Source organism: Dendrobates tinctorius, unplaced genomic scaffold (genome assembly GCF_039654945.1).
Source record: "Dendrobates tinctorius isolate UK_male_01 unplaced genomic scaffold, ASM3965494v1 ptg000158l, whole genome shotgun sequence".
NCBI classification, from domain to species: Eukaryota; Metazoa; Chordata; class Amphibia; order Anura; family Dendrobatidae; genus Dendrobates; species Dendrobates tinctorius.
Genome location: NW_027361825.1, coordinates 471,156 through 615,334, shown reverse-complemented (window position 1 = coordinate 615,334; position 144,179 = coordinate 471,156). Strand labels below are relative to the sequence as shown.

General features: G+C 46.8%; 1 long non-coding RNA gene across 2 annotated transcripts; it reads left to right on the top strand.

Moving 5' to 3' along the window:
• The first annotated feature begins 76,850 nt into the window (after nucleotides 1-76,850).
• LOC141051654 (uncharacterized) lies at nucleotides 76,851-143,242 on the top strand. Of its 2 annotated transcripts, none has more exons than XR_012220666.1 (4): nucleotides 76,851-76,962; nucleotides 83,197-83,342; nucleotides 139,724-139,786; nucleotides 141,987-143,242. It is a non-coding gene; the product is annotated as an uncharacterized lncRNA (long non-coding RNA). The 2 variants fall into 2 exon arrangements; XR_012220665.1 differs by lacking the exon at nucleotides 76,851-76,962 and adding an exon at nucleotides 82,575-82,738.
• Nucleotides 143,243-144,179: the final 937 nt, after the last annotated feature.

Below are 144,179 nucleotides of genomic sequence, written 5' to 3'. Positions count from 1 at the left end.
CATGTTAAAATCGCATTGCATACTCATGTCATATTGAAAAATCACACTGAAATCACATTACACTCGCATGACAGTTGCATAGAATCGGTCCGTTTTTTCCATCCAGAAAAAGGACCTATTTTTAATCGCAAATGGGGATGAGCCCTAATGCTTTTCTTCTGCGCATTTTCTGCAGGATCCACACCACATCACACAGTAAGGCTAGTTTCACACTAGCGGTTTTTTGCGCTGCATTAGGAGCGCACATGAAACGCATGTGAAAAGCGCATACAAACGCTTGTAAACGCTGTAGCATTATTGTGCGCATAGCGACCAAAAATCGCAGCGTTTTTATGCGTTTGTAAGCGTTTTTCATGCGTTTGCATTTTTTATGCGCAATAAACTAGAGAAAAAATCCTTGGAAAATTCTTGCAACACACTCAAGCAATGGGACAGCAGTGGGCGTATCTTATGGAAATTCTTTATATAGCTCCTGTTTACAGCTGAATTCTTCACATTTGCTTGCCTTTGACTTGAGAAACATGGATCTGCGCTGGAAGAGTTTTTACTTTGACTTGGATCTGGACATGAGGATGGCTCAGGCTTATGCAGTTGCTTGCCATGAACAGAGAGAGAGAGAGAGGCAGCGAAGACGGCAGCAGCGGCGTATGTGGATACATCCCATTATTGAACTCCGGGAGAGCCGTGGAGCGTACCACACCCTCTACAGTGAGCTCCAGGCAATCCCAGAGAAATTTACGGATTATACCCGGATGACCCAAGAAACCTTTCACTATTTGCTTGGCCGGGTAAAAGAAGTCATCCGGAGACAGGACACTCAGCTCCGGCGTGCGATTACTCCTGAGGAACGGCTCCTGGTCACATTAAGGTACGTAGTTTTCATAAACCAAAGGCTGCAGAATTTTTTTTTTTTGTTTTTTCAATTAAACGTGTGTAAAAAAATTACGTATACACAAATATTCATTATTGTTTTCTTTGTATTACAGATTCCTGGCTACTGGAGAGACCCTCTCGTCACTGCACTTCCAGTACCGGATTGGAATCTCCACGTTGTCTGGAATTGTAGCAGACACCTGCCGAGCTCTCTGGAGCGTTCTTTGTCCCGAATTCATGCCCATGCCCACTGCAGCAAAGTGGTTGGAAATCGCCGAAAGATTCTGGACTGTATGCAATTTCCCTAACTGTTTAGGAGCGGTGGATGGGAAACACATCCGGATGATCAAGCTCAAAAGAATGGGCTCTAAGTTCTATAACTACAAAAAGTACTTTTCTACTGTACTGATGGCCATTGCGGATGCAGACTGTAAGTTTATTGCAGTGGACATTGGTGCATTTGGCCATGGGAATGGCTTTTAAGACATCGGACATGGGCAGGAGGTTGTATGGCAACGACTTCGACTTCCCCATGCCACGTCCTCTTCCCAACACCGAAGGTCCGCCACAGCCATTTGTAATGGTTGGTGATGAAGCGTTCCAGATGTGCCAAAACCTCCTCAAACCCTACTCCAGCCGGAACTTGGACCTACAAAAAAGAATTTTTAATTACAGGCTGACCAGGGCCAGGAGAACAGTAGAGTGTGCTTTTGGTATACTTGTATCGAGATGGCGCATTCTTGGCACAGCTATTAATCTTAAACTGGAAACAGTGAATGAGGTGGACAAGGCCTGTGGTGTTCTACATAATTCTGTAATTTCTCGAGAGCACCCGAACTTTGATCTTGATGATGTTACTCCTAATCCTTTGCCAGAATTTACACAGCACCCTCTCAGGTCTTCCGTTGAAGTTGGCCAAATGAGGGACCAATTTGCGGCCTACTTCAACTCAGATGTAGGACGGGTGGAATGGCAAGAGCAAATGTTGTAAAAAAATTTTATTGCATGTTGTTGGTATGTTAATAAAAAAACTGTTTTGATACCTGTACTGAGTGCATTCTCAGTTTTTCACTCCCAATACTATTAGCAAGTAGCCAGGTGTATCAGTGAATTTATTATGCTGTGCTTTGTGCATCATGAATTCACTAATACTCCTGAGTAGGTAACTCTCTACATTCATGTAATATTGCACAGACTGGATAGAGCAAGGTTCCCCAATTTCAGTCCTCAAGGTCCAACAACAGATCATGTTGCAATAAAATAAAAAGAGGATTCCATACAACATGATCTGTTGGTGGCCCATGAGGACTGGAGTTGGGGAACCGTGCAATATTACAAGAATGTAGAGATTGCTGTGGAAAAGACAAGTCTTGTAGATTGGTTTGGTTTTTTTTAAACCAATCTATATGATTTGTCTTTTCCACAGCAGTCTCTACATTCTTGTATATTGCACAGACTGGATCCACCAGGGTTCCCCAACTCCACTCCTCAAGGTCCACCAACAGATCATGTTGAAATGAAATAAAAAGAGGATTCCATACAACATGATCTGTTGGTGGCCCATGAGGACTGGAGTTGGGGAACCGTGCAATATTACAAGAATGTAGAGATTGCTGTGGAAAAGACAAGTCATGTAGATTTGTTGCGTTGACAACACATATCTCCAAGACTGACACAAGAAACATGTCAGTAATGGAGATATCTGGTGGCAAAAACACTAAGTGTACGGCGCAGTCAGGGGTGGATTAAGGGTAGCCAGGGCCCGGGGCAGTTCAGACTCTGTGGGCCCCCCTCGTCACGTGACGGGGGTCACGAATCGTAGAGCCACACTCTACATAGAGAATAATGGGGCCTCCAGCACCGACCTCCACCCGCAGAGCCACACTCTACATAGAGAATAATGGGGCCTCCAGCACCAACCTCCACCCGCAGAGCCACACTCTACATAGAGAATAATGGAGCCTCCAGCACCGACCTCCACCTGCAGAGCCCCACTCCACATAGAGAATAATGGAGCCTCCAGCACCGACCTCCACCCGCAGAGCCCCACTCCACATAGAGAATAATGGAGCCTCCAGTACCGACCTCCACCCGCACTCCACATAGAGAATAATGGAGCCTCCAGCACCGACCTCCACCCGCAGAGCCACACTCCACATAGAGAATAATGGAGCCTCCAGCACCGACCTCCACCCGCAGAGCCGCACTCCACATAGAGAATAATGGAGCCTCCAGCACCGACCTCCACCCGCAGAGCCGCACTCCACATAGAGAATAATGGAGCCTCCAGCACCGACCTCCACCCGCAGAGCCGCACTCCACATAGAGAATAATGGAGCCTCCAGCACCGACCTCCACCCGCAGAGCCGCACTCCACATAGAGAATAATGGAGCCTCCAGCACCGACCTCCACCCGCAGAGCCGCACTCCACATAGAGAATAATGGGGCCTCCAGCACCGACCTCCACCCGCAGAGCCACACTCCACACAGAGAATAATGGAGCCTCCAGCACCTACCTCCACCCGCAGAGCCGCACTCCACATAGAGAATAATGGCGCCTCCAGCACCGACCTCCACCCGCAGAGCCACACTCCACACAGAGAATAATGGAGCCTCCAGCACCGACCTCCACCCGCAGAGCCGCACTCCACATAGAGAATAATGGAGCCTCCAGCACCGACCTCCACCCGCACTCCACATAGAGAATAATGGCGCCTCCAGCACCGACCTCCACCCGCAGAGCCCCACTCCACATAGAGAATAATGGAGCCTCCAGCACCGACCTCCACCCGCAGAGCCGCACTCTACATAGAGAATAATGGAGCCTCCAGCACCTACCTCCACCCGCAGAGCCACACTCCACATAGAGAATAATGGAGCCTCCAGCACCGACCTCCACCCGCAGAGCCACACTCCACATAGAGAATAATGGGGCCTCCAGCACCGACCTCCACCCGCAGAGCCGCACTCCACATAGAGAATAATGGAGCCTCCAGCACCGACCTCCACCCGCAGAGCCGCACTCCACATAGAGAATAATGGAGCCTCCAGCACTGACCTCCACCCGCAGAGCCGCACTCCACATAGAGAATAATGGAGCCTCCAGCACCGACCTCCACCCGCAGAGCCGCACTCCACATACATGGCTGCTCTCAGTGCTGTGCGCACAGGACCTGTGATGAGGTCACAGGAGGGGAGGAGACAGGGGTCACATGATCGGGGGCCCTGACACCTTACCTCCTGTAGTCTCATCACAAGCCTTTGCACGCTACCAGCAGCATCAGCGTTCACGCTACTTGTAGATGCTGCTGGTAGCAGAGCACATAATGCCGCCCCCATGGTCACTCACTTTTAGGTGGGGAGAAGATGGAGTGCCATTGCAGCAGCCAGCAGGAATGTGGTGGGGGCCCCCTTAGAAGCTCTTGTAGTGGGGGCCCCGGGGCTGAAGCCCCGCCTGCCCTGCCTATAATCCGGCCCTGCGCGGTGGCGGATTATAATGGGGCAATTTACTGGCCTGGGCTGTGGGCCCCTTAACCCCACTGGGCCCGGGGCAATTGCCCAAATTGACCTCATTATAATCCGCCACTGGGCGCAGTGTGTGTAGTTGGCGATAGACACAGTAACCAATCCAGATTTTGTTAAAGCACAAGTGCACATTTATTTTGTAACAAAAAAAGGGGGAAGTTTGGGATACTTTGGGTGTGTGGAGAGACGAGGAACGACTGGAGGTTGAGGAAGAGGTTCTAGGAGAAGGGGCGACGAAAGTACAGGGGGAAGGGAGCTCTGGAATGGACAAGGAGGCATGTTGAGAGACATTAGGTGGAGAGGGTGGATGGACGAACAAAGTTTTTTTTTTTTTTTTCTTTGGCGCAGGAATATCCAGACCGGACCGACTGGCAGCCTGTGAACGCCTTACTTTTGTTGACCGCCTGGTGACGGTGGACTGTGGCGTTGCCCTGTAAAAAAGGGAATGCAGATCCCCACTTTGCTGCTCTGTGGTGGCGGTGGCGGTGCTGCTGCAAGTGGCAGTGGCGGTGCTCCTTGAAGGGTAGAAAGTTGGGTCGGTGCTCCGAGCAGGAGGCTGCCTGTCTGGGATCTCAGCCAAAGTTCTTTAAGGACTCCGAGGAGGAGAATTGGTGGTGGTTATCTTTTGATGAGGAGTGGTGGTGGTGCTCCTTTGATGCTGAGTGCTGCCGGTGCTCCTTAGATGAGTAGTGCTGGCGGTGCTCTTTTGCTGATGAGTGTTGGCGGTACTCTGTTGCTTAGGAGTGCTGGTGGTGCTCTGTTGCTTAGGAGTGCTGGCGGTGCTCTGTTGCTTAGGAGTGCTGGCGGTGCTCTTGCTTAGGAGTGCTGGCGACGCGCTGTTGCTTAGGAGTGCTGGCGGTGCGCTGTTCCTGAGGAGTGCTGGTGGTGCTCCTTTGGTGTTGACTGGTGGTGTCAGTGGCCCAAGCAGGTTCTGTGGTGGTTTGGCTCCAAGCTGGTGGTGCTTTGGCGGTGGTGGTGCTCCATACAGGAGCAGCGCTTGACATAGTGGTGGTGGCGGAGGAGTGTCCAGCAGCACTCAGACTTGGGGTGGTATCCGGCTTCGCTGGGAATGCAGGTGGCCGTGCAGTGGTATGCAGCAGAAGTCGGTAGTGTGGTAAAGCGAGTCAGCGGTGGAACTGTTGCAAATGACACCACTGACTGCTGAATATACCAATTCTGCTGCATAGCCTGCAAGTAAGCAGTGTTGCAGGCCTGTAACACACTCAGCTGTTGCTCAGGACTAAGGTGTTCCGCCATGCCCTGTTCAATTTTACTAAAAAAATGGTGCGCTGGTCTGTTGAGGTCGGCCTCCAGACGGTCAAGGCGCTGGTCAACAGAGTGGAAGCGGTGTTCCATGTGGTTAAAACCACGTTCCATCAGGGAAAAACCGCTTTCCATTCTGGCGGACAGCGCCTTGAGGCTGCCCTTAAAGGCCTCGCTCAAAAGCATGAACTCGGGCATGACAGGCCAGTCCGAGGCCCTCTGCCGCTGGCGGGTAGTGCCCGCATAACCAGTGACAGAGACCTGGGACAGGGGAACACCTGATGGACCAGCTTCCTGGTCACCAGCTGTCTGTGTTGCTGACCTGCAAGATGCTTCCTGGCTGTCGGATCGCTGGGACGGGTCCGAAGTCGATCGATGAAGAACCGCTCCCGGGACAGGTTGCAGGGTGCTGCTTCAAGTGCTGTGGAAAGAAAGGGAAAACATTAGTATCATGTATTTACAAGAAGCATCACTTGTTGAATTGAAAAGCACATAGTAATAACAAAACAAAACAAAAAAACTTACGCTCTGCTGGCAAGGACCGGTCTCAGGAAAGCCAACTCTCGATAGTAGCGGTACTTTCTTCTGCGCCTTGCCGCTGAACCACTCCGAACCTGTCCCTCAGCACGAACATCAGTGTTGAAGCGGTCCTTCATCGAGCGCCAACGTGTGCGTATTTTGTTCACTGTTGGGAAAAAAAACAACAAAAAAAGATAAAATTATAAAATGCACTTAAGGCAACTTAAATATCAGCACACACAACAGATTAAACTTTTCAATACAAAATATCTTGCCATAAAAGCACCAGCACCATGAGGACCATAAATCAATGCAGCAGTTGAAGACCAAAATCAATCACAGTGTGCCACATGGCATTGATGTTTTTAATGCAAGAATATATCTTGCCAAAAAAAACACCAGCACCATCAGGACCATAAATCAATGCAGCAGTTGAAGACCAAAATCAATCACAGTGTGCCACATGGCACTGGTGTTTTTAATGCAAGAATATATCTTGCCAAAAAAACACCAGCACCATCAGGACCATAAATCAATGCAGCAGTTGAAGACCAAAATCAATCACAGTGTGCCACATGGCATTGATGTTTTTAATGCAAGAATATATCTTGCCAAAAAAAACACCAGCACCATCAGGACCATAAATCAATGCAGCAGTTGAAGACCAAAATCAATCACAGTGTGCCACATGGCACTGGTCTTTTTAATGCAAGAATATATCTTGCCAAAAAAACACCAGCACCATCAGGACCATAAATCAATGCAGCAGTTGAAGACCAAAATCAATCACAGTGTGCCACATGGCATTGGTGTTTGTAATGCAAGAATATATCTTGCCAAAAAAACACCAGCACCATCAGGACAAAAAAATCAATGCAGCATCACAGTGCATCTTTATACTTACTGAACGCCCTTTTGGAAGCTGCAGCGGCACTGTCCCAGCCATCCATCATCGCTCCGGCCACCTCATTCCAGAGCTGCCGTGTCACCACCGTGTCTTTGTACTGCTGGTCACGGCTGTCCCACAACGGGATACGCTCCTGAACGAGGCGGATCAGGTGCTCGTTGTCGATGTAGACTTCTTCGTCATCCCGTTGTGGAACCTAGAAAAAAAGAAATATATTAGAATGTTTGTAATTTTGGAGAATGAAAAAGATATAAAAAGAAACAGAGAAGAAGCAAGATAAAAGATGAAAATAAAGACAGAAAAAAAAGGCACATTATATACTCACATTGCGTCTCCTCGCCACGACTTGACTACGCTGCTCCCGCTCTGAATCCTCCCGCTCAGACTGCTCCCGCTCAGAACGCTCTCGCACTCCATCTTCACTGCCCGTGTCCCATGTCTGTAAAGAAATCAAAAATTAAAACACATTTCTAGAGGCAGCTATACTTACCCAAAGGCAGCAAGATTGTCACCTCACGATCAGCTTGGGCCAGTTCTTGCCAAGATGGCGAATAGACCGATCCAGAAGAAGACATGCTGAAATGAAAACAAAATAAACATTAGTACATTATAAAATTGTACAAGACACACAGACATTATGTTGAAGAATACTCACATTTTGGCTCCTGAAGCTTGAATCCACACTTGGAAGGCTCTTCTGGGCTTTTGTCTGCTCTCTGCAAGGCTGTCTGTAGAGTAATTGTCTGACCCTGAAGACACCTTCTTTTATCTACACTCCTCCCAAACAATGTTGCTTGTTTAGGGGGAGTTTTAGGCCTCTTTCACACATCAGTTTTTCGCCATCAGGCGCGATCCGGCTATTTTTACGAAAACCGGATCCGGCGAAATGCAATGTCGGATCCGGTTTTTCCCCATTGACTTACATTAGCGCCGGATCACGCCGGATGGTCATGCGTTTCGTCCGGTTTTGGCCGGATCCGGCAACGTTTTTTGTCTCCGGCGAAAAAGCCGGCCCCACTGGATCCGGCGCGTCCGGCTTTTTCACACAATGAAAGTCTATGAGCGCCGCAATGCGCCGGATCCGTTTTTTTTGGTCTGAGCATGCTCAGTAGCCCAGCCAACAACAAACATATATAAACCCACGATAGTGGGACCCTCAGCCACAGCCAAAATGCCACCTAAAAAGAGAGTAGACCAATGCAGAAGATGGCAGGAGACGACAACTGCACCACCCCAAATGGAGCATGGTGACCAGGCGGAGGGGAGTCCACCAGCAGATGACAGACGGTAATTATGACATCCCCCATTCCTCAAAACTAGGGCCATGGAATATCAAGATATTCATTGGCCCTTTGTTTCTCTTTATTCACCAGCAGAATACGCCCTAGAGATGATGCAGCAGCACCGGCAGCAACGGCAGCACCATCAGCAGCAACAGCAGCATCAGCATCACCAACCGGAGTGGAGTCTGGCCAGCAGGAGGACACCACATCTTCTTCTGGGAGCCCTCCCTCGCATCGTCAGCGTTTGACGGTAAGTTTTTATTTCCAATATCCATCATCTCTGTAATATATGTCTATTCATTGGCTTTTATTTCAAAACAGGAATCACAAGCTGAAGAGGAGCTCCCAGAAGAAGAACGAAGGGGTGGACAGTTACCTGGAGTGGACTCACAATTGGTAAGTTTCTTGCATCAAACGCAGAAGCACAACATCACACTACACACAACACATAGAAAACAATGTACCGCAGACATCACACAGCAAACAAGTATGCCAACATCCAAACACATAATTTTTTTTCTTTTCTTCTCTAGTCTTCCCAATCTGGTGCTCGGCCAAGAGGTCCTCGCAGTGCCTCCCAGGGTCGTCGGAGACAGCAACGCGGCGGTCACCAGCGGTGTAAGTATAATATTTTAGTTTAATTTTTTTACACTTTTTATTTCTTGTCTTAAAGTGTTGTGCCTAATTTTGCTATTTTTCTCTTTTACTTTAACAGTCTTCACAGCATGCTCCCGACTCTGACGGTGAAGATGGAGGAATTGATGTGGACCAGCTAATCGATCTCGTCAGAGAAAGGGAGCCGCTATGGAATATGGCTGACTGTCGCCATGCTGACCTGATAATTACCCGACGACTCTGGGAGGAAATCTGTTTGCTCCTTGTGGACCGCTGGGAGGACCTCGATGCTAGGGCCCAGATTAAAGAGCGTAAGTATATACAGTACCGGTTGCTTGATGTAAACCAGTGTTTCCCGAACTCCAGTCCTCGTGGTCCCCACGGATCATGTGTTCAGGATTTCCTTTAGAGGAACACTATGGAAATCCTGAAAACATGACCCGTGGGGGGCATGAGGACTGGAGTTTGTGAAACACTGATGTTGTATACTAACCACTAGGGTGACCGGATCTCATATGGGGGGGGGGAAAATGTCAGAATCTTGTTCGTCTAGACCCCACAAAACGATTCCCCTTTCCAGATATTGAGATAGCCAAAATTTGAGCTCGATCAAACGACGTTAACCCGTGCCGCTCGTCGCTCAAAGTTTGAAAAAATCCAAATTGAGGTATTTTAAGATTTAGGTATTTTGCATAGTCTGTTTGACTATAAAGAATGTGACAACAACATTGCAGAAATAGCCCTGACCAAATTTTCGAACCATTTGTGGTATTTGAATGCAGAGTTGGTGGGATTATCGTTTTTTGATCCCACCATTACAGACAATGAAAAGTTGTTAATGGCTAATAAATTGCTCAGTAGCACAGATGAACCATCAGAGCACGCTAACCTACATGAGTTGATAATTTTACATAGTTATCTAATCTATTCTAGAGCTTTTGTTAAAGTAGTTTTTGAAACGTCAGAATATAATGCTCGGCATTTGCTTACAACTTGCAGGACATATTGCTTTTGTTCTTCATCTTTTGTCAGAAGGTCGTTAAAGTCGGTTACTTCCTACCTCTTTTAATTTTTCTTTCCTAACTTTTGGATTTACAACCCTAGCGTGCTCTGATGGTTCATCTGTGCTACTGAGCAATTTATTAGCCATTAACAACTTTTCATTGTCTGTAATGGTGGGATCAAAAAACGATAATCCCACCAACTCTGCATTCAAATACCACAAATGGTTCGAAAATTTGGTCAGGGCTATTTCTGCAATGTTGTTGTCACATTCTTTATAGTCTAACAGACTATGCAAAATACCTAAATCTTAAAATACCTCAATTTGGATTTTTTCAAACTTTGAGCGACGAGCGGCACGGGTTAACGTCGTTTGATCGAGCTCAAATTTTGGCTATCTCAATATCTGGAAAGGGGAATCGTTTTGTGGGGTCCAGACGGACAAAATTCCAACATCGATTTTTTGTGGTCACCCTACTAACCACTTTGTGCTTTCTCGTTTCAGGGGAGAGAATTGTGAAGCGGTGGCGGTCTGTGAGGGATCGTTTCAAGAAGGAGTTCAACAAAGAGATGCGGGCCCCGAGTGGCTCTGGAGGACGCAGGAGCAAGTACAAGTACGCACAAGCCCTGTCGTTCCTCCGGGATACAATGGTCACCAGAAGGTAAATATTACACACCATATGTCAAAAAAAATCTTTACATGTCTAATTTTTTTTTCCAGCCAGGGCCAATGGCATGTCAATATATTAATTGTATTTTTTTCTCTTTATTCCACAGCACGGTGAGCAGCACTCGGGAGCCTGCACGGTTGGACCCTTCTGAAGCGATCCCTGAGGAGACCGGCACCGAGGGACACTTCGACCGCCCCGGTACATCTGCACCTTCCCAGCCTTCCCACACATTCGACCCATCTGTCCCATCCACCAGCGCAGGAGCATCGTGGCCGCCTACATTACATGAAGCTGCTGGTGAGGAGATCGCTTTCCCTTTACCCCACCCTTCTGCCCCTGCCACCTCTAGTACACCTGCGGGTACTGGGCGGCAGCGGCAGAGGGGTCAGGAAAAGAGCTATGCGCCAGAGTTCTTGCATCTGAATGCATCTTTTCAGAACTGTCTAAAAGTCTTGTCACAGCAAATCTCCGCAGGCTTTCAGCAGATCGTTGAAGACACTTCTTCAAACCATGCATTCAGAAGCAAGATCTTCGCCAAACCACACCTTTTTCAGGTCTGTTGTGGAGCGCATGGAAACGCTCTCTCCTAGCCAGCAGATGCATGTAATGCATTCGTGCAATGGTGCTTTACTGCAAGTTACCTCCCAACCTCCTCCTCCCACCCCTGTAGTTCCTCCACCTGCACCCCATCCAGCCACTGTCCCTCTTCCCCCTCCTATTACATACCAGCCACCTCCCCAGTACCACCAATCTCCCCAGTACCAGCAACCACCCCAGTACCAGCCATCTCCCCACTTCCAGCAACCTGCCCCGTACCAAACTCCTTCCCCATACCACTTTCCATCCACATCATCTGCTCCTACAGTCCCTGCCCAACCCTGCACTCCACCACCCACCACCTGTTCTGCCTCCCACATCTCCACCCATTCTTTATTTTTTTCCACACCTTCACCTCTAACTGTTCCTTCCCCACCACGATCCCAGTCCTCTCTCCACACTCCCAGTGTCCCGCAGCCCCTCCAGCAGTATTTCCACCCCACGATACACAAACTTATAATTTTGTGTTCAATAAAAATGACCAATGTTGTTGTTTCAAAGCTTTATTCTAAAAGTTTTATAAAATTTCAAAACATTTTATTAAAAATTTTTTTTTACAAAATAGCTTTATCAATAAAAGTTAAATTATTGTTTTAAAATGGTTGTCTGTGATTTATTTCTGTGGCGAAATATGGTATACCAAATGGTTTAATACAGGGTATTTAAAAGGTTAAAAGGTATAATACAGGGTATTTTAAAGGTAAAAAGGTATTCAAAACCAGGTATATAACTGTGGGAAAAAGACAACATTTTACCTTTTTGCCACAGTTGTGTTCCTGGTTGTGTTTTAAGCAAAGTATTTCACCTTTTATAAAAAGTTGTGTATCTTGTTGGTGATTTACTAATAATGTACACAACTTTTGTTAAAAGGTGAAATACTTTGAATAAAACACAACCAGGTACACACCTGTGGCCAAAAGGTAAAAATAGTTCAACCACGACAACATAGCCAAGTTTGGCTGGCAAAGGTATACTGTTGGTACAGAAGGTACACAACTTTGGTTATGGGCAGAAATTTTTCACACTCTGTCATCCTGCTAGTGTAGTATTCCTTGAGGTGACAAAGTATTGTGCAAAATTGTCCCTCATTACTGAAACCGTCACAGAACTTCTAGTGGTAATGTTCTGGTAATATTGCAAGGTGGTTTCTTCAGAGGTGTCCTCAATCCTTGTAGAGAACAAAATTGTAGAGTACCACGCAAGCTTTGATCACCTCGTCCACAGTTTCAGTCTTGAGGTTGATCGCAGTCAATAGGACCCGCCATTTGGCTGTCAGAATACCAAAGGCACATTCCACCATTCTTCTTGCTCTTTTGAGGCGGTAATTAAAAATGCGTTTTGCTCTTGTCAATCCTCTGCTGGAGTATGGTTTCAAAAGGTGTTCTGACAGCTGGAAGGCTTCATCCTCTACACAGACAAATGGCATAGGTGGGCCAGATGTTTGCGGCAGCGGTCTAGGGGGTGGGAACTGGAAGGTGTTTCCATACAGTTTACGCCCCATGGCAGACAGTTTGAAAACTTGAGAGTCATTTGAGCTGCCATAGGCCCCGATATCCACTGCAATAAATTTATACTCCATGTCAGCGATTGCCATGAGGACAATGGAAAAATATTTCTTGTAATTGAAAAATTCCGTTCCGGATCCTGATGGCTTAACAATGCGGATATGTTTCCCATCTACAGTGCCCAAGAAATTGGGAAACTGACATATCTGTTGAAACTTGTCAGCTATTTCAATCCACCTCTCTGTTGTGGGCTCTGGTAAAAACTCATCAAGTAAACAGTCCCACAGCGCACGGCATGTGTACTTCACAATTCCAGATATGGTGGAAATCCCAAGTCTGTACTGGAAATGGAGTGACGAAAGGGATTCTCCAGTTGCAAGGAATCTATGGGCAAATAAAAAAAAAAATTATTAGTTCCAAATCACAGCATACATACCAAAAATCAGCTTTAACACTTGGAGATACAAAGTACCACCAACATTCCAGTGAAAGTGTGCTCTGATGCAATCAGATGCAATAAATGTGTCTTACCTTAGAGTCACCATCAGACGCTCTGTCGGTGAAATGGAGAAGCGGCAATAGGTGTCTGATTTTCTTATGCGGTGTGCTATGCGCTCCACCAAGTAATCAAAATTCTCCATTTTCATCCAAACATATGCGAAAAATTTCTCCCGGTTTCGTCTAAGGTCCATGCAGAGTGTAGAATAGACCCCACGCGTCATTCTCTTGGCTGTGATGGGGTGGATCCACAAACGGCATCGACGATGCATGATGTGCTGCTGTCTCGCTCTCTCCTTCTCCAGAACAATCACCCTCAAACGATTTGCCTCCGCTGTAAAATCCACCAAGTACTTCAAAATATTTCCACTCACAACATCCATCTTCGCCAGTCAATTGCTCTTCTCTCCAACCTCTCCAACCTCTCCAACCTACACTTTCTCCTCTGTCAAAGATGGGCTGTAGGAACACGGTATATATAGTTTTTCAGTAGCCAATCCCGTTCGGAAGCCCACCAAGGGGCTGGCTTTTTAAAAACCGGATCCGGCGTATCCGTCGAAAAATGGTTGAAATGGATGAGACGGATCCGGTTTTTGGTCGGATGCGCATGACGGATCCGGCAGAAAGCCGGAACCGTCACATCCGGTTTTACAAAATATTTCCCGGATCCGGCAACGCCGGATTGCGTCTGACAGCGAAAAACTGATGTGTGAAAGTATCCTTAGACAAGTGTTTAGACATTGTATACTCAAAGCGCGTGCGCGCACAAGGCGCTGACGTGCACGGTGCCAAGCACTCGTCAGCGACAACATAGACTGTAATGCTATTTTTGGGCGCACATCGAGTGCACACGTGCAAGCGTGATTTTTTTAAGTATGTAGGCGGAACAAAAAATGCAACATGTAGCGTTTGGCGCGTCTGGGCGCACACCTGTAAAATGCGCAGCGCACGCTAAATGCTGATGAGCGCGCACATTCGCAAGACCCTGCGATCACCATGTTAAAGATAGGGGAACATTGTGCGTGCGCCTGATAGCGCACGATGCGCTGCGCGATCAAACGCTAGTGTGAAACCAGCCTAACAATGTTTTCTGATTATTGTATATTTACTGCGTTTATTTTATGCCTTTTCCCTCTTATTTGATGTATTTTGGTGCTGATGTGAAGCCGCAGTTTTGACACTTTTGTCATAGTACAGAAAAGCTTTGATTCTGCACTTAAAAATGCAGCGTCCTGTTTTTACATTTGTTTTTTCTCAGGCTCCACATTGAAGTCTATAGAGAAAAAAGCATCATAGCTGCACAGTTCAGCAGCGTCTTTAGGAACAAATCAGTCAAGTTTCATGAAATCACATCCACTTTGCGTGGACATTTAGGCCATATTCACATGTAACGTAAATACTGCGTTTTTCTGCTGTTTTTTTGTGCACCGAAATTCTGCTGTGTTTACCTGTCCAAGCAAAGTGGATGGGATTTCATGAAAATTGACTGCTGTGTGCCTAAGGCCTCATACTCACTGGTGATGAAATTGGACGATTGCAATCCAATTTTTAATCGGATTGCACTCTGACCCATGTTAGTCAATGGGTGACATCTCAGTTGCGGTTTTTTTCTCAGCCAAAATCCGTCTGAGAAAAAAATCGCAGCATGCTGCGATTTGCAGCAATTTTGGCCAATAGAAGTCAATGAGTGTGATAAAAAAAAACGGACCAAAAACGGACCATCCGTTTTCAACGGATACCTCACCATTCTGTGGTATAGAACACTGTAAATGGTCCTGTAAATGACTGTAGAAAAAGAGTGGCTGGGAAAAAAAAATGGATGGAAAATGGATGGAAAACGGATGGAAAATGGATGGAAAAATAAAAAATTGCATAGAAATTGCATGACACTGGCATAACACTCCACCCTTTTTTCCAGTCCAGAAATCGGACCGTTTTTTTAATCGCCAATGGGTATGAGGCCTAAAGACGCTGCTGAGCTGTGCGGTTATGGTGCTTTTTTTCTTTATAAGCTTCTATGTGGTGTGTGAAAAAACACAGGTAAAAACGCAGCTGCTTTTTTAACCCCTTAACCCCTTCATGACCCATGACGCCTACGTAGGCGTCATGAAAAGTCGTGCCCAAACAACCTATGACGCCTACGTAGGCGTCATGCTATAAATAGCCCCCCTGCGGGTCGGGTGACCGGGGTCACTGAAAGGTCACCCGACCCGCACACAAAGGACCCTTCAGAGTGAACACCTGGGGGTGTGGCTTAGCCCCCACGTGCCTACGATCGCTCTGATTGGCTGTTAAAAGTGAAACTGCCAATCAGAGCGATTGTAATATTTCACCAATGAAAATTGGTGAAATATTACAATCCAGCCATGGCCGATGCTGAATTAGCATCGGACATGGCTGGACACCGAGACTCGACCCCCCCCCACACTGACTGATGGCACCGATCGGCTGCCGCCACCGTCTGACGGCACCGATCGGCAGCCGCCGTCATAATCTGCCCCCCCACCTTCCCTCCGCCCCCCCAGCCCTCCGGTCACCCACTCTCACCCTCCTTTGTGCCTCCGACCTCCCGCTATCCGTCCCGGTGTCCCGCCATCCAGCGTCATGGGCGCCGCCATCTTGGAAGATGGCGGGCGCATGCGCAGTGCGCCAAATCGAATCGGCAACGCTGCAGATTCATTCATTTATTTTGATCACTATGATAAACTTTCATAGTGGTCAAAATAAAAAAAAAAGTAAATCACCGCCCCCCTTATCACCCCCATAGGTAGGGACAAATAATAAAATAAAAAAAAAATATATTTTTTTTTTCCATTAGGGTTAGGTCCAGGGTTAGGGTTAGGGCTAGGGCTAGGGCTAGGGTTAGGGTTAGGGCTAGGGTTAGGGCTAGGGTTAGGGCTAGGGTTGGAATTAGGGTTAGGGTTAGAAATAGGGTTAGGGTTGGACTAAAGGTTAGGGTTGGACTTAGGGTTAGGGTTGGAATTAGGGTTAGGGTTGGAATTGGGATTAGGGTTGGGTTGGGGTTGGGATTACGGTTAGGCTTGTGGTTAGGGTTAGAGTTGGGATTTCGTTAGGGGTGTGTTGGGATTAGGGTTGTGGTTAGGGTTATGATTAGGGTTGGGATTAGGGTTAGGGGTGTGTTGGGGTTAGGGTTGGAGATAGAATTGAGGGGTTTCCACTGTTTAGGCACATCACGGGGTCTCCAAACGCGACATGGAGCCACCATTTATTCCAGCCAATTTTGCGTTCAAAAAGTCAAACGGTGCTCCCTCCATTTCGAGCCCCGACGTGTGCCCAAACAGTGGTGTACCCCCACTTATGGGGTATCAGGGTACTCAGGAAAAATTGCACAACAACTTTGGGGGTCTAATTTCTCCTGTTACAATTGGGAAAATAAAAAAATGGGGACTAAAATAATTATTTTTGCGGAAAAAAAAGATTTTTTATTTTCACGGTCCTACGTTATAAACTTCTGTGAAGCACTTGGGGGTTCAACGTGCTCACCACACATCTGGATAAGTTCCTTGGGGGGTCTAGTTTCCAAAATGGGGTCACTTGTGGGGGGTTTCCACTGTTTAGGTACATCAGGGGCTCTGCAAATGTAACATGACGCCCACAGACCATTCCATCAAGTCAGCATTTCAAAACGTCACTACTTCCATTCCGAGCCCCAACGTGTCCCCGAACAGTGGTCCCCCCCCATATATGGGGTACCAGCGTACTCAGGACAAACTGGACAACAACTTTTGGGGTCCAATTTATCCTGTTACCCTTGTGAAAATAAAAAATAGTGGGCTAAAAATCATTTTTTTGAGGAAAAAAAAATATTTTTTTATTTTCACAGCTCTGCGTTATAAACTTCTGTGAAGCACTTGGGGGTTCAAAGTGCTCACCTCACATCTAGATTAGTTCCTTAAGTGATATAGTTTCCAAAATGGGGTCATTTGTGGGGGGTTTGCACTGTTTAGGTACATCAGGGGCTCTGCAAACGTAACATGATGCCCACAGACCATTCCATCAAGTCTTCATTTCAAAGCGTCACTACTTCCCTTCCGAGCCCCAACGTGTGCCCAAACAGTGGTCCCCCCCACTTATGGGGTACCAGCGTACTCAGGACAAACTGGACAACAACTTTTGGGGTCCAATTTATCCTGTTACCCTTGTGAAAATAAAAAATAGTGGACTAAAAATCATTTTTTGAGGAAAAAAAAATATTTTTTATTTTCACGGCTCTGCGTTATAAACTTCTGTGAAGCACTTGGGGGTTCAAAGTGCTCACCACACATCTATATTAGTTCCTTGGGTGATCTAGTTTCCAAAATGGGGTCATTTGAGGGGGGTTTGCATTGTTTAGGTACATCAGGGGCTCTGCAAACATAACATGACGCCCACAGACCATTCCATCAAGTCGGCATTTCAAAACATCACTACTTCCCTTCTGAGCCCCAACGTGTGCCCAAACAGTGGTCCCCCCCACATATGGGGTACCAGCGTACTCAGGACAAGCTGGACAACAACTTTTTTTGGGGTCCAATTAACCTGTTACCTTTGTGAAAATAAAAACTAGCAGGCTAAAAATTTATTTTTTGAGGAAAAAAAATATTTTTATTTTAACGGCTCTGCGTTATAAACTTCTGTGTAGCACCTGGGGGTTCAAAGTGCTCACTATGCATCTAGATAAGTTCCTTAGGGGGTATAGTTTCCAAAATGGGGTCATTTGTGGGGGAGCTCCAAAGTTTACGCACACAGGGGCTCTGCAAACACGACATGGTGTCCGCTAACGATTGGAGCTAATTTTCCATTCAAAAAGTCAAATGACGCTCCTTCCTTTCTGAGCCATGCCGTGCGCTCACACAGTGGTTTCCCCCACATATGGGGTACCAGTGTACTCAGGACAAACTGGACAACAACTTTTGGGGTCCAATTTATCCTGTTACCCTTGGGAAAATAAAAAATAGCGGGCTAAAAAATCATTTTTGAGGAAAAAAAAATATTTTTTATTTTCATGGCTCTGCATTTATAAACTTCTGTGAAGCACTTGGGGATTCAGAGTGCTCACTACACATCTAGATAAGCTCCTTGGGGTTCTAGTTTCCAAAATGGGGTCACTTGTGGGGGTTTCTACTGTTTAGACACATAGGGGCTCTGCAAACGCAACATGATGCCCGCAGAACATTCCATCAAAGTCTGCATTCCAAAATGGCGCTCCTTCCCTTCTGAGCTCTCCCGTGCTCCTAAACAGTGGTTCCCCCCCGACATATGGGGTATCAGTGTACTCAGGACAAATTGCACAACAACTTTTGTGGTTCAATTTCTCCTGTTAGCCTTGTGAAAATAAAAAATAGCGGGCTAAAAAATAATTTTTGAGCAAAAAAAAATTATTTTTTATTTTCACTGCTCTGCGTTATAAACTTCTGTGAAGCACTTGGGGGTTCAAAGTGCTCTCCACACATCTAGATAAGTTCCTTCGGGGGTCTAGTTTCCAAAATGGGGTCACTTGTGGGGGAGCTCCAATGTTTAGGCACACAGGGGCTCTCCAAATGCGACATGGTGTCCGCTAACGATTGGAGATAATTTTCCAATCAAAAAGTCACATGGCGCTCCTTCCCTTCCGGGCCCTGCGGTGCGCCCAAACAGTGGTTTATGACCACATATGAGATATTGATGTACTCAGGAGAAATTGCCCAACAAATTTTAGGATCCATTTTATCCTGTTGCCCATGTGAAAATGAAAAAACTGAGGCTAAATAAAATTTTTGTGAAAAAAAAAAGTACTTTTTTTTTTACAGATCAATTTGTGAAGCACCTGGGGGTTCAAAGTGCATACTATGCATCTAGATAAGTTCCTTGGAGGGTCTAGTTTCCAAAATGGGGTCACTTGTGGGGGAGCTCCAATGTTTAGGCACACAGGTACTCTTAAAACGCGACATGGCAACCGCTAAATATTCAAGCATATTTTACATTCAAAAAGTAAAATGGCGCTCCTTGCCTTCTGAGCCCTGCCGTGCGCCCAAACAGTGGTTTATGACCACATATGAGGTATCGGTGTACTCAGGAGAAATTTCCCAACAAATTTTTGTATACATTTTATCCTGTTACCCATGTGAAAATGAAAAAACTGATGCTAAAAGAAAATTTTGGTTGGAAAAATTAAAATGTCCATTTTTTCATTCCATGTTGTTTTAGTTCCTGTGAAGCAGCTGAAGGGTTAATAATCTTCTTGAATGTAGTTTTGAGTAGCTTGAGGGGTGCAGTTTTTAGAATGGTGACACTTTTGGGTATTTTCTGCCATATAGACCCCTCAAAGTGACTTCAAATGTGAGGTGGTCCCTAAAAAAAATGGTTTTGTAAATTTTGTTGTAAAAATGAGAAATTGCTGGTCAACTTTTAACCCTTATAACTTCCTAACGAAAAAAAATGTTGTTTCCAAAATTGTGCTGATGTAAAGTAGACATGTGGGAAATGTTATTTATTAACTATTTTGTGTCACATAACTCTCTGGTTTAACAGAATAAAAATTCAAAATTTGAAAATTTCAAAATTTTCACCAAATTTCCATTTTTTTCACAAATAAACGCAAAAATTATCGACCTAAATTTACCACTATCATGAAGCCCAATATGTCACAAAAAAACAATCTCAGAATCGCTAGGATGCGTTGAAGCGTTCCTGAGTTATTACCTCATAAAGGGACATTGGTCAGAATTGCAAAAAATGGCCAGGTCATTAAGGTCAAAATAGGCTGGGTCATGAAGGGGTTAAGGATCGGGGATATTTTCGTTTTTCGCTCCCCTTCTTTCCAGAGCCATAACTTTTTATTTTTTAGTCAATATGGCCATGTGAGGGCTCGTTTTTTGTGGGACGAATTGTACTTTTGAAAGACACCATTGGTTTAACCATGTTGTGTACTATAAAATGGGAAAAAAATTCCAAGTGCAGTGAAATTGCAAAAGAAAAGTGCAATCCCACACTTGGTTTTTGTTTGGCTTTTTTGCTAGGTTCACTAAATGCTAAAACTGACCTGCCATTATGATTCTCCAGGTCATTATGAGTTCATAGACACCAAACATGTCTAGGTTCTTTTTTGTCTAAGTGGTGAAACAAAATTCCAAAGTTTGCTAAAAAAAAAAAGAAATTGCGTCATCTTCCGAGACCCGTAGCGCCTCCATTTTTCATGATCTCGGGTCAGGTGAGGGCGTATTTTTTGCGCACCAAGTTGACATTTTTAATGATACCATTTTTTGTGCAGATACGTTCTTTTGATCACCTGTTATTGAATTTGAATGCAATGTCACAGCGACCAAAAAAACGTAATTCTGGGTTTTTGATTTTTTTTCTCGCTACGTCGCTTAGCGACTGGGTTCAACCTTTTTTTATTGATAGATCGGGCAATTCTGAATGCGGCAATACCAAATATGTGTATGTGCGGGTTTTTTTTTTAATTTATTTTGAATGGGGCGAATGGGGGGTGATTTGAATTTTTATTTTTTTTTTTCATATTTTTTAAAACATTTTTTTTTAATTTTGGCATGCTTCAATAGCCTCCATGGGAGGCTAGAAGCATGCCATACTTGATTGGCTCTGCTACATATAGGCAACGAGCAGATCGCCTATATGTAGCAGATTTACTGCATTGCTATGAGTGCCGACCACCGGGTGGTGTTCATAGCAATGCGGCAACAACAACCATAGAGGACTCCAGGATACCTCTGGTTGTTATGCCAACGCATCGCTGACCCCGATTACGTGATGGGGTCAGCGATGCGCGCATTTCCGGCCCAGCGGCCAGAAGCGCCGGTTAATCGCCGCTGTCAGCATTTGACAGCGGCGTTTAATGGGTTAATAGGCACAGGTGGATAGTGATTCCACCTGCACCTATTGTGGGCACATGTCAGCTGTTCAAAACAGCTGACATGTCCAGGCGTTTATGCGGGCTCACCGCCGGAGCGCTCATCAAAGCAGGGGAGATGTCCAATGATGGACTGTGTTAAGGGGTTAAGTGCAGAATCAAAACTTTTCTGTGCTATAAAAAAAACACACCAAACACATCTGCACTAAAAATGCCTGAAGGGGGAAAAGGTCTAAAAAATGCATCAAAAGTGCAACAATCAGAGAAGATCGTTATTGTGTAGTTTGTTGCTGATCCTGCAGAAAACAAAAAACACAGTATTTCTGCTACATGTGCACAAGGCCTTACTGACACAAAAAATCCTGATGTCGTATAGTGAAGCTGCATAAAGATGAGAAAGTTCTGGCAGCTCCGACTGTGAATGAAGGAACAAAAAAATAAATCTACAGGTCCTAACTGTCCCGTAAACAGCGAACAGTCCCAGATTTGAGTTACTCAGTGGGACTCACTGCCATCACCCCTCTGACAGTTCATAGATAAGGAGTGGATGTTTTATTGTAATTAAGGAATTTGCTCCTAAGACCTTTTGGAGGCATCACAACACATTGCCAGACCCCAATCTGAGGACAATAAAACATCCAGACTCCTTATCTATGAACTGTTCCAATATTTATGGCCATAACTGTCTATCACTCCCCCATAATGATAGTTCTGCTTCACGTCACTTGCCTTATCTATTGCGCTATTTCTGTGCTGTGTTGTCTATAAATATGTGATTCTTCAGATTTTGTATTAGTCAATGCCTGATGAAGAGAGCTGAGTAGTCTCGTAAGCGGGCAATGTGTTACCATCTTTTCAGTTAGCCATTAAAAGGTATCAACCACTGAGGACTCTCAATTCTGAATATTTTTCTAGGAAACCTCAAGCACTCATTGATTTCAGTCCATAATAAATTAAATAAAAGTATATATGTTTTATTTTGGAAATCCACAGCCGATAATGAAAAACAGAAAAATAATCCCAACGTTTTGGCCTTTATGGCCTTTTTCAAGGGTTTTCTACATAACAGAAATATAAACAAAAGCATCAGTACAATATATTTGCTTGTGGACACAAACATCTTCCAAATTAAGGTTTTCATAACTTTGACCACATATATATTTAGTGTTGAAAAAATTCATAAATAAAGCTATCAGCAATAGAAACAACTGGTGTGTATTCACCTAAAACAAAAAAGGAAAAGCAAGGGAAGGGACCAACACAGGTCAATATACATAATACACTGCTAAAAAAAAATAAAGGCAACACTTAAACAACAGAATATAACGCCAAGTAAATCAAACTTCTGTGAAATCAAACTGTCCACTTACGAAGCAACACTGATTGACAATCAATTTCACATGTTGTTGTGCAAATGGAATAGACAACAGATGGAAACAACAACCCAGAAGCAGGTCCACTACCTCAGCCTTTGTTCAAGGAGGAACACTGCCAGAGCCCTGCAAAATGACCTCCAGCAGGCCACAAATGTGCATTGGTCTGCACAAATGGTTAGAAACCGACTCCATGAGGATGGTCTGAGTGCCTGACGTCCACAGATGGGGGTTGTGCTCACAGCCCAACACCGTGCGGCCCTCCAAAGAAATGCCACCGCACACCATTACTGACCCACTGCCAAACCGGTCATGCTGAAGGATGTTGCAGACAGCAGATCACTCTCCACGGCATCTCCAGACTCTGTCATGTCTGTCACATGTGCTCAGTCTGAACCTGCTTGCATCTGTGAAGAGCACAGGGCGCCAGTGGCGAATTTTCCAATCCTGGTGTTCTGTGGCAAATGCCAAGCATCCTGCATGGTGTTAGGCTGTGAGCACAACCCCCATCTGTGGACGTCGGGCCCTCAGACCATCCTCATAGAGTCAGTTTCTGACCGTTTGTGCAGACACATGCACATTTGTGGCCTGCTGGAGGTCATTTTGCAGGGCTCTGGCAGTACTCCTCCTGTTCATCCTTGCACAAAGGCCGAGGTAGCGGTCCTTTAGCTGGGTTGTTGCCCTCCTCTGGCCCCCTCCACGTCTCCTGCTGTACTGGCCTGTCTCCTGGTAGCGCCTCCAGCCTCTGGACACTACGCTGACAGACACAGCAAACTTTCTTGCCACAGTTCACATTGATGTGCCATCCTGGATGAGCTGTACTACCTGAGCCACTTGTGTGGGTTGTAGAGTCCGTCTCATGCTACCACGAGTGTGAAAGCACAACCAACATTCAAAAGTGACCAAAACATCAGCCAGAAAGCATTGGTTCTGAGATGTGGTCTGTGTCCCCACCTGCAGAGCCACTCCTTATTGAGTGTGTCTTGATAATTGCCAATAATTTCCATCTGTTGTCTATTCCATTTGCACAACAGCATGTGAAATTGATTGTCAATCAGTGTTGCTTCCTAAGTGGACAGTTTGATTTCACAGAAGTTTGATTTACTTGGAGTTATATTCTGTTGGTTAAGTGTTCCCTTTATTTTTTTTAACAGTGTCTAATTGAAAGCCAGTCATGTTTTCGACGAGAAAGATATATCTTTAGCAACAGCTCAGAGAAAGGGAAAAATACATTTGCAATCAATGTGTATCAAAATATAGGAGGTTCTCCATAATCCACAAGGAGGGGGGTTTAGGGAGGGGAATGTTGTCATTGAGTGTTTGAGGTTTCCTATGAATACTGAGTGTGGACAGGGGCACCGTGAAAATTGCCATGGCAAGCATAGTACATCACTAAGGCCACATTCACATGATCAGTATTTGTAGCCAAAATCATAAGTGGGTGAGAAATACAGAAGTGTGCAGTCTGTGATCTATTAGTATACCATAGGCTTTTTCACATGTGCTGTTGCTTAATTCTATTCCTCCCATTCTTTATATGCTTTTTTCATTTTTCTTGCCCAGATTTAGGACTTTGCATTTCTCCCTGATAAAAACCATTCTGTTAGTTGCTGCCCACAGTTCCAGTTTGTTTAGATCTTTTTGAATCCTCTCTCTCCTCTAGTGTTATCTATCCCTTCTAGCTTTGTGTCATCAGCAAATTTAATCAGTTTACCCTCAATTCCTTAATCTGTATCATTAATAAAGATGTTGAAGAACACTGGGCTTAGGACAGAGCCTTGATGTACCCCACTTGAGTCATTCTTCCATCTGGATGTGCAACCATTTATTAACAATCTTTGAGTCCAATCACTGAGCAGTTATGAATCCACCTAACAGTTTCCTTGTCTATTCCATACTTGATAATTTTTTTCAATAAGGATTGTAAGAGATACTTTATTTTCAAAGATTATGAAGAGTGGTTCAATAATTTACAATGCTATTTCCTTCAGTACCATAGGATGTAATTCATCTGGACCTGGAGACTTGAATTCATGTAAATTAGCTAAATGCTCCCTCACCATCTCTCTTTTTATGGATAGTGTGGATTCCTTCCAAAGTACAGTGAAGATCAGTTGATGCTACATTTACTTTCTGAGAGAAAACAGATGCATAATAGGAATTTAAGTTTGGCCTTCTCAACATCATTTTTTGACCATTTCACCAATTTCATCCTGTAAAAATCCTATAGCATATTTGACTTTTTACTTTGACATTCTCCCAAAATCCTTTCTTATTTTGCTTTTGACATCTCTTACAAGCCTTAATTCATTATGAGCTTTCGCTAATCTGATGTGCGCCCTGCAGGTTCCGCAGGCAGCATTATATTCTTATTTTTATATGCCTCCCTCTTTCCATTTGATAAACATTTATTTCCTCCTTTTCAGCATGTATTTAAGTTCCGTGTTCATCCATCCTGGTTTCCTTTAATGTTTCCTATTCTTCCCTCATTTAGGGATTGTTAACGATTATGCTTTGAGAATCTCATTTTTCAAAATTTCCCATCCTTCCTGGACATTTCTATCCTTTAGAACATCCAGCCATTGGATCCCTCCTATCTTCATTCTGAGTCCCTTAAAATCTGCCTTTCTGAAATTCAACCTTGAAGTCTGAGTCTTTACAGGTCTTCCTCCTCTAGTTATCCAAAATTCTATGATACCATGATTGTTGCCTCCTTGGGTCCCAGCAGCCCTTTCCTCCTCAACCATTTCCTGTTTTATAAGGATTAGATTCAAGGTAGCAGATCCTCTTGTTTTCTGCTCAACCTTTTGGAAGATAAAGTTGTCAGCCAGAGAAGATAAGAACTTGTTGGACCTGTTACTTTTCCCTGAGATAGATTCCCAACAAACGTCTGGATAAATGAAATCCCCCATGATCACATCATATTTTTTTGGGAGAACTTGGCCATTTGATGCATAAACAGTTCATCCATATCTTCGGATTGCCCAGGTGGCCTATAGTAAATGCCTACAATAGTGTCCTTTCCATTGATCTCTCCTTGTATTCTTACCCAAACAGTTTCCAAAGAACTCCCAGTCTCAGAAAAGCGTATATATCTCCACAGAGACTGAAGCTTTAAACATACAATGCAACACCTTCTCCACATTTATTTGTTCCATGGCCATCCACTGGGAGATGGATGAGAAGACGACCTGCGATCCCAGTTATTTCTTACCTATGTCTTCAGAGTCACTGCAGATGGTTTCCAGGTCCTTTCTTGCAGTGTCATTTATCCCCACATGTATTAGCAGGAATGGGTAGTCATCTGTAGGTCTGAAGAGTCTTGATATCCTGTCAGACACCTCTTTAATTTTTACACATGGAGGACAGCACATTTCTCTTGAGGTTATCTCCGGTCTGCAGATATTGGCCTCTGTTCCCCTCAACAGGAAATTCCCCATCGCCACAACTATCCGTTTCTTCGTCACAACATTTTTTTTTTCTCCATCCAAGAGGACTCTGAGTGCTTACAAGGTTGTTCTTTGTGGGCAAAGTCTTATCTTGATATATTTGATTGTCATTCTCCTGTATGAGAGCCTGATACTGGTTTCTGAGCAGTATGGGTGCTGACTGCCTCCTGATCCTCCTGCTTCTCTGGGTCACATGCTTGATGCTTCCATTCCTCTGTTTCTTCAGGTGCACTTCTAATTTCTTCTCTTCCTGTTTTCTGAAGAGGTACTTCTGCTGTGTCTAAGGCTACTTTCACACATCAGGTTTTCGGCGTCAGGCGCGATCCGGCGTCGTGCCGGAACGCCGGATCCGGCAAATGTTTAGTAAAACCTGATGTGACGGATCCGGTTTTCTGCCGGATCCGTCTTTTTCTTGACAGACAAAACCGGATCCGTCTCATCCGGTTCATCTGTTTTTCTATCCGTTTTTCGACGGATTACGCCGGATCCGGTTTTTAAAATTGACCCTTGTGGCCTTCCGAACGGGATTGGCTACTGGAAAACTATATATAGCATGTTCCTACAGCCCTTCTTTGACAGGTTGTAGAGGAGAAAGTGCAGGTTGGAGAGAAGAGCAAGTTTACTGGCGAAGATGGATGTTGTCATTGGAAATATTTTGAAGAATTTGGCGGATTTTACAGCGGAGGCAAATCGTTTGAGGGTGATAGTTCTGGAGAAGGAGAGAGCGAGACAGCAGCGCATCAGGCATCGTAGACGACGTTTGTGGATCCACCCCATCACAGCCAAGAGAATGACGCGTGGGGTCTATTCTACACTATGCATGGACCTTCGACGAAACCCGGATAAATTTTTTGGATATGTTAGGATGAAAATGGAGAATTTTGATTACTTGGTGGAGCGCATTGCACACCTCATAAGAAAAGCGGACACCTATTGCCGCTTCTCCGTTTCACCCGCAGAGCGTCTGATGGTGACTTTAAGGTAAGCCACATTTATTGGATATGATCGCATCAGAGCACACTTTCACTGCAATCTTGTTGGTGGTAGTTTGTATCTCCAAGTGTTAGGTCAGTTTTGGTATGTAATGCTGTGATTTAAAACTAATTTATTGTTTGTTAATTCCCCACAGATTTCTTGCAACTGGAGAATCCCTTTCGTCACTGCATTTCCAGTACAGACTCGGGATTTCCACCATATCTGGAATTGTGAAGTACACATGCCGTGCACTGTGGGACTCCTTAGCTGAAGAGTTTTTACCAGAGCCCACAACAGAGAGGTGGATTGAAATTGCTGACAAGTTTCAACAGATATGTCAGTTTCCAAACTGCTTGGGCGCTGTGGACGGGAAACATATCCGCATTGTAAAGCCAGCTGGATCTGGATCGGAATATTTCAATTACAAGAAATATTTTTCAATTGTCCTCATGGCCATCGCTGACGCGGAATACAAATTTATTGCGGTTGATATTGGGGCCTATGGCCGCTCCAATGACTCTCAAGTTTTCAAACTGTCTGCCATGGGGCGTAAACTGTATGGAAACACCTTCCAGTTCCCACCACCTAGACCGCTGCCGCAAACATCTGGTCCACCTATGCCATTTGTCTGTGTAGGGGATGAAGCCTTCCAGCTGTCAGAACACCTTTTGAAACCGTACTCTAGCAGAGGATTGACAAGACCAAAACGCATTTTTAATTACCGCCTCACAAGAGCAAGAAGAATGGTTGAATGTACCTTTGGTATTCCTATTGACTGCGATCAACCTCAAGACAGAAACTGTGGACGAGGTGATCAAAGCGTGCGTGGTACTTCACAATTTTGTTATATGCAAGGAACCCATTTCCATTGAGGACACCTCTGAAGAAACCACCTTGCAAGATTACCATGACATTACCACTAGAAGTTCTGTGACGGTTTCAGTAATGAGGGACAATTTTGCACTATACTTTATGTCACCTCAAGGCAGAGTACACTGGCAGGATGACAGAGTGTGAAAGATTTGTGCCCTAACCAAACTTGTGTACCTTCTGTACCAACAGTATATACCTTTGCCAACCAAAGTTGGCTATCTTGTCATGGTCTCTATTTTTAGCTTTAGGCCACAGGTGTGTACCTGGTTGTGTTTTATGCAAAGTATTTCACCTTTTAACAAAAGTTGTGTACATTGTTAGGAAATCACCAACAATAAACACAACTTTTTAGGTGAAATACTTTGCTTCAAACACAACCAGGAACACAACTGTGGCAAAAAGCTAAAATTTACCCACAGTTATATACCTAGTTTTGAATACCATTTCACCTTTTAAATACCCTGTATTTAACCTTTTTCGCCGCAGAAAGAAATGACAGACAACTAGTGAAAAATAATTTAACTTTTATTGAAAAATGTTTTTTTTAGTAAACTTTTTTAAAATTTTAATAAACATGTTTAATAAAAATTTGAAACTATAAAACTGAAACCATAAAACTGGTCATTTTTATTTAAATACACACATTATAATTCTGTGTAGTGTGTGGTGGAAATACTGCTGTAGGGGCTGCGGGACACTTCGACACTGGGAGTGTGGAGAGAGGACTGGGATCGTGGTGGGGAAGGAACAGTTAGAGGTGAAGGTGTGGAAAAAACTACAGAATGGGTGGACATGTGGGAAGCAGAAGAGGTGGTGGGTGGTGGAGTGGAGGGTTGGGCAGGGACTGTAGGAGCAGATGATGTTGATGGCAAGTTGTATGGGGAAGGAGTTTGGTACGGGGCAGGTTGCTGGAAGTGGGGAGATATCTGGTACGGGGCAGGTTGCTGGAAGTGGGGAGATGTCTGGTACGGGGCAGGTTGCTGGAAGTGGGGAGATGTCTGGTACGGGGCAGGTTGCTGGAAGTGGGGAGATGTCTGGTACTGGGGAGGTTGCTGGTACTGGGGAGTTTGCAGGTACTGTGGAGGTTGCTGGTACTGGTGAGGTTGCTGGTGCTGGGGAGGTTGCTGGTGCTGGGGAGGTGGCTGGTGCTGGGGAGGTGGATGGTGCTGGGGAGGTGGATGGTGCTGGGGAGGTGGATGGTGCTGGGGAGGTGGATGGTATGTAATAGGAGGGGGAGGATGGAAAGTGGCTGGAGGTGGATGGTATGTAATAGGAGGGGGAGGATGGAAAGTGGCTGGAGGGGGTGTAGATGTAATAGGAGGGGGAGGATGGAAAGTGGCTGGAGGGGGTGTAGATGTAATAGGAGGGGGAGGATGGAAAGTGGCTGGAGGGGGTGCAGGTGGAGGAACTACTGTGGTGGGAGGAGGAGGAGGAGGTTGGGAGGTAACTTGCTGGAGAGCAGCGTGGCATGAATGCATTACATGCATCTGCTGAGCAGGAGAGAGCGTTTCCATGCGCTCCACAACAGACCTGAAAAAGGTGTGGTTTGGCGAAGATCTTGCTTCTGAATGCATGGTTTGTACTAGAGGTGGCAGGGGCAGAAGGGTGGGGTAAAGGGAAAGCGATCTCCTCACCAGCAGCTTCATGTAATGTAGGCGGCCACGATGCTCCTGTGCTGGTGGATGGGACAGATGGGTCGAATGTGTTGGAAGGCTGGGAAGGTGCAGATGTACCGGGGCGGTCGAAGTGTCCCTCGGTGCCGGTCTCCTCAGGGATCGCCTCAGAAGGGTCCAATCGTGCCGGCTCCCGAGTGCTGCTCACCGTGCTGTGGAATAAAGAGAAAAAAAAACAATTAAAATACTGACATGGTATGGCCCTGGCTGAAAAAAAAATTTACATCTAACATTTTTTTTCACATGTGGTGTGTAATATTTACCTTCTGGTGACCATTGTTTCCCGGAGGAACGACAGGGCTTCTGCGTACTGGTACTTGCTCCTGCGTCCTCCAGATCCACTCGGGGCCCGCATCTCTTTATTGAACTCCTTCTTGAAACGATCTCTCACAGACCGCCACCGATTCACAATTCTGTTCCCTGAAACGAGAAAGGAGTGGTTAGTATACAACATCAGTGTTTCCCAAACTCCAGTCCTCATGGTCCCCAGGGGTCATGTTTTCAGGATTTCCATAGTAAATAGAAATCCTGAACACATGATCCGTGGGGACCACGAGGACTGGAGTTCGGGAAACACTGGTTTAAATCAAGCAACCGGTACTGTATATACTTACGCTCTGTAATCTGGGCCCGAACATCGAGGTCCTCCCAGCGGCCCACAAGGAGCGAACAGATTTCCTCCCAGAGTCGTCGGGTAACGATCAGGTCAGCGTGGCGGCGGTCAGCCATATTCCAGAGCGGCTCCCTTTCTCTGATGAGATCGATGAGGCGGTCCACATCAATCCCTCCATCCTCAACGTCAGAGTCGGGAGCACGCTGTGAAGGCTGTTAAAGAAAAAGACAAAAATAACATAATTAGCCTCCACAAAAGAAATGAAATAAAAAGTGCAAAAAAACAAAGCAAAAATATTTATACTTACACGCTGGTGACCGCCGCGTTGCTGTCGCCGACGACCCTGGGAGGCACTGCGAGCACCTCTTGGCCAAGCACCAGATTGGGAAGACTAGAGAAGAAAACAAAAAAAGTTATGTCTTTGGATGTAGGCATTTGTTTGCTGTGTGTGGTCTGCAGAACATTGTTTTCTATGTGTTGTGTGTAGTGTGATGTTGTGTTTCTGCGTTTGATGCAAAAAACTTACCAATTGTGAGCCCACTCCAGGTGTCTGTCCACCCCTTCCTTCTTCTTCTGGGAGCTCCTCTTCATCTTGTGATTCCTGTTTTGAAATAAAAGGCCATGAATAGACATATATTACAGAGAAGATGGATTTTGGAAATAAAAACTTACCGTCAAACGCTGACGATGCGAGGGAGGGCTCCCAGAAGATGATGTGCTGTCTTCCTGGTGGCCACACTCCATGCCTGTGGGTGGTGTTCCAGCTGCTGCCATTGCTGCTGCTGCTGCTGCTGCTGCATCTATTGGGCGGCTGTTGAATAAAGAGAAACAAAGGGCCAATGAATATCTTGATATTCAATAGCCCTAGTTTGGAGGAATGGGTGATTTGATAATTACCGTCTCTCATCTGCTGCTGGACTCCCCTCCCGTTGTTCAGCATGCTGCTCCAATTGGGGTGGTGCTGATGGTGCTGCTGCAGATGTCTCCTGCCTTCTCCTGCGCCTGGTTGCTGTCTTGGGTGGCATGTTGGGTGTGGCTGTGGGTCCCACTGTCTTGCTTTTATATATGTCTTGTGGGCAGAGCTACTGAGCATGCTCAGACCAAAAAACCGGATCCGGCCGCCGGATCAGGCTTTCGCCGGATCCGGCGCATTGCGGCGCTCATAGGCTTTCATTGTGTGAAAAAGCCGGACGCGCCGGATCCGGCGTGTCCGGCTTTTTCGCCGGAGACAAAAAACGTTACAGTAGACGTTTTTTCCAGACGCCGGATCGCGACACATTGCGACACATTGCCGGATCCGGCGAAAACCGGATGAAACGCATGGCCATCCGGCGCGATCCGGCGCAAATGCAAGTCAATGGGGGGGAAACCGGATCCGGCATTGCATTTCGCCGGATCCGGTTTCTGTCAAAAGCGCCGGATCGCGCCTGACGGCGAAAACCTGATGTGTGAAAGAGGCCTAAGAACTCCTCACCTTCCCTAATAATTTTCAATGTAGCTAACCTCTCTTCTAGACTTTGCAACTTTTCCTCCAACATGGACACAAGCTTCATTTCTGGCAGGTGAAGTTTGGCTTTTCCACTGGTCAGTCTGAACATGTAGCATGCAATGCAGTTCACCAAATGGCTATTAGCCTATTCCATGTTCTTAATGTTTATATGATGTAAAAGCTGTGAACGCCGTGGCAAAATTTGTTCGGTCTTCTGATGTCCTCTTTTCCACTGCAACAGCCAAAATCCGGTGTCCCTTGAGTCTTCACTTATCCCAGAATGCAGTGGTAAAATATAAATTAACTTCGCAGGACTGACGGCAGCCTTGCTCCCCATATACACTGTCACACTCCCCATACACACTGTCACCCCTCCCCAATACACATTGTCGCCCCTCGCTCATGCACATTGTCACCCCTCGCCCATGCACACTGTCACCACTCGCCCATGCACACTGTCACCACTCCTCAAGGCACAATCACCACTCCACCATGCACACCGTTGCCCCTCTCCCCATACATACTGTCGCCCCTCCCCCATACACAGTCACCCCTCCCCCATACATGCTGTGACCCCTTCCCTATATACACTGTCACCCCTCCCCAATATACACTGATACCCCTCCCCCATATACACTGTCACTCCTCACCCAAACACACTGTCACCCCTCATCCATACTCACTGTCACCCCTCACCCATACATGTAAGCAGGTTGTGAGATGCAGTGACAGATAGGAGGCAGAGCAAGGGTTAACAACTTTAACAGTTTAATTAACAAGGGGTTATCTCCTTGCAGGGAGTAACAAATGGTTAAAGAGTTAATGACAAAGAAAAGAAGCAAGTGCAGAATAGCAACAGTCCAATTATCAACTTATCGTGTCCTTTATGTTCCTCCTCCGCATATGATCCAATGCAGCCTGTCGCAGCTCAGGGGAAGGAGCACGCTGCTCCCCTGGCTGCGCGCTGCTGCTGGTTCACGCCAAACTGCCCACTGAGGGGCGCGCTTTTCCTTTTATCTTACTCCGTCTTCCCGGGTCATGAGGTTGGTTCGGCTTCTCATTTCTTCCCCCAGGCAATATGGGAGGCAGCCGCAACATTTCCGGACCCGGCTCGGTACAGGCACCCGCAGCCCAGTCTTCCTCCTTACATACACACTGTCAAACCTCCCCCATACACAGTCATCCCTCACCAATACACACTGTCACCAAGAGGCATATCTAAGGGGGGCGTGTGCCCCGGATGCAGCCAGCAGGGGACGCAGTCAGGCAGCCTAATGCAGCGGTCTGAAGTGTCTCCCCTGGCGGCGGCTTTCTGCCACCTCCAGGACTGGGAGTCGGCAGTTCTCTGAGTCAGCTGTCAAGCTGACAGCTGGCATAGAGACTGCAGCGCGCTGGCTCCTAGTGCAACAGACACTCGTACAAATGAAGCTCTGACCGTCGGGCCAGAGCAACATCAGCAGTGTGATCATGTCATGTGATCACGCTGCTGACATCACTCGCCGACGCTGCAGAAGTGCAGATGGGTGGTAATTGCTCCACATTAGGGGAGCTGAAGACACCAAAGATAGGAAGGAGGTATTTACTGGGGGGTGGTGTGCACTGTCCAATAACCTGAAACGTCTCTTTGACACATTTCATTCTCTACTCAACCCAAGAGTACAGGCCCCAACCACGGAGCTCCGAGCTGACGAACTGGCCAATTACTTCAAAGAAAAAATTGACCAGATTCGACAGGAAATTATCTCCCAATCACCTCATACCATGCACTGTCCTCCCTCCCCCACTGCATCTGGCTCACTCTCTGATTTTGAACCAGTCACAGAAGAAGAAGTAAGCAGGCTCCTTGCATCTTCTCGCCAACCACTTGCACCAGTGACCCATTTCCTTCACATCTCCTCCAGTCCCTTTCCCCTGCTGTCACCCCTCACCTAACTAAGATATTTAACCTCTCTCTCTCTTCTGGTATCTTTCCCTCCTCATTTAAGCATGCCATCATACATCCACTACTTAAAAAGCCATCTCTCGACCAAAACTGTGCCGCTAACTATAGACCTGTCTCTAATCTTCCCTTCATCTCTAAACTCCTGGAACGCCGGGTCCACTCCTGTCTTATCCGCTACCTCTTTGATAACTCTCTTCTCGACCCTTTCCAATCCGGTTTCCGCTCTTTACACTCTACTGAAACTGCCCTCACTAAAGTCTCTAATGATCTACTAACAGCTAAATCAAATGGTCATTACTCCATGCTAATTCTCTTGGATCTCTCTGCAGCATTCGACACTGTGGATCATTAGATCCTCCTCACTATGCTCCGTTCCATTGGCCTCAAGGACACCGCTCTCCCCTGGTTCTCCTCCTATCACTCTGACCGCTCCTTTACTGTATCTTTTGCTGGTTCCTCCTCCTCTCACCTTCCCCTTACTATTGGGGTTCCTCAAGGATCGGCTCTAGGCCCCCTCCTCTTCTCCTTGTACACTGCCTCTATTGGTCAAACAATCAGTAGATTTGGGTTCCAGCACCATCTCTATGCTGATGACACCCAATTATACGCTTCTTCTCCTGATATCATGCCAGCCTTTCTAGAAAACACCGGCGATTGTCTAAATGCTGTGTCTAACATCATGTCCTCACTATATCTGAAACTGAACCTGTCAAAGACTGAACTTCTTGTGTTTCCTCCCTCTACAAATGTACCTATACCCAACATTGCCATTTCTGTGTGTGGTTCCACTATTACTCCCCAGCAACATATCCGCTGTCTTGGGGTCATACTTGACTCCGAGCTTTCCTTTGCCCCCCACATTCGATCACTGGCTGGCTCTTGTCATCTGCACCTCAAAAACATTTCTAGAATTCGACCTTTTCTTACATTTGACTCTGCAAAAACTCTTACTGTTTCTCTTATTCATTCTCATCTCGACTATTGTAACTCTCTTCTAATCGGTCTCCTTCTTACCAAACTCTCCCCTCTCCAATCTGTCTTGAATGCTGCAGCCAGGATCATATTCCTCACCAATTGTAACACCGATGCCTCTACCTTGTGCCAGTCATTACACTGGCTACCCATCCACTCCAGAATTCAGTATAAACTTATTACCCTCACCCACAAAGCCCTCCATGGCTCAGCACCACCCTACATCTCCTCCCTTGTTTCAGTATACCACCCTATCCGCACCTTCTGTTCTGCTGATGACCTGAGGTTAGCATCCTCAATAATCAGAACCTCCCACTCCCGTCTCCAAGACTTTACACTTGCTGTGCCAATTCTTTGGAATGCACTTCCCAGGTCAATACGATTAGTCCCCAATCCCCACACTTTTAAGCGTGCCCTGAATGCGCATTTATTCAGACTGGCCTATCGCCTCAAACTATTAACCTAATCTATCCCTGTGTGGCACAGCCAAAAGTTTTACCATAACCAGGTTCCCCGCATCATGTTCCCACATGCTTTATGCATCCATTAGCCCTCTGTGTCTGTACTGATACACACTTAACATTATGGCTGGTCCATACAATCAGGGCAACCGTTACCACCCACCTTTCGTGTCTACCTCTTTCTTCATAGACTGTAAGCTTGCGAGCAGGGCCCTCATTCCTCTTTGTATTTTTTATAATCTATGTGATTATTGTTATGCTGTAATGTCTATTGTCTGTACAAATCCCCTCTGAAATGTAAAGTGATGCAGAATATGTCGGCGCTATAGAAATAAAATGTATTATTATTTAGTGTGAGGGGGTATTTGCTGTGTGTGTGTGGGGGGGTATTTACTGTGTGTGTGATTGGGTAATTACTGTGTGTGTATATTTACTTTATGTGTGTGGAAGGGGTTATTTACTGTGTGGGGGTGTTTACTGTGTGTGGGGTGGTATTTACTGTGTGTGTCAGGTGGTATATACTGTGTATGGGGTGCTATTTACTGTGTGTGTGATTGGGTAATTACTGTGTGTTTGTATATTTGCTTTATGTGTGTGGAAGGGGTTATTTACTGTGCGTGGAGGTTATTTACTGTGTGTGGGGGTGTTTACTGTGTATGGGGTGGCATTTACTGTGTGTGTGAGGGGGTATTTACTGTGTGCGTGAGGGGGTATTTGTTAGGGCTGGCGGAACGCACCAAATAATAAAATAATAGTAAGGTGCGTTCGCAGCACGAGGTCCACCGTGCAGGGGTGGTGAATTGCTGCTTAGTAATGGCGGAAGTATAAAGCGGTATACAAGAGGTCACACGTGGGTTAACGTCACCCAGTGTGAACAGAAGCAAACTCTGTTACGACACAGAGCCGCGCCACCGCTGAACATAAATGCCGGAGCCTGTTAAAATCACAGCACTCGGCAAGAGAGCGCTCAGTATGCGGTCACAGAACTCAGCCCCAAGGACATGAGGTCTGAGTCCCTCTAGACCTACTGAGTGTGCGGCATCGCACCTGCAGATGCCACTATAGCTGCTGACTAAGGTGGAGTGTCAAGCACGTGCACCGTGGCATGCAGAGCCGCCAGTGGACACTGATGTTAGTCTCAGACCCTGCCTCTACCTACACCTAAGCCTGGGCGCTTAACAGGCTAGGATGCACAACACAAGCGTACCAAGGATAGGGGTTTCAAATGAGTCAGTCACCAGAGACATTCATACATGCATACAACACTCACTCCTCATAGTCTGGTAATGCAGTCTATACTAGCGCATGGCCGAACGGCCATGCGAACCTTTTATAGCCGCGTCCTTCCGGGACCTTTCTGACCTTTTTGATGGTCCAATCCGAGCTGGAGAAGGACCTGAGCATGTGACCTCCGATCTCCAATGACAGATCATCCCACAGGCATGCTCAGTGGACCAAAAGGAGGACTTAGTCCCTGGAGTAGCTCGCTGCTGACCACCATGCGTTGCTATAGCTGTACCAGACGTGGCAGCAGCAACCAAACCTACGGAGCCAGTCTGAGCAGAGCGCCGGGACCGACGAGTCCGCCGAGCAACCTCCTCTGCGGCTGGAGAGGAACGGGAGACCGCTGGAAGCAAGGCTCGGGATTCCCACTGTGCATCGACAGGAACCAGACGCCTAACAGTATTTACTGTGTGTGTTGGGTATTCACTGTGTGGGGGGTATCTACTGTGTGGGGAGATTTACGTTGATGGGTGTGTTTATTTTATAGGGTGTCATGGTCACGGGTGTGTCTGGACGCAGCGACTACCACAAGGCGAACCCATACACAAGTGACCCTGGATACACCGCCTCCAGTGGGGCGAATTTAAATAATAAAACGTGCAGCTGGATACGCCGCCTCCAACTGGCGAATTTGGGTAATACACAGTGTGGAGGTACACACTCAAACCCGTTCCTCCCACGTCACCACCGTGACGTAACTACACAGGCACAGCTCTCCGGCGCCCCCTTTGTCTCTCAGGTCAGTAAGGGAACTGCACCTAGAGCAAATGGTCGCCGGGGAGGAGGTCCTGTTACCCGCTGGGATTCTAAGATTCGCGATCAGAGTAAAAGCATCAGCCCAAGATTAAGTTTATTGTTTAATTGCCTTAAGGGCGCACTAGATAATTACAGAAATATACAGTAAATTTGCAGTCAGAGAAAAGATATAACAATAAGGGTACAAGACTTAAGATATTAAGCTGGAGGTCAATTTACCAGATTGTAGGGTCATGTGGGTGCTGGGGAGCTCTGCAGTCCACAGGTACAAGAATCTTAGTTGCCGGACAGACCCCCAAAGCATGGGCCGCTGCTCCCCTCGGCAGGTCTGTCCCCAAGTCCTTCTTAGATCGTCATCGTCCGGATCTTCTGTATGAAAGACTGAATGTCTGCCAGGGGCTGCCAATCCTTAAACACGCTAGGTTCCTCCCCCTGTGTCAGAGGGTGGGCTAATAATCCATGCTCCTAGGATGGAGCCAAAGCGTCTGGGACACACAAAGGACGTATATTCCTGCGTCTGCCAGCAGGTACATTCTAATTGAAGCCCTAGGCTTTTCTCCGGCCCCCTGCTGGCACGGCTCCGTACCTGAGCTTTGAAGCTCTGTTTTGGGCCTATCCTCATTATCACAGCAATGGCCCTGGCTATTTAGCATTGGAACACTAAATCCTGCTTGTATTTACTAAGTACACAGCACCTGGGGGTATAGAAGCCGTTAACTGCCTGTAATTCCTGAACTTAGACCAAAATGGATGCCAAGCTCAGACATGTGGCCCCATATCCAAGATGGCGGCTGCTCCTTCATCACACACGTTATGTACAATAGTCTGGAAACCCCGCCTCCAGTAAGGCGAATTTAAATAATAAGGGTAACCTGGGCAGCAATTACTCACAGGTCTCCACATGGCCAAAGCTCACAAGGAAAAAAAAAAAAAGTAAGGTTGGTGATAATGTCATGGTCACGCGTGTGTCTGGACGCAGCGACTACCGCAAGGTGAACCCATACACACGTGACCATGGATACACCGCCTCCAGTGGGGTGAATTTAAATAATAAAACGTGCAGCTGGATACGCCACCTCCAACTGGTGAATTTAGGTAATACACGTTATGTACAATAGTCTGGAGACCCCGCCTCCAGTAAGGCGAATTTAAATAATAAGGGGGAACCTGGGTAACATTAACAATGGTGGGCCCTGCGATAGGGAATAGAGAAGTGGAGACCTCCTGCACTCCCCTGAGCCAGTGTCCCTGCACTCCTAATGTTCCCTATGCCGATTCCGCACCGGGCGATGCACACGTACCTCAAACCCTAGCTCGCCCTGCACCTAAACCCTCACTAGGGAATTGGTCGGTGCGGAAACTAATCCCACCACTGCACTAAACACACATGAGGAAAAATGACAATACAGTGGAAACACCACTTAACTTTGCTCTGTTACGTACGCTCCTAGCAACAGAGCCCACCACCTGCGTGCATCTCCTCCTCCACCCGGATCCATCACCATAACTGGATCCTTCACCATAGTGCAGCTTTGGAGCAGTGTCCACCACCAATTGCAGAAGTCCAGTAACAGAGTCCCAAAAATGAGTTCAGCTCCTGCCCAAAAAGTCAAGCATGCTTGAGTCCAGCTCTCAGCAACCAAGTCCCGCATGCTGAGTGCAACTCTCTCCATAGTCACCACTCCACCAAGCCATGCAAGCACTACCTGCCGACACCATAAACTGTGACTCCACCACGCCATGCCAGCCCTTCTTGCAGACCACATAGCTGCCACTCGTCCCCTCTGGCTGGGCTGCGCAGGACTTATGTTCAGCTCCTTCTTTCACCCAGGCTCCCTTGTGAATGACTAACACACAATCAATATCACCAACAATGATTGCACACACCTGGCTCTCTTTTATAGAGCCTCACACCTGATTTATAATTAAGTGCACATTAAACCAAAGAAACTAAAGTGCACTACCGCTAACCACCACCGGGGCAACTTAGAACAAACGACACCACGTGTAATAATTCTAATGGCCACCGGGGGCAATCACACCACTTTGGCACCAAGCCAAAGGGAAAAAAGTTCACTTTGTCCATTTACTTGTCAGATCCACCTTGGATCATGACAGTACTCCCTCCTTAATGAGGGGCCTCAGGACCCTCAAGACCACTCCTCATCAGGAAAACACCTACAACGGGGACGCCCAGATCCTGGGTTCACCCCACCACCCCCTGAAACTACAGGTTTATGACAAACGCACTGCTGGTATTGGCAATACATGTTCTGGAGGCACCACTCATCTCCACAGCGCCGACCTGGGGAACGAGTTTATGTATGTGTATGTTTGCTATGAGCTGGTCAGACTCCATAACACACTTTCACAAGATGTTTTTTGGTGGCCACCCATACATGCTTGTTCACACACAGGTCCGGACCTGAACGTTTATTGCCACACATTAGTTTGTCATATTTTGGTGAACTCATTCTGGACTCGACAACAGAGGCGTCCCCCTGCTGTCACAACACTCACACCCCCGCTATTCACCAAGGGACACCACCCTCCAACCCTTTCACCATGAAGTCGACGCCTCCCAGGGTTGGCTAATGGCGAGGGTTGAGATATGCCCCCACTCCCCCGCAGCGCACCTGCTGCTCACACCTGGAGGAGAAGGGACCGGGATATGGAGGAAATATACACTCGCTGGTCGCCTTCCTCCACACGACCAGGAGGGGGCGGCTTCTTCGATGGTATTGAAGATTTGGCATGAGCCCTGCGGACTATAACACCAGTCTGCTCACTACAGGGACGTACCCCTTCACCTCGGGGAACCCCAGACAGCACTATGGGGATCACCAACTCCACCCACCTGTCTGGTTACGTCCGCCTGTATGAACAAGTCCCGCTCTCCAGCAGCGACTCTAGGAGACTACTTGCCAAAGCCGCCATTTTGATTTCCTGGTTACCTGAGCAGAGGCCCCAGACCCTGATAACTGCTGCTGCAGCGGCTCTAACACACCATGCCGGTCCCCACTCACCTCAGTGAGGCCCGGCAGCAATTACTCACAGGTCTCCATATGGCCAAAGCTCACAAGGAAAAAAAAAAAGGTAAGGTTGGTGATAATGTCATGGTCACGCGTGTGTCTGGACGCAGCGACTACCGCAAGGTGAACCCATACACACGTGACCATGGATACACCGCCTCCAGTGGGGTGAATTTAAATAATAAAACGTGCAGCTGGATACGCAGCCTCCAACTGGCGAATTTAGGTAATACACGTTATGTACAATAGTCTGGAGACCCCGCCTCCAGTAAGGCGAATTTAAATAATAAGGGGGAACCTGGGTAACATTAACAATGGTGGGCCCTGCGATAGGGAATAGGGAAGTGGAGACCTCCTGCACTCCCCTGAGCCAGTGTCCCTGCACTCCTAATGTTCCCTATGCCGATTCCGCACCGGGCGACGCACACGTACCTCAAACCCTAGCTCGCCCTGCACCTAAACCCTCACTAGGGAATTGGTCGGTGCGGAAACTAATCCCACCACTGCACTAAACACACATGAGGAAAAATGACAATACAGGGGAAACACCACTTAACTTTGCTCTGTTGCATACGCTCGTAGCAACAGAGCCCACCACCTGCGTGCATCTTCTCCTCCAGCCGGATCCATCACCATAACTGGATCCTTCACCATAGTGCAGCTTTGGAGCAGAGTCCACCACCAATTGCAGAAGTCCAGTAACAGAGTCCCAAAGATGAGTTCAGCTCCTGCCCAAAAAGTCAAGCATGCTTGAGTCCAGCTCTCAGCAACCAAGTCCCGCATGCTGAGTGCAACTCTCTCCATAGTCGCCACTCCACCAAGCCATGCAAGCACTTCCTGCCGACACCATAAACTGTGACTCCACCACGCCATGCCAGCCCTTCTTGCAGACCACATAGCTGCCACTCGTCCCCTCTGGCTGGGCTGCGCAGGACTCATGTTCAGCTCCTTCTTTCACCCAGGCTCCCTTGTGAATGACTAACACACAATCAATATCACCAACAATGATTGCCCACACTTGGCTCTCTTTTACAGAGCCTCACACCTGATTTATAATTAAGTGCACATTAAACCAAAGAAACTAAAGTGCACTACCGCTAACCACCACCGGGGCAACTTAGAACAAACGACACCACGTGTAATAATTCTAATGGCCACCGGGGGCAATCACACCACTTTGGCACCAAGCCAAAGGGAAAAAAGTTCACTTTGTCCATTTACTTGTCAGATCCACCTTGGATCATGACATACGGGCTGGGTGAGATTTCTTGTAATGGGGGATGATTTTAAGACACAAATTTGGGGAGCAAGGAAGTGACAGGTTCAGACACAATATGGGGAGCTGGAGAAATTTGAAGATACAATATGAGGAGGAAGGTATGAGATGGGGGGCATGTATGGAGGAAGGGTCCAGGCACAGTATGGTGAGTGGTGGTATGGGTGTGGACACAGTATAAGGAGCGAGGGGGAAATGTATGAGGACACAGTATGGGTTGATGGGATGGGTGCGGACACAGTGTGGGGAGTCGGAGGCATGTGTGAGGAGGCAGTATGGAAAGTGAGAGGGTAAATGTATGAGAAGGGAGGGACGTGGAAACGTGCCAGGAGACAATATGGGGGGAAAAAAGTGTGAGTGGGCACAAAATAGATACATAGTAGTGTGGGGGTGTAGCATGGGGCAACAGTATAAGGGCACAGCCAGGAGGTGACAGTATACCAAGGGGGGTGTGATGAGGGGGCACAGTTTAGAGACTGGGCCCTATAGGGGTGATAGAACAGTGTGAATAGGGGGCCCAGTATGGAAAGGAGGGAGCAGTGTGGTGAGCATGTACCATAAGAGGGACAGTGTGTGGGTCATATTTTGTTCAGGGAATATAGTGAGGGACAATTATTTATTCAGGAGGTCAGTGTACTGCAGATATTTTTATGTGGGAGCATTATAATGACACTGCTATCTTTAAGGGCGTCGTGTGGGGATGTGCTGCACAAGATCGGAGAAGTCTGCAGAGATGGCTGTGGATGAGAAAACTCATGGAGTCTGGACAAGATGAAAAAGAAAAGAAAGAGAACGACTCCAAGGACAACGTCATCTTTAAGGTACCTGGCTCTTTTGAGAATTTTTTGTGATACTAATTCTCATATTTTTATTTGTTAGGCGCATTAAAGGGGTTGTCCAAGTTTGTGCTGAGTCTGCAGTCATTCTATGTGACTGTGGGCTTCTGAATTCTCACAGTGCGCACTGACACTGTCAGGATTCTCTGGTGCCAGTGATTTGCATACAAGCGGTCACGTGCTGACTAGACATGTGTGACCTCACTCAATGAAAATGAACTGAGCGAGGCCGGGCACATTTAGTTGTAATGTGGCCAGAAGTATACAAATCACATACTTGTGCAAGGGAGATTCCTATGCACTGTGAGAACTCAGAAGCCTGCAGCCACCTATAGTGAACACAGATTTTCATCTCAAATCTAGACACACCCTTTAATTATAAAATGAAGTCCTGCAGCCAATCCTAACAGCATGAAATATCCTCACTGTCAGGATTCAGCTCTGCTTGCTGGTTCCAGCAGTCATCACATGGCTGCTTCACTCATATACGATTTTCATTCTTACGCTGTTACGTGACAACTAGCTTCTCTATTGCTTCTCTTAGTTTTTCACTGAACATTGAATTAGGGTGACCAGCTCGTCAACACGTGACTAAGTGTGCAAATCGCATATGTGCTTGGGAGGGAGCCAAACTGCTTGCTCTGGTTCCCATAAACCTACTTACACACTGTCGCCCCTCTCCCCATACGCGCTGTCACCCCTCCCCCACATGCACTGTCGTCCCTCCCCCACACGCGTTGTTGCCCCTCCCCCATACACACTATCATCCGCCTTATTGTTTTGCATCTATCATTCTTATGTGATTATTTCCGTCCCCGGTCTCATCTCTGTGGAAGGTTCTGATTCTGTATCTGTGTGCACAGACTCAATGAGTGAGGACATTGTAAAGTCCTGCGGCCCTGGACACTACAAAGTTCAAGGCCCCTGCAACAAAAAAACAAAACCTTGACATTTTGAGAAATTCACTGTTACATTTGTGCCTGTTTTTTGTCGAGCATTTGGTGTTTTCCACTGTGGTCGGGGTTCAGTTTTCCAGATGTTTTCTCCTGATTCATTCTTTTGCTAAATTTGTCCCAAATGTTCTCCAGTCCCCATCACACCACACCATCACACCAGAAAATGTTGAGCAATTTTTAGGACATTCTGAAAAATATATGACTTATTGCTCAAAATAGTCACAAAGATGGTCAGGCAGAAAAAAAAGAACATTGTTGACATTTTGTGCAAAATTCATGAGCTGCGTGCACCATTTTGATAGATTTGGCACAAAAAAAAATCTACAAATACCACAAAGTAAAAGACAAGTGACTTGAAAAATAAAAAGGAAAATGATAGGTAAATCAGACCCCTAGAAACCGCGTCCTTCCCGAGGATCCGGTCTCTCCTTACATGCATCCTCCTCTGCCCTCTTGTGTTAGTTTGCTGTCATGACATGCAGGGAACAGCAAACATTCAAATAGTTTTGCTCTTACATTTGGGATTTCCATGATAAACGATTCTTTGATATTTTAGATTAATGTTTAGGCTCCTAATGTAAGTAGACATTCTATAGTGTACCTTTTTTACTGTATCCCTCTGTATAATATAGGCATAGGCTGCTTCACTATTCTATATAGCAATGAAAGGTTATGGAGTGTACAGCACAGGACTCCCTTTAGACAAGCGCTGGATGATCGGGGCCCAACATTTGGTGCAAGCACAATATGTGAGCAGTGCCATACAATAGAGACAAGTACCATCCAGCCCTACAACACCCCCGACACAAACCTTTCCTGTGCTGAAAGTCTGAGCACATGCAATGTCTTAGATTCTTCTCCTTGGCATCTTACCTAGTACCGGGTGAGTCATAAAGGACGGACGTTTTTAAACTAATCATAAAATCGTTAAATATTTATTAAATATAAATGTATTCACAGATTTGGTTACGTATACTAATAGCATTTGACAAATTCAAGTGTGGAAAACAACATCTGCCATGTGGTGGCCATTATCAGTGATGCATTTCCAAAGGCGTTCTTGGAAGTTGGCATCAACACGTTCCAACACAACTCTGTTGATTTGGGCAACTTCCACTCGAATAGCTTCCTTCAGTTCTTGTAATGATCGAGGCTTAAGCTTGTATACACGTGATTTGAGGTGACCCCATAAGTAATAATCGCACATGGACAGGTCTGGGGACCTAGGAGGCCAATTAATATCGCCAAACCTGGAAATGATGCGACCAGGGAAGAGAGGGCGAAGAACGTTCATTGTTGCTCCGGCTGTGTGGGCCGTTGCCCCATCTTGTTGAAACCACACACTAGAGATGGGGATATGTTGCCGTCGTAACTCAGGAATAGAGTTGAGCGATACCAGCCGATACTTGAAAATATCGGATCGGAATGGATCGGCCGATCTTTAAAAAAAGTATCGGTATCGCCGATTCCGATACCGGGAACCAATGCAAGTCAATGGGGCCAAAATATCGGAATTAAAAAAAACCCTTTCTTTCCTTGTAGGTTAATTCTACATGAAGAAAAACAACTAAGAATAATGTAGAATGTATTGTGGGAGGTGGAGGAGACATTAAAGCCATAGAGGTTTAGCCCAATCAAATGGAATAGCAGGAATTAAACTTTTTTTTTTAAAGATGTTAGGAGTTACAAAGATATTGACTATGTTAGCCTCATTTATATTTTGCCAGACATGTATGTCTTCTTCTTCTACTTCCTTTTTTTACATTCTTCTTCTTCTTCTTCTTCTACTTCCTTTTTTTACATTCTTCTTCTTCTTCTTCTACTTCCTTTTTTTACATTCTTCTTCTTCTTCTTCTACTTCCTTTTTTTACATTCTTCTTCTTATTCCTTTTTTTACATTCTTCTTCTTCTTCTTCTACTTCCTTTTTTTACATTCTTCTTCTTCTTCTTCTACTTCCTTTTTTTACATTCTTCTTCTTCTTCTACTTCCTTTTTTTACATTCTTCTTCTTCTTCTACTTCCTTTTTTTACATTCTTCTTCTTATTCCTTTTTTTACATTCTTCTTCTTCTTCTTCTACTTCCTTTTTTTACATTCTTCTTCTTCTTCTTCTTCTTCTTCCTTTTCTTACATTCTTCATATTCTTCTTATTCAACAATTATTATTCTACATATTCAGCTTCTTCATCTTCTTCCTATTCTTCTTCATCATATTCTTGTTTGTGTCAGGCATTCCTGTAGTTGTTATCTAGAAAAGTTAGAAGTTTACACCTTCCGTTCTGCCTGTCACAAAAGATTTACAACAGGATTTGTCCGCGTTCAGTTTGGCCTGCAGAAGCAGGCCTTTTCCAGGGGCACCACGAGGAGGAACGGACTCACCCCCATACACTGCTTAGTCTTCTTCTGCTTATAAATAAGATAATATCATTTGCTCAGAGTATTAGTCTTATGCTTAATGTTCTTCTGCTTTGTTTTTTTTATGCTTCTTTGTCTTCTCTCTCTTGTTGTTCTGCATCTTGGTGGTTGTCTTCCTGTTCTTTGTCCTCTTGAACCAGCTGACGGTACTGGCACCCGGAGGGGCAGCAGAAGGAACAAGAGCCAATGGCACTACCGAGGACCAGCTGACGGTGCTGGAACCCGGTTACTAAGCAGGAGGTACCTGTGCTACAAAGCACTACCAAGGACCAGCAGACGTTGCCGGAACTCGGATACCGAGATGGAGGCACCTAGGCCAAAGGCTCTGACGAGAACCAGCTGACGGTGCTGGAACCCGGAGGGGTAGCATAAGCTGCAAGAGCAAATGGAAATAGCGAGGACCAGCTGACAGTGCTGGCACCCGGAGGGGCAGCAGAAGGAATAAGAGCCAATGGCACAACCGAGGACCAGCTGACGGTGCTGGAACCCGGTTACTAAGCAGGAGGTACCTGTGCTACAAAGCACTACCAAGGACCAGCAGACGTTGCCGGAACTCGGATACCGAGATGGAGGCACCTAGGCCAAAGGCTCTGACGAGAACCAGCTGACGGTGCTGGAACCCGGAGGGGTAGCATAAGCTGCAAGAGCAAATGGAAATAGCGAGGACCAGCTGACAGTGCTGGCACCCGGAGGGGCAGCAGAAGGAATAAGAGCCAATGGCACAACCGAGGACCAGCTGACGGTGCTGGAACCCGGTTACTAAGCAGGAGGTACCTGTGCTACAAAGCACTACCAAGGACCAGCAGACGTTGCCGGAACTCGGATACCGAGATGGAGGCACCTAGGCCAAAGGCTCTGATGAGAACCAGCTGACGGTGCTGGAACCCGGAGGGGTATCAGAAGTTACCCCTGAAAAGCAAAGTTGGCATGCCGCAAGCTGGCCGCAGTTACCGAATCACACAGTCCTACAGGGGGTGCTTGTCCTACTGGCACTATGGAACAAACCTTTCTTACCAGAACCCGCAGTCCACATAGGAAGCACCTAAACTGCTGGCACCCTAGCCTCGGCTAACCCAACCGCAACACGACATGGCAACTTGGGGTGGCAAACTGACATTGACACTTCCCGGAAACAGCAGGCAGGGCTGGAACCAAGCTGGGCAGGAGGGAGTACCCGTGCCAAAGTCAGTTATGAGCAGCAACTGGCGATGTTGGAGCCCAGGACAAGCACTTAGCAGGCTGAGGCCTGATGTGCTGTCAATTGGGAGGCAGCAGGACAGATTGCCATCAAAACAGCAGGGGAACAGCTGACGTTACTGAACCCCACAAACACAGGAGCTAGTGTTTTACTCTGTGAAGACGGCACTTCCGAGCAACAACTGGCTGTGTTGAAGCCCAGGGACAAGCACGGAGCAGGCTTAGGCTGCATTGAAGAAATTTTAAGATCGGTTGTAGACTACTAATTTGAACCAAGCTCCACTTAGGCCTGTGGCTTCACTGATTTTCGTATTTCCCCTGTCCTCCAACCCCGCCAGTTACAGCTCCGAAGTGGCGTCTGCACAATCCACACTTGTTCCTGTGTTACAGGTGTTCAGTCCGGTCAGTTAATCCCCTGATGTGTGTCCGGCAATGTCGCCTGCTCTGTCCACATTCCGATAATGGGAATGTGGACAGAGCAGGCGACATTGCCGGACACACATCAGGGGATTAACTGACCGGACTGAACACCTGTAACACAGGAACAAGTGTGGATTGTGCAGACGCCACTTCGGAGCTGTAACTGGCGGGGTTGGAGGACAGGGGAAATACGAGAGACAGTGTAGCCACAGGCCTAATTGGAGCACGGTTAAAAATCAGTAGTGGTACGACTGTGTAGGCAGCAGGAGACTTTGCCATCCACACAGCAGGGGATCAGCTGACATTACTGAACCCCACTGAGACACGGGAGCAAGTGTCTCTTTCCGTGTGGACGGCACTTCCGAACTACAACTGGCTGTGTTGAAGCCCAGGAAATAGGAGGGTGTAGGCAGAGGCCTACTGTATTTTGAATGAGTTTACAGCAGGAGAGACTGCCATCCACACAGCAGGGGATCAGCTGACGTTACTGAACCCCACTGAGACACGGGAGCAAGTATCTCTTTCCGTGTGGACGGCACTTCCGAACTACAACTGGCTGTGTTGAAGCCCAGGAAATAGGAGGGTGTAGGCAGAGGCCTACTGTATTTTGAATGAGTTTACAGCAGGAGAGACTGCCATCCACACAGCAGGGGATCAGCTGACGTTACTGAACCCCACTGAGACACGGGAGCAAGTGTCTCTTTCCGTGTGGACGGCACTTCCGAACTACAACTGGCTGTGTTGAAGCCCAGGAAATAGGAGGGTGTAGGCAGAGGCCTACTGTATTTTGAATGAGGTGACAGCAGGAGAGACTGCCATCCACACAGCAGGGGATCAGCTGACATTACTGAACCCCACTGAGACACGGGAGCAAGTATCTCTTTCCGTGTGGACGGCACTTCCGAACTACAACTGGCTGTGTTGAAGCCCAGGAAATAGGAGGGTGTAGGCAGAGGCCTACTGAATTTTGAATGAGTTTACAGCAGGAGAGACTGCCATCCACACAGCAGGGGATCAGCTGACGTTACTGAACCCCACTGAGACACGGGAGCAAGTGTCTCTTTCCGTGTGGACGGCACTTCCGAACTACAACTGGCTGTGTTGAAGCCCAGGAAATAGGAGGGTGTAGGCAGAGGCCTACTGTATTTTGAATGAGTTTACAGCAGGAGAGACTGCCATCCACACAGCAGGGGATCAGCTGACGTTACTGAACCCCACTGAGACACGGGAGCAAGTATCTCTTTCCGTGTGGACGGCACTTCCGAACTACAACTGGCTGTGTTGAAGCCCAGGAAATAGGAGGGTGTAGGCAGAGGCCTACTGTATTTTGAATGAGTTTACAGCAGGAGAGACTGCCATCCACACAGCAGGGGATCAGCTGACGTTACTGAACCCCACTGAGACACGGGAGCAAGTGTCTCTTTCCGTGTGGACGGCACTTCCGAACTACAACTGGCTGTGTTGAAGCCCAGGAAATAGGAGGGTGTAGGCAGAGGCCTACTGTATTTTGAATGAGGTGACAGCAGGAGAGACTGCCATCCACACAGCAGGGGATCAGCTGACATTACTGAACCCCACTGAGACACGGGAGCAAGTATCTCTTTCCGTGTGGACGGCACTTCCGAACTACAACTGGCTGTGTTGAAGCCCAGGAAATAGGAGGGTGTAGGCAGAGGCCTACTGAATTTTGAATGAGTTTACAGCAGGAGAGACTGCCATCCACACAGCAGGGGATCAGCTGACGTTACTGAACCCCACTGAGACACGGGAGCAAGTGTCTCTTTCCGTGTGGACGGCACTTCCGAACTACAACTGGCTGTGTTGAAGCCCAGGAAATAGGAGGGTGTAGGCAGAGGCCTACTGAATTTTGAATGAGGTGACAGCAGGAGAGACTGCCATCCACACAGCAGGGGATCAGCTGACGTTACTGAACCCCACTGAGACACGGGAGCAAGTATCTCTTTCCGTGTGGACGGCACTTCCGAACTACAACTGGCTGTGTTGAAGCCCAGGAAATAGGAGGGTGTAGGCAGAGGCCTACTGAATTTTGAATGAGGTGACAGCAGGAGAGACTGCCATCCACACAGCAGGGGATCAGCTGACGTTACTGAACCCCACTGAGACACGGGAGCAAGTATCTCTTTCCGTGTGGACGGCACTTCCGAACTACAACTGGCTGTGTTGAAGCCCAGGAAATAGGAGGGTGTAGGCAGAGGCCTACTGTATTTTGAATGAGTTTACAGCAGGAGAGACTGCCATCCACACAGCAGGGGATCAGCTGACGTTACTGAACCCCACTGAGACACGGGAGCAAGTATCTCTTTCCGTGTGGACGGCACTTCCGAACTACAACTGGCTGTGTTGAAGCCCAGGAAATAGGAGGGTGTAGGCAGAGGCCTACTGTATTTTGAATGAGTTTACAGCAGGAGAGACTGCCATCCACACAGCAGGGGATCAGCTGACGTTACTGAACCCCACTGAGACACGGGAGCAAGTGTCTCTTTCCGTGTGGACGGCACTTCCGAACTACAACTGGCTGTGTTGAAGCCCAGGAAATAGGAGGGTGTAGGCAGAGGCCTACTGTATTTTGAATGAGGTGACAGCAGGAGAGACTGCCATCCACACAGCAGGGGATCAGCTGACGTTACTGAACCCCACTGAGACACGGGAGCAAGTGTCTCTTTCCGTGTGGACGGCACTTCCGAACTACAACTGGCTGTGTTGAAGCCCAGGAAATAGGAGGGTGTAGGCAGAGGCCTACTGTATTTTGAATGAGTTTACAGCAGGAGAGACTGCCATCCACACAGCAGGGGATCAGCTGACGTTACTGAACCCCACTGAGACACGGGAGCAAGTATCTCTTTCCGTGTGGACGGCACTTCCGAACTACAACTGGCTGTGTTGAAGCCCAGGAAATAGGAGGGTGTAGGCAGAGGCCTACTGTATTTTGAATGAGGTGACAGCAGGAGAGACTGCCATCCACACAGCAGGGGATCAGCTGACATTACTGAACCCCACTGAGACACGGGAGCAAGTATCTCTTTCCGTGTGGACGGCACTTCCGAACTACAACTGGCTGTGTTGAAGCCCAGGAAATAGGAGGGTGTAGGCAGAGGCCTACTGAATTTTGAATGAGGTGACAGCAGGAGAGACTGCCATCCACACAGCAGGGGATCAGCTGACGTTACTGAACCCCACTGAGACACGGGAGCAAGTATCTCTTTCCGTGTGGACGGCACTTCCGAACTACAACTGGCTGTGTTGAAGCCCAGGAAATAGGAGGGTGTAGGCAGAGGCCTACTGAATTTTGAATGAGGTGACAGCAGGAGAGACTGCCATCCACACAGCAGGGGATCAGCTGACGTTACTGAACCCCACTGAGACACGGGAGCAAGTATCTCTTTCCGTGTGGACGGCACTTCCGAACTACAACTGGCTGTGTTGAAGCCCAGGAAATAGGAGGGTGTAGGCAGAGGCCTACTGTATTTTGAATGAGTTTACAGCAGGAGAGACTGCCATCCACACAGCAGGGGATCAGCTGACGTTACTGAACCCCACTGAGACACGGGAGCAAGTATCTCTTTCCGTGTGGACGGCACTTCCGAACTACAACTGGCTGTGTTGAAGCCCAGGAAATAGGAGGGTGTAGGCAGAGGCCTACTGTATTTTGAATGAGTTTACAGCAGGAGAGACTGCCATCCACACAGCAGGGGATCAGCTGACGTTACTGAACCCCACTGAGACACGGGAGCAAGTGTCTCTTTCCGTGTGGACGGCACTTCCGAACTACAACTGGCTGTGTTGAAGCCCAGGAAATAGGAGGGTGTAGGCAGAGGCCTACTGTATTTTGAATGAGGTGACAGCAGGAGAGACTGCCATCCACACAGCAGGGGATCAGCTGACGTTACTGAACCCCACTGAGACACGGGAGCAAGTGTCTCTTTCCGTGTGGACGGCACTTCCGAACTACAACTGGCTGTGTTGAAGCCCAGGAAATAGGAGGGTGTAGGCAGAGGCCTACTGTATTTTGAATGAGTTTACAGCAGGAGAGACTGCCATCCACACAGCAGGGGATCAGCTGACGTTACTGAACCCCACTGAGACACGGGAGCAAGTGTCTCTTTCCGTGTGGACGGCACTTCCGAACTACAACTGGCTGTGTTGAAGCCCAGGAAATAGGAGGGTGTAGGCAGAGGCCTACTGTATTTTGAATGAGTTTACAGCAGGAGAGACTGCCATCCACACAGCAGGGGATCAGCTGACGTTACTGAACCCCACTGAGACACGGGAGCAAGTATCTCTTTCCGTGTGGACGGCACTTCCGAACTACAACTGGCTGTGTTGAAGCCCAGGAAATAGGAGGGTGTAGGCAGAGGCCTACTGTATTTTGAATGAGTTTACAGCAGGAGAGACTGCCATCCACACAGCAGGGGATCAGCTGACGTTACTGAACCCCACTGAGACACGGGAGCAAGTGTCTCTTTCCGTGTGGACGGCACTTCCGAACTACAACTGGCTGTGTTGAAGCCCAGGAAATAGGAGGGTGTAGGCAGAGGCCTACTGTATTTTGAATGAGTTTACAGCAGGAGAGACTGCCATCCACACAGCAGGGGATCAGCTGACGTTACTGAACCCCACTGAGACACGGGAGCAAGTATCTCTTTCCGTGTGGACGGCACTTCCGAACTACAACTGGCTGTGTTGAAGCCCAGGAAATAGGAGGGTGTAGGCAGAGGCCTACTGTCTTTGTAATGCGGAGACAGCAGGAGAGACTGCCATCTCCACAGCAGGGGAACAGCTGGCAGTGCTGAACCCCACTAACACTTGAACGAATGTGTTTGGCTCTGTGGAGACGACACTTCTGAACACCAACTGACGTTGTTGGAGCCCAGGATTAGGCGAGGAGCAGGCTGGGGCCTACTGGATTTTGGCAGGTGAATGCAGCAGGAGACTTGCCATCTCCACAGCAGGGGAACAGCTGGCAGTGCTGAACCCCACTAACACTTGAACGAATGTGTTTGGCTCTGTGGAGACGACACTTCTGAACACCAACTGACGTTGTTGGAGCCCAGGATTAGGCGAGGAGCAGGCTGGGGCCTACTGGATTTTGGCAGGTGAATGCAGCAGGAGACTTGCCATCTCCACAGCAGGGGAACAGCTGGCAGTGCTGAACCCCACTAACACTTGAACGAATGTGTTTGGCTCTGTGGAGACGACACTTCTGAACACCAACTGACGCTGTTGGAGCCCAGGATTAGGCGAGGAGCAGGCTGGGGCCTACTGGATTTTGGCAGGTGAATGCAGCAGGAGACTTGCCATCTCCACAGCAGGGGAACAGCTGGCAGTGCTGAACCCCACTAACACTTGAACGAATGTGTTTGGCTCTGTGGAGACGACACTTCTGAACACCAACTGACGCTGTTGGAGCCCAGGATTAGGCGAGGAGCAGGCTGGGGCCTACTGGATTTTGGCAGGTGAATGCAGCAGGAGACTTGCCATCTCCACAGCAGGGGAACAGCTGGCAGTGCTGAACCCCACTAACACTTGAACGAATGTGTTTGGCTCTGTGGAGACGACACTTCTGAACACCAACTGACGCTGTTGGAGCCCAGGATTAGGCGAGGAGCAGGCTGGGGCCTACTGGATTTTGGCAGGTGAATGCAGCAGGAGACTTGCCATCTCCACAGCAGGGGAACAGCTGGCAGTGCTGAACCCCACTAACACTTGAACGAATGTGTTTGGCTCTGTGGAGACGACACTTCTGAACACCAACTGACGCTGTTGGAGCCCAGGATTAGGCGAGGAGCAGGCTGGGGCCTACTGGATTTTGGCAGGTGAATGCAGCAGGAGACTTGCCATCTCCACAGCAGGGGAACAGCTGGCAGTGCTGAACCCCACTAACACTTGAACGAATGTGTTTGGCTCTGTGGAGACGACACTTCTGAACACCAACTGACGCTGTTGGAGCCCAGGATTAGGCGAGGAGCAGGCTGGGGCCTACTGGATTTTGGCAGGTGAATGCAGCAGGAGACTTGCCATCTCCACAGCAGGGGAACAGCTGGCAGTGCTGAACCCCACTAACACTTGAACGAATGTGTTTGGCTCTGTGGAGACGACACTTCTGAACACCAACTGACGCTGTTGGAGCCCAGGATTAGGCGAGGAGCAGGCTGGGGCCTACTGGATTTTGGCAGGTGAATGCAGCAGGAGACTTGCCATCTCCACAGCAGGGGAACAGCTGGCAGTGCTGAACCCCACTAACACTTGAACGAATGTGTTTGGCTCTGTGGAGACGACACTTCTGAACACCAACTGACGCTGTTGGAGCCCAGGATTACGCATGCCGCATGCAGAGGCCAATGGGCATCGGTTTTTATGGAGGTTGTGGACTACTACTGATTCTAACCATGCTCCACTTAGGTCTCTGGCTCCACTGTCTCTACTATTTACCCTGGCCTCCAACCCCGCCAGCTACATCTCTGAAGTGGCGTCAGCACAATCTACACTTGTTCCTGTGTTACTGGTGCTCAGTCCCATCAGTTGATCCCCTGATGTTTGTCCGGCAAGTTCGCCAGCTCTGTCCTCATTCCCACTACTGGTTATGGGAATGTGGACAGAGCAGGAGACCTTGCCGGACACACATCAGGGGATAAACTGATGGGACTGAGCCACAGGAACACAGGAACAAGTGTAGATTGTGCTGACGCCACTTCAGAGATGTAGATGGCGGGGTTGGAGGTCAGGGGAAATAGTAGAGACAGTGGAGCCAGAGACCTAAGTTGGGCACGGTTAAAAATCAGTAGTGGTTTGAATGTTGATGGAGCTGGTGACTCTGCCGTCCACACAGCAGGGGATCAGCTGGCATTACTGAACCCCAGTAACACAGGAGCTAGTGTGTTTCTCTGTGCAGACGACACATCTGAGCGACAACTGGCTGTGTTGAAGCACAGGGATTATAGTTCAGGTGGTAGAAAAATGAACACACCAGCAGACCTGGATACAGTTGCCAACCACTAATTTAGTCTGTAAGAGGAATGGCAAAGTCTTTGGAGATCCAGGCCTTGTTCATTTTCAGAAAAGTCAGCCGGTCAACATTATCGGAAGATAGTCGCGTGCGACGGTCTGTTAGTACACCACCTGCGGCACTAAAGACACGTTCCGATAATACACTGGCAGCAGGGCAAGCCAGCACCTCCAATGCATACTGGCTAAGCTCTGGCCATGTATCCAGCTTAGAGACCCAAAACTTGAAGGGGGAAGAGCCATCTGGGAGTACAGTGACAGGGCAAGACATGTAGTCTGACACCATCTGACGGAAGCGTTGCCTCCTGCTGACTCGAGGCGTCGCTGATGGTGTAGACAATTGTGGTGGACACACAAAACTTTGCCACATTTGGGCCATAGTGGTCTTGCCTTGTGCTGCGGCACTGCCTCTGCTCCCTCTTTGTGCAGAGTTTCCTCCACTGCCTCGACGCACAGAGCTGCTTTGTAAAGCACTAGCAACAATGCTGTCGGGTGGAATGGAAAACATTATGGACTGCACCAGTGACTCTTCGTACTCCCGCATTTTACGCTCCCGGTTCAACGTTGGTATGAGCCTTTGTACGCTGTCCCGGTAGCGAGGATCTAGGAGGGTGTACACCCAATAATCAGCCGAGACGAGAATGTGGGCGATGCGGCGGTCGTTTCTCAGGCACTGCAGCATGAAATCAACCATGTGCTGCAGACTCCCAACTGCCAAAGAACCGCTGTCCCCTGTTTGAGGCGTGACCTCGACCTGCTCTGCATCACCCCACCCTCGCTGTACATACTGAGAAGAGGTTTGTGTACCTCCCTCCTCTGGAGAGATGTCTTCCTCCTCCATCGACTCCTCCTCATCCTCCTCACAAAGTGTCCCCTGCCTAGGCCTTTGTGAGGAAACACGTAGCGCAGACTGTCCAGAAGCAGATGGCATTTGGGACTCCTCATCCTCCACCTCTTCTGAAACCTCATCCCTTAGTGCTTGCAGTGTTTGTTGAAGCAGGCAGATAAGGGGGACAGTCATGCTGACTAGTGCATCGTCTGCACTCGCCATCCGCGTGGATTCATCGAAGGCACGCAAAACGAGGCAGATGTCCTTCATAGAGGCCCACTCAATGGTGCTGAAGTGTGAACGGCGCACAGTGCGACTTGTTTGCGCCTGATGCAGCTGGTACTCCATGACTGCTGCCTGCTGCTCACACAACCGCTCCAACATATGTAACGTTGAATTCCACCGGGTGGGTAGGTCACATATGATGCGATGTTCCGGAAGGCCAAATCGTCGCTGCAGAGCAGCGAGGCGCGATCTTGCCGTGCTGGAACGTCGCAAGTGAGCGCACTCTATGCGGACCTTGTGCAACAGTGCAGCAAGATCCGGATAGTCCCTCAGAAAGCTCTGCACGACCAAGTTAAGAACATGTGCCAGACATGGGATGTGTGTGAGGTTGCCTAGGCCAAGAGCTGCCACCAGATTTCGGCCATTGTCACACACTACCAAGCCCGGCTGGAGATTCGCTGGCCCAAACCACACATCGCTCTCCAGCTTGATAGCATTCCAGAGCTCCTGCGCTGTGTGGCTTCGATTCCCCAAAGAAATTAATTTGAGTACAGCCTGTTGACGTTTGGCCACGGCTGTGCTCATATCGGTCGTAACAGGCTCCTGCTCTGCTGTTTCTGAGGAACTTGAGTAGGAGGAGGAGTCTATGTGTACAGACTGGAGTCCTGCAATCCGTGGCGTTGGAAGAACACGTACAGCGCCACTCTCCAGATCCGTACCCGGCTCCACAACATTGACCCAGTGGGCAGTGAGGGAAAGGTATCGTCCCTGTCCATGGTTACTGGTCCACGCATCGGTGGTCAGGTGGACCTTGCTACTAACGGCGTTTAGTAGCGCATGTTTTATTTTGCCCTCAACATGTTTCTGCAGGGCAGGGACGGCTCGCCTGCTGAAATAAAAGCGGCTGGGCACGTTGTATTGGGGGACTGCCAATGCCATTAAGTCCCGGAAGGTGTCAGTGTCCACCAGCCTGAATGACAGCATTTCAACTGCCAGAAGTTTGGCAATGCCAGCATTCAGAGACTGTGCTCGGGGATGGTTTGCCGAGTAAGGGCGCCTTTTATCCCATGCCTGTGCTACCGATGGCTGTGATGGATGGGAACGTGCTGTTATGGGTGGAATCTGACAGGGTCTCCGGACAACAGTGGCAGAGGTTCTTCCTTGGCGATCCTGTGAGGAAGCCGAACCAGCAGTGTGTGAGCTGGAGGAAGAGGGCCCAACACGAACTGAAGAGGTGGTAGGTGGTGCTGTACGTTGGCCTACGTCTTCAGGGTGTCTCTGCAACTCCAACTCGTGCTTGGTGCGCACATGTTTCCACATATTTGTGGTATTGAGGTTGCTGACATTTCTCCCTCTTTTGACTCTCTGATGACACAGCTTGCATTTGACAAAGCAAATGTCATCTGCAACTGTGTCAAAAAAGGACCACGCACTGCAACTCTTGTGAGCGCCCGGTTTGCCTTTGGAAGGAGGAATGCTCCTAACGGGTGCCGAAGTGGAGGGTACAGGCAACCAAGTCTTCCCCCTCCCTCTGCCTCCTGTTTTGGCCGGTAGGGGAATCTCTTCCTCCGAGCTGCTCCCACCACCTTCCTGTTGCTCACGCCATGATGGGTCAAGGACCTCATCATCTTCCCTCCCCTCTTCAAACAGCTGCTTCTCCGGGGTTGTCTCGCCAGCACCGTACGCACCAGAAAGTGGCAACTGAGTCTCGTCATCATCTGATGCGTACTGAGGTGTGCTGACCATAGGCACTTGCCCACTCGCCTCTTCAGATTCAGAGGGACAAAGAAGTTGCGCATCACTGCATACTCCCTCTTCTTCACATTCAGGAATGCTGCTTGGCTGGCCCCCTCTTTCCAAGCCAACAGATTCCGAGAACAGAAGTAGAGACTGTGATGGCTCCTGTCCATGTCTCTCTGACTGCCTGGGCACTTTGGCAGGTGGTGAAGAGACAGATGGTTGCTCTTCGGTGCTCTGACCCTGAGAGGATGCGGAAGTAATTGAAGTCGATGCGTTAGCTGCCATCCATCCGACAACGGCTTCAATTTGTTCCTCCCGCAGCAGTGGGGTACGTTGAGGTCCTACAAAGCTGCGCATAAAGGACTGTTGCCTGCTAAAACTGGGGGATGCTGATCCACTGGTGCCCGCAGCAGGCCCAGAATCCCCACGTCCTCTACCTGTAGAATCCCCACGTCCTCTCCCTGCAGAATCCCCACGTCCTCTCCCTGCTGAAACTCCACACCCACGCCCACGCGCCTTACTCCCTGCCTTCTTCATCTTGCAAGACTGCTTAAGATAGGCAAAAAAGTACAAAGGGGGGCCTTAGTGTGCTTATTCCTGAACAGCTGGTTACAGGTACAAGAAACACTAATTTTATGAAGTGTGTGTGTGTGGACTAGACTTTAATAGGAGCTGATGTGGCCTACACAAGTTCAAAATGTAGTGTTTGGTGAACTTTTTATGTGGTTTCTTTGTTTGAAACAAACTCAAAGTATGAGAACAAAGAATTGAAACTGATAGTATCACCAACTTTTTGGAGCTATTACAATGCAGGCAGGTAACCTACAATGCAAAAGATGAGGCTCCAAAAAAATTGGGTAATACTAATCTGGCTGCGCCGGCAGGGCACAAGCCAGAAAAAAAGGCTCCTCTATCTACTCCTATATAGTGTTTGCAACCAACCAATGTTGATGGATACGGATGGATGCACACTAATAGGAGAAGAAAAAATGAGCTGCACTCAGAGACAAATATGTGTGAGGCAGTGACGCACGTTGAGCGTCCTACAACCAGACGTAGCTGCAGGACACTCTACTCAGCGTGAGCTGCACTCACACACAGTCAGAGACCTCTCAGACAGCCGTCAACAGTGCAGCTAAGTGGGCACTGGCACTGACAGGCTGCAGAAAGGCTCCGCTGTGTACTCCTATATAGTGTTTGCAACCACCGTAGATGGAGACGGATGGATGCACACTAATAGAAGAAAAAATGAGCTGCACTCAAATAAAAATATGTGTGAGGCAGTGACGCACGCTGAGCGTCCTACAGCCAGACGTAGCTGCAGGACACACTACTCAGCGTGAGCTGCACTCACACACAGTCAGAGACCTCTCAGACAGCCGTGAACAGTGCAGCAAAGTGGACACTAGCACTGAAAGGCTGCAGAAAGGCTCCGCTGTCTACTACTAGTGTTTGCAACCAACGTATATGGATACGGATGGAAGCACACTAGATTGAAATTATTTAAAAAATGCAGCTCAAAAAATAAAAGATGTATGAGGCAGCAGTGATCACACTGGGTGGCCTACAGCCTGACGTGGCTGCAGGACCCACTCCACAGCGTGAGCTGCACTCACACAGCCCTTGCAGACAGCTGTGAACACTGCTGCTAGGGCAAAGAAGGCTACAGTGGTGGTTTATGTAGCCTGGGTAAAGCACTAGATGTTTGGTGGAATCGCTATTTCTAACTGTCCCTCACAGTCTTCTACAGCAGCCTGTCCCTAACTGAATTCACAGCAGAGTGACCAGAAATGGCGGCTGCGGTGGCTTTTATAGTGCATCATGACATCATTTCGGCAGCCAATCACAGCCATGCCAATAGTTAACATGCCTACATGCCTAACAGGATGTGCCCACACTTCGGAGGATTCCCATTGGCTTAATCAAAGCAAGCAGGCTCATAGCATGATGGGAACTTCCTATTCCGATTCCGATCCCGGAATCCGATATGAAAAAAGTATCGGAATTAAGTATCGGAATTCCGATACCGCTAATATCGGCCGATACCCGATACTTGCGGTATCGGAATGCTCAACACTACTCAGGAACAAAGAAGTTATTTATCATGGCGATATAACGTTGTGAGTTCACGGTAACAGTATTGCCATTATCGCCTTCGAAAAAGTACAGACCGATCACGCCATATTTGCCCATAGCGCACCACCCCGTTACCTTAGGGCTGTGCAGCGGTCGTTCATGTAATTCTTTCGGATTTTCATAGGCCCAATAACGGCAGTTCTGCTGATTAACCATGCCATTGACATGGAAATGAGCTTCATCACTCATGAATAAAATAAGGTTGTCGTTTTGCTCAATAATTGCTTCCATCTCATGTGCGAACTTCAGTCGCGCTGCGTAATCCCCGCGCTCCAACTGTTGCACAATGGCCAATTTATAGGGGTGGAAATGCAGGTCTAAATGCAAAATACGCCTTACTGTACGATTACTGAGGGCAAGTTCTAAAGAATGTTTCCGAGCAGATCGACTCGGACTACGCAGCATGGCTTGCCTGACGCGTTCCACATTTTCAGGGGTACGTGCCGTTCGTGGAGCCCCCGGTGGTCGTTTGTTCATTAGTGTACCTCGTGTACGGAGTGCTTCAACCCAACGTAGGATAGTGTTACGAGCGGGAACAGCTTGATTTCTGTGAATATTGAAATGACGCCGAAACTCACGCTGAACGGCTGTGATACACTCATTATTCTTGACAAAACTGTCGTACGCAAAAACGCAATGTTCTATCGTCCACGGCTCCATAGCTTAAACTGAAACTAAAATAAAAACAATGCTTTCACCTCACAAACATAACCCCGCCTGCCGCACATCTCTACCTCCACCTGGTGGTGAGTTATAGCCACTTCAAATACATCCGTCCTTTATATTTAACGATTTTATGATTAGTTTAAAAACGTCCGTCCTTTATGACTCACCCGGTACAAGCTTTGGCCATAGTCAGGAGGTCGGGGATGTGTGATGGGAGCTGCAAAGACGCATTGTAAGTAGAGTTGAGCGATACCGTCCGATACTTCAAAGTATCGGATCGGAATGGATCGGCCGATCTTTAAAAAAAGTATCGGTATCGCCGATTCCGATACCGGAAGTCCCATTCAAGTCTATGGGACTTCCGGTATCGGAATAAGAAAAACCCTGTTTTTGCCTTGTACAGCCTCTCTGGGGTCTGTACGGGCCTTTCGGGGGGCTGTGCCGGCCTGCCAGGGGGTCTGTGCAGGCTCCGGTGGTCTGTGCCGGCCTGCCGGTGGTCTGTGCAGGCTCCGGTGGGCTGTGCCGGCCTGCCGGGGGGCTGTGCCGGCCTGCCGGGGGGCTGTGCAGGCTCCGGGGGGCTGTGCCGGCCTGCCGGGGGGCTGTGCCGGCCTGCCGGTGGTCTGTGCAGGCTCTGGGGGGCTGTGCCGGCCTGCCGGGGGGCTGTGCCGGCCTGCCGGTGGTCTGTGCAGGCTTCGGGGGTCTGTGCAGGCATCGTCCGATGGGACTACAAGTCCCATCGGGCGATGCCTGCTACCATGACAGTGATTGACACATTAGCCAATGATGGGACAGTAGTAGTCCCATCATCCGGCTAATGTGTTGAATGTAAAAAAAAAAAAAAATTACATGCTACATACATGCTACATACATACAACATGCATACTACATACATGCTACATTCATACTACATACATGCTACATTCATACTACATAAATACTACATGCAACATACATACTACATATATACTACATACATACTACATATATACTACATGCATGCTACATACATACTGCATGCTACATACATACTACATGCTACATACATACCACATATATACTACATACATACTACATGCATGCTACATACATACCACATACATACTACATACATACTACATACATACTACATGCATGCTACATGCTACATACATAACACATATATACTACATGCATGCTACATACATACTACATGCTACATACATACCCCATACATACTACATGCATGCTACATACATACTACATGCATGCTACATACATACCACATACATACTACATACATACTACATACATACTACATGCATGCTACATGCTACATACATAACACATATATACTACATGCATGCTACATACATACCACATGCTACATACATACCACATACATACTACATGCATGCTACATACATACTACATGCATGCTACATACATACTACATGCTACATACTACATATATACTACATGCATGCTACATACATACTACATGCTACATACATACTACATATATACTACATGCATGCTACATACATACTACATGCTACATACATACTACATATATACTACATGCATGCTACATACATACTACATGCTACATACATACTACATATATACTACATGCATGCTACATACATACTACATGCTACATACATACTACATATATACTACATGCATGCTACATACATACTACATGCTACATACATACCACATACATACTACATACATGCTACATGCTACATACATACTACATATATACTACATACATACTACATACATACTACATGCTACATACATACTACATATATACTACATGCATGCTACATACATACTACATGCTACATACATACTACATATATACTACATATATACTACATGCATGCTACATACATACTACATGCTACATACATACTACATATATACTACATGCATGCTACATACATACTACATGCTACATACATACCACATACATACTACATACATGCTACATGCTACATACATACTACATATATACTACATACATACTACATACATACTACATACATACTACATGCTACATACATACTACATATATACTACATGCATGCTACATACATACTACATGCTACATACATACCACATACATACTACATATATACTACATGCATGCTACATACATACTGCATGCTACATGCATGCTACATACATACTACATACATACTACATGCTACATACATACCACATATATACTACATACATACAATACATTCATACAATACATACATAGACATACAGTACATATAACATAGAGTAACATACTTACCAATACTTGTCACATTGTTCCCCGAAGCCATTGTCTTTTCCGGAATAAATATTAACATAACAAACCACAAAAATACTCACCCACGATCCGAAGCAGTCCACGAGTGTGTCCCACGACGATCTTGGGTAGAGAACTGCAGCATCAGCTGATGCTGCCGTTCTCTACGGGCTGCAGGAATCCAATGACGGAAGGTAGGTATCCTTCCGCACTGTATTCCTCCGCCACTTAAAAAAAAAAAAAGTCCCTAGTCTCACTTTATGCCATTGCTGTGTGGGAATTTCCCACGCAGCAATGGCATAAAGTGAGACTAGGGACTTTTTTTTTTTTAAGTGGCGGAGGAATACAGTGCGGAAGGATACCTACCTTCCGTCATTGGATTCCTGCAGCCCGTAGAGAACGGCAGCATCATCTGATGCTGCAGTTCTCTACCCAAGATCGTCGTGGGACACACTCGTGGACTGCTTCGGATCGTGGGTGAGTATTTTTGTGGTTTGTTATGTTAATATTTATTCCGGAAAAGACAATGGCTTCGGGGAACAATGTGACAAGTATTGGTAAGTATGTTACTCTATGTTATATGTACTGTATGTCTATGTATGTATTGTATGAATGTATTGTATGTATGTAGTATATATGTGGTATGTATGTAGCATGTAGTATGTATGTAGTATGTATGTAGCATGCATGTAGCATGCAGTATGTATGTAGCATGCATGTAGTATATATGTAGTATGTATGTAGCATGCATGTAGTATATATGTAGTATGTATGTAGCATGTAGCATGTATGTAGTATGTATGTGGTATGTATGTAGCATGTGGTATGTATGTAGCATGCATGTAGTATATATGTAGTATGTATGTAGTATGTATGTAGCATGCATGTAGCATGCATGTAGTATGTATGTAGCATGCATGTAGTATGTATGTAGTATGTATGTAGTATGTATGTAGCATGCATGTAGTATGCATGTAGTATGTATGTAGTATGTATGTAGTATGTATGTAGTATATATGTAGTATGTATGTAGCATGTAGCATGTATGTAGTATGTATGTGGTATGTATGTAGCATGTAGTATGTATGTAGCATACATGTAGTATATATGTAGTATGTATGTAGCATGTAGTATGTATGTAGCATGTAGTATGTATGTAGCATGCATGTAGTATATATGTAGTATGTATGTAGCATGTAGCATGTATGTAGCATGCATGTAGTATATATGTAGTATGTATGTAGCATGTAGTATGTATGTAGCATGTAGTATGTATGTAGCATGCATGTAGTATGTATGTAGTATGTATGTAGTATTTTTTTTTTTTTTTTTAACATTTAACACATTAGCCGGATGATGGGACTACTACTGTCCCATCATTGGCTAATGTGTCAATCACTGTCATGGTAGCAGGCATCGCCAGATGGGACTTGTAGTCCCATCGGACGATGCTTGCACAGACCCCCGGACATCAGCACAGCCCCCCGGCAGGCCGGCACAGCCCCCCGGCAGGCCGGTACAGACCCCCACAGGGTGCACAGACCACCGGCAGGCCGGCACAGCCCACCGGCAGGCCGGTACAGACCCCGGGCAGTCCACACAGCCCCCCGGCAGGCCGGCAGAGACCCCCGGAAGGCCCGAAATGACGGCGCATCATGATGCGCACACACCGCGCATCATGATGACGTCAGGCTGTCAATCAACTTTGAACTTCCGATTCCGATGCCGAATTCCGATATTGAAAAAATATCGGAAGTCGGTATCGGAATTCCGATACAGCAAGTATCGGCCGATACCCGATACTTGCGGTATCGGAATGCTCAACACTAATTGTAAGGCCAGCGTCACACTAGAGAGGAATACGGACGAGTGAGAGGCGTTAAAAAACACATTGCCCACGGACCAATGATTCTCTATGGGGCAGCTCCCATCAGCCGTATTTTTCTCGCGCATTTTCTACGGTCCGTACCAATCGCAGCATGCTGCGATTGTCAGCGTACTATGACCGTAGTACGCCAATGCAAGTCTATGGGTGCGCAAAAAAGCTGCATTACACACGGACCACCCGTGTGACTTGCGAGAAATACGCAAGACTTTTCCTGGTGACAGGAAATGGGCCATTCCATCATCAGGAAACTTAGACATGCAAATTAGCTCAAAAAGCGCTCCAGACATACAGGAAGTACGCCTCCACGGAGTACAGCATCATGGCACCCTACCAGAATCTGAATGTGGAGCTGCTAATTGCTCTTGTGCATGATCGCCCGGAATCATGGGACTAACGGGATGCACATTATGCCGACCGGGCAAGAAAGGAGGCTGCATGGAGGCGCATATGTCGCAAAATGTTCCCTGATTTTGGTGATCGGCCACGTGAGGAGCAGCAGCACATAAGTACGTGCACATAAATTATGTATGTCAAATTACCTGCTATCCAAAAAATTTTTTACAAGTAGGCCCCCCACATCCTGTGCTTCTGATATTGGGCTCTTGTGGCTTGTAAATTATTTTTGGACCCACTGTTTGACCCTGAGAGAATGTTACCCTGTCCCAAGCTCCTCATAATGCCTAGAAAAAACAGTTTAACGGGTTGCTACTTGCCACATGAGCTACTGTGACCTTGTGCATCTGGCCTGGTTGTACCAATGCTATATGCCACCCTGGGTAGAACTCACACCCTAGTAGGCCACATGACTTTGATACTAGTTCAAAAACTTGTTTTTAGGCAAATTGTAAGTTTTCATTCTTTTATGTCACATTGCAATCGAAGATGTGATAAGACGCTGGCGCAGCATCCGTGACCAGTATCGCCGTGAGTGCCAGCAGCGGGCAAGAAGTGGTTCAGGGGCCCACACAAAGCGGAAATATGTTTATTTTGACCGCCTCTCGTTCCTCGCTCCAATTATTGATCTCAGACCGTAAGTATAACAAAAACACCACATGACACAAATGCTTTATAGGGCCCGATCAAAAATTTCCTTTTTCTACATTTTATATTTAATCTCAGAACTCAGTCTAACATTACTGAAAGGGAGACAGGGTCTGAATCAGAGCCCATCATCAATCCTGTAGGTGGAGGGGTTGAGGTGTCTGGCACATCTTGTGACCTTCCAAGGAGCCAGGCCCAAGTGACTTCTCCGGCTCGACCTGATCCTGCCCTAGAACCTGGGCCGCCACCAGAAACACCACCACCAGGAACAGAGCCACAACAAGGACCGTCAGCTGCATCACCACCCGAATCCAGGATGAACAGGGCAACAGCAGCAGGAGTGTCTATGATGGCGGGAGGCAATTCACATCTAAGCAACAGCTCTGGAAGGGTATTCTGTCCACATGCAAAACAATTGAAGCACAAACCATCCAAAAACTGACAAATTCAATGGACGAGAGAGTTCAGAAGCTTCTTTCCAACAAGGGGTCCTATGTGCAAATGTAACATCACCTAGAATAAAGTTTTGACTTGAAAACTGTTTGATTTCATTTTGTAATAAGCTGATAATGCTTATAAATTTCACAATTGACCATTTTTTTGTTTAAAATAAAAATAAAAAGGTTGAAAACTCTGCTGTGCATAATAATTTGGAACATGCATTTTGAGTGTTTCTTATTTTTAAAAATATACTGTTTTCATAAGCAGTTTGTTCAAAAATATTGCAATTATACTAGAATATTAGATGACTGGAAAATAACAATGACTGCAATTCATATAGGTAAATTAGAGAAAATATGAGGAAATATTTTTTGCATAATAATTTGGAGCACAGTGTAGTGCCCAGTATCCACCTCAAGCCCATGAGCCGGCCCACTACCTCCATCATGGGCAAGAGTATGCCCCCACACAGGCCGAGGGCCAAGGTGGCCACACTAGCCATCAGGCAACACAGGCTGGGCTGCCGCCTTCTCCCCCCCCACATACTACAATTTATAAGATTGTGTGTGTTTTTGTGGTTAAATGCTGTATTGCAACATTATAAAAATTTGTTTGTGTTCTAAGGCCAATTCTGGTCATTTGCTAAATAACATAAGGCTTCACAAGACCTTTAAAAAAGGATACATAAAAATTTTTAACTTTCAATTGTTGTTGTCTTTATCAATGATGCACTTACATCACGACATGCTGCCATATGCTTACACATTGATTTCTAAACAGAGAAAAGACATAAGGGGTTGTAATATATATAGTTTCCCAAAGGCCAAAAAGAAACATTTACAACATAGACACAGCATGCTTTGCCAAGAAGTTTCCCCCTCAGGTGACCTAAACTAATTAGTGAAAATATCACGCACTTTGAGCCCAGAGAGCGGTCTACGTTGAGGGTTGATAGGTGGTCTCGCCCTACGTACATTGTCTGACCCACACACAACACCAGCAGAGGAGGAACAATCATGTATCCTGGTGAAGTAATGGCGAACACCACATGATTTAATTACTTCATTTACATTTTGTTCACTCAGCTGAATGGCAGACTGTAGGAGCCGCCATTTGACCCAATGAATGCCAAAGGAACACTCCACCAGTTGCCGAGGACGTGATAGGCGCAAGTTACAAATTCAGCGGCGGTGGTCCAGGTTGCGCCGGGGATATGGCCTCATGACATTGTGCGTTAACTGAAATGCCTCATCTGCCACAAGGACATAAGGGACTGATTCTTGAGTGGATCCTGGTAGCTGCGTATCCACCGACCCATAATGGAAGTATTGAAGACTCTAGAGTCTCCCATCCTTCCATAGGCCCCAATGTCAACAATTATAAACTTGTATTGAGGGTCGGCCAGAGCCAACAATACAACAGAAAAGTATTGTTTCTAATTGAAGAATTGTGAGCCAGAGTTCGGCAGCTTACGCACCCGGATATGTTTGCCATCAAGGGCCCAAATACAATTAGAAAAGTGGCATTCCTCCTCAAAGTCCCTTGATATCCTCAACCAGTCTTCCATCCTGGGCTGGGGCATGACAAGTAGAGTTGAGCGATACCGTCCGATACTTCAAAGTATCGTATCGGATGGTATCGGCCGATCTTTAAAAAAAGTATCGGTATCGCCGATTCCGATACCGGAAGTCCCATTCAAGTCTATGGGACTTCCGGTATCGGAATAAGAAAAACCCTTTCCTGCCCTTGTACAGCCTCTCTGGGGTCTGTACGGGCCTTTCGGGGGGCTGTGCCGGCCTGCCAGGGGGTCTGTGCAGGCTCCGGTGGTCTGTGCCGGCCTGCCGGGGGGCTGTGCCGGCCTGCCGGTGGTCTGTGCAGGCTCCGGTGGGCTGTGCCGGCCTGCCGGGGGGCTGTGCCGGCCTGCCGGGGGGCTGTGCAGGCTCCGGGGGGCTGTGCCGGCCTGCCGGGGGGCTGTGCCGGCCTGCCGGTGGTCTGTGCAGGCTCCGGGGGGCTGTGCCGGCCTGCCGGGGGGCTGTGCCGGCCTGCCGGTGGTCTGTGCAGGCTTCGGGGGTCTGTGCAGGCATCGTCCGATGGGACTACAAGTCCCATCGGGCGATGCCTGCTACCATGACAGTGATTGACACATTAGCCAATGATGGGACAGTAATAGTCCTATCATCCGGCTAATGTGTTGAATGTAAAAAAAAAAAAAAAAAAATTACATGCTACATACATACAACATGCATACTACATTCATACTACATACTACATACATGCTACATACATGCTACATTCATACTACATAAATACTACATGCAACATACATACTACATATATACTACATACATACTACATATATACTACATGCATGCTACATACATACTGCATGCTACATACATACTACATGCTACAAACATACTACATGCTACATACATACCACATATATACTACATACATACTACATACATACTACAGGCATGCTACATGCATGCTACATGCTACATACATAACACATATATACTACATGCATGCTACATACATAGTACATGCTACATGCATGCTACATACATACTACATGCTACATACTACATATATACTACATGCATGCTACATACATACTACATGCTACATACTACATATATACTACATGCATGCTACATACATACTACATGCTACATACATACTACATATATACTACATGCATGCTACATACATACTACATGCTACATACATACTACATATATACTACATGCATGCTACATACATACTACATGCTACATACATACTACGTATATACTACATGCATGCTACATACATACTACATGCTACATACATACCACATACATACTACATACATGCTACATATATACTACATATATACTACATGCATGCTACATACATACTACATGCTACATACATACTACATATATACTACATACATACTACATACATACTACATGCTACATACATACTACATATATACTACATGCATGCTACATACATACTACATGCTACATACATACCACATACATACTACATACATGCTACATGCTACATATATACTACATATATACTACATGCATGCTACATACATACTACATGCTACATACATACTACATATATACTACATACATACTACATACATACTACATGCATGCTACATACATACTACATACATACTACATGCTACATACATACCACATACATACTACATACATACTACATGCTACATACATTCATACATATATACTACATGCATGCTACATACATACTACATATATACTACATGCATGCTACATACATACTGCATGCTACATGCATGCTACATACATACTACATACATACTACATGCTACATACATACCACATATATACTACATACATACAATACATTCATACAATACATACATAGACATACAGTACATATAACATAGAGTAACATACTTACCAATACTTGTCACATTGTTCCCCGAAGCCATTGTCTTTTCCGGAATAAATATTAACATAACAAACCACAAAAATACTCACCCACGATCCGAAGCAGTCCACGAGTGTGTCCCACGACGATCTTGGGTAGAGAACTGCAGCATCAGATGATGCTGCCGTTCTCTACGGGCTGCAGGAATCCAATGACGGAAGGTAGGTATCCTTCCGCACTGTATTCCTCCGCCACTTAAAAAAAAAAAAAGTCCCTAGTCTCACTTTATGCCATTGCTGTGTGGGAAATTCCCACACAGCAATGGCATAAAGTGAGACTAGGGACTTTTTTTTTTTTAAGTGGCGGAGGAATACAGTGCGGAAGGATACCTACCTTCCGTCATTGGATTCCTGCAGCCCGTAGAGAACGGCAGCATCATCTGATGCTGCAGTTCTCTACCCAAGATCGTCGTGGGACACACTCGTGGACTGCTTCGGATCGTGGGTGAGTATTTTTGTGGTTTGTTATGTTAATATTTATTCCGGAAAAGACAATGGCTTCGGGGAACAATGTGACAAGTATTGGTAAGTATGTTACTCTATGTTATATGTACTGTATGTCTATGTATGTATTGTATGAATGTATTGTATGTATGTAGTATATGTGGTATGTATGTAGCATGTAGTATGTATGTAGTATGTATGTAGCATGCATGTAGCATGCAGTATGTATGTAGCATGCATGTAGTATATATGTAGTATGTATGTAGCATGCATGTAGTATATATGTAGTATGTATGTAGCATGTATGTAGTATGTATGTGGTATGTATGTAGCATGTAGTATGTATGTAGCATGCATGTAGTATATATGTAGTATGTATGTAGCATGTAGTATGTATGTAGTATGTATGTAGTATGTATGTGGTATGTATGTAGCATGTAGTATGTATGTAGCATGCATGTAGTATGTATGTAGTATGCATGTAGTATGCATGTAGTATGTATGTAGCATGTATGTGGTATGTATGTGGTATGTATGTAGCATGTAGTATGTATGTAGCATGTATGTAGTATATATGTAGTATGTATGTAGCATGTAGTATGTATGTAGTATGTATGTAGTATGTATGTGGTATGTATGTAGCATGTAGTATGTATGTAGCATGCATGTAGTATGTATGTAGTATGTATGTAGTATATATGTAGTATGTATGTAGCATGTATGTGGTATGTATGTAGCATGTAGTATGTATGTAGCATGTAGTATGTATGTAGCATGCATGTAGTATATATGTAGTATGTAGTATGTATGTAGTATGTATGTGGTATGTATGTAGCATGTAGTATGTATGTAGCATGCATGTAGTATGTATGTAGCATGCATGTAGTATGTATGTAGTATGCATGTAGTATGCATGTAGTATGTATGTAGTATGTATGTAGTATATATGTAGTATGTATGTAGCATGTATGTGGTATGTATGTAGCATGTAGTATGTATGTAGCATGCATGTAGTATATATGTAGTATGTAGTATGTATGTAGTATGTATGTGGTATGTATGTAGCATGTAGTATGTATGTAGCATGCATGTAGTATGTATGTAGCATGCATGTAGTATGTATGTAGCATGCATGTATGTATGTAGCATGCATGTAGCATGCATGTAGTATGTATGTAGTATGTATGTAGTATGTATGTAGCATGCAGCATGTATGTAGCATGTATGTAGCATGTATGTAGTATGTATGTAGTATATATGTAGTATGTATGTAGCATGTAGTATGTATGTAGCATGTAGTATGTATGTAGTATTTTTTTTTTTTAACATTTAACACATTAGCCGGATGATGGGACTACTACTGTCCCATCATTGGCTAATGTGTCAATCACTGTCATGGTAGCAGGCATCGCCAGATGGGACTTGTAGTCCCATCGGACGATGCTTGCACAGACCCCCGGACATCAGCACAGCCCCCCGGCAGGCCGGCACAGCCCCCCGGCAGGCCGGTACAGACCCCCACAGGGTGCACAGACCACCGGCAGGCCGGCACAGCCCCCCGGCAGGCCGGTACAGACCCCCACAGGGTGCACAGACCACCGGCAGGCCGGCACAGCCCCCCGGCAGGCCGGTACAGACCCCCACAGGGTGCACAGACCACCGGCAGGCCGGCACAGCCCCCCGGCAGGCCGGTACAGACCCCGGGCAGTCCACACAGCCCCCCGGCAGGCCGGCACAGCCCCCCGGCAGGCCGGCAGAGACCCCCGGAAGGCCCGAAATGACGGCGCATCATGATGCGCACACACCGCGCATCATGATGACGTCAGGCTGTCAATCAACTGAACTTCCGATTCCGAATTCCGATATTGAAAAAATATCGGAAGTCGGTATCGGAATTCCGATACAGCAAGTATCGGCCGATACCCGATACTTGCGGTATCGGAATGCTCAACACTAATGACGAGTTGATGTAGTCTTGACCATATTTGACTACATGTCGACCTGACTATGCCAGAAATGGTAGATCTTCCAATGAGAAAATCATGGTGGAGGGCGGCATAAGACAGGCCAGTGGACAGGAAGCTGAAGAACAGCAGAAATGGAACATTTTAGAATGCACAAATTAACAAAGCACCACGTACATACATACCAAACTTGTTAGTGATTCATATCTACTAACACACATATATTTGGTCGCACAATCACTACGTGATATTCAGTACATATTACACATAACATTCTGGTCTGTAAGTTTATATATAACTGGAATAAAATGAGGGCATTAAACTTAGGATAAAATAAAAAACATACTTTGGGCAACACATCATGAACATAGAGAATGTGGTTGTGTAGTACATACCGTAATGCGAGTAGAAGTCGCTCCTCTGCAGATCTAGCTTTGCGCATCCTTGTGTCTTAAAAAGGTTATCCCAGGATCCCAGGGCGCACTGTCTCCAAGAGTAGATCAAATGTTGCAAGGCTCATGCAACAGTATTTGTAACATTTTTCTGGATGATCCCGCAGAGAAGAATAGAGGGGCTGAAAATGACCTCTTGTGAGTCGTTACCTCAAAAGTGGAAGGACCCACATGCGTCTCCTCCTCCTCGGATCCACAATCACTGGGTATGGCTGGCCAAAGCGCCTGGACAAAACCCAGTTGAAGAGAACACGGTCAGTTGGGGTGAACTGAAGTGTGTCAGACATGTTTGCTAACAACCAGCAAGACACCTACACAAGCACAGCACCAAAATGGGCAGATTGGAGGCTGCCACCTGATGTTGAGGCAATAAATAGGGTTGGTGCTGATGATTTAAATTATGTGCAGGCCTCAAAACCGTTAAATGTCCATTTTGCAAGGTTGCGAGAAAAAAACGGTATACGGATTACATACGGATGCTTACATGAGAAAAATACGCGGCCACACCCTGACAACGGATGACATACGGAGCACTATTTAGGGAACATTTATGCATATTACGGACGTAAAATACGGTCCGTATTTTTCTACCTTGTGTGTGACTCCAGCCTTAGGGTTTATTATGTTCATATAAGACAATCACTGATAAATTGTTATTTTCATCTTCTAAAATGAGCAAAATTGTAAAGTGGTTGTAAAAAAGTAACTTGGCATTTTATCTCTTATTAAAATTGTCTGTTCCCAAGAATCAGAGGATTTTTAATTCTATACTTTACTGCTCATTGTCTAGGTTACCAGCCACCACTGCAGTCTATCAGAAGTGGCCGGCTTCCAGGGCGAGGAGGCAGCACTTACAACCTCAGTTTCAAGGGCCAAACAGACACTTTTTCGGGCCCTAATTATTTAGTGCCACAATATAACAAGTCTGTGTTTTTTGCTTTTGATGTCATTGATTCCTAGTGCAACAAAAGAATCACTAAAAACACATGGAGCCCTGTTTGACCTGGTTTGGCTGTGGGTCTCCTTTCCTGAGCTTGGTGGTCTTATATTTGCTTATTGGGCTGTCACGTTTGGGTCAGGAGTCTCGCAGCCAGTCCATGCATTGCGTTCTGTGCTCAGGCCATATTTTCCCATTGAATTATTAATATTGGAATGTTTTCTACTCATCGTTCGGAATAATAGGGTAATGTGAATGGTTAGAGTGACTGAGCGATGTGTCCAAAGACTCTCCTCCTCCATGCTTTAGTTAGTTTAGGGGAGCAAAAAAAATTCTCGTTCATCTTTCATTGACAGCGCAATTGTAAATGGCGATTATTCGCTTGTTCAATGTTCTGACATCAGAATAAGAGGAGATACAATGCAAGTATTCAATAGGTGTGTCAAGGATACACAGCCAGGGGGTCACGTGACCCCCACCACTGTCACCACTTTGACACAGATGACATCGGAGAGATCATGCAGATCCCACCACTTCCACCAATCGTCAAGAGAACGCAACTCTGCTGCCTCCAATCGTCAGGGTAATTACACAGTTGGCTGACGAGTGATGGATAAGGCCGCAGCTGCTTTCACTACTAGGCCGGTTATTGAGGAGATCACAGTGAGCGTATGGTATATACACCTCTGATTCCAATGCATGGGATGCATATATAATCCTGTACAGTCAATGCCAGCTCCGTAATAAGAAAAAGAACAACTCGCTGACATCACCATTCATTTATACAGGAAGATTGGACACCTGTTACAGGTATTGTATAGTTTCAGGGGTGCGGTTTATAGAACAAGAGGAACAGAGCTACCACATTTTATATTTAATCCAGAAAGATAGTGAGTGTTTATAAAAACATACAAAATAATACAAAATGGGAACAACACATATGATACATACAATTACATAAAATAAAGAGGAATAATGAAAAAAAACTACAAACCTGGTCACAGAAATGGCTCACAGCTTAGCGAAGGGAAGCACTTTGAGAAGGACTGACAAAGGATTCAAACCCAGATAATGTTTTTGTTAGCTCTGTCACATCCACATACCTCCCTTTGATGACTTAATGTGGGGGCTGTTTGTGGCATGTTTTCAGCTCTTGAGGATTTTATGAGATCCCCAACTTACAAGATATTTTCGGCTCTTGAGATTCCAGGTGTTAGATATTGATGTCATATGTTTCATTTTAATTTTACCTTTACATGGGGATCAAACATGAGCTGGTTCACATTATCTATTGGATCGTTATTAAGTTGGAAGCGTTCTAGTGGCCCTATGGCCAGGGCTGCCACTAGGAATTTTGGGGCCCCATACTGGCAACATTTTTGGGGCCCCCTTGAGACTCCGCCCAGGCTCCACCCCAGCCCCGCCTCCACCTTTTGAACTGTCCACAGTCCCACCGCTCTCTCTTGGAAAAACTCCACTTCTCACCAATCACACATTAACAGTTCCCATCTCCAGATCACACATATAGCCAGCAGCTCTTGTTCTGGCCAAAAAAATTTTTAAATCCACCATCACAAGGTAGACTCTATTGGCCGGGCCCTACTCTACTCTACTCTAACCTATTAAACATTTGCTACAATATCCAATACAATTTATGTATATTTTTATATATTTTTCAATTTTTAAAATGAACAATAATATCACATCCAAAAGGGACAAATACCAGCGCACCATGTCTAGACCACATATTACCACCACATAGTGACCTATAATACCACGTACAAGGAATAAATACAGCCACACCATGACCAGACCACATATTACCACCACATGGTGACTGAATACTATAATACTGGTCATTAATTAATTAAAAAAAACATAATACTATCACCATAAGTGCCATTATACACATGAGATGGTACTTAGTATGCAGTGTCTGTGTACAGGTAATACAGTGATCACTGATGACATTATACACAGGAGCTCTGTATATAGTGTCAGTGCACAGGTAATACAGTGATCACTGGTGACATTGTACACAGGAACTCTGTATATAGAGTATAGTGACAGTGTACAGGTAACACACTAACTCACCAGTGATGTCTCTAGGTGAAGTCCTTCAGCTTTGCTTTTCATCTTCCATCCAGCACAGACCGCCATCACATCTTCCAGCCAGGGCTCATCTCTGCAGGAAATAAAACAGTTATCTAGAGCTCCGCTTACAGAACACATTACTTAATTTTTTCCCAACCTCTACAGTACACCAAGATAAAGAAAAAAAGGTGATCCTTAAAAAAATAAAACAAATACATCATTGCAGTAATAATATCTCTTAACTAGCCCCTATGGTACTAATATCCCCCATCCTGGCCCCGTGTATCTCATTTCTGGCTCCAGCCATATGTTCTCCCATCCTGCCCTCATGAGTATCCATTATGCCACATATGATCTCCTGATCCTGGCCAATCTGTCCCATGATTCTGCTGCCCCATCTGTCTCCATTCTGCCCCATGACCCTGCACCAAGTGTCTCCAATCCTGCACCTTCCTGTGTCGCAGCATATTCTGCCTCTGTGTCTCCAATCCTGCCCCCTATGTCCATTCTGCCCCTGTGCCTCCATTCTGCCCCTGTGCCTCCATTTTGCCCCATGCCTCCATTTTGCCCCATGTCATCCATTCTGCCCCGTGCTTCCATTTTGCCCCATGCCTCCATTTTGCCCCCTGAGTAGTCAATTCTGCCCACATTTTGCCCCCTGTATCCATTATTGCCCTGTGTCCATTCTGCCCTCCTGTGTCCACTGTGCCCCATGCCTCCATTTTGCCCCCTATGTCATCCATTCTGCCCCCCCTGTGTCCATTCTGCCCCCGGCTTGCCGCTTTCAATAAATATAAAAAACCCAAACACTTTCTCCTTACCTGGCCGCGGTCCTGCGGCGAAGATCCATCATCTCCGTTGTAGTGCGCACTGCCGGCGACTGACAATGATGTCAGACGCCCGTGCATGTGTACTGACATCAGCTGCCAGCCTCCGATTGGCTGTCAGCTTTAACTATTGCAGTGCGCAGTTTCAGTTACTTGATGGGCAGTGGGGCTCGATGGGTGAAAGTGACGGGGCCCGATGCAGGCCCCCTCTGCCCACCGGGCCCCATACGCCAGTCAGGGCAGTAATTCCCTGATGGCGGCCCTGCCTACAGTGATGTGAGTGAATGTGTCCCTTCACTACAGTGCAAAAATATATATAGCCCATAAATATAGGATCGATACAAACCCCAAATACTCCTATCAGGTTGTCTAGCTGCAATTTTTCTGTTTTCCTTCATCATAGGAAGCTAATCCTGGTGAACGCAATTCTCCTCCTTGGAACAAAGAAAGCCTCCGCTTATGCGTAAACAGATCTCAATGTGGCTGTTTTTTTCAAAGCAGATATAATGTTTTAATCACCTGTCCACAGCTGACGGTCTCTGCTTCGAAGAGATTAGTGTCAGTTTTTTCCCTATTTCCTCTTTATTAACTGATTTCTCTGTTCCTAGGTCTAATTAATCCCACTTTAAAGGGGATCTGTCAACCTATTTTTGACCTATAAGCTGCGGCCACAGCCATCAGGGGCTTATCTACAACATTCAGTAATGCTGTAGATAAGCTCCCGATGTAACCTGAGAGATAAGAAAAAAGAGTTAGATTATACTCACCCCGGCGTCTGGTCCGGTCCGAAGGGTTTCACCATTCAGTCCGGCACCTCCCATCTTCTAGAGATGACGTCCTTCTTCTTACTTCTGCTGCGGCTCCTGTGCACGCGTACTTTCTCGGCCTTATTGATGGCAAAGTAAAGTATTGCAGTGCGCAGGCGCCGGACCTCTCTGACCTTTCCCGGCGCCTGCGCACTGCAGTACTTTACTCTGCCCTCAACAGGGCAGATAAAGTACGCCTGCGCAGTAGCCGCGGCAGAAGTAAGAAGAAGGACGTCATCTCTAGAAGATGGGAGGCGCCAGACCAGACCGCGACACCCACCGCACCCACCCCTGCCCCCCGGTGAGTATAATCTAACTTGTTTTTCTTATCTTTCAGGTTACATCAGGGCAGTGGCGGATTATAATGAGGTCAATTTGGGCAGTTGCCCCGGGCCCAGTGGGGTTAAGGGGCCCACAGCCCAGGCCAGTAAATTGCCCCATTATAATCCGCCACTGCGCAGGGCCGGATTATAGGCAGGGCAGGCGGGGCTTCAGCCCCGGGGCCCCCACCTCAAGAGCTTCTAAGGGGGGCCCCACCACATTCCTGCTGGCTGCTGCAATGGCACTCCATCTTCTCTCCACCTAAAAGTGAGTGACCGTGGGGGCGGCATTATGTGCTCTGCTACCAGCAGCATCTACAAGTAGCCTGAACGCTGATGTTGCTGGTAGCGTGCAAAGGCTTGTGATGAGATCACAGGAGGTAAGGTGTCAGGGCCCCCGATCATGTGACCCCTGTCTCCTCCACTCCTGTGACCTCATCACAGGTCCTGTGCGCACAGCACTGAGAGCAGCCATGTATGTGGAGTGCGGCTCTGCGGGTGGAGGTCGGTGCTGGAGGCCCCATTATTCTCTATGTGGAGTGCGGCTCTGCGGGTGGAGGTCAGTGCTGGAGGCTCCATTATTCTCTATGTGGAGTGCGGGTGGAGGTCGGTGCTGGAGGCTTCATTAATCTCTATGTGGAGTGTGGCTCTGCGGGTGGAGGTCAGTGCTGGAGGCCCCATTATTCTCTATGTGGAGTGCGGCTCTGCGGGTGGAGGTCGGTGCTGGAGGCCCCATTACTCTCTATGTGGAGTGGGGCTCTGCGGGTGGAGGTTGGTGCTGGAGGCTCCATTATTCTCTATGTGGAGTGGGGCTCTGCGGGTGGAGGTCAGTGCTGGAGGCTCCATTATTCTCTATGTGGAGTGCGGCTCTGTGGGTGGAGGTCGGTGCTGGAGGCTCCATTATTCTCTATGTGGAGTGCGGCTCTGTGGGTGGAGGTCGGTGCCGGAGGCTCCATTATTCTCTATGTGGAGTGTGGCTCTGCGGGTGGAGGTCGGTGCTGGAGGCTCCATTATTCTCTATGTGGAGTGTGGCTCTGCGGGTGGAGGTCAGTGCTGGAGGCTTCATTATTCTCTATGTGGAGTGAGGCTCTGCGGGTGGAGGTCGGTGCTGGAGGCTCCATTATTCTCTATGTGGAGTGCGGCTCTGCAGGTGGAGGTCGGTGCTGGAGGCTCCATTATTCTCTATGTGGAGTGCGGCTCTACGGTTGGAGGTCGGTGCTGGAGGCTCCATTATTCTCTATGTGGAGTGTGGCTCTGCGGGTGGAGGTCGGTGCTGGAGGCCCCATTATTCTCTATGTGGAGTGCGGCTCTGCGGGTGGAGGTCAGTGCTGGAGGCTCCATTATTCTCTATGTAGAGTGTGGCTCTGCGGGTGGAGGTAGGTGCTGGAGGCCCCATTATTCTCTATGTGGAGTGCGGCTCTGTGGGTGGAGGTCGGTGCTGGAGGCTCCATTATTCTCTATGTGGAGTGCGGCTCTGCGGGTGGAGGTCAGTGCTGGAGGCTTCATTATTCTATATGTGGAGTGTGGCTCTGCGGGTGGAGGTCAGTGCTGGAGGCTTCATTATTCTCTATGTGGAGTGCGGCTCTGCGGGTGGAGGTCAGTGCTGGAGGCTCCATTATTCTCTATGTAGAGTGTGGCTCTGCGGGTGGAGGTAGGTGCTGGAGGCCACATTATTCTCTATGTGGAGTGCGGCTCTGTGGGTGGAGGTCGGTGCTGGAGGCTCCATTATTCTCTATGTGGAGTGCGGCTCTGCGGGTGGAGGTCAGTGCTGGAGGCTTCATTATTCTCTATGTGGAGTGTGGCTCTGCGGGTGGAGGTCAGTGCTGGAAGCTCCATTATTCTCTATGTAGAGTGTGGCTCTGCGGGTGGAGGTAGGTGCTGGAGGCCCCATTATTCTCTATGTGGAGTGCGGCTCTGTGGGTGGAGGTCGGTGCTGGAGGCTCCATTATTCTCTATGTGGAGTGTGGCTCTGCGGGTGGAGGTCGGTGCTGGAGGCTCCATTATTCTCTATGTGGAGTGCGGCTCTGCTGGTGGAGGTCGGTGCTGGAGGCTTCATTATTCTCTATGTAGAGTGTGGCTCTGCGGGTGGAGGTAGGTGCTGGAGGCCCCATTATTCTCTATGTGGAGTGCGGCTCTGTGGGTGGAGGTCGGTGCTGGAGGCTCCATTATTCTCTATGTGGAGTGCGGCTCTGTGGGTGGAGGTCGGTGCCGGAGGCTCCATTATTCTCTATGTGGAGTGTGGCTCTGCGGGTGAAGGTCGGTGCTGGAGGCTCCATTATTCTCTATGTGGAGTGTGGCTCTGCGGGTGGAGGTCAGTGCTGGAGGCTTCATTATTCTCTATGTGGAGTGAGGCTCTGCGGGTGGAGGTCGGTGCTGGAGGCTCCATTATTCTCTATGTGGAGTGCGTCTCTGCAGGTGGAGGTCGGTGCTGGAGGCTCCATTATTCTCTATGTGGAGTGCGGCTCTACGGGTGGAGGTCGGTGCTGGAGGCTCCATTATTCTCTATGTGGAGTGTGGCTCTGCGGGTGGAGGTCGGTGCTGGAGGCCCCATTATTCTCTATGTGGAGTGCGGCTCTGCGGGTGGAGGTCAGTGCTGGAGGCTCCATTATTCTCTATGTAGAGTGTGGCTCTGCAGGTGGAGGTAGGTGCTGGAGGCCCCATTATTCTCTATGTGGAGTGCGGCTCTGTGGGTGGAGGTCGGTGCTGGAGGCTCCATTATTCTCTATGTGGAGTGCGGCTCTGCGGGTGGAGGTCAGTGCTGGAGGCTTCATTATTCTCTATGTGGAGTGTGGCTCTGCGGGTGGAGGTCAGTGCTGGAGGCTTCATTATTCTCTATGTGGAGTGCGGCTCTGCGGGTGGAGGTCAGTGCTGGAGGCTCCATTATTCTCTATGTAGAGTGTGGCTCTGCGGGTGGAGGTAGGTGCTGGAGGCCACATTATTCTCTATGTGGAGTGCGGCTCTGTGGGTGGAGGTCGGTGCTGGAGGCTCCATTATTCTCTATGTGGAGTGCGGCTCTGCGGGTGGAGGTCAGTGCTGGAGGCTTCATTATTCTCTATGTGGAGTGTGGCTTTGCGGGTGGAGGTCAGTGCTGGAGGCTCCATTATTCTCTATGTAGAGTGTGGCTCTGCGGGTGGAGGTAGGTGCTGGAGGCCCCATTATTCTCTATGTGGAGTGCGGCTCTGTGGGTGGAGGTCGGTGCTGGAGGCTCCATTATTCTCTATGTGGAGTGTGGCTCTGCGGGTGGAGGTCGGTGCTGGAGGCTCCATTATTCTCTATGTGGAGTGCGGCTCTGCTGGTGGAGGTCGGTGCTGGAGGCTTCATTATTCTCTATGTGGAGTGTGGCTCTGCGGGTGGAGGTAGGTGCTGGAGGCCCCATTATTCTCTATGTGGAGTGCGGCTCTGTGGGTGGAGGTCGGTGCTGGAGGCTCCATTATTCTCTATGTGGAGTGTGGCTCTGCGGGTGGAGGTCGGTGCTGGAGGCTCCATTATTCTCTATGTGGAGTGTGGCTCTGCGGGTGGAGGTCAGTGCTGGAGGCTTCATTATTCTCTATATGGAGTGTGGCTCTGCGGGTGGAGGTCAGTGCTGGAGGCTCCATTATTCTCTATGTAGAGTGTGGCACTGCGGGTGGAGGTAGGTGCTGGAGGCTCCATTATTCTCTATGTGGAGTGCGGCTCTGTGGGTGGAGGTCGGTGCTGGAGGCCCCATTATTCTCTATGTGGAGTGCGGCTCTGCGGGTGGAGGTCGGTGCTGGAGGCCCCATTATTCTCTATGTGGAGTGTGGCTCTGCGGGTGGAGGTCGGTGCTGGAGGCTCCATTATTCTCTATGTGGAGTGGGGCTCTGCGGGTGGAGGTCGGTGCTGGAGGCTCCATTATTCTCTATGTGGAGTGGGGCTCTGCGGGTGGAGGTTGGTGCTGGAGGCTCCATTATTCTCTACGTGGAGTGCGGCTCTGCGGGTGGAGGTCGGTGCTGGAGGCTCCATTATTCTCTATGTGGAGTGTGGGTGGAGGTCGGTGCTGGAGGCTCCATTATTCTCTATGTGGAGTGCGGCTCTGCAGGTGGAGGTCGGTGCTGGAGGCTCCATTATTCTCTATGTGGAGTGTGGCTCTGCGGGTGGAGGTCGGTGCTGGAGGCCCCATTATTCTCTATGTGGAGTGCGGCTCTGCGGGTGGAGGTCGGTGCTGGAGGCCCCATTATTCTCTATGTAGAGTGTGGCACTGCGGGTGGAGGTAGATGCTGGAGGCTCCATTATTCTCTATGTGGAGTGCGGCTCTGTGGGTGGAGGTCGGTGCTGGAGGCCCCATTATTCTCTATGTGGAGTGCGGCTCTGCGGGTGGAGGTCGGTGCTGGAGGCCCCATTATTCTCTATGTGGAGTGTGGCTCTGCGGGTGGAGGTCGGTGCTGGAGGCTCCATTATTCTCTATGTGGAGTGGGGCTCTGCGGGTGGAGGTCGGTGCTGGAGGCTCCATTATTCTCTATGTGGAGTGGGGCTCTGCGGGTGGAGGTTGGTGCTGGAGGCTCCATTATTCTCTATGTGGAGTGCGGCTCTGCGGGTGGAGGTCGGTGCTGGAGGCTCCATTATTCTCTATGTGGAGTGTGGGTGGAGGTCGGTGCTGGAGGCTCCATTATTCTCTATGTGGAGTGCGGCTCTGCAGGTGGAGGTCGGTGCTGGAGGCTCCATTATTCTCTATGTGGAGTGTGGCTCTGCGGGTGGAGGTCGGTGCTGGAGGCCCCATTATTCTCTATGTGGAGTGCGGCTCTGCGGGTGGAGGTCGGTGCTGGAGGCCCCATTATTCTCTATGTAGAGTGCGGCTCTGCGGGTGGAGGTCGGTGCTGGAGGCTCCATTATTCTCTATGTGGAGTGTGGGTGGAGGTCGGTGCTGGAGGCTCCATTATTCTCTGTGTGGAGTGCGGCTCTGCGGGTGGAGGTCGGTGCTGGAGGCTCCATTATTCTCTATGTGGAGTGCGGGTGGAGGTCGGTGCTGGAGGCTCCATTATTCTCTATGTGGAGTGTGGCTCTGCGGGTGGAGGTCGGTGCTGGAGGCCCCATTATTCTCTATGTGGAGTGCGGCTCTGCGGGTGGAGGGATGTGCTGGAGGCTCCATTATTCTCTATGTGGATTGTGGCTCTGCGGGTGGAGGTCGGTGCTGGAGGCCCCATTATTCTCTATGTGGAGTGCGGCTCTGCGGGTGGAGGTCGGTGCTGGAGGCCCCATTATTCTCTATGTGGAGTGTGGCTCTGCGGGTGGAGGTCGGTGCTGGAGGCTCCATTATTCTCTATGTGGAGTGGGGCTCTGTGGGTGGAGGTCGGTGCCCGAGGCCCCATTATTCTCTATGTGGAGTGTGGCTCTGCGGGTGGAGGTCGGTGCTGGAGGCCCCATTATTCTCTATGTGGAGTGCGACTCTGCGGGTGGAGGTCGGTGCTGGAGGCTCCATTATTCTCTATGTGGAGTGCGGCTCTGCGGGTGGAGGTCGGTGCTGGAGGCCCCATTATTCTCTATGTAGAGTGTGGCTCTGCGGGTGGAGGTCGGTGCTGGAGGCCCCATTATTCTCTATGTAGAGTGTGGCTCTACGATTCGTGACCCCCGTCACGTGACGAGGGGGGCCCTCAGAGTCTGAACTGCCCCGGGCCCTGGCTACCCTTAATCCACCCCTGCATCAGGGGGCTTATCTACAGCATTACAGAATGCTTTAGATAAGCCCCTGATGGCGGTTGTCATGTCCCATGATTTAGAATCATACAGACAGTACTGCATTTAATCATATTGTTGTTTTTCATTGCTGTGTATAGAACTGTCCCTTTTAGAGTTTTTCTCCTCCCCCCTTGCATGTGACTCTCATTTCTGTAACCCCTCCCTTCTTCTCCATCTTTGAGTCTTTCTCCATTTTGTAGACACATGTTTATACAGCTCTATACAAGGAAAGTCTCTTTTTACCTACTGTAACTGTGCATTGTGCAAGGATTAGGCTGAGAATAAACCTTCTACTGAACCTTCAAACGTGTTCTTTCCAGCCGAGTTTAAGCTATCTGCGGACAACACTAAATGTGAGTAATGGTTAACAGATGCCATGGGATGGCAGTCTGAGCGCCCAACATTTACAGTTTAGCCAGAATAGCGGCTGAATAGCGGTGGCCGCAGCTTATAGGCTGAAAATGGGTGACAGATTCCCTTTAAAAAGGAGATCTTCTCCAGTTATACATAGCTTTCCCTCACATATGTTCAAGGTGATGGGGGAGGGCATGTCCTTACCCTGAAGATGTCTTATGGATTTTAATTTTTCTATGGCAAAGCAATATTCTAGTGTCAGTGTAAAAACGTTCAATGTAACGATTAAGCGATGGCTATTCAGCGATTTCTTACAAGATTCTCACCAATGTAGATTCTTCTCTGATCTTGTTTACTGGTCATTTATTTTGATTGTACCACTGATTACTTCAATTATTATCTGCAAGTATAGAGGCACCGTAAGACCTAATATTATGTCTTCTCATCTATCAAAAAGGTTTGTCCATTATTTCACAGAAAAAAACAAAAAAAATCTCATCAATGACAAAAATCCAACCTCAACTTTCTGCTTGAAGTTTGATCTGCAAGATGATCCAGAGCTCAGAACCTTCCTCCAGTGAACAACATGCACCCTGCACCCAGGTGAGACATCACTGCTGGAGTGTCCTGCTGCTCCCGGAAATCAGGAATATCGTTACCTGTGCTCAGGGGTGAACCTAGCCTCTCTGCTGCCTGAGGCGAACTGCAAAATGGCGCAACCCCCCCGGGTAAAATCAGTACAAATAAGTCTGGTTTACTCTTTACTACCCTACCCTGATGCACATGTAAAATACACATGCTTTTAAATAGGAATATATTTGAGACATTGATCTTTACACTTGTCTTCAGGGACTCAATGCCACCTGAGGCGAAGTGATCAACTTCATTTTAGGTGCGACCCTGGCTGGGGAACAGTGCTTACTGTAGTGCTTTTTCCCTGGCGGCTGTCCATTTGGTTCTGATGCGGCACACAGTTGCCACATGTATTACACACACTGATATCTCCAGTCCCTCAAATATCAGGATGTGTGAAACCAGCCTAAAGCCACATTCACAAGTTCAGTATTTGGTCAGTATTTTACATCAGTATCTGTAAGGCCAAACCAGGAGTGTGTGAGAAATACAGAAGTGGTAACGTGTTTCTATTATACTTTTCCTCTGATTGTTCCTCTCCTGATTTTTGCCTTACAAATACTGAGGTAAATTACTTAACGTGTGAACGTGGCCGATTGCATGTTTCTGTTACATCTGACTTCCTGCAGACAGAAGTTATAGTCACAAAATGGTGCCGATAAAAGGTGAAGACGGCAGCAGGGAGCATGGGAGCAGGGCAGGGACCAGGCCCCGATTGGTAATATAACCAACCGGGCATTTTCCCGCTGGGCCGCTGTCATGTGGGCCACGGGCGGCAGCGCCCGATCATCTGGTCGCTTGCCAGCTGATGTGGCCACTGGCCTGGCTGTTGCTCCTTCCGCCGGCCCTCTGCGAGCACGGCTGTTATAGTTTCCAACCCTCCCGCACTACAGGGAGATAAGCCGCCACGCCCCCCCACACCCCCCATCCTCGCCGTAGCATGAGACCTCCCCCCCGCAGCCACTCACAGCGTCGCTTGCCTGCTCTCTTCTATGTTCACAGGACCTGTGATGAGGTCACAGGAGGGGAGGAGTCAGGGGTCACATGATCAGGAGCCTTTGTCCAGACCCCTGATCATGTGACCCCTGACTCCGTCCCTCCTGTGACCTCATCACAGGTCCTGTGCGTTCAGCCTTGCCTCTTGGTGTCTGCAAGACTCTGCTGTGCTGTTGTCATGGTGCTGGATGAGGTAAGTATGTGTGTGGTCAGGAGGGGTTTACAGGGTAGATGTAGCAGAGCTGTGTGTGTATGAGGTGTACGGAGTGGAGCTGTGTGTGTACGAGGTGTACGGAGCGGAGCCGTGTGTGTACGAAGTGTACGGAGCAGAGCCGCGTGTGTACGAGGTGTACGGAGCGGAGCCGCGTGTGTACGAGGTGTACGGAGCGGAGCCGCGTGTGTACGAGGTGTACGGAGCGGAGCCGCGTGTGTACGAGGTGTACGGAGCGGAGCCGCGTGTGTACGAGGTGTACGGAGCGGAGCCGTGTGTGTACGAGGTGTACGGAGCGGAGCCGTGTGTGTACGAGGTGTACGGAGCGGAGCCGCGAGTGTACGAGGTGTACGGAGCGGAGCCATGTGTGTACTTGGTGTACGGAGCGGAGCCGCGTGTGTATGGGGTATACGGAGCGGAGCCGTGTGTGTACGGAGTGAAGCCATATGTGTACGGGATGTACGGAGCGGAGCCATACAAAGCGGGCTTTTCCCACGGACACAGGAGTACATGGCGGAGCCCCGAGGAGCTTTTTAAAACACACATGATGTTCCACCTGAAGTGATGTACTGGTAGCTGACCGGAAATGAGGTAATTTCATGAGGAGATTGTGACGGAACCAGGAATGCTTCAGATCCATCACCATGTCCTCCTCCGACAGCGCAGACAGCAGGATCGCCTTGGAATCGGGGTTGCCGGCCATGTGAGTGGATCATGATATGTCCTGCACCGGGAGGCTCAGATGGGCAATTACAATGGGAGCCGGGCTGCTATAGTATCTTTATAGAATCTTTATTTATTTCTCTCTTTTTCTTTCTTTCTCTGTTCTTTCTTTCTCATTCTCTGTTCTGTCTTTCCCTCATTTTCTTTCTCTCTCTGTTCTTTCTTTCTCTCTCTCTGTTCTTTCTTTCCCCTCTTTCTTTCTCTCTGTTCTTTCTTTCTTTTCTTTACTTCTTTCTTTCTCTCTCTGTTCTTTCTTTGTCTCTCGCTGTTCTTTCTTCCCCTCTTTCTTTCTCTCTCTGTTCTTCTTTCTCTCTCTGTTCTTTCTCTCTCGCTCTCCTTTCTTTCTCTCTCTTTTTTCTCTCTCTCTCTGTTTTCTCTCTTCCTTAGTGCCAGTCAGTGTGCCCATAATGCCAGCCACTGTGCCCTCAGTACCAGTAAGTGTGATCAGCAGTGCTAAATGGGTGCGATTAGGCGTGGACATGGGTATGACTAGTTGCGAAATGGGTGTGGCCTAAAATTTGCAGCGGCGCGCTGCGCACGCCGCAGTCTTTGTCCCTCTTTCCCTTCTTCAAAAGTTGGGAGGTATGATAGGGGCAGCTATGACCAGGGGGTCTGGTTGCCCAATGGATAGCAGTTCTGCCAGAAATTCTGTCACCGTGTGTACAAAAGGGGACAGAGCTTTGGGAGGAGTACTGTACCTAAAAGCAATAAATAGGACTGAGCTGAAATACTGGGCACAGCTCTGACTACATGTTATATAGTCGTGTTAATCTCCTCTCACTTCTTGTAACCTACAAGTGTACAAAGATATATAGTCACCATGTGACTAGTGGGCCTGTGTAACTTCAAATGCCAGGGCTGAATTTTAGTCCCAGTCCGGCCCTGGCAGGGACCTTAGGTTAGAAGCATCACTCCAGGGCAACCCCCCCAAAAAAAAACACAAAGTGGTGCTTAGAGTGCAGAAACATAAAAAATACAGCAAAGACCCAATAATCGGAGAAGTTTGTTAACCACAAAAGATATATATATTAAAGACGAAATGTGGAAACATGCAGCGTTTCTGCATTTAGGACCATGGCACAGGGGGCAGACAACCTGGATATATCGGCAGTACCCAGGGTGTAGGATTTGGGGCCATTTTGCTGGCACAAATTACTTGTGAATAAAACTGGTGATAAATTTTATAAATTAGTGCTTAGTAATAGTGTAACAAATGCTATAAGAACAATGGAGATTCCTCCTGCTTTGTCCCACATCCGCACCTTCCTGGGAGCAAACATTGCCCGTGTGCACACAGGCAGGGCCGCCACTAGGAATTTCTGGGGCCCCATACTGGCAAAATTTTCGGGGCCCCCTTGAGACTACAGGCTCCAACTCAGCCCTGTCTCCACCCCTCAAACTGTCCACAGTCCCACCCCTCTCTTGGAAAAACTCCACATCTCAACTATCACACATTAACAGTTCCCATCACTAGATCACACATATGGCCAGCAGCTTTTGTTTTGACCAAAAGATTTTTTAAGCCACCACCACGACATGTTAGACTTTTGTCCGGGCCCTACTCTACTCTATCCTATTAAACATTTGTTAAAATATCCAATACAATTTCTGTATATTTTTATTTATTTTTCAATTTTTAAAATGATCAATAATGTTACATATAAGGGACAAATACCACTGCACCCTGACCAGACACCATATTACCACCACAGTGACCGAATAATACCACATACAAGGAACAAATACCACCACACCATGACCAGACCACATATCACCACATAGTGATCTATAATAAAACATACAAGAAGCAAATACCACCACACCATGTCCAGACAACATATTACCACCACAGTGACCAAATAATACCACATACAAGGAATAAATGCCACCACACCATGACCAGACCACATATTACCACCACATGGTGACCAAATAATAGCACAGACAAGGAAAAATATCACCACACCATGGCCGGACAACATATTACCACCACATAGTGACTGAATACTACAATACTGATCACTAACAAAAAAACCACAATACTAATATCACCAAAAGTGCCATTATACATAGGAGATCTGTACTTAGTATGCTGTTAGGAACGGCGGAACGCACTAAATAAAAATAAATAATAAAGTGCGTTCGCCGTTCGGGGTCCACCGTGCAGTAGGTGTTACACCGCTGCTAGGTAATGACAGTGGAGCAATATGGCGGTATTTTGCGCACGGGTTCAACTTCACCCGGAGTGCGCAGAGTGGGCTCTGTTCACACAGAAGTGCCGCAACAAAAACATACAAAATGCTGAACCTGTTAGTGACAGGCCTCAGGTAAATGCACACACGGTATCTGGTCACAGGAGCAGGACCCAAGACAGAGGAGCTGCGTCCCTCTAGACCTACCATGTGTGCGGCGTCGCTTCTGCGAGCACCAAAAAGGGCTGCAACTGCAGCGCGGCATAGGACACTGCCGCTCAACGACAAAGTCAGAAAGCAAGCGCAATGTCGGACGCTAGCCTAGCGGTGTGCACAATGGCTTAAGGCTTACCAATGACTGGCACTGACTGCTAAACTAATTCCCTATCCACATGCGTAATATCAGAAGGAAGGGGTTTTATAATGAGTCAGTCACCAGAAACATACATCCGACACCATTCATACATAGCAAGTATAGTCTATACTAGCGCATGGCCGAACGGTGATGAACACTTTTTAGAGCCGTGTGGGACCTTCCAGATTTCCGAGATGGACCAATGAGATCTGGAGCAGGACCTGGGCACATGACTCCCGATCTCCAATGGGAGATCGTCTCGTGAGCATGCCCAGTAGGAGCACAGAGGAACTTAGTCTCTGGAGCGGTCTGCTGCAAAGTAATCTCTGCAGTAGATAGACAGCAGGAGACCATGGAATGTGAGGCTCTGGATTCCTGCAGAGCAGATGCAGAAACCTGACACCTAACATTACCCCCTCTCCTAGGGCCCCCTCCTCTCTGAGCCTTCCAATCCACCACCCTGTGCCCATCAGAGGCATAGGCCTCAGACTCGTCCGGAGGCAAGTCTGATGTCCCGGTAGGTGACACGGAAAACCGGGACACGTGGAAGGTATCAGAGGTGGCAAGATCGCCAGGTTTAAGAAGGGACACGTGAGAGACAACGGGTGCGGCAAAAACGCCAGGAGCATAAGTTGAAATGGAATGCCGCGGTGTGACGGCGGACGTCTCCACTCTCTGCTTAAGGAGGCTAACCCGAGCACATGAGGCGCATGCCTGAATATATTTTTTAATGTCCCGAGCCCTGGCGGCCACCAATACGACCCCGCCAGGAGTTTTGTGGTCTGCATGTAGCCACAGTGACCACCCGCCCTGGACGCGTGTGCCCACACGAGGACCTTCGGCAGAAGGTGGGGAGGGACAAAGGTCTTGCTCGGCGGCACAGAGTTTGGCCATTGCGGGACACTGTTGTCCTGAGAAACAGCGCATTGACAATGGTAACCGCAAATGGAATTTTGCGCCGGACGCGCCTCGAGAACGGCGCGAGACACCTCCATGTGATCTGGGAGTTGAGTCTCTGGTTCAGGAGATTCCAGAGGCTCAAAAAAGTTGGGAGTCGAGGTAACCTTCCGTTTGGATTGAGCACGCTCCAGACAGCGCTCCGAAAAACGAAGATCAATGCGGGTGGAAATAGCAATCAGCTCTTCAAACTTGCAGGAAGCTCTCTGGTAGAGAGAGCATCCTTAACATGCTCCGTCAAACCTCTCCAAAACACAGGGATGAGGGCTTATCAGACCACTCCAGCTCGGAAGCCAGTGTCTGAAAATGAATGGCATACTGACTAACCGAGAGGGATCCCTGAGTCAAAGCGAGTAGCTGAAGAGAGGTGTCGTGCGTGACCCGTAGTCCCAGGAAGACCTGCTTAATAGCTGTTAGAAACTGAGCAGCAGTCCGAACCTCTGGGTCACCACGCTCCCATAGTGGCGTAGCCCACTCCAACGCCTTGACCGACAGAAGGGAAACAATAAACCCCACCTTGGCCCGTTCCGTAAGGAATCGCGCAGCCAGTAACTCCTGCTGGATAGAGCACTGGCTGATGAAACCCCTACAGGAGGCGCTATCGCCAGAAAATTTATCGGACAACGGGAGGTGGGTAACTGTCGGTGCGTGGGAGGACGTGGACATACGTGAAACCGCCTCTGCGATCGCCTGTACAGCAGCCTCCAAAGACTTCGCCGCTGCGATAACACTCTCGAGTAGCCAACCGGCCCTCTAGCTGGCGAATGCACTGAAGGAGGTGCGCTGATCTGCCATTACTAGCCAGACCCTGGTGCTAGTATAATGTTAGGAATGGCAGAACACACTAAATAAAAATAAATAATAAAGTGCGTTCGCCGCTCAGGGTCCACTGTGCAGTAGGTGTTACACCGCTGCTAGGTAATGACAGAGGAGCAATATGGCGGTATGATGCGCACGGGTTCAACTTCACTTCACTCGGAGTGCGCAGAGCGGGCTCTGTTCTCACACAGAGGTGCCGCAACAAAAACATAACTGCTCCTGAGGCTAAGTCCTCATGCCGTGCTACTGGGCATGCCCGCAACTTGACCTCTCACTGGAGAGCAGGGGTCACATGCTCAGGTCCTATGTCGGATCTGATTGGTCCTTCCCAAGCTAATGGAAGGTCCCAGAAGCGCATCGCTATAAAAAGCCCACATGGCAGCTCGGCGATGCGCTAGTGTAGCATATTATGCTGTGTGTGTATGGTGACGGATGTGTGGACTGGTGACTGACGCATTATGAAACCCCTTCCCTCGGATATTACGAATGGTGACAGAGAGTTGGATAGTCAGTCTCAGCTTGTGGCAAGCTACACGCCACGTGATCCTCGCCTACACTAGCGTCCGTCGGCGCCCGTGTCTCAGCGCCGACGTCTGCGGCTTTACCTGCCGCTGCGCTGCACTAACCGCAGCTACTCTTGGTCGCTGTTGCGACGCCACACGCAGGTCTCTGTGACATTAACAGAGCCGCGTCTCGGCATCACATTGCCTCTTGCGACTCTGTGCCAGAACAGAGCCGTCCTTAGTGTTCGGGTGACGTTAACCCGAGCGCAGTACCTCATTGATTAGGTGCATCTGCCATTGTTCAGCAGCGGTCTTGTCACCGCACGGTGGACTCCGGGCGGCGAACGCACCTCCTGTTATTTTATATTTGGTGCATTCCGCCGTCCTAACACACGGTATCTGGTCACAGGAGCAGGACCCAAGACAGAGGAGCTGCGTCCCTCTAGACCTACCGTGTGTGCAGTGTCGCTTCTGAGAGTGCCAAGAAGGGCTGCAATTGCAGCGCGGCGTAGGACACTGCTGCTCGACGACAAAGCAAGCGCAATGTCGGACGCTAGCGTAGCGGTGTGGTGTGCACAGTGGCTTAAGGCTTGCCACTGACTGGTGCTGACTGCTGAACTAATTCCCTATCCACATGCGTAATATCAGAGGGAAAGTGTTTTATAATGAGTCAGTCACCAGAAACATACATCCGACACCATTCACACATACAGTAGCAAGTATAGTCTATACTAGCGCATGGCCGAATGGTCATGCGCACTTTTTATAGCCTTGCGGGACCTTCCAGATTTCCGAGATGGACCAATGAGATCTGGAGCAGGACCTGGTCACATGACTCCCGATCTCTAATGGGAGATCGTCTCGTGAGCATGCCCAGTAGGAGCACAGAGGAACTTAGTCTCTGGAGAGGTCTGCTGCAAAGTAATCTTCTCTGCAGTAGATAGACAGCAGGAGACCGCGGAATGTGAAGATCTGGATTCCTGCAGAGCAGACGCAGAAACCTGATGCCTAACAGTAGGCAGTGTCTATGTACAAGTAATGCAGTGATCACTGGTGACATACATAGGAGCTCTGTATATAGTGTATAGGTAATACAATGATCACCAGTGACATACACAGGAGCTCTGTATACAGTGTCAGCGTACAGGTAATACAGTGATCACCGGTGACATTATACACAGGAGCTCTGTATATTGTGTCAGTGTACAGGTAGTACAGTGATCACGGTGACATTATACACAGGAGCTCTGTATACAATGTCAGTGTACAGGTAATACAGTGGTCACCGCTGACATTATTGTGACGACTCCTGGAGTGGACCCTCTGGGTCGTGACACCAACCCTCCCAGGGCGAGCTGACCTAGTGAAGACCACCCCCTATACAGGGAGTGTCAGGGGCAAGCCCCAGGGGGTGAGGCACCACGACTGCTGGCACCAGGCGGCCGGCTCACAGGAGACACGAGTGGGTGAGAGTGTCTGCAGGAACGTGTAAAGTGTGGACACGGGAACACGTGGTATACAGAGACTTCGTTCGTCCGGGTGTGAGTGAAGCAGCAAGCGTGCAAGGAGCACGTCAGAGCACTGAGTCAGGCAGCAGGTGTGCCAGGAGGTGTAACAGAGTAAGAGACTGAGTACAGGATCAGAATGTGTGCCCGGAGGCACAACTGAGTATAAGACAGAGCACGGAATCAGAGTGTGTGCCAGGAGGCACAACCAAGTATGAGACAGAGTACAGTGTCAGAGCATGTGCCAGGAGGCACAACCGAGTACGAGACAGAACACAGGGTCAGAGCGTGTGCCAGGAGGCACAACCAAGTACAAAGCAGAGTGCAGATTCAGAGCGTGTGCCAAGAGGCACAACAGAGTGCAAGGCAGAGGACCTGAGTACAGCGCACAGCCAGGCAGGGACACGGCAGACCAAGCCAGGAGCACAACAATAATCAGGCACCTCCCCTAGGGGGAGGTCGTCTGATATAGCACATGACTACTACTGGTTCCGGGTCAGGACCTAGCCAGAAAGCACATGACCACTACAGGTTCCGGGTCAGGTCCTCCATTACCATAGAGAGGACCGAGCCCTATACAGCACTGACAGGAGCGCGCAAGCGCAAACGTGACATGTAGGAGGAGGCCCGGGGATGGGAGCTGCGCGTGCGCACCCTACGGGACCCCCGGAGTGACCGCAGCTCCGGAAGAGATGACGTCGGGACCGAGGTCCCGCCCCCAGGTGAGCACGGCGTGACAGTACCCCCCCTTTACGCCCCCTCTTTCTAAAACTGGAGAGGAACTTAGACAAAATCTGGGGTGCGTGGATATTCTCCCTGGGTTCCCATGACCTCTCCTCGGGGCCAAAACCCTTCCAATCGACCAGGAACATGGTTCTCCCTCTTACCTTCTTCATGGCCAAAATGTCATTCACCTCAAACTCATCCCCCAAGCCAACAGGCTAAGGTGTGTGGCCTGGAGAAGGATGAAATCGGTTAAGAACCACAGGTTTTAGGAGAGACACATGGTAGGAATTGGGAATACGGAGTGAAGGAGGCAGCTTCAATTTGTAAGCAACATCATTAATCCGCCTGAGGACCTCAAAAGGACCAATGTAACGGGGACCCAGTTTGTAAGATGGTACCTTAAGGCGGACGTATTTGGTGGAGAGCCACACCTTGTCACCAGGGAGAAATGGAGGAACGTCCAGGCGCCTCTTGTCAGCGTGTAATTTCATTCTGTCCCGTGCTTTCTCGAGAGCGGTTTTGGTCTCCTGCCATACCCTGGAAAACTCCACAGACTGAGAATCGGCAGCAGGTACCCCCCGAGACAGGAAGTACCGGTAGAGGCACATTGAGATGCTGTCCAAAGACGATGAAGAAAGGAGACTTGGTAGACGATTCACTGGAGTGATTATTGTAGGCGAACTCAGCCCAAGGAAGTAGACCGACCCAGTCATTCTGGTGAGCATTAGAAAAATGCCGGAGATAGGATGTAAGGATCTGGTTGGTACGTTCCACCTGCCCATTGGTTTGGGGGTGATAGGCGGAAGAGAAATCCAATGACACTTTCATGAGTCCGCATAGAGCTCTCCAGAACCGGGAGGTGAATTGGACCCCTCTATCCGACACGATGTGCTGGGGGAAGCCGTGAATCCTGAAGATATGGGAAATGAAGATCTTCGCCAAGTCAGGAGCAGAGGGTAGTCCGGGAAGAGGAATGAAGTGAGCCATCTTTGAAAATCGGTCTACAACCACCAAGACCACAGTACAACCGGAAGAACAAGGCAGATCAGTAATGAAATCCATGGCTATGTGCTGCCATGGAGCCGACGGAATGGGAAGCGGGAACAGAAGACCGGAGGGTGGTTGTCTGGGTATCTTGTTCTGGGCACAGGACGGGCAAGATGCTACAAAGTCTTTAACATCGTGGGAGAGTGAAGGCCACCAATAATGGCGAGAGATTAAGTCCAAAGTCTTTTTGACACCAACGTGGCCGGCAATCTTGGACGAATGTCCCCAATTTAGCACTCGTTTTCGGTTATTCTCAGCCACAAAGGTTCTTCCCGGAGGTAACGTGGTTAACTTGACAGGAGCCACAGTAATTACTTTGGATAAATCAATGATATGAGAGGGTTCTTCCTCTGCATCAGACGACAGGAATGATCTTGACAACGCATCCGCTCTAACGTTCTTATCGCCGGGCCGAAAATGTAGCTCAAAGTCAAAGCGGGCGAAGAATAGGGACCACCTGGCTTGCCGAGGATTGAGCCTCTGTGCGGACTGGATGTACGCCAGGTTCTTATGGTCTGTGAAGATCTTGAATGGATGTATGGCACCCTCCAGTAAGTACCTCCACTCCTCCAAGGCCAACTTAATGGCCAATAGCTCTTTGTCGCCAATGGAGTAGTTCTGCTCAGTGGAGGAAAATACTTTAGAAAAGAAGCCACAGGTGACAAAACGTCCAGAAGAGGATTTCTGCAGAAGGACTGCGCCAGCCCCAGTAGAGGATGCGTCTACCTCGAGAGTGAAAGGTCTACTAACCTCAGGTCGGTGAAGCGCCGGAGCAGCGGCGAAGGCTTGTTTCAACGACTGGAAGGCCTCTTCAGCCTCAGAGGGCCAAGCCTTTGGGTTAGCTCCCTTGCAGATAAGGGACGAGATGGGGCGAACCAACGAGGAAAAATGAGGAACGAACTGTCGGTAGTAGTTCGCAAAACCAAGGAAGCGTTGGATTGCCTTCACCCCATGGGGCTGTGGCCAATCGAGGACGGCGGACACTTTTGCCGGATCCATGCATAGACCTGATTCTGAGATAATGTACCCCAAGAATGGCAGGGACGTTTGCTCGAAGGCACATTTCTCGAGCTTGGCATAAAGGCGGTTCTCCCTCAGGCGCTGGAGGACTTGACGCACGTTCTTTCTGTGGGAGAGGTCTGGAGAAAAAACGAGGATGTCATCCAGATAGACTACCACGCAGGAGTACAGCATATCCCGGAAGACGTCATTCACAAACTCCTGGAAAACCGCTGGGGCATTGCAGAGGCCGAAGGGCATGACCAAGTACTCGTAGTGACCGTCTCTGGTGTTAAAGGCGGTCTTCCACACATCCCCGGAACGAATGCGGATCAAGTTGTAGGCCCCACGAAGATCCAGTTTGGTGAAAATTCGAGCTCCTCTAAGTCGGTCAAAGAGCTCCGGGATCAATGGCAATGGGTACTTGTTCTTGACCGTGATATTGTTCAGGCCTCGGTAGTCTATGCAAGGACGGAGGGAGCCGTCCTTCTTTTTTACAAAGAAAAATCCCGCTCCCGCGGGCGAGGAGGACTTACGGATGAAACCTCGAGCAAGGTTCTCCTGGATATAGTCAGACATAGCTTGGGTCTCAGCAGGGGATAGCGGGTATATCCTACCCCTGGGTGGCGTAGAACCAGGAATGAGGTCAATCGGACAGTCATATGGCCGATGGGGGGGCAGAGTCTCGGCCTCCTTCTTGTTGAAAACATCTGCAAAGGACCAGTAAGCCGACGGCAGACCTGTAGGTGCCGGGGATGGGCCGGCAGAGTTCATCAGACGGACGGGCAACAGGCACTTCTCCTGACAGAACGGTCCCCACCGGAGTATCTCGCCCGACCGCCAGTCCAGGGTTGGCTCATGAGTCCGTAGCCAAGGGAGGCCTAGAAGAAGTGCGTGAGACATGGTGGACAAGACGAGGAAGGAGATCTTCTCCAGGTGCAGGGCTCCGATCTGCAGCTCGATCTCTTCGGTGGCCTGGGTAACGGACTCCAGCACGGACGTACCATTGACCGAAACAATCGACCGAGGAGTCTCCAGGGATCTGACAGGAATCCGGTATTTTTTAACCGCCTCGAGTGTGATAAAATTCCCCTCCGCGCCAGAATCCAGGAAAGCCTCCTCAGAATAACGCTTGGCACCGAGATTCAATAATACGGACACGAGCAGGGGAGGAGAGGAATCACGTACACCTAGGGAGGCCTCTCCTATCAACCCTAGGCGGAGAAGTTTCCCGGCTTCTTGGAGCAGGAACGGAGGAGGGGAGAGGAGCTCCTCTCTCTGGCTAATTCACGGGCACGTTCCTGAAACCGCAGGTCGATGCGTGTCGCCAGTGAGATCAGATCCTCTAAAGAGGTGGGAGTATCCCGACCTGCCAGTACGTCTTTGATCCGACTGGACAGGCCACGCCAAAAGATCCCTACGAGAGCCTCGTTGTTCCAACCGAGTTCGGAGGCCAAGGTACGAAAACGGATGGCATACTGTCCTACCGGTAGCGTACCCTGATGGAGGTTAAAGAGGGACTCGGTGATAGAGGCCAGCCGACCCGGCTCGTCGAACACCTTGCGGAAGGTGTCCAAAAAGGTGGAAAGCCGAGAGACGAGTAGGTCATTGCGCTCCCAGAGGGGGTTCACCCATGCTAATGCCTCCCCCTCTAAGTGTGAAACAATAAAGGCAATTTGGGCGCGCTCAGTGGGATAGTGCTGCGGCAAAAGCTCAAAATGTAACCGGCATTGGTTCAGAAATCCTCGACAAAACTTAGGGTCCCCGCTATATCGGGGTGGCTTGCCGAGGCGCGGTATCGGGTGCGGGGCCGAGGACTGGGCAGAAACGGATTGTATGGCCGACAAACGAGACTCCATGGATTTCAAAAAGACCATAATCCTGGTCTGACTCTCCCGTAGGAACACTAGTTCCTTTTGGATGGAGGTGGTGGCACCAGCGGGGTCCATGGCCTGATTATACTGTGACGACTCCTGGAGTGGACCCTCTGGGTCGTGACACCAACCCTCCCAGGGCGAGCTGACCTAGTGAAGACCACCCCCTATACAGGGAGTGTCAGGGGCAAGCCCCAGGGGGTGAGGCACCACGACTGCTGGCACCAGGCGGCCGGCTCACAGGAGACACGAGTGGGTGAGAGTGTCTGCAGGAACGTGTAAAGTGTGGACACGGGAACACGTGGTATACAGAGACTTCGTTCGTCCGGGTGTGAGTGAAGCAGCAAGCGTGCAAGGAGCACGTCAGAGCACTGAGTCAGGCAGCAGGTGTGCCAGGAGGTGTAACAGAGTAAGAGACTGAGTACAGGATCAGAATGTGTGCCCGGAGGCACAACTGAGTATAAGACAGAGCACGGAATCAGAGTGTGTGCCAGGAGGCACAACCAAGTATGAGACAGAGTACAGTGTCAGAGCATGTGCCAGGAGGCACAACCGAGTACGAGACAGAACACAGGGTCAGAGCGTGTGCCAGGAGGCACAACCAAGTACAAAGCAGAGTGCAGATTCAGAGCGTGTGCCAAGAGGCACAACAGAGTGCAAGGCAGAGGACCTGAGTACAGCGCACAGCCAGGCAGGGACACGGCAGACCAAGCCAGGAGCACAACAATAATCAGGCACCTCCCCTAGGGGGAGGTCGTCTGATATAGCACATGACTACTACTGGTTCCGGGTCAGGACCTAGCCAGAAAGCACATGACCACTACAGGTTCCGGGTCAGGTCCTCCATTACCATAGAGAGGACCGAGCCCTATACAGCACTGACAGGAGCGCGCAAGCGCAAACGTGACATGTAGGAGGAGGCCCGGGGACGGGAGCTGCGCGTGCGCACCCTACGGGACCCCCGGAGTGACCGCAGCTCCGGAAGAGATGACGTCGGGACCGAGGTCCCGCCCCCAGGTGAGCACGGCGTGACAATTATACACCGGACCGCTGTATATAGTTTGCAGTGTATAGTGTCAGTGTACAGGTAACACACTGACTCACCAGTGACATCTCTGGGTGAAGTCCTTCATCTTTGCTTTTTATCTTTCAACCAGCACAGACCGCCATAACTTCTTCCAGCTAGGGCTCTTCTCTGCAGGAAATAACACAGTTATCTAGAGCACCTCTTGCAGAACACATTACTTAATTTTATCCCAAATTCTAAACTACACCAGATGAAGACAAAAACCGACAGTGGCGCTGTGCACAGTAAAAGGACCGCCTCCCCCATTTAAAACAGTATCCTCAAATAATAAATACATCACTGCAGTAATAATATCACTTAATTAGCATATAAACTAGGAATAGAACAATCCACAAAATAGATTATCTGTGTAGTAAGGTGGATATTAAAACTTAACCTTTATTAGGTAAAATTGTAAAAAGCCAAATTAGTCAAACAATTAAACAAAGGGGTACCACAGTGAAGGAAGTGCCCTATAACCAACGAACAGCAAAAGGGAGGGGGGATGTTGTTAAAAAGGTACTACTGGCCTCCCAGATCCTCAATATTAATCTGACCTGATAGCAAAATGACTATTGTTGCCCATAGGATATGTCAGCCACTTGCCCAAGTAAGTCACAATAACATGTATGGGTATAACATCCTTTTCTTATAAGCACCACTTATTTGTACCATATAAATGATATCATGTATATACTATTCATCTTATGGGCAACTATAGTCATTTTGCCATCAGGTCAGATTAATATTGAGGATCTGAGAGGCCAGTAGTACCTTTTTAACAACCCCCCCTTTTCTGTTCATTGGTTATAGGACACTTCCTTCACTGTGGTACCCCTTTGTTTTTGTTGTTTGACTAATTTGGTTTTTTACAAATTTACTTAATAAAGGTTAAGTTTTAATGTCCACCTTGCTACACAGATAATCCCTTAATTAGCCCCTATGGTAATAATATCCCCCATTCTGGCCCTGTGTGTCAAATTCCTGGCTCCAGCCATATGTTCTCCCATCCTGCCATCATGAATATTCATTCTGCCCCATGTGATGTCCCATCCTGCTCCATCTGTCCCATGATCCTGCCCCATATGTCTCCATCGCATCCATCCTGCCCCATGATCCTGCCCCATCTGTCTCCATCGTATCCATCCTGCCCCAGGATCCTGCCTCATCTGTCACAATCCTGCCCCATCTGTCTCCAATCCTGCCCTATGATAATGCACCATCTGTCTACATACTGCCCGATGATCCTGACCCATCTGTCTCCATCCTGCCCCATGATCCTGCCCCCTGCATCTCCAATCCTGCCCCCTGCGTCTCCAATCCTGCCCTCTGCGTCTCCAGTCCTGCCCCCTGCGTCTCTAATCATGCCCCATCTGTCTCCAATCCTGCCCTATGCGTCGCCAATCCTGCCCCCGTGTCTCCATTCTGCCCACGTGCTCCATTCTGCCCCGGGCAGGATGGAGACACATGGTCCTTGTGTCTCCATCCTGCCAGTGAAACATGACTGCGGTGATGCTCCCAGCCTCCAGAATGACAATAACATCATCCGCCGGCAAGGTGTGCGCTGACGTCAGCTGCCAGCCTCCGATTGGCTGGCGGCTTTAACCATTAGAAGGGAAAGAGGGACAAAGAGTGCGGCACGCTCAGCGCGCTGTGGCAAATTTTGGGCCACGCCCCTGACCACATCCATTTTGCAACTTGTTGCACCCATATCCATGCCCCAACCGCACCCATTTAGCACTGCTGATCTGACTGACTGGTACTGAGGGCACAGTAGCTGGCATTATGGGCACAGTGGCTGGTACTGTGGACACACTAACTGGTACTGAGGAAAAGAAAGAAAGAACAGAGAGAGAGAAAGAAAGAAAGATTCTATAAAGATACTATAGCAGCCCGGCTCCTATTGTAGTGCCCACCTGAGCCTCCCGATGCAGGACATATCATGATCCGCTCAGATGGCTGGCATCCCCGATTCCAAGGCCATCCCGATGTCTGAAGTCAGAGGAGTGATACAGACAAGGTGTGCACTCTGTGGATATGAGGTAGGTTCAAGCTGAACCTGGAACTTAGTCCAGACGGTCATCCAGTGAAGAGAAAACAGCTGCACTCTGGGAAATTTTGATTTTCAATGCAAAAATTTTTTTATTGAAGACACCACAGGGGAATAGTGCGTTACCTCAACGCACTATTCCCCTGTGGTGTCTTCAATAAAAAATTTTTTGCATTGAAAATCAAAATTTCCCAAAGTGCAGCTGTTTTCTCTTCACTCGAAGTCAGAGGAGGACAGGGTGATGGATCTGAAGCATTCCCTGAAGTGACTCCATGGTTCCGTCACAATCTCCCGAAATTACCTAATTTCCGGTCAGCTTCCAGCGCGTCACTTCTGCTGGAACATCACGTGCAAGTTTTAAAGTGCTCCTCGGGGCTTCGCCATGTACTACTGTGTCCGTGGGAAAAGTAAACTCCCGGCAGGGACAGCAGGGCAGATTCTCAAAATTGGGACTGGCAACAAAATTTGTCCCATGGGAGGCTAAACCAAACATATACACAACACCATAAGGGGTGACAAAAACAAACAGCTGAAATTAGGAGTAGACACCGTGAAAACTGTGCCATCATACTGCAATTAAAAGCAAAGGAGTGTATATTTAAACATTCAATGTTATTAATAACAAATTTACACAAAAAAGAGATGCCTCAGGTTCAAAGAAGACTAAAAACATACTGTTCTGTCTCCGACATTTCATCCAATATTTGAATGTCTGTCTAAAATATACTGTTATTTGCTGGAAATGCATAGAATGTACAGGTTTCTATATATTCTACTGTTTTATGTATCTCTGGCTCCATCTACTGACCAGAGTCATAACTGCAGTTATTATTGTGTGTTTACTTCCTGAATTCCTTTTCCCTCCTTTCGCAATGCATTCTGGTCAGGTTGCAATGCACCATGGTACGCTTTGCAAAGGATTATGGTTAGTCCAGCCCCCATTTTCCCTCCAGTTCTCCATTTTCTCACCCTGCATCCTGGAAGCATCTCATTCCTCTTCTCCCCTTGCGTCAGCATCGCTGGTACGTAAACATGCTTCTTATATCTAATTTTGCCTCATATTACCTGCTTAGTTAGCTCTCCCTAGGTTAGCTATTAGTGCAGAGGTTAATGCATTATGTATGATATGTATCCCTGATGTACCCTGTATTGACTCAGTGTATATATTATGTTTTGTATTATAGTTTCAACGCGTATTAATATACCACCACGTTCAATAAAACACAGATTCAACCTACAGTCTCCTTATTGGACCCCGGTATAGCGGTTTAGCTGCCTGTATAAGCTACCTGAAGTCTGCTTCATTTAGTAAGGACAGAACAGTGAAACAGCGGCTCTCCAGCTAGTGGGAATACAGAGAGAAGAGCCTTCCATCTTGCAGGACCGCAGTGAAACGGCCTTCCGGCTAGTTGGAACTCAGAGAAAGGATAGCCTTCCATCCTGCAGGAACTAGTGAATCTGCAGCCATCCACCTAGTGAGATTCTGTAAAATAATGCTTATCCTGTAAAATACTCAGGACTAGTTACCAGATAAAAATATAGTGGTTTATTTGGTTTCTTCCATCAAAGAAAGGTTATTACAGAAAAACAGGTGAATAAAAATAGGTGAGAGATTGTCCATCAGTTAATAGCAAAGCAGCATGTATTCTTCTTTCTCTCCGGGATCTCACATGGCAAATGGCGTCTGTCTCTCAGTTCGGCTTCTTCTTAGTAAAGTAACATACCAGCTGTTGAGTTATGTCATCTTGCGTCTGTGTCTCATGATGGTGAGGGAAGAAGACAGCGACCCCTACAGTTAGCCATGAATTATATACGTCTCTTGAAACACGTGATCTCGGTATATATGGAGTTTGACATTTACCTCAAGGCTAAACTTAAATATGTAGTGAGCTGACATTTCTACCATGAGCCAAGCTTAAAAATAGCCTATGTCATGTAAGCTAAAGCATTCTACAGAACTGGGTGTAATAAGAAATATTTAACGAATTATTAATATTTAACAGATTCAAGTCACCAGCTACACAGAGACTTAATATAGCTACAGCAATCTCTGCACAGCCAAGAATTCCTCCAAGACATCATGTCCCACAAATCACACAGGACAAAATCTGTTACTTCCGTCTCTTCAAAGACTACATCCATCAGCAGTGCAGTCGCCATTGCCCGTGCAAATGCTGAAGCCACCAAAATGCGAGCAAGCTTTGTTGTAGAAGAGATGAACTTAAATGAGAGAAAGCATGCTTAGAAGACCAAGAAAGAAAGACTCACATAAAAAGAGAAGTCACACATAGAGTTAGAGAAGTCATGCTTAGAGAGAGATGAGCAAGAGAGAAAGACGCAGTTAGAGAAGGCACATGTGGATGCCGCCTTAGAGAGCCTAGCAGTAAAAAGAGAAGCTGCTGCGGCACTAACCAAGGCAGAATCACTAGAAGCCGCGCACAACCCTGAGCTACATAGCTGTAGCAGTGCGTCAAGTCTGAAGTTGCCACTGCAAGATTCACCACAATGCACATCTCAGTATATTAGTGAACTTCCTGATCCAAACTATAAGCAAGAACACGACACATCCAGTGAAGCAAGTGAGAGTTATCATGAGGCTCAGCTCCAGGAAAACATGGAACAAAACAATTCTGCTAGTAACTACCTTGCCCTTCCCCAGGTAACTAACGTGAATCACCTTGCTGACACACCGCACGTCAGACCGAAGCAATATGACACTGGCTGGTGCCACCCTGAGGATACTAACAGGTATGAACGCACCTCACATCACTATCAGGGTGACCCATCACCAGTATACTCTGCTGACAACCGGTTCACAACAGAATTTGCTAAGTTCTTCACACGACGTGATCTGGTTGCCAAGGGACTCATGAAATTCACTGACCAAGCTGAAGGTTACAGGGCTTGGAAAGCTTCCTTCCAAAATGTCACTAGAGACTTGGGACTACAACACAGGGAAGAGATAGACCTCTTAGTCAAATACCTGGAAGAAGAGTCAGTCAAACACGCAGTAAGGATCAGAGACATTAATATAAACCACCCTGAGGTTGGCCTTAAAGAGATCTGGAAGAGGCCAGATGAGTGTTACAGCTCAGAGGTAATAGAAAGAGCCTTGTTAAAAAGAATCGACTGTCAGTATCTAGTCCTGGAATCTGTTTCTCTTGCCCTTAGACTTGCCCTTAGTTAACATGGATCTTGATGTTTCCACGTCGGCCATCTTGCTTCCTGTCAAAGCTGTATATAAAGCCAGCACCTGCTCTGATTCATTGCTTGTGTATTATGTATTGGACTTTGTGCCTCTGCAGTCCCAAGCCTGGACTTACTATCCCTGTTGGTCCTCTCTTAACGGCGGAGTCCTCTGCCAACCTGCACGTCTGGATCCCTGCCTGCTGACCGAGTGATTGCTGAACACTTGACTTCAGGAACCTCTGCCTGACTACACCTGCGGTGAAGTAAGAACTCCAGCCAGCTAGTGTGTTCCTCCGCTCTGCAAGAGTCTGTGTCTTGTGCCCGCATTGCTCAGTGACTTTGCATGCTGTGTCGCAGAGTATCAGCTCTGCTATTACCATTTATCAGATTGACTGAACATTTATCTGGACTTATATGCTATATTGCATTCAGATCATTAATACAATATTGCTTGCGCAACCCACTGTGTCTGTAGTCTCTTTGACCTAGCCACTGGTGTCCAGTTGTCTCCACTAGTATCGTGACATCGACTTTCCTAAAATATCTAACAAAGGTCTCCCGAAATTAAGTGACCTAAGTGGTCTGCTAAAGGAAGTCCTAGTTGCCAAATGTGAGGCTGATTTACAAGGACTTGCATACCTTGACACAGCCAGAGGTGTTAACCCTATAGTCCAAAAGTTGCCCTACAATCTACAGGAGAGGTGGCTCACACATGGTTCCACGTACAAATACAAACACAGTGTTCCATTCCCTCCCTTCTCTGTTTTTGTAGACTTTGTACACCAACAAGCCACAATTAGAAATGATCCCAGCTTTGACTTTGCAATGTCATATGCCACACCGTCACCAGCTACAAATCCACGCAGAACATCTGTGGCAGTGCACAAGATTAAGGTTTCTTCTAAAAGTTCCAATTACAGGTCAGCTGATGCTTTCAATCAGAGACAAAGGTACAAGAGCCTGACAAGCAGTGCCCGCTCCATCAGAAGCCTCATCCTCTCCTGAAATGCAGAGCCTTCAGAGGAAAATCTATGCCAGATCGCAGAAGCTTCCTGAAAGAGAATAGTATCTGCTACAAATGCTGCTCATCCTCAACTCATCTCGCCAAGGATTGTAAGGTCAGTGTAAAATGCACAGAATGTGGCACCACAGATCATAACACTGCTCTACACCCTGACCCAGCTCCATGGAGTGCACAAAACAAGCCAGCTGACAGTGAGCATGGCGGGGAGGAAAGGAACACTGATGCAGCTATGCCAGATACCACTTCACAATGTACTGAAGTCTGTAAAGGGACAATGGACAGTAGGTCCTGTTCAAAGATATGCCTCGTCAGAGTCTATCCAAAGGGCCATAGAGACAAAGCTGTAAGACTGTATGCGATCTGGGATTAGCAAAGTAATCGATCCTTTGAGACAGGGACTGACACAGAGCAAAAAGAGGCCAATCTAATAAGGGACAAAAAAGCAAATTGGCAAATACAGATAAATAAGAGTGGAAATTCAGCCCAGCCTCAGCCGGGGCTGGCTAACCACACAAAAACTGAATAGACCAGCAAAATCAAGTGTGAACATTAGCAGAAAAACTTAGCTTTAGATGACTGGAACAGAGCTGAAAAACCAAGACCTGACAAGCCAGAAGGAATCACCAGCACCAGACTAGGACGTCGGCTGTCTTAAATCCAGTCTGAGATTCCTGAGGTCCAATCGTCATCCTCATTATCAGGTGGCAGATGGCTACTGATTAAATCAGCCTCACTACCTCCAGTTACCACCAGAGGGAGCCTGGAAGGAGAATTCACAACTGGTGGACCGGAAAATGAACTCACAGCAGTACCCCTCCTTTACGAGGGGTCACCGAACCCTCATCCACGCCACCAGGCCGATCAGGATGGGCCCGGTGAAAAGCACGTACCAATCTATTGGCATGAATATCAGAGGCAGAGACCCAAGAATTATCCTCCTGGCTATAACCCTTCCATTTGACCAAATACTGGAGTCTCCGTCTAATCAAACGAGAATCCAATATTTTCTCTACCTCATATTCCACATTGCTTTCAACCAACACTGGGTCATGTGGTGCTGCCATAGGAACCACTGGCTCAACAAACCTCTTCAACAGAGACTTACGTTATGGATCTTGAACGTAACTGGAAGAGCAAATCGAAAAGAAACAGGATTAAGAATCCAAAATCTTATAAGGTCCAATAAATCTTGGCTTAAATTTTGGAGATGCAACCTTCAAAGGAATATTCTTAGACGACAACCAAACCTTATCACCCGCTTTAAACTGGGGACCAATGGTCCTATGCCGGTTGGAAAATCGCTGGGCCTTTTCCTGAGAAAGTGACAACTTATCCACCACTTGGTCCCATATATGCTGCATTCTCTCAACCACAGTGTCCACACCTGGGCAGGACGAAGATTCCACTTGCCCTGAAGAGAATCGAGGATGAAACCCAAAATTACAGAAAAAGGGTGACATCAAAGTGGCAGAACTAGCTCTATTGTTTAGTGCGAATTCGGCCAAGGGCAAAAATGAGACCCAATCATCCTGATCAGCAGATATAAAACATCTTAAATAAGACTCCAAGGTCTGGTTTGTTCTCTCAGTCTGTCCATTGGTCTGAGGATGAAACGTGGAGGAGAAGGATAACTGAATTTCCAGATTGGAACAAAAGGCTTTCCAGAATCTGGAAACAAACTGGACTCCTCTGTCGGACACAATGTTCTCAGAAATCCCATGTAACCGAACCACCTGTTGTAAAAACAAGGACACCAACTGAGCAAAAGATGGCAATTTGGGGAGTGGTACAAGATGTACCATCTTCGAAAATCTATCACAAATCACCCAGATAACAGTCATTCTCTGAGAGACAGGAAGATCAGAAATAAAATCCATTGAGATATGGGTCCATGGCCTCTTGGGCACCGGCAGGGGCATCAGCAACCCACTAGAACGAGAACAGGGTTTAGACCGAGAACAAGTCCCACAGGACTGTACAAAATTCCTGACGTCACGAGATAAGGCAGGTAACCAAAAAGACCGACTCACCAAATCTCTGGTACCAAAAATACCTGGATGACCAGCCAATGTGGAGCAATGAATTTCAGACATCACTCTCTTTCTCCACTGGTCAGGAACATACAATTTTCCCATAGGTCAACGCTCAGGTTTATCCTCCTGAAATTCCTCCAGGGCGCGTCTCAAATCTGGCGAAATGGCAGAAAGAACTACCCCCTCACCTAGGATGGTAGTAGGCTCGGTCACATTAAGAGAATCGTCAAAGAAACTCCTAGAAAGGGCGTCTGCCTTAACATTCCTAGTACCCGGAAGAAAAGAGACCACAAAATTAAGAAGTGAGAAAAACAAGGCCCATCTAGCCTGTCTAGGATTCAAGCGTTTGGCCAACTCCAGATAAATCAAATTTTTGTGATCGGTGAGGACCACAACTTGATGTAGAGCTCCCTCCAACCAATGTCTCCACTCCTCAAATGCCCATTTCATGGCCAACAATTCCCGATTCCGCACGTCATAGTTGCGTTCAGATGGGGAGAACTTTCGAGAAAAGAAGGCACAGGGATTCATCTTAGAAGTCACAGGGTCTTTTTGGGACAAAACAGCTCCTGCACCAATCTCAGAAGCATCTACCTCCACCTGAAATGGAAGTGAGACATCAGGTTGCCGTAAAACTGGAGCTGAAGTAAATCTCCGCTTAAGCTCCTGAAATGCTGAGACAGCCTCAGGAGACCAATTCAACACATCAGCGCCCTTCTTGGTCAGATCAGTCAGTGGTTTGACAATACCAGAAAAATTACCAATAAATTTACGATAGAAATTGGCAAAACCCAAAAACTTCTGGAGGGTCTTCAAAGAAGTAGGCTGAACCCAATCATAAATGGCCTGTACCTTGGCCGGTCCATTTCAATAGTTGATGGAGACAAGATAAATCCCAAAAATGAAATCCTCTGTACACCAAAGAGGCATTTCGATCCCTTAACAAACAGGGAATTCTCCCTCAAAATCCATAACACAGTCCGGATGTGTTCCACATGAGAATCCCAATCACTAGAAAAGATCAAAATATCATCCAGATAGATGATCAAAAACTTATCCACAAACTCACGGAAAATATCATTCATAAAGGACTGGAAGACAGAAGGGGCATTAGTGAGCCCAAAAGGCATCACCAGGTACTCAAAATGTCCCTCCGGAGTATAAAACTCCGTCTTCCATTCATCCCCGTGCTTGATGCAAATAAGATTATACGCCCCCCTGAGGTCAAGCTTAGTAAACCAGCAGGCACTCTTAACTCTGGAGAATAAATCAGACATCAGAGGTAACGGGTACTGATATTTAACAGTCATCTTGTTAAGGGAATGATAATTAATACACGGTCTTAATGAACCATCTTTCTTGGCCACAAATAAACTCCCAGCACCTAAAGGTGACGAGGATGGTCTAATATGACCGTTTCCAACGACTCCTTAATATAGGACTGCATAGCATCATGCTCGGGTACTGATAAGTTGAAAAGCCGACCCTTGGGAAATTTACACCCAGGCATCAACTCAATCGCACAGTCATAACTCCTATGAGGAGGTAAAGACGCAGACTTACTCTCACTAAATACATCAGAAAAATTGGCTAGATAATCAGGAATATCATGAGACTGAGGAGAGGTGGAGAAAACAGGAGTGTCCCTAAGAACACACTGACAACCCCAACTCACCACAGACCCAGACTTCCAATCCAAAACTGGATTATGAGTTTGCAACCAGGGAAAACCCAGAACAATAGTATCATGCAAATTATGCAGCACCTAAAATTTACAATTCTCTTGGTGGTCTGGGGCAACTCGCATTATCACCTGGGTCCAAAACTGAGGTTTATTCTCTGCCAAAGGAGTAGCATCAATACCCCTCAAAGGAATAGGAGTCTGCAGAGGCGTCATGGAAAAACCACAACGTTTAGCAAAGTCCAAATCCATCAAATTCAACGCTGCTCCTGAATCCACGAAAGCCTTAGTAGAAAACGTGGATAAGGAGCAGATCAGAGTAATTGCCAAAAGGAACTTAGGTTGTATGCCACCCACAGCAAATGTGTGTGCAAAATGTTTCTCTCGTTTAGGGCAGACAGAAATAGTATGATAGGCGTCTCCACAGAAAAAACACAGCTTATTACGCCTTCTAAACTCCTGACGCTGCGCCCTAGACAAAACCCCATCACATTGCATAGGTTCAGACGTTTGTTCAAAATGTGGCAGCGCCTCCCGTGTAGTCTTACGTTCACATAAACGCTGATCAACTTGAATGGCTAATGAAATAGAATCATCCACACCAGAGGGAACAGGAAATCCCACCATAACATCTTTTACGGTCTCTGATAAACCCTTCCGAAAGAGAGCTGCCAAAGCACTATCATTCCATGTAGTAAGGACCACCCACTTTCGGAATTTTTGACAGTATAACTCTGCAGAATTCTGACCCTGGTTTAATGCCAACAGGGTTCTCTCAGCTTGATCAACAGCATTAGGTTCATCATACAACAACCCCAAGGCCTCAAAAAATGCATCCACATTAGTCAGAATAGGATTCTCAGGTGTCAGAGAAAAAGCCCAATCCTGGGGATCGCCGTGCAGCAAGGAGATGACAATTTTAACCTGCTGCACAGAGCTCCCCGATGAGTTAGGCTTCAAGGCAAGAAATAATTTACAATTATTCTTAAAATTCAAAAATTTAGACTGATCCCCAGAAAACACATCAGGAGTAGGGATCTTAGGTTCAGCAGCATGTGACTGAATGAGGTAGGTGGAAATTCCCTGCACTTCAGCAGCAAGTTGCTCCACACGATCAGACAATTGCTTAATGTCCATTAGGGAAAAAAAAAAAATCCTCCTACGGCCCCAGAAAAAAAGAGGAAAAAATAAATTTAAAAAAAAATTCTGACACTTTTTTTTTTTCCTTTTTTTTTTAACAACTTTTTCCTGCTTTTGAGTACCCTAGAATCTGCGGTATGGCTGGTGATTCTGTTATGAATGGGTCACCGAGGAGAAAAAGACTAATGAAGCCAAGTCACAGAAAACCAGAGAGGTTGGTAACTATGCAGATTGCAGATCCCTGATCCTAACCACAGCAACTAGCAGCAGCCGTGGAGCGTACCTACAATGGTCCTAGATGCTTCGTCAAAGCCGGAGGACTAAATAAGCCTAAAGCAAGAAAAGGGGAAAACTAACTTCCCCAGAGCAGACCCCAAAGGAAAGACAGCCCCCTCACATGTATTGACGGTGAAACAAGATGAAAGCACAAACACAGGCAGGAAAATAGGCTGAGCAAATGATGGGGCCCAAACTAACTAGAAAGGATAGGAAAGGAAAGACACTGTCTGCAATCTGCCAAAAGCCCTACAAAAATAATGTCCAACACTTCTGATAGCAAAATTAACCCTGAAGTCACTAGACTTCTCCCACTATATCAGCACTCTGAAATATTCTGAGACAGAGCAAAAAGAGGCCAATCTAATAAGGGACAAAAGAGCAAATTGGCAAATACAGATAAATAAGAGTGGAAATTCAGCGCAGCCTCAGCCGGGGCTGGCTAACCACACAAAAACTGAATAGACCAGCAAAATCAAGTGTGAACATTAGCAGAAAAACTTAGCTTTAGATGACTGGAACAGAGCTGAAAAACCAAGACCTGACAAGCCAGAAGGAATCACCAGCACCAGACTAGGGCGTCGGCTGTCTTAAATCCAGTCTGAGATTCCTGAGGTCCAATCGTCATCCTCATTATCAGGTGGCAGATGGCTACTGATTAAATCAGCCTCACTACCTCCAGTTACCACCAGAGGGAGACTGGAAGGAGAATTCACAACTGGTGGACCGGAAAATGAACTCACAACAGACTCCTGTCAGACACAATGTTCTCAGGAATACCGTGCAAACAAACCACCTGTTGTAAAAGCAAGGGCACCAACTCAGAAGAAGATGGCAACTTCGGGAGTGGTACAAGATGGACCATCTTAGAAAATCTGTCACAGATAACCGTCATTCTCTTAGAGACATGGAGGTCAGAAATAAAATCCATTGACATATGGGTCCATGGCCTCCTGGGCACCGGCAGGGGCATTAACAAACCAGTAGAACGAGAACAGGGTTTGGACCGAGAACAAGTCCCACAGGACTGCACAAAATTCCTGACATCGCAAGATAAAGCAGGCCACCAAAAAGACCGACTCACCAAATCTCTGGTACCAAAAATACCAGGATGACCAGCTAACATGGAGCAATGAATTTCAGACATTACTCTTCTCCTCCACTGGTCAGGGACATACAATTTCCCTATAGGGCATCGTTCAGGTTTGTCCTCCAGAAATTCCTCCAGGGCAAGTCTCAAATCGGGTGAAATAGCATAAAGAACCACACCCTCATTTAGAATGGTAGTAGGCTCGGTCACATCAAGAGAGTCAGCAAAGAAACTCCTAGAGAGGGCATCCGCCTTAATGTTCTTTTTGCCCGGAAGAAAGAAGACCACAAAATTAAAATGTGTGAAAAACAAGGCCCACCTAGCCTGTCTAGGATTCAGTCGCTTGGCAGATTCGAGATAGATCAAGTTCTTGTGGTCGGTGAGGACCACAACTTGATGTCTGGCTCCCTCCAACCAATGTCTCCACTCTTCAAATGCCCACTTCATAGCCAACAATATCCAATTCCCCACATCATAGTTACGTTCAGATGGGGAAAATTTTCGAGAAAAGAAGGCACAGGGATTCATCTTAGAGGTTACCGGATCTCTTTCAGACAAAACAGCTCCCCTGCACCAATCTCAGAAGCATCTATCTCCACATGAAATGGAAGTGAAACATCAGGTTGCCGTAAGACAGGAGCAGCAGTGAATCTCCGCTTAAGCTCCTGAAACACCGAGACTGCCTCTGGAGACCAATTCACCACATCAGCGCCCTTTTTGGTCAGATCTGTCAGTGGTTTAACAATACCAGAAAAATTACTCATGAATTTACGATAGAAATGAGCAAAACCCAAAAACTTCTGGAGAGCCTTCAAGGAAGTGGGCTGAACCCAATCATAAATGGCCTGGACCTTGGCCAGGTCCATTTCAATAGCAGATGGGGACAAAATGAATCTCATAAACGAAATCTTTTGTACGCCAAAGAGACATTTCGATCCCTTAACATACAGAGCATTTTCTCTCAAAATCCGGAATACAGTCCGAACATGTTCCACATGAGAATCCCAATCACTGGAAAAAATCAAAATATCGTCCAAATAAACTATCAAAAACTTATCCACAAACTCCCGGAAAATATCGTTCATGAAAGATTGGAAGACGGAAGGGGCATTAGTGAGCCCAAAAGGTATTACTAGGTATTCAAAATGCCCCTCAGGAATATTAAACGCCGTCTTCCATTCATCCCCGTGCTTGATGCGAATAAGATTATACGCCCCCCTAAGGTCAAGCTTGGTAAACCAACTAGCACCTTTCACTCTGGAAAATAAATCAGAAATCAGGGGTAACGGATACTGCTATTTAACAGTGATCTTATTAAGGAGACGATTGTCAATACATGGCCTTAATGAGCCATCTTTCTCGGCCACAAGAAAAAACAGCACCTAACGGTGAAGAGGATGGTCTGATATGACCCTTCTCCAATGACTCCTTGATATAAGATCGCAAAGCATCATGTTTAGGTACAGATAAGTTGAAAAGCCGACCCTTGGGAAATTTACAACCGGGTACTATCTCAATCGTGCAATCATAACTCCTATGAGGAGGCAAAGATGTGGACTTACTCTCACTAAATACATCAGAAAAATCAGCCAAATAGTCAGGAATATCATGAGACTGGGAGAGATGGAGAAAACAGGAGTGTCCCTAAGAACACATTGACAACTCCAACTAACCACAGATACAGATTTCCAATCTAGAACAGGATTATGGGTCTGCAACCAAGGAAAACCCAGTACAATAATGTCATGTAAATTATGCAACATCAAAAATTTACAATTCTCTTGGTGGTCTGGGGCTACCCGCATTATCACCTGGGTCCAAAACTGGGGTTTATTCTCTGCCAAAGGGGTTGCATCAATACCCCTTAAAGGAATAGGAGTCCGCGGGGGTACCATGGGAAAACCACAATGTTTGGCAAAGTCAAAATCCATCAGGTTCAAGGCAGCTCCTGAATCAGCAAAAGCCTTAGCAGAAAATGAAGATAAGGAGCAGATCAAGGAAACCGCCAAAAGGAATTTAGGCTGTACACTGCCCACAGCAAATGAGTGAGCAAAACATTTTTCCCGCTTAGGGCAGATGGAAATAGTATGAGAGGCGCCTCCACAAAAGAAGCACAATTTATTACGCCTTCTAAACTCTTGACGTTGCACCCTAGACAAAACCTTATCACATTGCATGGGCTCAGAAGTTTGTTCGAAAGGCAGCACCGCCTCTCGCATAGTTTTACGTTCACGTAAACGTCGATCAATTTGAATGGCTAATGACATAGAGTCGTTAAGACCAGAGGGGACAGGAAATCCCACCATAACATCTTTTATGGTTTCTGCCAGACCTTTCTGAAAAAGAGCTGCTAGGGCGTCATCATTCCATTTAGTAAGGACTGCCCACTTTCAGAATTTTTGACAATATGACTCTGTCGCTTCCTGACCCTGGTTCAATGCCAATAAAGTTCTCTCAGCTTGATCAATAACATTAGGTTCATCATACAACAACCCCAGAGCTTGAAAAAACGCATCCACATTAGTCAGAATAGGTTCCCAGGTGTCAGGGAAAAAGCCCAGTCCTGAGGGTCGCCGTGCAACAGGGAGATGACAATTTTAACCTGCTGCACCGAGTTCCCAGAGGAATTAGGTTTAAAGGCAAAAAACAGTTTACAATTATTCTTAAAGTTCAAAAATTTAGACCGATCCCCAGAAAATACATCAGGAATAGGGACTTTTGGTTCTACAGCAGATGATTGAGCAAGATAGGCAGAAATTCCCCGAACTTCAGCAGCGAGCTGCTCAACACGATCGGACAATTGCTTAGTCTCCATTAAAGAAAAAATCCTCCTACAGCCCCCAGAGAAAAAGAGGAAAAAATATATATAAAAAATTCTGACCCTTTTTTTTTTTTTTTTACAATTTCTCCTTCTTTAGAGTACCCTAGAATCTACAGTTTTGGCTGGTGATTCTGTTATGATTAGGTCACCGAGGAAGATAGCCGGGGAATAAGCTAGGCAACCAGATAACTAGAAAGGTTGGTAACTTAGCGGATTGCAGACCCCTGAAACTAACAACACATCTAGAATTAGCCGTGGGAAGTACCTACGATGCCCTAGATGCCTCGGCACAGCCAAAGAATTAACTAAGCCTAAAGCAAGAAAGGGGAAAGCTAAACTGCCCCGGAGCAGAACCCCAAAGGAATAGATAGCCCCCAAACATATATTGCCGGTGAGACAAGATGAGGCACAAACACAGGCAGAAAATAGAGTAAGCAAATGATGGGGCCCAAACTGTCTAGATAGAACAGGACAGCAAAGATACTGTCTGCAATCACGTAAAAAACCCTAAGAAAAATCCAAAACATCTGATATGCAAAAATACTGAGGCCACACAATCTCTTCCCCACTAGATCAGCATTCTGGTGTGAACTGGATGCAAAACAATAGTTACTGATATAATAGGGGATTAGTAATACTGAACAGACTGACATGAGCTGTGGCATATGGAACGGGGTCCAGCACAGATCCCAACAGGGAACAATGCTGAACCCACACAGCAAAGCAGAAAGACAAAAACTGGATCAAATGCAAAAGATTCCAGCAAGCAAATAACATATCTGAACGATGCAGGACCAAGCAGGGGATAAGCGGACTTCAAAGTGCACAAGAAGAAAACCAGATCACCAACAACAACTGAGGGAAGCCTGCTCACTTAAATTTTCCCAGTCTGCAACACCTGACTTCCAATCATCCTCTTCAGGTGATTGACTTTTGTCAACCCGACCAGCTCCATTACCCACAGCAACCACCAGAGGGAGCCCAAACTCAGAAGTCAGGTAAAAAGAGTTCACAGCAGCCAAGAACTCATGAAAGCATTCCCTTCACAAGACTTGTGCAACGGTCTCAGAGACCTGGACCTGGGGTCAGACCCCATACCAATGCAACGCAGCCTCGGGCTTCTCTGGAATCTACAGTCAGACACTTTTAACTTTCAGGTCAGCCAGGAAGAAAAGTCTTTCACACACAGAGGTGTCCTGTCTACCATCAACAGCCTGTACAATCCCTTAGGTTTTGCAGCTCCTGTCACTATACAAAGCAAAGACCTACTAAGAGACTTAACTAAGGAAACATCCGACTGGGATGCAACCCTGCCACCTGACAAGAGAACACAGTGGGAAGCATGGAAGAACTCTTTAGCAGCCCTCTCCAACCTGAATATGCCAAGACCATACACGCCTGTGCCGTCTACAGAAATACAAAGCCAAAGACTGTATGTATTTGCAGATGCTTCTGTCAAAGCTATTGCTGCTGTTGCCTATCTCAAAACTGTAGACTCCAAATGTCAAAGCCACATTGGATTCGCCATGGGGAAGGCCAAACTTGCTCCACAGCCAGAGCACACTATACCAAGGTTAGAACTTTGTGCTGCAGTCTTAGCCGTTGAATTAGCAGAGTTCATCGCATCTGAGATGGATATTGACCTGACACAGACCAAGTTCTACTCAGACAGCAAAGTAGTCCTGGGATACATCCACAATGAAACCAGACAATTCTACATCTATGTCAACAACAGAGTGCTTCGAATTAGGAGATCAGTTCATCCAAAACAATGGCATTACATTCCCATGGACCAAAATCCTGCAGATCATGCAACTAGAGCAGTTGACGCAAGTCGATTAGGGAGCACAACTTGGGTCTCAGGACAAAAACTATTTTACACTGAAGAACGTTTTCCAGAAACCTTTGAACTAGTCGGAGAGGACTCAGAGGCTGAAATCCATCCTCAGGTGTCTACACTTCATACAATGACTCCAGCCACTCTCCTCACCCAGAAAACAGGACTATCCAGTGCCCCTCCAGGAGGATTCGATGCCAAGGACCTCTACAAGCGCGAATGGAGACAGGTATAAAGTCTTGCCAATACTTTCTGGGACAGGTGGCGCAAACAATATTTGTCTACCTTGCAGCCATGGGCGAAGTGGCAATCTACCAGGCCTAATCTGAGGATTGGTGACCTCATCCTTGTGAAAGACTGTCAAGCACATCGGAACCAGTGGCCACTTGGACTAGTGACTGCAACATTCCCGAGTAAGGATGGCAACGTCCGCAAAGTAGAACTTAGGATTGCCAGAGGGGATGAACTCAAGATATTCTCCAGATCAGTAACTGAGATGGTCTTATTGTTGTCTTCAGAGGAAGGAAATAGTGACATCCATTGATGCCAGACGGGGAGTGTTCTGTCTCCGACATTTAATCCAATATTTGAATGTCTGTCTAAAATATACTGTTATTTGCTGGAAATGCATAGAATGTACAAGTTTCTATATATTCTACTGTTTTCTGTATCTCTGGCTCCATCTACAGACCAGAGTCATAAGTGCAGTTATTATTGTGTGTTTACTTCCTGAATTCCTTCTCCCTCCATTCACAATGCATTCTGGTCAGGTTGCAATGCACCATGGTATGCTTTGCAAAGTATTATGGTTAGTCCAGCCCCCATTTTCCCTCCAGTTCTCCATTTTCTCTCACCCTGCATCCTGGAAGTATCTCATTCCTCTCCTCCCCTTGCGTCAGCATTGCTGGTATGTAAACATGCTTCTTATATCTAATTTTGCCTCATATTACCTGCTTAGTTAGCTCTCCCCAGGTTAGCTATTAGTTCAGATGTTAATGTATTATGTATGATATGTATCCCTGATGTACCCTGTATTGACTCAGTGTATATATTATGTTTTGTATTATAGTTTCATCGCGTATTAATATGCCACCACGTTCAAAAAAACACAGATTCAACCTACAGTCTCCTTATTGGACCCTGGTACAGCAGTTTAGCTGCCTGTATAAGCTACCTGAAGTCTGCTTCATTTAGTGAGGACAGAACACATACCACTGCTCATTTTACAATAATATACAAGGGATCTGCATCACTGATGTACATCAAAAGCTCCTTGAATAAATCAGATTTTACAATAAAAGTCTAATCATCAATTCATGTTAAAGTAACTCATTATAAACCTATAAAAAGACATTTTTTTTACTGAGGCATACAAGATGTAACAGTGCTTGCAAGTAGATCCACAAAATTCTAATTCATGCTCCCAACTTAAACTACCATAGGGAAAAAATTTTTTTTTTTACACCACTAGAAAATAAACTTTCCTACAAGTGTCTCTGTGCCTTACTTGCAATCAAATTGTAAGCATAGCTTAAATGCAGGGCGCATAACTGTCATAAATGCAGTCATAGTGACTGCTCATGTAGAAGCCCTTTATACCTCAATTCTTCATGAGGATGGATTGAGGGCAACGGCATGGTTTCTAAATTCCAGTAATATTGATAAAGAAATGGTTGAGCTATTGTTACAACTTCTTGTAACAATTTTGGAGAAAGGTTTAACCTTCTATCCTTCTCAATATTTAGATTCATTCATAGCCACCATGGATTTGCATCTTTTTTCCAGAAAAATTATTCTTCAAAAACTGCATCATAAAACTGATATTGAAGATTTTTTCCCAACAAGTGAGGAAAGGGAAGCCTTGATGAATTTGGAGGCTCTAAGTAATAACTTTCCTCTGACTATGATTACTAAATCAAAAAAAATTACACCTCTGAATGTATGAAACAAAATTATCCCACAGTTCAATTAAGAAGAGGAGATCAGAGAGTTTTTTTTAGCTAAAATCACATATTTTATTAAACAAAGAATAAAACATAGAGTATATAAACCTAAAAGGCCAAGGGTATGCAAAACAACATAATCAGACAGCCTTTATAAAATGAGTCACAGCTGGCCAGCAATCTATTAAGGAGCTGACAAAAAGAGCCAATGCTTCTTGCCACCACACAGTTGTGAATTTATACACACATCTAGAAGTTCAAAGTGCAAACACCCGTCTGACTAAACACTGTATCACAACAGAGCCCTATCAAAAAGGCATGAATGAATACGTAATGTCCTAATGAAGTAACACTTACATGTTGTGAATGGTAACGCTGCCCTGGCCATATTTTTTGTTTAATAAAATATGTGATTTTAGCTAAAAAAAACTCTCTGATCTCTTCTTAATTGAACTGTGGGATAATTTTGTTTCATATGTTTTTTGAGTTGTGCTATTTCCTGTGTTCAGGGTAGTTTGTATCTAACCTCTGAATGTATGCCCTGCTGTGGAAGTTTTTACAAAGTTGGTTAGTCATGACATTGAACAGTTGTGTTTTAATGGATATGGTGTGTCTAACTGTAACAAGCTAGAAAGAGAGGCCATTGAGAATTTGGCTAACCTTACTGATGTGGTGTTTAAACAGGCCGATAAAGGCTGTAATTTGGTAATCTGGCCTAATTCGATGTATGAAAAACAAGCGTTTAAACTTTTACAGTGCCTTGTGAAAGTATTCGGCCCGCTGGAACTTTTCAACCTTTTCCCACATATCATGCTTCAAACATAAAGATACCAAATGTAAATTTTTGGTGAAGAATCAACAAGTGGGACACAATTGTGAAGTTGAATGAAATTTATTGGTTATTTTAAAATTTTGTGGAAAGTCAAAAACTGAAAAGTAGGGCGTACAATATTATTCGTCCCCTTTAACTTAATACTTTGTTGCGCCACCTTTTGCTGTGATTACAGCTGCAAGTTGCTTGGGGTATGTCTCTATCAGTTTTGTAAATGGAGAGACTGAAATTCTTGCCCATTCTTCCTTAGCAAACAGCTCGAGTTCAGTGAGGTTTGATGGAGATCGTTTGTGAACAGCAGTTTGCAGCTCTTTCCATAGATTCTCAATTGAATTCAGGTCTGGACTTTGACTTGGCGATTCTAACACCTGGATATGTTTATTTGTGAACCATTCCATTGTAGATTTTGCTTTAAGTTTGGGATCATTGTCCTGTTGGAAGACAAATCTCCATCCCAGTCTCAGGTCTTTTGCAGACTCCAACAGGTTTTCTTCAAGAATGGTCCTGTATTTGGCTCCATCCATCTTCCCATCAATTTTAGCCATCTTCCCTGTCCCTGCTGAAGAAAAGAAGGCCCAAACCATGATGCTGCCACCATCATGTTTGACAGTGGGGATGGTGTGTTCAGAATGATGAGCTGTGTTGTCTTTACGCCAAACATATCGTTTGGCATTGTTGCCACAAAGTTCAATTTTGGTTTCATCTGACCAGAGCACCTCCATTCCACATGTTTGGTGTGTCTCCCAGGTGGCTTGTTGCAAACTTTAAACAAGACTTTTTATGGATATCTTTGAGAAATGGCTTTCTTCTTGCCACTCTTCGATAAAGGCAAGATTTGTGCAGTGTACGACTGATTATTGTCCTATGGACAGACTGTCCCACCTCAGCTGTAGATCTCTGCAGTTCATCCAGAGTGATCATGGGCCTCTTGGCTCCATCTCTGATCAGTCTTCTCCTTGTTTGAGATGAAAGTTTAGAGGGACGTCCGGGTCTTGGTAGATTTGCAGTGGTGTTATGAGTGGGTCACCGAGGAGGAAAACAAGACCAAGCTAAGTCACAGAAAACCAGAGAGGTCGGTAACTACACGGATTGCAGACCCCTGATCCTAACCACACAACTAACAGCAGCTGTGGAGCGTCCCTACGATGATTCTAGATGCCTTGTCACAGCCGGAGGACTAAATAAGCCTAAAGCAAGAAAAGGGGAAATCTAAACTGCCCCAGAGCAGACCCCAAAGGAATAGACAGCCCCTACACATGTATTGAAGGTGAGACAAGATGAAAGCACAAACACAGGTAGGAAAATAGGCTGAGCAAATGATGGGGCCCACACTAACTAGAAAGGACAGGAAAGGAAAGATACTGTCTGCAATCACGCCAAAAAACCCTGCAAAAATGTCCAACACTTCTGATAGCAAAAATACCCTGAAGTCACTAGACTTCTCCCACTATATCAGCACTCTGGCATATTCTGAGAACAGAACAAAAAGAGGCCAATCTAATATGGGACAAAAAGCAAACTCAAGGACACCGGGGCTGAACGAACCCTCATCCGTCCTGGACTGGCGGCCCCTGAAGAGTTTGTTGAGGGGAAAACCCTGACTGTCACTGGGATTGGAGGCACCCGCTGTCCCTTGCCAGTGGCCTGGGTTTTTCTTGATTGGGGTGCTGGGAGCGGGGTGAGGGAAGTGGGAGTGTCTGAAAACCTGCCCACTGATGTTTTATTGGGGACTGACTTGGGGAGGATGGTTGCATACTCTGACACCCCTCCCCAACCTGATAATAAGGGTAATGTTAACCCTGATGATGATGATGATGATGATGATGATGATGGGAAACTGAATGTGTTACCTGCTGATGACTTGATGAGTAATGATGCAACTAATAACCATTCTCTCCCCAGGAATGATGCTGATGGTGATGTAACGGTACCAAAGAAATCTGACAACCATTCTTTACCCAGGAATGATGCTGATGGTGATGTAACTGTACCAAAGAAATCTGATAACCATTCTTTTCCTAGGAATGATGATGATGATGATGTATCTGTGCCGACTGAACCTGTTAACCATTTCTTTGAAACGGTAGATGTGTCTACAGGTACCGAAGTGCTCAGTCCCGCCACTCTGCGGAGTGAGGCGGCTGAGGAACCCCTGGCAGGAGCAAGCAATGGTGCTCAAAGAAATGGGGAGGTGCATGGGGACCATGAGGAAGGTAATGCCATGCAACTGACCAGTGCCACCGAGGAAGGTAACTGGCCCATAAGTAGCACTGCTCCTGAAGTGTTGGGGTGGATGGGGAGGTGGGGCCCATAGCAGCACTGACTGGTGGGTCTAGAAATCCCCGGGGAGACAGCATACATAGCAGCTGTCAAATGCAGTCAGAGCACCCAGATCGCAGGTAGCGCCCTGTCTTCTGGACCCTCTTCTGCTACAGGAGAGACTGAACCAGAGGTGAACCCAGAGCAGGTTCCAGAGGGACCCAGTAAGGTAGGGACCCTGACGTCACTTCTGGCAGCCTCCAGCAAGGAGTTCCAGGCTGATCTGCACTCAGATGCAAGCCTGGAGAAATTAAGACACCTCGCCGAGACGCCCACCTCCCAGCCTGATAAGGAGAGGGTGTTCTGGGAACGAAGAAGGTTGTACCGGGAGACAGTACCCGGAGATTCCCAAAAGGAGTGGCTGAGGGAAAGACAGCTAGTCGTCCCCTTACAGTTCAGAACTGAGTTGTTGCGGATTGCCCATGAGATTCCACTCGCTGGACACTTGGGGATCAGCAAAACAAAGGCACGGCTGTCTCAACACTTCTATTGGCCCAAGATGGGGACAGATGTAACACAATACTGCTGCTCCTGTGGCACCTGTCAAAAAGTGGGTAAGGCGGGGCCTGCTCTTAAGGCTCCCCTTATTCCTTTGCTGGTGATAGAGGAGCCTTTCCAGAGAATCGCGGTAGACATTGTAGGCCCGCTGGCCGTCCCCAGCAGCTATGGAAAGTGATACATTCTCACCATGGTAGACTACGCTACCCGGTACCCAGAGGCAGTAGCTCTGTCTTCAACCAGGGCAGATAAGGTGGCTGACGCACTGCACTGGTGACCATCTTTTCAAGGGTAGGATTTCCCAGGGAGATGGTTACCGATCAAGGGACCCAATTCATGTCTCGCCTAATGGAGGCTGTCTGTGAGAAAATTAAGGTGTAGCACCTGCTATCGAGTGCGTATCACCCACAGACTAATGGTTTGTGTGAACGCTTCAACGGTACCCTCAAACAGATGCTCCGCATGCTGGTTGAGACCCAAGGGCGCGACTGGGAGCGGTACCTCCCACACCTGCTGTTCAATTACAGAGAAGTTCCGCAGGCCTCGACCGGGTTCTCCCCCTTCGAGCTCCTGTATGGGAGGCGAGTCCGGGGACCCCTTGGGTTGATAAGAGAATCCTGGGAAGATGAGCAAAACCCCACAGAAGTGTCCATCGTGGATTATGTCATGCGCTTCCGTGACAAGATGCAGACCTTGACGCAGTTGGTGCATGACAACATGGCGCAGGCTCAGGCTGACCAGAAGCACTGGTATGACCAGAACACCCGGGAGCGGGCCAACCAGGTGGGTCAAAAGGTGTGGGTGCTGGTCCCCGTACCAACGGATAAGCTTCAGGCAGCCTGGGAAGGCCTATACGTCGTCCACCAACAGCTCAACCCGGTCACCTACGTGGTCAGGCTTGACCATGCTTGGGGTAGGCGCAAGGCCATTCACGTCAATATGCTGAAGGCGCACCACGAACGTGAAGCTTGCGTCCTACTGGTCTGCAACCTGCCCGAGGATGGGGAGGAAGATCCCCTCCTGGACATGCTGGCCCAAGCCAAGGCGAATAGTTCCATTGAGGACATGAAGATAAGTGGTTTGCTAACCGTATCCCAGCGGTCGCAGTTGGTGGAAACCCTGGAACCCTTCCGGGCCGTGTTCACCAACCGACCTGGGAGGACGGAGTTAGCGGTTCATGAGGTGGACACCGGGAATCACGCCCCACTACGGTGAACACCTTATCGGATCTCTGAGGAGGTGCAACAGGTCATGCGCCAAGAGATCAATGAGATGTTAAGGCTGGGGGTGATTCGACGGTCAAAAAGCACGTGGGCCTCACCTGTAGTCCTCGTGCCTAAAAAGGATCGAACCACCTGGTTCTGCATGGACTACAGGGGGCTCAACGCCATCACAACCTCTGATGCCCACCCGATGCCGCGCATCGAGGATCTGCTTGAGCAGTTGGCGAAAGCAAGGTACATATCCATCATGGATTTGAGTCGGGGATACTGACAGATTCCCCTGAGACCTGAGGCGCATGAAAAATGCCCCTGCCACTTTCCAGCGGATGGTCAACCACCTGCTCCAGGGACTGGAGGAGTGCGCAATGGCGTACTTGGACGACATCGCCATCTTCAGTTCCACCTGGGAGGAACACCTTCAGCATCTCCAGGAGGTGCTCAAGCGTCTTCACCAGGCAGGCCTGACTATCAAGCCAGGAAAGTGCCAGATGGGCATGAGCGAGGTCCACTACCTGGGGCACTGGGTAGGCGGGGGTTCCATGAGTCCGGAGCCAGAAAAGGTGGATGCAATCGCGCCCTGGCCCACCCCCAGGACCAAGAAACAGGTGAAGTCCATCTTGGGCACTGCAGGGTACTATAGGCGGTTTGTTCAAGACTATAGCGCCCTTGCAAAACCCTTGACTGACCTCACCAAGCAGAGGCTACCCCAAACAGTCAACTGAACAGATGACTGTGAGGCGGCCTTTCAAGCTTTGAAAGCAGCCCTGTGCAACTCTCCAGTGTTGAGAGCAGTCGACAGCAGTCGCCCGTTTCTGGTACAGACCGACACCAGCGAGTTTGGCCTCGGTGCTGTGCTCAGCCAGGTCGACTCGGGGAGCCAGGAGCACCCCGTGTTGTACCTCAGCCGGAAACTTTTGCCGAGGGAAGTGGCATACTCGACCATCGAGAAGGAGTGTCTGGCCATGGTGTGGGCACTGCAACGTTTGCAGCCCTACCTGTACAGGCACACCTTCACGGTTGTAACCGACCACAACCCTCTGAGCTGGTTGCACACAGTGTCCGGAACCAATGGAAGGTTGCTCCGCTGGAGCCTTGCCCTTCAACAGTACGACTTTACTGTACAACACAAAAAGGGCAGCGAACATGGTAATGCCGATGGGTTGTCCCGCCGGGGCGAAGCCGCTGAGGTGCACATGGCCGATTACCGTCAGGTAATGCCTCCATAGCGCCCTCTAAAAGGGGGAAGTGTAATGTAAAATGTTAAGTAAAGTATGATGTTTCTAGAACCTTCTAGAAATCTCCCATTTCACACTACTGAGGACACTGTAAACTGTCAGCTAGCAGCACTTCCCCCTCCTTTACAGCCCTCTGCCTGTTGGTAACAGGATACCATCCATTTCCTGTTGGAGAAAGGAGTGTGGAATAGTTAAGGGAAAGCATTCCTTTGTGTGAAACATGTGACTGAATGAAACAATAGGAAATATTAAAGAAGCCTAGCGGGCACTGCGCTCGTGACAGAGTTATAAAATTTACACTTCTACGAAGGGCACGAGGCCAGCTTTCTAATTCCTAATATTCACAGTTATAACCTCTCCAGAAACTGATATATGGATTGCTCCCAAATGGAGTGTCTTAATTATGGCATGCTTGGTGTTATTGGATTCGATTTGTTAAATCACAAACAATGATGCCCTATGTGTGTTGGTACGGGCTTTTCTCGTTTAGATATAGATATTCTAAGTTTTGTAGCCAAATCATAACTTAGAGAAAGGGGGTTTGGACCTCACCAGACCGCCCATTTCGTGAGTTCACAGACCCTGGACTATAAGGTTTTCCCTATCAAATTCCGGTCAGTTGTAGCTGCAGAGTCCGTGCTGACAAGACGTGCAGATGAGTGGAGACGTGTGGCTCCGCCTTCTCCCCCACATGGTCTGCCTGATACCGACTAAGCACATGTGAGTGTTATTTTCTGTCTTTTTAATCCCTTTATGTTATACTAGCTGAAGAGCTCGGCGCTGCCCGGGCATAGTAACTAACTGTGGTTAGTTATAGAAAATTATAATTATCTTCCATCCCATAGTCCCGTGCCCATATACCCATCATACATATCCACGATCCCATAGGCCCGTGCCCATATACCCATCATACATATCCTCCATCCCATAGTCGAGTGCCCATATACCCATCACACATCCTCCATCCCATAGTCCCATGCCCATATACCCATCATACATATTCGCCATCCCATAGTCAAGTGCCCATATACCCATCACACATCCTTCATCTCATAGTCCCATGCCCATATACCCATCATACATATCCTCCATCCCATAGTCCCGTGCCCATATACCCATCATACATATCAGCCATCTCATAGTCCCGTGCCCATATACCCGTCATACATATCCTCCATCCTATAGTCCAGTGCCCATATACCCATCACACATCCTCCATCCCATAGTCCCGTGCCCATATACATATCCGCCATCTCATAGTCCCGTGCCCATATACCCGTCATACATATCCTCCATCCTATAGTCCAGTGCCCATATACCCATCACACATCCTCCATCCCATAGTCCCGTGCCCATATACATATCCGCCATCCCATAGTCCCGTGCCCATATACCCGTCAAACATATCCTCTATCCCATAGTCCAGTTATATTTGTATTGTACATATTTGATGTCTCAATTTATAGCAACTTTTATCTGTATAATCACTGCCCATAGTTTGGGAATAAATGATAAAATCTATTAGCTCTGTCTCCATGCTCTAAGAAACGAACTATGCGCTTTTTTAGATAATTATGCTACTGTTCGGGTTGGCTTCAAACCCCTCCATTAAGTCTATAACTTACGTGGAGAAACCAGGAGCTGGTGGCAGCGTGGTGTGTGCGGTTGGTTAGGCTGGTTGGCAGTCCGGAAGGGTCTTATATTGCTGGATTGAGTGGTTGAGGCCACAGCATTGATAATTCCCTTACTGCAGTAGTCTAATTGGCTGTGCACAACAAGCAGCCCGTCCGGCGACAAATTATCCTAGGTGCAGTTCCCTGACTGACCTGAGGGTAAGGGGGGCGCCGGAGAGCTGCAAGTTCTGAAGTGGAACTGAGAAAGTGGGATATACATAAATCCCCGCAGTTCTTGGAAGGTTGTTAGCAGTGGTGGGGCATCCAAAATACCCCCCTGCGGTAAATTGTTAGAGCGAGATTAGCTTGCTGTATATTTTGGTCACATGGTGTCAGTGGTGGGATAACTAAGATAAGCCCCCACTGTGCCTGTGATAGCCGTACGCCGGCAGTGTGTCGCGTCCCTCCGTCTGCTGACAAACCCGTGTCAGTGATGGAACTGTGACATATTGGTGGCACAGGCTGCGCTGTCCGGCACAATTTGGTGGCAGCAGTCTGCTGTTCGTCACAGCGGCCTGTGTACCTATCTTTAACATTGGGTACGCAGGCCGTGCGGATGTATGCAGATGCCTCCGCATACGTTGTTTTGACGATGCGGCGACCCGCGTCGAATGCAACATGTTTCAATTTTGATGCGGTCACCGCATCGTCAAAACGACACATGTGGAGGCATCAGCATACATCCGTACGGCCTGCATACCCAATGTTAAAGATAGGTATGCAGGCCGCATGCAGGCGTAGGCGGAGTTGACCAGAGGAGGTGCGGCAATGGGTGGAGCTTCACTGAGGACGTCGCAGCCTTCCGCAGCTCGCCCAGCCGCAAATGTGAAACCAGCCTTAGTGAATTGCCTTTGTTTATTCAAGACACTAAGTCTGCTTTGCGTAGGTTAGATAATATGTATTTGAATGAAAATGCCATCATGGTGAAGGCTGATGTAGAAGCCCTTTATACCTCAATTCGTTATGAGGATGGATTGAGGGCAACGGCATGGTTTCTAAATTCCAGTAATATTGATAAAGAAATGGTTGAGCTATTGTTACAACTTCTTGAGTTTGCTTTAACCCACAATATTTGTATTTTTAAAAATACTACATATTTGCAAACCCAAGGTATAGCCATGGGGGCCTGTTGTGCCCCCTCTTATGCAAATCTTTTCCTTGGGGTGTGGGAACGCATGATTTTCACCAGTGAACCGGTACCTCAATCCAGCTTGATTACAGGCTGGATGAGGTACATAGATGACATTTGGTTCATCTGGGAGGGCTCCAACAGTGGGTTAATTTCACTGATGGAAACTCTAAGGCTGAGTTCACACGTGGCGTTTTTTTCGCGTTTCCGCGGCAGTTTTAACCGCGCGATTTTGCCGCGAAAACGCAAAAAATAAGCATCCCATGCATTCCTATGGGATTCCGTAATGCTGTGCTAATGCTGCGGTTTTTACCGCGGCGGAATCGCTTCGCGGTAAAAACCGCAGCATGCTCATTATTTTGCGGAATCGCGGCGATCCCACACCCATAGGAATGCATTGTTCCGCTTATTTCCCGCATGTGGCTGTGCACACCATGCGGAAAGTAAGCAGAACAATTGCGGATGGTACCCACGGTCCGGAGGAGAGGAGACTGTCCTCCGGGCTTTGGGTACCATATCCCTGTAAAAAATAGAATTTAAAATAAAAAATATTGTTATTCTCACCCTCCGACGTCCCGCGCAGCCTTCCCGCTTCTCTTCACGCTCCCGTTCCCAGTAGTCCTTTGCGAAAATGCCCGCGATGGCGTCCGATCTCGCGGGATCGCGAAGTCTCGCGGTAATTCGCGCGACGTCATCGCGAATTACCGCGAGACGTCGCGATCCCGCGAGAACTGACGTCATCGCGGGCATTTTCGCAAAGGACTACTGGGAACGGATGCGCGGGACGTCGGAGGGTGAGAATAACACCGTTTTTTATTTTTTTTTTACATTCTATCTTTTACTACTGATGCCGCATAAGCAGCCTCAGTAGTAAAAAGTTGGTCACACTCGTCAAACACTATGTTTGACGAGTGTGACCAATCTGTCAATTAGTTCTCCAAGCGATGCTACAGATCGCTTGGAGAACGCTAGCATTTTGCAAGCTAAATACGCTTGCAAAATGCTAGTTTTTCCGCGGGAAAATCGCGGGAATTTAAAATGCGATTTTCCCGCGGACTGGAACTCCGGAATTCTCGCGGTAATTTCCGCTAGAGTTCCGGTACGTGTGCACTTAGCCTTAATGACAATGATTTGAACATCAAACTCACTTACAAATATTGAAAAAGTGTTGAGTTTCTTGATCTAAAAATTGATGTTAATAGTGAAGGCTTTTTGTCTACCAATCTCTATAGAAAGTCCATGGCAACAAATTCTTTGCTCCATGCCACCTCATCTCATCCCCATGCTACGATAAGAGGGATTCCAGTGGGACAGTTTCTTCGAATTAAAAGGATCTGCACCAACTCCAATGATTTTGTGATTCAGTCACAAGACTTGAAGGATCGATTTAGGGAAAGAGGCTATAGTCAAAGAAATATGAAAAGAGGATATAAAAAAGCAGTAAGTGTATCTAGGAATGAATTACTGTATGGTTAAAAGAGGATTCGGGAAGAAAAACCTAACCAAGTTCGAATGATTACTACTTTTCATAACAAATGGCCTCAATTCAAGGATATTATAAACAAACATAGGAAGATACTTTCTACTGACCCTGTATTGAAAAAGATTTTACCAAGCAAACCATCAATTGTGACTAGAAGATCCAAAAATCTCCGTGATATATTAGTGCATAGCTTGAATAACCCTACTCGAGTACAAAGTAATCTTAAAAATCCAATTAATGCTGGATTCTTTCGATGTGGTATTTGCAAGGCATGTGCAAATTTAAGTAAGGCAAAGATGTTTACAAGTTTTGACAATACAAAGGTCTATGATATCAGGAAATATATCTCCTGCTCTATGAAAGGAGTGATGTACCAAGCCACGTGCCCGTGTCAGAAAATTTACGTTGGATTGACGGCACATGAATTAACCCGTGTACTCCCAAGGGTGGTTTGCACGTTAATTCCTGGGCCAATTTTTACAATTCTGACCACTGTCCCTTTATGAGGTAATAACTCAGGAACGCTTCAACGGATCTAGGCGATTCTGAGAATGTTTTCTCGTGACATATTTTACTTCACTTTAGTGGTAAGATTTCTTTGCTATAACTTGCATTTATTTATGAAAAAAATGGAAATATGGTGAAAATTTTGCAATTTTCAAACTTTGAATTTTTATGCCCTTAAACCAGAGAGTTACGTGACACAAAATAGTTAATAAATAACATTTCCCACATGTCTACTTTACATCAGCACAATTTTGGAAACAAATTTTTTTTTTGTTAGGAAGTTATAAGGGTTAAAAGATGACCAGCGATTTCTCATTTTTACAACAAAATTTACAAAACCATTTTTTTTAGGGACCACCTCACATTTGAAGTCACTTTGAGGGGTCTGTATGGCAGAAAACACCAAAAAGTGACACCATTCTAAAAACTGCACCCCTCAAGCTACTCAAAACTACATTCAAGAAGATTATTAACCCTTCAGGCGCTTCACAGGAGCAGAAGCAACACGGAAGGAAAAAATGAACATTTAACTTTTTAGTCACAAAAATTATCTGTTAGCAACAGTTTTTTTATTTTCCCAAGGGTAACAGGAGAAATTGGACCACAAAAGTTGTTGTCTAATTTGTCCTGAGTACGCTGATACCCTATATGTGGGGGGGACCACTGTTTGGGCGCACGGCAGGGCTTGGAAGGGAAGCAGCGCCGTTTCACTTTTTCAACCTAAAATTGGCTGGAATTGAGATTGAACGCCATGTTGTGTTTGCCGAGCCCCCGATGTGCCCAAACAGTGGAAACCCCCCACAAGTGACCCCATTTTGGAAAGTAGACCCCCTAAGAAATTTATCTAGATGTGTGGTGAGCGCTTTCAAGCCCCAAGGGCTTCACAGGAGTTTATAACACCCGGGCGTGAAAATAAAAAAACATTTTTTCCACAAACATGATCGTTTAGTCCCCAATTTTTTATTCTCCCAAAGGTAACAGGAGAAATTGGACCCCAAAAGTTGTTGTCCAATTTGTCCTGACTACGCTGATACTCTGTATGTGGGGGGGGGACCACTGTTTGGGTGCACGGCAGGGCTTGGAAGGGAAGCAGCGCCATTTGACTTTTTCAACCTAAAATTGGCTGGAATTGAGATTGGATGCCATGTTGCTTTTGTCGAGCCCCCGATGTGCCCAAACAGTGGAAACCCCCCACAAGTGACCCCATTTTGGAAACTAGACCCCCTAAGGAACTCATCTAGATGTGTGGTGAGCGCTTTGAAGCCCCAAGGGCTTCACAGGAGTTTATAACACCCGGGCGTGAAAATAAAAAATCATATTTTTTCCACAAACATGATCGTTTAGTCCCCAATTTTTTATTTTGCCAAGGGTAACAGAAGAAATTGGACACCAAAAGTTGTTGTCCAATTTGTCCTGAGTATGCTGATACCCTATATGTGGGGTGGGACCACTTTTGGGCGCACGGCAGGGCTCGGAAGGGAAGCAGCGCCGTTTGACTTTTTCAACCTAAAATTGGCTGGAATTGAGATTGGACGCCATGTTGCGTTTGACGAGCCCCCGATGTGCCCAAACAGTGGAAACCCCCCACAAGTAACCCCATTTTGGAAACTAGACCCCCTAAGGAACTTATCTAGATATGTGGTGAGAACTTTGAACCAAGTGTTTCACTAAAGTTTATACTGCCCAGGAGTGAAAATAAAAAATCCTATTTTGTGCCCACAAAAATAATCGTTTAGTCCCCAAATTTAATTTTCCCAAGGGTAACAGGAGAAATTGGACCCCAAAAGTTGTTGTCCAATTTTTCCTGAGTACGCTGGTACCCCATATGTGGGAGAAATCTACTGTTTGGGCACACGTCGGGGCTCAGAAGGGAATAAGTGATGCTTTTGAATGCAGACTTTGATGGAATGGTCTGCGGGTGTCATGTTCCGTTTGCAGAGCCCCTGATGTGGTTAAACAGTAGAAACCCCCCACAAGTGACCCTATTTTGGAAACTAGACCCCCTAAGGAACTTATCTAGATATGTGGTGAGAACTTTGAACCCCCAAGTGTTTCACTAAAGTTTATACTGCCCAGGCGTGAAAATAAAAAATCCTCTTTTGTGCCCACAAAAATGATCGTTTACTCCCCAATTTTTAATTTTCCCAAGAGTAACAGGAGAAATTAGACCCCAAAAGTTGTTGTCCAATTTGTCCTGAGTACGCTCGTCCCCATATGTGGGAAAAAACTGTTTAGGCACACGTCGGGGATCGGAAAGGAGTGACGTTTTGGAATGCAGACTTAGATGGAATGGTCTGCGGGCGTCACTTTCCATTTGCAGAGCCCCTGATGTGCCTAAACAGTAAAAATAAACACAAGTGACATTGTTTTGGAAACTAGACCCCCAAGGAACTTATCTAGATGTGCCCCAACTAATCTAATGTTTCCGGTAAAGTAATTTAGTAGTGCATTGAGGTGTGGTACAATCTGAAGCAATCCTTCATACACAGGCCAGGTTTTTCAGGGCAGGTGTCACATTGATAAATGGTGTCCTTGCGTATTCCATTTTTGTAACACACTTGGCACCTTTTTTGCGATTTACCTCTTTTTGCAGTTTGCGAGACCTCTGCCGGGAAATGCTGACCTGGTACAATACGAGCACATTCAGTTCCGGAAGTACTGGGGCCCGCTCCTTCCAGAGTGCCAAACATCAGGGCCTTAACCACTACCTCCTGGAACTCAAGGTACGACGTATCGGTGTGGCGTGCACATTGTGACAGCAGGAATGCGTTGAGCATTGCCAATTGGACAATGTGCATGGCTAGCTTTTTGTACGACACCTTGGCCTTTCTCAAAGCATTGTACGGTTGGAGGAGTTGATCAGAGCAAGCAACGCCCCCCCAATGTTTTTATTGTACCCCAGCACACATTCAGGTTTGCTGACCTGTGCAGAGGTACCCCATACAGTGCTGAGGGCGCTGCCATCACCGTGTATGGTGGTCAAGAGAAGGATATCCCTCTTGTACTTGACCACCAGCTACATTGGGCCCTGCTCTTACCTTTTCGGAGCATCTGCACAAGTAGCGTCTTTGGGAGACCTCTCTGATTTTTGCGGACAGTACCGCAGGCTGCGATACCTCGCACAGAGAGGGATTTGTAGAGTGGGACGCTGGTATAAAAGTTATCAGTGTAGAGATGATAACCTTTATCCAGCAGTGGGTGCACCAAATCCCACAATTTTCCCACTCACTCCCAGGACAGGACACTCAGGGGGTTCAATCCTGGTGTCCTTTCCTTCGTACACTCTAAACCTGTGGGTGTACCCTGAGGTACTCTCACACAGCTTATTGAGTTTGATTCCGTACCTGGCCCTCTTACTGGGCAGGTATTGACGGAATCCGAGCCTGCTCTTAAAATGGACCAAGGACTTATCCACGCAGATGTCCCTTTGGGGTACATACACTTCAGCAAACTTTTTGTTGAAGTGTTCGATGACTGGCCGAACTTTGAACAGACGGTCAAAGTCGGGGTCATCTCGTGAAAATGCTTCCGGACCATGACCATTCGGAACACTGGAGTGTTGTATAAAATATCAACACTCCAATATTGCCGAATTTCAGGCTTCTTCAGGATACCCAGGCCCCAAAACTGCATAATTTCACCTGCATCCACGGGAGACCAGTTTGAATATGATGAACGCAGGTGTTCCAAAAATTGCCGAGCATACAAATTAGTTTGCTTCACCATGAGGTTAATAAAATCCTCAGAGAAATACTTTGAAAAAGTCTATTTCTGTGAGGCCGGTGGTGTCAAACTTGATTCCTGATTCTGCCACAAAATCAGGAATCAGTGGCTCGTAATTTTCGGGGGGCGAGGTCCACACGGTCTGCTGAGTCAGCTGCGGGCATGGTGGGCGCTGCCTCATCTTCTGTCCTGGAGCATCTGCGTGGCGGTTCCGCTGGACCCGAGGAGGAAGATAAGGAGGGGGAAAAGGAAGAGGATGAAGAATCCGAAAAATAAAGAAAAGTGGGATCTTCTCCCTCGCTATCAGTGTCGGAGGCAAGTAAAGCATATGCCTCCTCCATTGAATAGCGCTGTTGGGAGGAACGTAATGGGCGGGACATTTTTTTGTGTAAGTATGGTGCTTGGGTGTACTTTATTTATAACTGTGTATGTGTGGGGGGGGCTAGTGATTGGTGCACACTATTCTGTAAGAAAAAGCTAAAAGGAAATGGGGAGAAAAATACCTGTGAAAAAAGTCTAAAACAGCAGGCCCTAGATATGAGAAGTGAACGGTGTCACTTATCAAAATTTAGTGGCTGCTGGAAGTGTGCACAGGGGTGGCGCAAAGGGGTGGGGAGGTGAAAAAGAAAAATGGAAAACAGCCGTCACGAGCTTTGATAAGTGAATTGTGTCATTTATCAAAATTCGGCGGCTGCCAAATGTGCACACGGAAACGGCGCAAAGGGGGGTAAAAAGGGGGCTGGGGGTATTGGGGTGGATGAATAGAGATCGGGCAGGGATCAACAGTTAGGGTTGTAAGGTGGCACAAAAAGGGGTGAAAAAAATGAAAAACGGCAGGCACAAGCTCTGATAAGTAATGTGCGTCACTTATCAAAGTTTTGCGGCTGCGGGATGTGTGTGTGTGGAGATGGCGCAAAGGGGGCTGAGTGAAAAAAAGCGGGCACGAGTGTTGATTGGTGAACAGCGTCATCAATCAAGGCTCGGCGGCTACGATCGGAGGCGGCGCAAAAGGGGGGGTGGAGGGGGGTAAAAAGAGGGGGAAGGGGGGATTGGGGTGGATGAATAGAGATTGGGCAGGCATCAACAGTTAGGGCTGTAGTTAGGTGGCACAAAAAGGGTGAAAAAAAATTAAAACCGGCAGGCACAAGCTCTCATAAGTGATGCGCGTCACTTATCAAAGTTTTGCGGCTGCGGGATGTGTGTGAGGAGGTGGCGCAAAAAAAAAAAAAGTGAGCACAAGTGTTGATCGGTGAACTGCGTCTCCGATCAACGCTCAGCGGCTGCGCACAGAGGCGACGTAAATGGGGGGGTGGAGGGGGGTAAAAGGGTGTGAAAGGGGGGTGGAGGGGGGATGGGGGGATGAAGATAGATTGGGGGTGAAGATAGATTGGGCAGGGGATCAGGGATCAGTTAACACTTACAGGGATTGTGATGCTACAGGTTGCTGTGGCACCACAATGCCCAGCACAGGAGCTCTTGCTGTGTCTGACCTCTCTGCAGGAATCCTCAGCTAAGAGTGAGGACCCCTGCAGAGATGTCAGACAGATCAGAGGCAGGTCAGGGACAGGTCACAGAGCTATTGTGACCTGTCATTGGTGGGATCGAATGATTACATCGATCCACCAAACCCTGCTCTGCCTGGTGACCATGGCAACTGCCTAGGATCGGAGCTCACAGCTCCGATTCCTAGGCAGGTCATGGCCAGGTCACCAGCAGGGCACAGAGCGGTCACAGCGTGACTGCAGCTGTGCCCTGTGGTTGGCGCGATCGCCGATCTAATCGATCGCGCCAACCACTTCCTGCAGGCCCTGCTGGACCTGTCCTAGGCTCTGGCCTAGGATCGGTGCTATTACAGCACCGATCCGGGCCGGTACCGGCAGGGCACAGCGGCGATATTCCGCCGTTGTGTGCTGCGATTGGCGCGATCGATTAGATCGGCAATCGCGCCAATCCGGGGGCTTTTCGCCGGTGCCTGGCATTGCCAGGCACCATCCCTAGGATCGAGTACATCAGTACTCGATCCTAGCCTAGGACCTCGTTGTTTCAGCCAAGCTGACTGGCTGAAACAATGAGAAGCGCTGCGATTGGCTGTTCTGGATTGAACATCCAATCACAGCGCACAGAGGGGCGGGCCAGGGAGGAGACAGCCCGAGATGCCGAGGCCCTCTATCCTGAGGTAAGATGGCGTCGGTATTTTAATGCTTTCACCACGAATTAAGTCTCAATGTCGCATTAAAGGGCATGACGTACTATTCCGTCCATGGGACTTACGTCTAATGTAGGAAAGGGGTTGAAGATCAGGGTATGGGAGGATTGTAGGGATATAGAAAAAGCTAAAACTATTGAAGATGAGTCTGCTTTAAAAAACCCTAGCAAAACACTTTAAGAGGTACCATAAATGTAATGTGGGGGAACTTAGGGTCAAGGGTATTGATTGCATTTCATTGGGGGTTAGAGGAGGTAATATGGGTAAAGTTCTGGCCCAATTAGAGAGCCGCTGGATTTACCTTCTGGGGACATTGGCCCCGCAGGGGTTAAATGAAAATTTTGGATTTGGAGCCTTTTTGTGATTTTGGGTAGAGGTAAACATAGCATTTAGTCTGGCATAGCAGTTTTATGGGAGGGTGGGAGTATTTAATTGTCTTTAAATGTTTTTATTTATTATTCTAATCTTGTATTTACTTTCATAGATGCCCTTTCGTCCAGTGTGTATCTGGCTACGATAAGAGAAAAAAGTTTTCTTTTTTGTGGTTGAGAAATGGTGAAGATTGGATACCGTGCAATAGAAAGGACTTGAATTAATATTTTATTGTACTGTATCTTGTATTATACAATATTTGGTATTAATATTACATTTTTTATAGCCATATCATTATTACACTTATATTATATTATGATCTTATTGTATCTGAATATTATATGTGGTACTTTATATATACACAATTTGGCACATTTTATATGTGGCACTTTATGTATAGACAATTTGGCACATTTTCACTTTATCACACAGTTGTACTTATATATATATTGCTTAGATGTGTATTTGTTATTAAGGCAATTATTTATATTTATTTTTATTTTTTATGTGTAACAATTAGAAAGTATTACGCTGGGCACGTTATCACTTTATTAATCCTAGTTCTGTAATAATGCATCAACTTTGTAAGGGGAGGTGCCCATACGCCACTGCTGTCACACCAGGCCATCCTGCTCCTGGCATCAGGTGATGCGATAACTTCTGCCTGGCGTCCGCTGGGTGGAACGCATGCGTGTCACTGCGACCGTCTTGGCTGTGACGTCGGGGCTGGATGCGCCGACATCTCCTCAGCCTTTACATGGGTATTTGCCTAGTATCACGCAAATAAGCTAGCCAGTGATTTGATTGGATGGTGGGCATTTAAATAGACATATGGCCTCTCCCATTTGATACGCCCCCGGAAGAAGAGACTTCGAATCGCGCATTGGGATGATAGATGCGGCATTCCCCTGCTCTCCTACTAAGGTAATAATTCTCATGCGTCCTTTATTTAATCCGCAGTCACTATTTGATTGTGAGCAAGGCACTGATGCATTTTACCAGCAGCGGTTCTTGTTTAGTGGTGATGATTGTTATGTACTTTTTATTAAATCTGCAGTCACTATTTGATTGCTAGCAAGGTACTGATGCACCTATACAATACAATAGCAGATTTTGTTCAATGGTGATAACAGTTATGCACCCTGCATTTAATCTATACTTACAATTTGATTGCAAGTAAGGGATGAAGACACTTATAGGAAAGTTTATTTTTTAGTGTTGTTTTTTTTACCCTATGGTAGTTTAAGTTGGGAGCATGAATTCGAATTTTGCGGATTTTAAGCATCTACTTGCAAGCACTGTTACATCTTGTATGCCTCAGTAAAAATAATGTCTTTTTATCTACTATATAATCGTCAAATTCTGTCTGTCTGTAACGGAAATCCCGCATCGCTGATTGGTCACGCCTGCCCGTCCAGCCGCGAATTGGCGCGGAATTCGAATGACGCACTCCACTGCGGGTCATCTCCTGCCGCAAGGAGGTCAGCTGCGATGCAGCCGGGAGATGACCGGCGCTAGCCGGTACCCAGGGTCCGGAGGTGAGGAGACTCTCCTCCAGTCCCTGGGTACCATAAACCTGTAAAAAATAGAATTAAAATAAAAAATAGTGATATACTCACCTTCTGACAGCCCCCAAACTCTTTCCCTCCTCTCACCACGCGCCCGGCATCATGCGGTCCCAGTAATGCTTTGCACGAAAGACCGCTGATGACGTTGCGTTCTCGCGAGAGTGACGTCATCTCCGGTCCTTCGCGCTATGCATTACTGGGACTGGAAGATGCCGGGAGCGTGGAGAGGCGATCGGGGGCCATTGGAAGGTGAGAATAACCTTTTCTTTAATTTTTTTTATTATTTTTTACATTCTATCTTTTACTATTGATGCTGCATAGGCAGCATCAATTGTAAAAAGTTGATCACAATTGTCAAACACTATGCTTGACAATTGTGACCAACCTGTTAATCACATTCCAAGCGATGCTTCAAATCACTTTTTATGCGCTTGAATTCTGCACATGAAAATCGTGTGAAAAACGCATGTTTTCCGTGGGAAAATGCATGTGAATTCGCATACGTTTTTCCCGCGGCGGGAGTTGCGGAAATGCTGCGGAAATTTACGCAGCATTTCTGCAACGTGGGTACTTAGCCTCAGTGTGACAAGCAGCAGCGACCAGGCCCCCGCTGTGAGATCGCCGATCATGGTGGATCATCCTGGACCATCTTTTAAATGTCGGTCTCCCGCTAGAATACCCGATGCGTTAGAATCGGGCCACCATCTAGTAGGTTTATAATGAGTTACTTTAACATGAATTGATGATTAGACTTGTATTGTAAAATCTGATTTATTCAAGGTGTTTTTGATGCGCGTCAGTGATGCAGATCCCTTGTATATTATTGTTAAAAGAGCAGTGGTACAGCATATTTTTAGTCTTCTTTGGACCTGAGGCATCTCTTTTTTGTGTAAATTTGTGATTGATAAAATTGAATGTTTAAAAATACACTCCTTTGCTTTTCATTGCATGTATGATGGCATGGTTGTCTGTATTTGATATGGAGTGGTACCGGTGTCTTTGGACTAATATGTATATACCGTGAAAACTTGCATCAATTTACCTACAGTAGAAATTTGCAAATGGCAAGGAAGCGGTGTAAGCCTTCTTAGCAGGATGGCGGTGGCGATGTGCGCTGTAGCGGCACCATGTACAGTATCTATGGCGTCCTTGATTGTAAGTCATTTCATCTGTATTGGGCATATAAAACACCTCTGCATCCTGCCCACATCACTCCCTGATGAAGCGTTCTGTGGAGGCAAAATAGTGCCATTTCTTATTGGTGTCAACTTTGGTTATTATTAGCTACCATTGTGTGCTGTATTATTGGAGGTTTATATATCTATCTGCTTCATAAAGATGTACTGCCTTAATTCATTAATCATTCACAGTATTACAAGCTGGATATTTATCACTTTTTGTGCACTTCATTATTTTATGATAAATTTATTTTGTGCATATACTTTTTATTGATATGGATTATTAATTAATAATAGTATTATATATGAGATATTTTTGTGCATTATTAGTATTTATAATGAAATCTATTTAAATAAATCTATTTTTCAATTTTTTTGCACATATATTTTTATTGTATTAATTCCATGAAAATCTTCATATTTTGAGCATTATTATTGCATGAATTTTTATGTATTTATTATTTATCACTTTTTCTTTTTTAACACTGCTCATTAAATTGTTATTTATATTTAATTTTATTTGTGATGGTGTAGTTGACATCTATACGATAATTTTTTCTATTTTTAGCCACATATACTGTATATATACCTGTCTTTACCATTCAGTTTGGCTCATCCTGCCCCCCGCACATACAGCATTCTTGTTGATTTTAATCAATTTTAATAAAATAATATTTTATCTGTTAAATTGATATTTTGTGTCATCTTGCTCCTTTTTAATAAAGTATTACAATATATTATATATTGTTTTTTATGGATATTTTTAATGGGTTCAGTGTCTATGGTTGGTATCCATTTATTTTTGAAAAATATTTTTCATTAGTTTTGATATTTCTTTTCCATATAGGAGTTTGTCTTGTTTTATTAGGGAAAAGACCAATAACATGGATTACATAAATCGTGATTCTAATTTCTGTTACAAATATCTTCAATTTTTAAGGATGCGGGACATAATACAACTAATAGAAGTTTTGATAATATCCAGGAGGATAAAACAACTCTGATATTTTTATATTGTATAAAAGAAAAAAGTCTTGGTGGAATAAAAATTCACTTGAATAATATATGCAATGCAGTTTAATTTCTCGTGGTCTACGCATACAAGTATTTCCATGCTTCCCATTAGAAGATGAAATTTTATTGAAAAAACGGGAGGATGTATGTAATGTATGTTCCCGTACCTTTATGGAAATTGTGATTGAAGTTGATAAGAATATAGAGTACCGTATTTTCCGCTTTATAAGACGCACCTGATTATAAGACGCACCCCCAAATTTGGTGAAGAAAAAGAGCAAAAAATTTTTTTTATGTTAAATGGAGGTGTGTCTTATAATGCCAGAGTCCATCTTTCAAATCATATACCATATATGTCCCTTATCCTGGTATTTATATAACCCCCATCCTGGCACATTGCCCCCTTGTGCTGGCACATAGCCCCCCCATCCCATCCTGGATATTGCCCCCCCGGTCACTATATGCCCCCTGCTGGCATTCACATGGCCTCCCTCTCTCTAAATGCCCCCCTGCTGGCACGCATATGGCCCCCCTCTCTATATGCCTCCCTGCTGGTGCGCACAAGGCCCCCGCGTCCCTATATTCCCCCTGCTGGTATGCACATGGCCCCCGCATCCCTATATTCCCCACTGCTGGCATTCACATCTCCCCCCCATCCCTATATTCCCCCCTGCTGGCACACATTGTCCCCCCCGTTCCTATATTCCCCCCTGCTGGCACACATTGTCCCCCCGTCCATACTGTATATTCCCCCCTGCTGGCACAAATTGTCCCCCCATCCCTATATTACCTCCTGCTGGCACACATGGCCCCCGTCCCTATATTACTCCCTGCTGGCACACATGGCCCCTCGTTCATATATTCCCCCCCTGCTGTCACACATTGTCCCCCGTCCCTATATTACCCCTTGCTGGCACACATTGTCCCCCCATCCCTATATTACCCCCTGCTGGCAAACATTGTCCCCCCATCCCAATATTACCACCTGCTGGCACACATGGCCCCTCGTTCATATATTCCCCCCTGCTGTCACACATGGCCCCCATCCCTATATTTCCCCCCTGCTGGCAAGCACATGATAAAATAGTAAACAGTTAACTCACCTTCTAATGATGGCTCCGGCTCCCAGCTACCCTCCGTGGCTTTTCTGTGTCTGCTGAGATCCTCCTGCGAGGGCGTGCGGCAGCAGCTGCTCATTCAGGCAGCTCATTGTAGCTACAGGACCTTCCATGATGTGACCAATAGGACCTGCGGTCACGTGATTCGCAGTGCACACTGGGAGTCATGTGACCGCAGGTCCTATTGGTCACATCATGGAAGGTCCTTAAGCGATGAGCTGCCTGAATGAGCAGCTGCTGCCGCGCGCCCTCGCAGGAGGAGGATCTCAGCAGACACAGGGAAGCCACAGGAGGAGCTGGGAGCAGGAGCCATCATCGGTAGGTGACTATATTGACAGGGCGGGGGGTGGGGGAGAGTGCAGGCACATGTAATATGTACTGCTCCCCTGTCTACCAACTCGGCGCTGCTTCAGCACCGAGGTGATGGACAGCAGGTGCAGTGAATATTACATGAGCCTAATAAGCAGGAGCACAGGACCTCCTGCTGTCTCTGCAGCCCACAGCCAGCCCACCCCATCTCCCTGACACCACGCCAGAGCCGCTCCCCATACTCTATAGCACAGCAGCACACAGATTCACATTATAAGACACCCCTCCATTTCCCCCCAAAATTTGGGGGAACAAAAATGCGTCTTATAATCCAAAAAATATGGTACATGGAAAATAACATTAAAATATTACAAGAAAAATTGCAAAAAAATCTTACTACTGAACAATTGTCTGAATTTGATGGTGATTTAAATACATCTTTATCAAAATGGGAATCTGAGATTCAAAAACTCAAGGTGACTAAATTTCAGCGTGATCTTCAAGATTACCAAACCAACAAGATACAGTATATAAATGGTGTGGTAAATCCTCTGTTAGGAGATCTGAATCTGTGAGTTAATAGCAAGCGCTAGTTCCTTGAGTTCTATTAATACCCATAATGGTGACTCTTCTGAGGTTTTGAACAGATATAATACAAGAGTTACAGCTAAGAAACCTAATCATTGTGATCAAGAATCTAACAATGATGGAAATTTAAAGGTAATTAACTTATCAAAAATACAATTAACTTCTGATCAAATCTCAGTATTATCTTTGGGATTAGGTTTTTGTCCTACAGCAAAAATTGATCATTTTGTAGCAATTAAGGATACTTTCTTGTTTGAACGAAAATTATTATTAAAGAACTACCATGCTGATAAACCATCTTTGAACTCTTTTTCTACAGAAGACGAATTGGCAGCATTACAGGCACTAGAAGCCCTTATTGCAGAACAAGAAGATACACCAGGTAAATTCCCTGATTTTATTAAAAAGAAATCTAAGTCCTTTCCTCCCTTTTTACAAAATTCATCTATAGAGGTGTCACGGGGTCCTTCTCCAATACCACACAATCAACAGAGCGAGGGAAGTGTGAACAATCCCAAGACCTTTATTATAGGCAAAACTAAAAGGTCCATAAACAATCCACCACACTGAGGATACAATAGTCCAGAACACAAATGCAGTTCAGTAACAGGATGAATGTCCAAGGAGATGAGAGTCCAATAATCCAGCAGACAGAGGATAAAAATGGTCCATATGCTTCCCGTTCTCTCTGACGTGCTGTCTTCCTATGCTCATCACCACACAGGAACTGACTTTTTTCAGCTCCTGTCCTCCCCAGCCCCCTCCTTATGTCCAGGGGCAACCAGACAGGTTGGGGCGGTTTTCAGGCCTCCCAGACCTGACAAAGTGCCTCGGGCATTAAGGCACCACAGGGGATTCATCAAGAGGCATAGATACCGTCAGGCTGCAGACAGCAAGTGAGCCAATTCAATTATCAGCCTTTTGGAAGGCAACCGACTCTAGACAATATGGGGAATACACAGGGCAACAAGAAAACACCATGGAAACCAGTAAAATATAAATAGACACAAATGATACCCACATAACATATCACACCATCACAAGAGGTATTTGTGAGGATGGTATGTGATGAAATACATCAACTATCTTGTAATATACCTTTCGACAATCTCAAATATGAACAGAGTAGCATTGGAACAGCTTACCAAGATGAAAGATGTTTTTAAGCCATCTGATAAAGGTGGTAACATCGTAGTTTGGCCATCTATACAATATGAAAAGGAAGCTTTTAGACAATTAAATGATCTCTCATGTTATGAACGATTATCACAAGATCCTACCTTAGCATATCAAAAAGTATTATTCAGTATTTTAGATGAAGCTTTGGAGGAAGGGATAATTTCTAAACCTATCTGGGAAGGATTACGAGTTGATTCACCATCTGTTCCAACATTATATTTACTGCCAAAGGTCCATAAAAATATGACAGAATCTCCAGGACGTCCCATCATCTCTGGAAATGGCAGTCTATTGGAACCCATCTCCAAGTTTTTAGATTTTTATTTAAAACCTTTGTAACAGAGCTTCTGTCAGGATCCTAACAGCGCCGGCGTACAGCCTTCGCTGAGCAGGGACTCACCCGTACTGTAGGGGCCCCCGGGGGACAGGAACAGCTGGAAAGTATAGATGCACAGGACCTGAACACTGAAGTTTTAGCAAGCAGACACAGGATGTACGGTCATGTGACCGCAAGGGGGCAGGGCTTAGCATCCTGCTTACTGAGATGGTAGAACACTCAGAGTCGGGCAAACCAGAGGTCATACACAGTACGGGCAAATGAGGTACAGGAGGGATAAGCAGACGGGAGGTCAGATGAAGCCAAAGGTCATACACAAGAGGGCGGTGCGGTACCAAAGGGACGAGCAGAGAGCAGTCGAGTCACAAGCAGAGAGTCATACACGAGAGGGCGGTGCAGTACAAGAGGGTCAGGCAGAACTCGTAACAAGGACAGAACCGGATCACAACCAAACAAGCAACAAGTTATCAGGCACAAGGCACACGTATACAAGAGGTCACTTAACTCAGCCGAGGGCAGGAGTATAACTGACACCGGACCTAGGTCCAGTGAGTATTAAATAGCCACCCTCTGCCAGAGAGAGGCAGAAACAATTAACCCCCTGTCTGACCAGGATGGGCCAAAGCGAAACCCCGTCCTGGATCATGACAGATTCCTTCTTATATCAAAGATATGACTGAGACACTGCAAAGATTGGATGGGATATACATGAATACTGATATGTACATCATAACATGTGATGTGGAATCTTTATATACATCAATACCACATGAACAGGGTCTTCTTGCAGTGAAGCACTATTTATCCAGTCGTAAATTTGATATATCATTGATAGGTTTTTTAATGAAACTTCTGGAGTATGCAATTTTACATAATTATTTTGTTTTAAGGACTACTTTTTATCTGCAAAAGAGGCGTGGCAATGGGTGCGACTTTCACACCATCTTACGCAAACTTATTCATGGGTGCATGGGAACATGAATATGTTGAAAATATGGATCATATGTCATCGGTTTCAGTTTTATTGTGGATGAGATTTATTGATGATATATTGTTTGTCTGGCAGGGCTCAAGAGTAGAATTGGAAGGATTTCTTCGATGTTTGAATGAAAATAGCATCAATATCAAACTTACCTGCACTATTAAACAAGATTCCATTAATTTTCTGGACCTGAAGATATCGGTTGATGATACAGGATTGCTCCATTCATCAATATAACGAAAAGAAACCAGCATCAATGCATTGCTTCACGCCAGTTCATCCCATCCAGCTCACACTATCCATGCAATACCAACAGTACAATTCTTAAGAACAAGATGTTTTGTGATCAGCAAGATGTTTTTGAAGAACAGGCCAATGATCTCACCAATAGGTTTCTAAAGAGGGGATACCGAAGAGATATTGTCCACAAGGTCTATGTTAGAGCCAAGGAAATCGATTGACAATACTTATTAATTCCCAAGAATAAGGATAAAGAAACAGATGGACATGTGCATTTTATTATAAATTATCACTCTAGATGGCATGAGATGACTAATATCATCTCTAAATTTTGGCCTATTCTTTTACAGGTTCCAAGTATATCTAAATTATTACCTGAGAAGCCTTTGATTATAGCCAAACGCAACAAAACATTACGTGACGTATTGATTCATAGTCACTATGTCCCTCCCACATCTCAATTTATTTTCGATTCAAAATGTCCCGAATGGGGATCTTACAAATGTGGGACATGCAAGTCATGTCAATATATAGAGAAAACAAATGTTTTTAATAATTCTGCAAATACTTGTGAATACAAAATCTTGCACTTTATAAATTGCCGTACAACCATGGTAATTTATCAAGCAACATGCCCTTGCAATTTAATATATGTAGGAATGACTACACATGAGTTGCGTGTTCGTATGTTAGAGCATATCAAGGATATTAAAGCTGCGGATAAAATAGAGAGTGATGATGGTGGAAATTTATCAAAATTAAAACCTCTAGCCCAGCACTTCTGTCATTTCCACCCTCATCAATCTCATCTATTAAGAGTAAGAGGGATTGATCGTATTTATGTAGGCAATAGAAGAGGTGATTCTAGTAAGAGATTAGCACAGAAAGAGTGCAAATGGATCACTACATTACAGAGCATGACTCCAAATGGGTTGAATGAGCAGTGGTGTTTTTCTAGCTTCTTATAGAAATTTTTCTTCTCTTCTTTGGTCAGGTTATTAATTGGTGTTTTATTCGTGCATTATAAAAAAAAATCTTGTAGCAATGGAAAAAAATTCCTTGCAGTAATGAAAACAATGGATTAAATGGAAATAATATTTTATTGTTTTGTCATTCACATTAATTAATAAATCACTTTATTCACTTATGGTGTTGAGCACTTTCTATCACTTTTATTGTATTTATTTTTTCACTATTACTATTATTATTTTGATTAATATTACTCACTTTTATTCATTTATATCACATTAATTTTCACCTTTCACTTTTATTATTATTTATTATTATTTCTTCACTAGTATTTTGATGTTTCTACACATTTTATTTTTTATATTTTTTATTTAATTTCTTTATTTTTTACTGTGCATAACTTTATTCATATATAGATTAAATTTTGTATACTAAAAAATATATATTTCCTATTGTACTGCAGGGACAAGATTTAAATTAATTATGTTTTTCCTCTTTTTTCATTTACTTAGGGCTTTGTGCGCAGTATTATGCATGCGCCTGGTTTGTTCTTATTTCATTACTAGGGAAGGATAGTTGGGAATGGCCAATTGCACTAACTCACTGGGGGAAGGTATATGAAGTTACTAAGGAAGCTGTGTAGTGAATCGAGGGCCTTCCTTGAAGGAAGCTGGATCCCTTTTTTTTTTAACATTGAAGTCTTTGTATAATGGATTCATTAATTAGCCATCAGTTTTTCTCCCATCTGAAAAGGATACACTTTTTGCTTACTGGATCAGTTTCAAATGAATGATTACTTTAAAGTTCACATGTCCAGTAATAGTTAAATATTTATTTTTCCAACTCTAATAAGCAAAAAACAGATCCTTTTCAAATGGTAGAAAAAATAGTTGGCTACCTAACAGATCCGTTTTCCATAGACTTTAATGTTAAAAAACAAAAGAAGATCCACTGAAGTCAGTTTTTTCAGGAAAACAAAAAAGTTGCCTGATTGCTGCTGGATTCTAAGGGCTGATAGCTGGGCATGTGAACCTAAACTTAGTGATAATCACTAGAGTTGAGCGACTT